This window comes from Coregonus lavaretus, assembly GCF_964263955.1.
Source record: "Coregonus lavaretus genome assembly, chromosome: 25".
Classification (NCBI taxonomy): Eukaryota; Metazoa; Chordata; class Actinopteri; order Salmoniformes; family Salmonidae; genus Coregonus; species Coregonus lavaretus.
The window spans coordinates 38,924,924-39,069,102 of NC_140012.1; the positions used below are offsets into that span (position 1 = coordinate 38,924,924).

Below are 144,179 nucleotides of genomic sequence, written 5' to 3' on the forward strand. Positions count from 1 at the left end.
TGCAGTTTTGTCACACAATGCCACAGATGTCTCAAGTTTTGAGTGAGCATGCAATTGGCATGCTGACTGCAGGAATGACCACCAGAGCTGTTGCCAGAGATGGCGTCGCGTTGGCGAGCGGTTTGCTGATGTTAACGTTGTGAACATAGTGCCCCATGGTGACAGTGGGGTTATGGTATGGCAGGCATAAGCTACGGACAACAAACACAATTGCGTTTTATCTATGGCAATTTGAATATACAAAGATACCGTGACGAGATCCTGAGGCCCATTGTCGTGCCATTCATCCGCCGCCATCACCTCATATTTCAGCATCATAATGCTCAGCCTCATGTCGCAAGGATCTGTACACAATTCCTGGAAGCTGAAAATGTCCCAGTTATTCTGTAGCATATGGGGATGTGTGAAATTTACTCCTCAACCTTAAGTGTCCCGCTTGCGTCACCTCATTAGCTAGCTTTTGAGGTGGCGCAATCGGCCTTTACACTTCAATGGTCTGCATACTCACCAGACATGTCACCCATTGAGCATGTTTGGGATGCTCTGGATCGACGTGTATGACAGCATATTCCAGTTCCCGCCAATAACCACCAACTTTGCACAGCCATTGAAGAGGAGTGGGACAACATTCCACAGGCCACAATCAACAGCCTGATCAACTATATGCAAAGGAGATGTGTCTCGCTGCATTAAGCAAATGGTGGTCACACCAGATACTGACTGATTTTCTGATCCACACCCACACCTTTTTTTAAGGTATCTTTCACAAACAGATGCATATCTATATTCCCAGTAATGTGAAATCCATAAATTAGGGCCTAATGAATTTATTTCAATTGACTGGTTTCCTTATATGAACTGTAACTCAGTAAAATCTTTGGAATTGTTGCAAGTTGCGTTTATATTTATGTTCAGTATATTAGGGGTTTCACTCTTGTAATTTCCTACGCAATCCTTGTTTCTTTCAGACAGACAAGTGTATCAAACATGGGTGTATCCTTTCTATAGGGATTTGCACATTTGGGATTTACCTGGTTATATGCATTACAATTAAAACTATCACAACAATATTGTGTTCCACGATCTCACTCAAATGCTGAGTCATAGTAGGCATTTTCATTTCGTGCATGAAGTTTCATTTGCATTTGTGTATAACCAGAGCTGCCAACTCACGCATTCATCGTGAGACACACTCAATTGACATCGATCACGCGCTGTCACGCTACACGTCTTATATCTCACGCTGGAACCCCAGATTTTTTTTTTTTTTTTGGTGTGCTTTATTTTCATGAATTGTGTGCAGGTATGAATATGAAGGCAGAATCTCTCCAAACACGATCATAATTTAAAACTAACATTTGTTTTCAGGTTTTTAGCGATGCGCACTTTGACCTTTGAACCGGCTTTGACCTTTTTGGGGTCCTTTTGGTTTGTGAAATGTAGTCACTACAGACATGCCAGAAGTATTGTCAGTAGATCCCACCTCTTTAAGGAATACCTGGGATAGGATAAAGTAATCCTTCTACCCCCCCCCCAAAAAAAAAAAAAATTGTAAAGTGGTTATCCCACTGGCTATAGGGTGAATGCACCAATTTGTAAGTCGCTCTGGATAAGAGCGTCTGCTAAATGACGTAAATGTAAAATGTAAATGTAGATTTGTGCTCACATAATAACTATGTTATTTAAATGTATGATCACGTAATTTTTATAGAAACAAGTCTATATTTTCTAACTAAAGCACCGCATTTCCTGAATTACTATAATACATTTTATTTTACAAATCGCTACAGGCATGTTTTTGGATTCCAATCCAAACAAGGGTCCTCCTGCACGATGTAGATAGTGTTCTGCTACAATACTGTGCAAAGAATTACCAGCAAAATATTATGATAAACTGCATAAAATGGGACATTGAAAAGTGTTTATTGACACAAACCAACATAATCTAGCAACCAAGGATGTCAGTAAACCGCTGTATGCTGTTGTTCTCACGAGTACAGCACAGAATATGCGCCATATCTGTACGAAACAAAAACGCTCTGGTGGACGGTCGTTGTGGAAACGTTGGATCTATAACGTTATTGAAAGACCCCTTGCCTGGTCCTGTGACCTCCAGACGAGGTGTTTATTCGAACAGTTCGTCACGATCACCAGACACCTCATTATTTGTGCCTCTCAGCATCAAGAGTGATGTCGGTGGTGACTGGGCTGTGGGAGCTGAGCTCACGCAACCTTTGGACAAAAGTACTGTACTTTTAACATCCATATTGTTGTGCTAACTGTTAATGTTGTTGATTGCCAATTAGACAGATTAGCTGTCAATGGGGAGATGTTAGTATAACTGAAACTGACTTCCACTGAACTGTTGATCATAGCCTGTCGATGACAGCTAGCTTGCCAGAAGACACCAATGAAATTATTTATAAACCCTGGATTGCTGACGCTATGTATTGGCGAACGAGAGGCTTTGAAGCCACCGGTCGGCCATATTGGCACTCCCCAGTAGGAGCAGTCCACCATAGGAATGAATGGAATTCTACAGTATTTCAATTAAATGTTTCAAGGCCAACATTACATGTATTTATGTTTTTGTTGTAGTTGGGACAGTAACATTAGTACAAAAAATATATATATACCTAAGGAAAATATGTATTTTTTTATTTTATGTTTAGTTCACATAATATAATTTAAAAGTATGCATCAAGGTGTCTGTAATATAGTAAACGTGTCAAACACAAATATTTTTTAAATTGAGGAGTGCCAAGATGGCTGCGCAGTTATACACATTGGATGATCATGTACCATTATGCTTGTTTACACTAAGCTGTACTGAGGTCGGAACGCAATCATGGTTACATTAAGACACTGTGGATAAAGGTACAATTTGGAGTTCAGTGGCATATCCCATCCCTGCATTGAGGTATGTTCTCCAACCCATATCTTGCGCCGGCTCCACACTGTCTTAATGTAACCTAGCCCTTGAACATGACTCAGTTCCATTACACATAAGTAATTAGACGAAGTAGTTGTGACGCTCGGTCTGAGTGTCGGTACGGTTTTGGAAGCGTAAGGACATTATCTTCCATAAAAGGTTAAATTGAGTCACACCTTTATAGAGTTCAGGTTCCCATACGGCCATATTTCCATGTTACAGCGCTTGTTTATGGAAAACAGATGGAAGACAGAGTGGACTACCTGTACTAATTAGTTATCTGCATCGCTGAACACCTGTGTGTTAACAAAAGACTGACACCACATTGTCACTGAAAACAGGGAAGATCTGATAAAGGATGGTATTAATCAAATAAAATACAAAATTATAGGGAGAATCAACTAAAGGTATTAACCCTCCACATCTCTCAAGCCAGCTGCTCTTAAATATCCCCTGTGCCAGCAAAGGTGAAACGCCTTCTGACTAACGAGATGACAAGCCAGCACAGGTGTAACACATACTGACTAACGAGGTGACACCAATCAGTGCACCAATCAGTGCTAACGTCCAACCTCGAAATATAAATGGGAAAACCAAAGCCTGTAACATTGTGAAATGAAAGTAGAGGGATTTATGTTTCTAGAACCGTACTGCAATTGAGAATCGATTCACGTTTGGATGGAGTATTTGTCTATTTCCTGTCAATATATATTTTGTTAACATGTTTGCTGGGACTCGCTTCCTAAAATGTTCATAGCTTCAGGAATAGGCCTACTGCATGGCAATTTTATCAGACATGTGGTTTCTCCTAACAGGTGAACTTCTAAAAATGCTGAATAAGTTCTACAAGAGGAAAGAGATGCAAAAAATAGCTGCGGATCAAGGTCTCGATGGTGAGAACAACAATCATTTTCAACTAGTTGGCCTACCGGTCGGGTACCCTCATCAAATATAACCAGCCTCATGGTCGTACCAAAACGTTAATCTCTGTGTTGTTGTTAGCTCGTCTCTTTCACCAAGCCTTCATCAGTTTTCGGAAGTATGTGCTGGAAATCTCTACGCTTAGCGCAGATCTTCATATCATCCTCAATGATATATGCTGTGGAGCAGGTGAGTTCAACACTCTGCTTATCATGTAATGAATCGGGTGATTGAGCGCAACTGCGAGTTGGAACTGAATTCCAAGCCCTCACACCTTGTCAACTGATGACTGTTTTTGCTTGTGTTCACCAGGCCATATAGATGACCTTTATCCTTATTTCATGAGACATGCCAAGCAGATTTTCCCCATGCTGGACTGCATGGAGGATCTACGCAAAATCAGTGATCTGCGTGTACCAGCTAATTGGTAAGTATCTCACTTCAGGTGAGCTCAACATTACAATGAACATTTTGAAAATGCTCTTCCATTCATTGTATCCATTTCAAATGGTTTTTGTTGTTTTTATTGTCACATATATTGGGATAGGTGCATTGAAATGTGGTGTTTTACAGGGTCAGCCATAGTAATGGGGTGCCCCTGGGGCAAATTAGGGTTAAGTGCCTTGCTCAAGGGCACATCGACATATTTTTCACTTTGTCAGCCGCGCATTCAAACCAGCGACCTTTCGGTTACTGGCCCAACGCTCAACGTAATTATACATACAGCACTGTGTTCACACAATACGCCACACGTGTTTTTCAGCCCTGCACCTGAATGTTTCCCAGGTACCCTGATGCTAGAGCTATCCAGAGGAAGGTGATATTCCATGCCGGCCCGACCAACAGTGGAAAGACCCATCATGCAATTCAGAGATACCTGGCTGCCAAGTCTGGTGTCTACTGTGGACCGCTGAAGCTGTTAGCCCACGAGATCTTTGAAAAGAGCAACACTGCTGTCAGTATGACCCATCTTTCACTAGTAAACCTCCATAGAGAGATGTCATTTAGAAGGCTTTTTGTGTAGCTAATACCTTGAAACAATTTAAGCAAAATTAGTTTATCTAATCGGAAGTGTTTCTTACCAATCATTTCCAAAATGTTTAATTAAATTCTTGGCGCACTATGTCGAAGGAAGACGTTAAATCAACGTTTCTTTCTCCCCAGGGCGTGCCGTGTGATTTGGTAACAGGAGAAGAGAGAACATTTGTGGATGCGGAGGGGAGACAAGCTGAGCATGTGGCCTGTACTATCGAGATGTGCAGTGTCACAACTCCATGTCAGTGTCTTCTCTTACCTCTCAACTTAATAAACATATTTCATGTACATGAGGTTCTTTTATCACTTCCATTTAAGTATTGATATTAGTTGACATTCGTTATCACCAGCTGTGTTGACTAACACGTGAAACGTGTCTTCTGTCCAGATGAAGTAGCGGTCATTGATGAGATCCAGATGATCAGAGACATATCGCGGGGATGGGCCTGGACCAGGGCTCTTCTCGGTCAGTAACTTCACTGTGACAGTTGGGACAAACAACAGACCATTGTAATATCGCAAAATCTGAATATTGTTACGGTATATAAATTACCAGCTATTTACTAAGTCAATAACAATATGGTAAAATGATAATTTCACAGTAATAACTATGGATTATTTGTTTTTCTCTGTCTGGGAATAGGTTTGTGTGCTGAGGAGATCCATGTGTGCGGAGAGCCTGCTGCGATTAACTTTGTCACAGAGCTCATGTACACAACAGGGGAAGAGGTGGAGGTGAGTCTCGCCAGTCTACTGAACATTAGTGTGTTTGGCTTCTAATGAGACTGTCAGTTATTTGGGGTAGAGGCCTGATTGTCATTAATATGATTCTGCTGAATATCAATAGCTCATGTAGGGCTGTGGCGGTCACGAAATTTCGTCAGCCGGTGATTGTCAAGCAAATAACTGTCGGTCTCACGGTAATTGACCGTTAATTAACATAAACACATTTAGCATCTACAAGCCATTTTTAAGTCTAATAAATCCATGTAATATAGCCTACACTTTCACAATAAATCCATTATTTATTTTAGACGGGTCTAAAGAGGCTTGATATGAAGAAAATGTAGTCTATTTCAGAACAGAATAGCATACTCTGAGTTGTCCTTATGTTAGTTCCTGATGTGGCTATGCCAAATGGCTGTGGGCTACACTAGTTCATCTAGCAGACAAGATTAGCTTATCATTCCGTGGCATTATTTTATAGTATGAAGAATACAATTGAACAAAGCTGAATAAAATACAAATATTTTCTCCAAACGATTTGAGGGAGTGCGCACATGCAGCTATTCTGTGTTGAGTGGTTAACAAAGAAACAGGTAATCCTATATGCTTAATTTAGAGTTATTAATGTAACTTTAGTTGTTCTACAAACGTTGGGCTTTATGTTTTGATTTTTAATACATTGTAAGGCTGCATGATTCAACTCTAATGATGATTTGAAAAAAGTGGCTTGAAAGGCATGAGCTCTGCTTTGTTTTTTGCGCAGGCTGTACCCACTTCATCAGTCTCTCATTCACAATTTGACAAGCACTTGATAATGCCTCGAATTTCACGGCGGTATGCCCTTTGTGGGCGTAATGCACCCTAAAGAAATCCATGCCTTTTGCGGCCTGGAGTGCAGTGTTGTGCCCTTCTCCCTGAGTGTGCTGTGCAATCCGATGCGTCTCTCACTCACATGGCTCTCCGTCACGTGATCGGGTATTTCTCACATGCTACAAGTTAAGACACACATCGGGGACACAACTGCGTGCGTCCTTATCCAATTCCGAGGTGCATATTGAAGATATTGGAAGAACTGTCCACATTTACTTTCCATCAGCCAGCAAGATGAGTAGGCCTAACGAACAGCAAAAGCACTAGCCTACGTCAATCTACTATCCCCATAGTACAAAAGTTGACCTATTCTGTGCGAGAAATAAATATTCCAAACATAGTCTGGGACAGTTGTGGGATGCGATAGAGCCCAAATTAATACAACCACTAGCATCAACCTTTTTTACGCAATGTGGCTGACGCAACAGATCAGGACGTTTAGCTTAAAATATTGATAAACTATTAGGCTATTTCTTCACATTATAAGCGCAGCAATGCGCATATGGTAGTAGGCTATAAGCGTGAATGCCCATTCGTGGAAAACACCGTTATCAAAAGTGACCACACATGCAATTATGCATGTAATGCTTTTATTACAAAGGTGCATTTGTATGGTTACAATTATCTTCCCCAAACTTGAAATTCACACACTGCTTATATATGCCAGTTAGTCTCTACACCCCTTGTAAAGCAGATTAATGTGCTTAATTTTAAGAATTTATTTGGCCACTTTAGTTGTGATACAAACCTTATTAAAACATATAGGCCTATGGGCTAGGCTACATGAGGTGTGCGACTATGATTTGAACAAGTCGCAAAAAAAAGGCATTGTTTCTTAAGCTGGGCATCATTCACAACTGATAATATATAATTCACAGGTGAAAGGCTAATATTGTCACCCATCAGACTTCTTGATTTACTCTTGTCTTTACATATGCTAAATATTGTGTGAAATTTGTTTTGATTTAGAATGGACAATTATCATGCACCTGTATCGAAACGGGCAGCGGAAAAAAGACATTTGCATTGATGTCGGAGTGATTAGAGGGACAATAGAGTGCTGAGTACCAGGCAGTTAGCAAGTTTTGTAGCATCAGAGCTTGGAGAAGCCTAATTACCATGACTAAACGGTCACATGGAATTTGACTGCCATCATGACTCGTGACTGGCGGTAATATGGTCACCGCAACAGTCCAAGTCTCATGTTAAAATTAATAAATAATCCTACGAGAATTAAAAACTCAGGCTTCTAGTGTCTTACAGTTGACCTATTCTACTGGCAGGTTCGTAACTACAAGAGGCTCACTCCGCTCTCAATCCTGGACCGTGCTGTGGAGTCTCTGGATAACCTGAGACCAGGTGACTGCATCGTCTGCTTCAGCAAAAACGATATTTACTCCATCAGTAGGCAGATCGAGATCCGAGGCCTGGAGTGTGCAGTCATTTACGGAAGCCTTCCACCAGGTAAGGCTTTCCTCTGTTCTAAGATGTCCACAGAGCACAGTGATTAAGGTGATGGAGAGGTAGAAGTGTGAAACATTTTAAATACGAAAATTCAACTTGTTCAGGTGCTGGACGGAAAAACAAAATAACTGATATACAGTGGGGTGGGGGGAGTATTTAGTCAGCCACCAATTGTGCAAGTTCTCCCACTTAAAAAGATGAGAGAGGCCTGTAATTTTCATCATAGGTACACGTCAACTATGACAGACAAAATGAGAATTTTCCAGAAAATCACATTGTAGGATTTTTAATGAATTTATTTGCAAATTATGGTGGGAAATAAGTATTTGGTCAATAACAAAAGTTTCTCAATACTTTATTATATACCCTTTGTTGGCAATGACACATGTCAAACGTTTTCTGTAAGTCTTCACAAGGTTTTCACACACTGTTGCTGGTATTTTGGCCCATTCCTCCATGCAGATCTCCTCTAGAGCAGTGATGTTTTGGGGCTGTCGCTGGGCAACACGGACTTTCAACTCCCTCCAAAGATTTTCTATGGGGTTGAGATCTGGAGACTGGCTAGGCCACTCCAGGACCTTGAAATGCTTCTTACGAAGCCACTCCTTCGTTGCCCGGGCGCTGTGTTTGGGATCATTGTCATGCTGAAAGACCCAGCCACGTTTCATCTTCAATGCCCTTGCTGATGGAAGGAGGTTTTCACTCAAAATCTCACGATACATGGCCCCATTCTTTCCTTTACACGGATCAGTCGTCCTGGTCCCTTTGCAGAAAAACAGCCCCAAAGCATGATGTTTCCACCCCCATGCTTCACAGTAGGTATGGTGTTCTTTGGATGCAACTCAGCATTCTTTGTCCTCCAAACATGACGAGTTGAGTTTTTACCAAAAAGTTATATTTTGGTTTCATATGACATTCTCCCAATCCTCTTCTGGATCATCCAAATGCAATCTTCAGACGGGCCTGGACATGTACTGGCTTAAGCAGGGGGACACGTCTGGCACTGCAAGATTTGAGTCCCTGGCGGTGTAGTGTGTTACTGATGGTAGGCTTTGTTACTTTGGTCCCAGCTCTCTGCAGGTCATTCACTAGGTCCCCCCGTGTGGTTCTGGGATTTTTGCTCACCGTTCTTGTGATCATTTTGACCCCACGGGGTGAGATCTTGCGTGGAGCCCCAGATCGAGGGAGATTATCAGTGGTCTTGTATGTCTTCCATTTCCTAATAATTGCTCCCACAGTTGATTTCTTCAAACCAAGCTGCTTACCTATTACATATTCAGTCTTCCCAGCCTGGTGCAGGTCTACAATTTTGTTTCTGGTGTCCTTTGACAGCTCTTTGGTCTTGGCCATAGTGGAGTTTGGAGTGTGACTGTTTGAGGTTGTGGACAGGTGTCTTTTATACTGATAACAAGTTAAAACAGGTGCCATTAATACAGGTAACGAGTGGAGGACAGAGGAGCCTCTTAAAGAAGAAGTTACAGGTCTGTGAGAGCCAGAAATCTTGCTTGTTTGTAGGTGACCAAATACTTATTTTCCACCATAATTTGCAAATAAATTCATTAAAAATCCTACAATGTGATTTTCTGGAATTTTTTTCTCAATCTGTCTGTCATAGTTGACATGTACCTATGATGAAAATTACAGGCCTCTCGTCTTTTTAAGTGGGAGAACTTGCACAATTGGTGGCTGACTAAATACTTTTTTTCCCCACTGTACATCCCGCTGTGACATTACTCAATCCTTGAGGTAAAATAGTGTGCGTCATTAAAGCACTGAATTATCTGGTCAACAGGCACCAAGCTATCTCAAGCAAAGAAGTTCAATGACCCAGAGGACCCATGTAAGATCCTGGTTGCAACGGATGCCATAGGGATGGGACTAAACCTGTGAGTTGAGCATTGAAACTGATCTTGTTAGCTTGTTTTAATTGACCTCTGACAATCATATTACGTTTGAAGTACATTGTTCTACACATTGTCATAAAACTTCTAAACAGAAAAAAAAAAAAAAAATTCTTGCATGATTAGTTGATTTCAGTTTGCTGCGGAGTTGTTGTTACAATGCAGGAAATGTAAAACTTGTATTCAAGGTTTAAAAGGCTTCTGACATTTGTGATTTCCACTTAGAAATGTCACAATTGATTTTCCCTTACGAAAACATTTATCAACCCCTATAAAAATGTCCATTAATTATAGTCCACATAATGATTCACATTTCCTGTTGCTGCAGGATTATTTTTCTGCTCTAGCAAACTGGCTCAAATTAAGATCCTACACCTGTATAAGCTCTCTGTCTACCATGCCCCTCCCACATAAGGAGTATCAAGAGAATCATCTTCAACTCCCTGGTGAAACCCAACATCAATGAGAAGGGTGAGAAGGAGATGGACACCATCTCCACGTCTCAGGCTCTCCAGATTGCCGGGCGGGCCGGACGGTTCAGCTCCATCTTCAAAGAGGGCGAGGTCACCACCATGCACCGCGACGACCTGCCTATCCTCAAGGAGATACTCAGCAGGAGTGTCCACGCCATCGAGGTGAGGAATATGGACCGTTTCTGACCTTTTGATCTCCTGTTTTTCGGACTATTTAATGACCTAATGTTAATTTCCGACTCCTAGATAGCTGGGCTGCACCCCACAGCAGAGCAGATTGAGATGTTTGCCTACCACTTACCTGATGCCACCTTGTCCAATCTGATAGTAAGTATCTTTACTTCACTACAATTTACTCTGTAACGAGAATTAAGACTTACTGTTCAATTCAGATTAGTATAGAATGATTTGTGTTAATTTAAAAGTCACGTTTTTCCTTTCTATCCCCAGGATATATTTGTGAGCCTCTCACAAGTTGATGGTATGTACTTTGTGTGCAACATTGACGACTTCAAGTTCCTGGCTGACATGATCCAGCACATTCCCCTCAACCTGCGCTCTCGATATGTGTTCTGCACTGCACCCATCAACAAGAAGCAGCCCTTTGTGTGTACCTCCTTCCTAAAGGTAGGAGCAGAGACATGGTTACAGTGGATTCCCCATTCCATTAGCAACACTGGTTAAAACACCTGGGCCTGAATTCACAATGAAGGAGTGCTGATATACAGTTTCACCTTTTTAGATAATTATTTAATTATAAGATGAGACGTTGAGGATTATAATAATACCGCTTTGATGTCATACAAGCAAGCAAATTTGCAAGAAAATTTGCCGTGGACCACATCTGAATGCACTCATGACTCCATCAAAATTACAATCTGCGAAAGCCTAACACTGTAAGGTCATGTTTTATCATTATTTAGTCATGTTGGCAATAGAACAAGCTTTCAAATTATGTGATTGTGATTTTATAATGGACTATTTTGGGTTGCCTAAACATCAGTAATTGTGTGAAGGCTTAGAAGCAGGGCTGTTCAAAACAAACAACTACCAGTGAGCTTGCTCTAGTTCCTCAACGGCACAGCTAGGAGAGCTCAAAAAGCACCTTTATAGAGCTAGACTCTTGTTCGAGTCATAGTATAGTGCTTTGAAATGACTTAGGAACTGTGCACAGTTTGGAGAGGTGTGTGTGTCCACTTGGAGACACCAGTTAGACCTCGCACTCAAACCCTTGGAATTATTGTTTCTTATGTTGCACCTACCCCAAGTGTTCCAATAATATTCTTATTATGTAACTGAATGTATCCAGAGTATTTTCAGATTTCGTTATCAACAAATGCGGCAAAATACACATAAAATCAATGGTATAATGTTTGGATTCAGTCTTGTGTCAGGTGAACTGCTGTGTCCTCACCTTTTGTGAAATAATTTTCCCATGATCTCTAAAAATGTTTTAATTGCTGCCATGGTTACATACATGTGCTTTCCATATTTCTTCTGTAAGAAACATTTTAAATGTAGCCCTACAGGCCAATTCCGAGTGTAAAGGGTTAACAAGATTGTATGGACAGGTGGAACCTGATCCTAGATCAGCACTCCTACTCTGAGAGGCTTTGTGAATACTCTGACCTCTGACCTCTGAATTTGACTGGTTAACACCCTCATTTCCTGTCATTCAGTGATAGGTCCACCGTTTGGAATATAGAATTTGTCATAGGAAGCACACGTCCTTGCATGAGTCACGCCATTGATTCATATTCTGGCATGATCAGCATGTTGCCAGTTTGCCTCTGAACTGTCGTGCAGTAACTGTAGCAGCATTGATAAGGTTTTGTTGGGCTTTAAGGGACGTGACATTAGTGGTGTTACGGCAGCAGTATTGATAAGATCTGTGGGTTGGGTGAGTGAAACGTGACTGTGGTCTAAAGGTAATCCTATGGTAATTGGCTCTGGATGATGAGACACTGATTGTTTGTGACGCTCTCTCTGTCTGCAGTTTGCCAGACAGTTCAGCAGAGATGAACCCCTGACCTTTGACTGGGTGTGTCGGCTCGTCAGCTGGCCCCTGGTCCCACCCAAGAACATCAAGGACCTGGTGCACCTGGAGGCTGTCCATGATGTGCTAGATCTCTACCTCTGGCTCAGGTGATCCCATCTCTCACCACTCTACCTTTACCAAAACCATTCACCAATAAAAATGACCAAGTGTTCTTCTTGTGCTAAAGGTCATCACAGAATTGAGTAACACAATGTGCCTAACGAGGTCATTGATTGTCTTTATTGCAATTATTCTCAATCAGATATGAATAATACTCTCTTTATGACTTTGTCTCCAGCTACCGCTTCATGGACATGTTCCCGGACGCCAATCATGTCCGAGAGATCCAGCAGGAGCTGGACAGCATCATCCAGTTGGGCGTGCGCAACATCACACGACTCATCCGAGCCACGGAGACCAGCGCCCCCCCGGGGACGGACACCCTCTCCAATCAGAGGAGGCCGGGGCCCAGCCCAGTATCCCCAAGGAGGGTTCGAGGAGCTCCCAAGGCCCAGCACAGTGGAGTAGAGGCTGGGCAGCTGGACCAGTCCCTAGGCTCCCGCCTGGTGCAGGAGGGCTTACTGACTCCCGACCTCCTAAGGCAACTGCAGAAGGAGTGGTCCAAGGAGCACCGTCGAGAGGAAGGAGGAGTCAAACTGGTTGCGGCGACTTTGAATAATAAAATGAAAGGGAAGAAGAGACAGAAGTGACGTCTCTGCTTTAGGGCCTGGTCTTCACAACTACCAAACACACAGGAGTTTGTGTCCTGTTATTTTGACTGGACTTCATACCAGGCAGTATCATGCAGAAACGGAACGAAGATACCTAGTCAGTTGTACAACTGAAATGTGTCTTCCGCATTTAACCCAACCCTCTGAATCAGAGAGGTGCGGGGTGCTGCCTTAATCGATATCCACGTCTTCGGCGCCAGATGTTGACCAATTGGATGTGTAGGTCCCAGCTCCCGTCTATAACTGCTCAAAAAGTCATTTTGTGGCCCAAAGGGTGAAGTAATATCTTTATTACAAAGTCATTTTGTAGTTCTCTTTTTATCACTTGAAAAATAAAACGGTTGACTGCATCTTCACTTAGATAGTCTGTCTCATGCAGCAAGTAATGACTCATTTTTACACTGTGAGGTAACATTGCTTGAGCAACTGTCATTTGTGCCCATCCCATGCTAGGGCTAGCCTACTGTAACAAACTCAAATGTTTGAGACATTGTCGTTTGCACTTACTTTACACCACTGATTATATGCTGCTATGTATGATTTACCGAACTGACAGAGCATAAGTGATAATGTGATTGATAAAATAAATTCATTATTTTTCTTTTGACGAGACGTAAGTTGACAAGTCTCTAATTCTTTATTTGACACTTTACTTGTAACGACAATGTTATAAACATGTCCTCAAGCTTCATAACAAATGGTTATAAGATGTCATGGCAGTAATTTTCTTGCCTTATGCCTGCTTATAAGGCCTTTTATAATGAACACTTTATACCACATGACAAAGGTCATGTGACACTTTTAGACCATGCCGAGACCTTGTGCTGCGTTCTAAGTGTTCTCTCTTCACTGGGATTAGCTTTAGCTACTTTCAAAACACAACAGCCACTGAGAGTGGGAATGTAATTATTTCCGTTGTTGAACCCATCCTTGTCTTTTGACTTGGACACAGTAAAAGGCCCCATGCTTCCAAAGGAAAGTGCTCTTTGGAACCAAGCCAAGGCATTGCTATGAGTCGTGAGAGCGGCTAGGGCTAGGCCATTAACTATTGTGTCAATGGAGGGGCTGGCCATGGCTTAACTCCCCAAGTCAGGGAGAGTAGGACGACAACTCACTGAGGGGTCACAGAGCAACAAGCTCAAGGACTGAAACTTCAAGAGGAAACTGTTTATGAGATTGTCCTGTTTCAGGTTGTATTGCTTTGCGCAGAGACATTTGTAGTTGCAGGATAGAACTTACTGGTAACAGAAGTGAACATGTTTGCTGTGCACTTCCTCTCTCCATTCCTCCAAGCTGAAGGACGACCAAATCAAGAAGGTGAGATGTTTCTGATGTGTGAAGGGTTGTATTTTACTTGCTGTTTTGGTTGTGTACATACTGTAAGTAGCCTAGTTGCTATGGAAATACCGGTGTTGGTGACACTAATCATGTAAATTGTGTGTCATACATTTACTGCACAGGATTATTTTTTTAAAGTCATTTAGCAGACGCTCTTATCCAGAGTGACTTACAGTAGTGAGTGCATACATTTTCATACTAGTCCCCGTGGGAATCAAACCCACAACCCTGGCATTGCAACCGCCATGCTCTACCAACTGAGCTACACGGGACTATTTTTTTGTTAATTTGTGTGGGTGCTTTGCTTTATGTAAATTGGAAGCAAAGTAAGCAATTCTAGTCATTTTCCCCAAGTTTGTTTGTGACCAACAACGTAAAGGATGGTTTACAGTCTCTAGAGAGAGAGGGGTTTAAAGAAAGTTGCTAAAATGTTTCTGTTAGTTTCCAAATAGTTCATAGCAGTATTTAGTGCAGTCTACAGGATCACTGTAATTTTATTTCATTTATGCCTGCATGTGAAATGCCTGTTTGAGTCAGTTTAAGCCTTTTTATGAGGCGGTCCTTCAGTCAGGGATGAAACCGTGGTTGCTTAATGTGGCTACATTTATTTTACACTGCTGCTTGAGGAATGATTTAACCTTCTTGTTGCATTATTCATTCCAATGGAGAGAGGAGAGATTGTGAGAAAAAGGGTGACCTTGTCCTCTGAAACCATGTTTATTGGAATGGTGTTTGTAATCACACAGTCTGACACGTTTACTGATAAATGTAGAGGGCATACAATACATACATTAACTACAGTATGTTGTCATTTCAAGTAGTCAGCTGTGTGGTTGTCATCAGGGGTTGAATTATTATTTGGATCCGAAACTATCCCCATAATTGATTACTTTTACATGATACATTTCAACATAAATACTGTACTCAATTCCCGGCCTAGTGCATTAGCAACAGTTAAATCCCATCATTATTAGTCCTTTTTTAAAAACTCTTTCATGCTCTGTCTTCAACTGTTTGGTTTTGTTTGAAGTGTGGATACAGGAAACTAAAGAGAACAGTTTTGTAGTTTTTCCCCCCACAAATGGGCCTCTGAGAAGAAGGCATGGAATAGTTGACGTAGTTTCAGTCATGCTGATCTGAATCATTCACACTTACAAGGCTCTTATCTAGACCTCTACAATATTTACAATATGTTTGGTCCTTTATTTGGATATAGTCAAGTCATTCTATAGCTTTGTAGGTTCATTGGTCAGTTATTTGGCTAAAGGTCAGTTGCCCATTGACTGTCCCCCCCCCACCAGTTGGACAGGTTCCTGTATGCCATGTGTCTCTCCGATGACCAGTTAGTGGACATTTCAGCTCGTTTTCGTGCAGAGATGGAAAAAGGACTCTCCACTGAAAGCAACGCCACAGCGGCGGTCAAAATTCTGCCCACGTGACCTCTCATGTTACTGATGACATATTACTTAACGAAACTACGCCTTTTGCGTGATTATCTATCTGACATATGTAACCCTGTCTTTTTCTTTGATATTTTCATCTTAATACATTCAGTTATAATATGTGACAGGCAGATGGTGTAGTGCTGTTTTATGAACAGGAGGTCAATCCAAGGTCAAATTGTGTTGTTTCCACTGCTCCACAGAAAAGGGGGAGTTCCTGGTGTTGGACCTGGGCGGCTCCAAGTGTAAAGTGCTCCAGGTGAAGGTGTCCGAGAGGAAGAGGAGGGTGGAGATGGAGAGTGAGACCTGAACGGTAGAGGGACTGGGGTCAGTACGATGACAACGTCTGTTGTTACACAGACGGACATACTCTGTTTGAAAATGGGAATCATTCAAACTCTCATAGCAAGTGGTACAACATTTATACAACATGATCCTGACAGGATTAACCGTGTCATATCAGTCATAGGACATTGAAACCTGTGGAATCACTATCATTAGGTCTGTTATTCAGGGATCGTGTAGTAATGCATTACATGTAACTGGGATTACGTAATCAGATTACATAATGAAGTAACTGTAATCAAGCCAGATTACTGTAAAAAAATATATTTAAAAAAGGAAGTGTAATTGGATTACAGTTACATTCTTAAAAACGGCTGATTACATTTAGAATTACTTTTCTAATATCAAAGATTTTGTCCGCAAGTGCTTTCCTCAAACACACTGAAATAGCAGGTTTTTGAACATCTTTCAAAACTATGCTGAGCCACACTTCTTGAAAGTCACTTTTCAATTGTAATGTAAGCTTTTCCCTTCTGTTCTGATTTATTTGAAACCTAAAAATTGCAGAACTTGCTCTCCTTGGTTGGCTTTCCACAGAGACGTTTTTTAACCTGCAAAAGAAGCACATCACCCAGAAGAGAGAACCTATGGGCTTCACCTTCTCTTTCCCTTGTGGACAGTCCAAAGTAGATGAAGTATTTAACAATGCAGCCTAGGTTCATGATTAAATCCCTGTTTACTCTAGATACCTTTAATGGGAGTCTTATCTTAATGAGTATTATCATTCCAAAAACATTAGACAGGCTCCAATGGATTATCAATAAAACCAGCTACCTGCAAAGCCACTTACATGTGACGTAACAGTAGGTGTGAACTGCACTGACAAACATGGTCATTGTGTTACTATATATTCAGAGTGTAAGGTTTCTGCTCAGTGTTCGTTTTCCTCTTTGCCTGTGAACATTGACAGTAAATCTCTCTCTCTCTCTCTCTCTCTCTCTCTCTCTCTCTCTCTCTCTCTCTCTCTCTCTCTCTCTCTCTCTCTCTCTCTCTCTCTCTCTCTCTCTCTCCTCTCTCTCTCTCTCTCTCTCTCTCTCTCTCTCTCTCTCTCTCTCTCTCTCTCTCTCTCTCTCTCTCTCTCTCTCTCTCTCTCTCTCTCTCTCTCTCTCACTCCACCATCCTCCCAGGTACCCCAAGAGGCTCCACAAGGTGGTGCGCCGACTGGTGCCAGAGTGCTATGTGCGCGTTGTGCTGTCAGAGTGGAAGCAGTAAAGGGGGCCGCCTTGGTAACAGCACAGTAAGGGGCTGCCATGGTAACAGCGGTGACTCAGAGGCTGGCGGCCCAGAGGAGGGATATCATCAACACTCTTGCTCTCCTCAGCCTGAGTCCAGAGAACCTCCAGCAGGTCAGGGTCATGATGAGAGTGGAGCTAGAGAGAGGCCTTAGGAAGGATTCCCACAGCACGGCCTAGGTTAATATGCTGCTCTCCTTCGTCTACAGGACTCCTGATGGGACAGGTGAGACGACTGGCTACAGATTGAAGGTTTACCTTGTTATTCATAATGCAGAACATTATCATGTTATTACCATGCTAATACCCTTTATCACACTTTATTCTGTACCATCACCAAAACAGTTTATGAGAAGTTGCTGTTTAAAATCATATAATTAGATGCAAGTTGTTTCATTCAAATTTGAGTGATCACAAAGTTTATTATTGCAGAGTAAGGAAAGTACTTGGCTTTGGACCTGAGAGGAACTAACTTCCGGGTGCTGGTGGTGAAGATCCGGAGTGGAATAAGCAAGTCTGTCTGTATGTACAACAAGATCTACACCAACCCTCTGGAGATCATGCAGGGCACAGGAGAGGAGGTGAGACTGCCACCGCCCCACTCTGAGGGGTGTACTGCAGGATCAATGAGTTAGCCAGGTAACTTTGATAAACAACCAGAAATAACTATTGATTTTCTGCTTCATTAAGAAATCGAAACTTAGATATGTGTTTTGATTGTTGAGTCGATCAAACCATGCCCATTTCGAGCTTATCTTTCTAAAAAGTAAAATGTTATTTCAGAATATTTAGGCAAGTTAGCTGGCTAACTCATTTATCCTGCTTTGTAGTATGCCCCTCAGGTCCCTAACCTTAACCTGACTCAAACAAATTCTCTGTTTCCAGCTGTTCGAACCACACTGTCCAGTGCATCTCAGATTTTCTGGACTACATGGAGATGAAGAATACTCACCTCCCGCTTGGTTTCACCTTCTCCTTCCCCTGCAGACAGACAGGAATCGATAAGGTAAAAGTAGATAAAGATCAGCACCCTTAACGCCAAAGAATGGCAGTTATTTCAATGCCCTGTGTGCTTAATCAGGGTAAGACATTCCATTACTTTTCAAGTGTGTGACGGCTCTCCATTGTAACACTTCCTTCCTCAGGGAAGTTTGGTTAGCTGGACCAAAGGGTTCAAAGCCACAGACTGTGAAGGAAGTGATGTGGTGGACATGTTGCGAGAAGCTTAGAAATGTGAGTGAAATGGAACAAGCCCTACTGTGCTCTGTAATAGCCAGTCTGGAAGGAAATATCTATACTATCGCCCATTATAAAAGTATTTATAGGCCAAATGTAATATTTAGTTTCCTGTAGGAATTTGATCTGGACATTGTTGCCGTGGTGAATGACACAGCGGGCACAATGATGACGTGTGTATATGAAGACCCCTAGTGTGAGATAGGACTTATTGCTGGTATGTAGGGCCTAGCTATTCTCAACCCTGGTGATTTTATATTGTACTCTTCCTACACTAACAAAACAGTGAGATGTGTATGATCTCTGTGTGAAATGCTGCCCCCTAGGGACGTGGAGTAACGTGTGTTAAATGGAGGAAATTAGGAACATTGAGATGGTGGAGGGGGACTAGGGACGGACGTGGGTGAACACAGAGTGGGGCGTTTTGGGGAGAATGACTGCCTAGAGGACATCCGGACCAGGTTTGACAGAGAAGTAGATGAGGGGTCATTGAACAACGGCAAACAAAGGCAAGTTGTTAATATCCAGATCAGAATGGCCACTTCCTGCATCACTAGAGCAGGGTTTCTTAAATTATGGGTTCGGGACCCAAAGTGGGCCCTGGGCATGTGAGAGGTGGGTTGTGAGTTATTTTTAATTTGGGTTGTTGGAGGACGATTTAGGTCACGGGACGACGGTCAATTTCTCATTTGGGTCTCGAGCTGTAAAGGTTTAAGAACCCCTGATGTAGAGGACACCCTGGTGTCAGGGATTGTCATTCAATTAGTTTCTTATCCATAGTTCAGTCTAAATCTGATACAAATTAGTTATTCAACCGTGTTAAAGAGAGAATTCATTTTGCTGTATTATGCTTATGAAAATTTTCCCTAACCCATAATCATTTAAAAAGGCTTGATTCAAATTCTGCATGACAATGTCCCCATATTAGTAAATAAAAGTTCTAGACTATTGCCCCAGCAATGCAGTGAAATATTGAACAATTGTAGCTTTTTAGCATTTTGTCTAATTCATGTCATATCCTGCTGCCCCAGGTTTGAGAAGATGAACAGCGGTATGTACTTGGGGAGATAGTGAGACAGATTCTCATGGACCTAACCAGGAGAGGTATTCTGTTCCAGGGCCACATCACAGAGCCTCTGAAGACCAGGGGTATCTTCGAGACCAAGTTCCTGTCCCAAATCGAGAGGTACAGAGTCGTAGAAATGCGCACGTAGCACAGCAACTCAGGCCTGTAATAGTAGTCAGATCCAACGTAAATCCACATAGTATTTAGGATTACTCAGATGAATATGTGCTTTTAATGCTGGTTAGGGATACTTACAGTAAGTGTTTACAGTTGCATAAGTAGAGTAGGCTTTTATACCAGGGTCTCTCGAAACGTAGCAAAGCATTTTGCAACGAAAACTAGAGTTTCTATTGGATAAATTCAGGTAGGCCCCTCTCCGTTTTGTTATGTTTGCTGCTTCTGTATTCTTCCGTTTGGTTCTGTTTGGTTACTTTGGTTCTGAGTCCCTGCCCATCTTCCAAAAATGTCTAAGAAACCTACCTATTCACAAAGTATCTTGATTAATCCCACAGCACCCCTTCCTTCACCCCTACCCCCTGCGTTTCTTGCGCTAACATCTTTACTAATGACCTGCCACTGGCTCTGAGTAAAGCCTGAGTGTCTATGTATGCGGATGACTCAACACTTTACACGTCAGCTACTACACCGAGTGAAATCACTGCAACACTTAACAAAGAGTCCGTTTTAGAATGGGTGGCAAGAAATAAGTTAGGCCTAAATATTTCAAAAACTAAAAGCATTGTATTTGGGACAAATCATTAACTAAACCCTAAACCTCAACTAAATATTGTAATGAATAATGTGGAAATTGAGCAAGTTGAAGAGACTAAACTGTATTTTCTTACTAGCATAGACTTTGTTGCTTTATTGAGGAAAGATGACTTACTATGACTGTGATATGTGGTTGTCTCACCTAGCTACCTTATAATGAATGCACTAACTGTAAGTCGTTCTGGATAAAAGTGTCTGCTAAAGCACTAAAATGTCAAATGTAGTGAATACACCCCAGGCGTACAAGAATATGAAGCGTGAGACTCCTCTATATCTCCCCCCAGTGACCGCTTGGCGCTACTGCAGGTGAGGTCCATTCTGCTGCATCTGGGTCTGGACAGCACATGTGATGACAGTATCATCGTCAAGGAGGTGTGTGGTACAGTGTCTCACCGGGCAGCCCAGCTCTGTGGAGCCGGAATGGCCGCCGTCGTCGACAAAATCCGAGAGAACCGCGAGCTGGGCCAAATGGACATCACCGTGGGGACGGACAGAACACTCTACAAGCTGCATCCACAGTGAGTAGCCTGCAGGGGGCAAAGGAGATTTTGATTTCACAGGGTTATAATTATATAAGAGACCTTTGGTGGCATGTCTTGTGGGGTTTGCATGAGTGTCTGAGCTGTGTGCTAGTAGTTTAAACAGACACCTCGGTGCATTCAGCATGTCAACACTTCTTACAAAAACAAGTAGTGATAAAGTCAATCTCTCCTCCACTTTGAGCCATGAGAGATTTACATGCATATTATTCATGTTAGCTCCCCGTTTACATTCAAGGGCCAGCCGTGCTGCCCTGTTCTGAACAAAATTGTAATTTTCCGAGGTCCCTCTTTGTGGCACCTGACCACACGACTGAACAGGAGTCCAGGTGCGACAAAACTAGAGCCTGTAGGACCTGTCTTGTTGATAGTGTTGTTAAAAAGGCAGAGCAGCGCTTTATTATGGACAGACTTCTCCCCATCTTAGCTATCAACATGTTTTGATCATGACAGTTTACAATCCAGGGTTACTCCAAGCAGTTAAGTCACCTCAACTTGCTCAATTTCCACATTATTTATTACAAGATTTAGTTGAGGTTTAGGGTTTAGTGAATGATTTGTCCCAAATACAATGCTTTTAGTTTTTGAAATATTTAGGACTAACTTATTCCTTGCCACCCATTCTGAAACTAACTGCAGTTCTTTAAGTGTTGTAGTGATTTCACTCGCTGTAGTAGCTGACGTGTATAGTGTTGAGTCATCTGCATACATAAAGACACTGGCTTTTGTCAAGGCCAGTGGCATGTCATTAGTAAAGATTGAAAAAAGTGGGGAATTCCTGATTCTACCTGGATTATGTTAGAGAGACTTCCATTAATGAATACCCTCTGTGTTCTGTTAGACAGGTAACTCTTTATCCACAATATAGCAGGAGGTGTAAAGCCATAACATGTTTTTCCATTGGCAGACTATGATCGATAATGTCAAAAGCCACACTGAAGTCTAACAAAACAGCTCCCACAATCTTTTTATCATCAATTTCTCTCAGCCAATCATCAGGCATTTGTGTAAGTGCCGTGCTTGTTGAATTTCCTTCCCTATAAGCGTGCTGAAAGTCAGTAAAATAGCATTGTATCTGGTCAAACACCATTTTTTCCAAAAGTTTACTAATGGTTGGTAACAGGCTGATTGGTTGGCTGTTTGAGCCAGTAAAGGGTGCTTTGCTATTGTTGGGTAGCGGAATGACTTTTGCTTCCCTCCAGGCCTGAGGGCACACACTTTCTAGTAGGCTTAGATTGAAGATATGGCAAATAGGAGTGACAATATCGTCCACTATTATCCTCAGTAATTTTCCATCCAAGTTGTCAGACCCCGGTGGCTTGTCATTGTTGATAGACAACAATAATTTGTTCACTTCTTCCACACTCACTTTACGGAATTCAAAATTACAATGCTTGTCTTTCATAATTTGGTCAGATATACTTGGATGTGTAGTGTCAGCGTTTGTTGCCTACGTTTGCTAATCTTGCCAATGAAAAAATCATTAAAGTAGTTGGCAATATCAGTGGGTTTTGTGATGAATGAGCCATCTGATTCAATGAATGATGGTGCTGAGTTGGCCTTTTTGCCCAAAATTTCATTTAAGGTGCCCCAAAGCTTTTTACTATCATTTCCTATGTAATTTATCGTTGTTTCGTAGTGTAGTTTCTTCTTTTTATTCAGTTTATTCACATGATTTCTCAATTTGCCAATCGATTTGCCTCATCCCTATCAACCATCAATTTCAATTCCTCATCAATCCACAGGGATTTAACAGTTTTTACAGTCATTTTATTAATGGGTGCATGCTTATTAGTAACTGGAAAAAGCAATTTCATAAATGTGTCAAATGCAGCGTCTGGTTGCTCCTCATTACACACCACAGAACAACAAATATTCTTTACATCAACAACATAGGAATTACTATAAAATGTATTGTATGACTTCTTATACACGATATTAGGCCCAGCCTTTGGAACTTTTGTTTTCCTAGATATGGCTACTATATAGTGCCTTCAGAAAATATTCAGACCCCTTTACTTTTTCCTAATTTAGTTACTTTACAGCCTTATTCTAAAATGGATTAAATTGTCCCCCCCCCCCCCCCCCCCCCCTCCTCTTATCAATCTACAGACAATACCCAATAATTATAAAGCAACTACCACATTTACATAAGTATTCAGACCCTTTACTCAGTACTTTGTTGAAGCACCTTTGGCAGTGATTACAGCCTCAAGTCTTCTTGGGTATGACGCTACAAGCTTGGCACATCTGTATTTGGGGAGTTTCTCCCATTCTTCACTGCAGATCCTCTCAAGCTCTGTCAGGTTGAATGGGGAGCATTGCTGCACAGCTATTTTCAAGTCTCTCCATAGATGTTTGATCAGGTTCAAGTCCGGGCTCTGGCTGGGCCACTCAAGGACATTCAGAGACTTGTCCCGAAGCCACTCCTGCGTTGTCTTGGCTGTGTGCTTAGGGTCGTGGTCCTGTTGGAAGGTGAACCTTCACCCCAGTCTGAGGTCCTGAGTGCTCTGGAGCAGGTTTTCATCAAGGATCTCTCTATACTTTGCTCCGTTCATCTTTCCCTCGATCCTGCCGCTGAAAAACATCCCCACAGCATGATTCTGCCACCACCATGCTTCACCGTAGGGATGGTGCCAGGTTTCCTCCAGACGTGACGCTTGGCATTCAGGTCAAAGAGTTCAATCTTGGTTTCATCAGACCAGAGAATCTTGTTTCTCATGGTCTGAGAGTCCCTTAGATGCCTTTTGGCAAACTCCAAGCGGGCTGTCATGTGCCTTTTACTGAGAAGTGGCTTACATCTGGCCACTTTACCATAAAGGCCTCATTGGTGGAGTGCTGCAGAGATGGTTGACCTTCTGGAAGGTTCTCCCATCTCCACAGAGGAACTCTGGAGTTCTGTAGAGTGACCATTGGGTTCTTGGTCACTTCCCTGAGAAAGGCCCTTCTCCCCCGATTGCTCAGTTTGGCTGAGCGGCCAGCTCTAGGAAGAGTCTTGGTGGTTCCAAACTTCTTCCATTTAAGAATGAGGGAGGCCACTGTCTTCTTGGGGACCTTCAATGGTGCAGACATTTTTTGGTACCCTTCCCCAGATCTGTGCCTTGACACAATCCTGTCTCGGAGCTTCGACCTCATGGCTTGGTTTTTGCTCTGGCATGCACTGTCAACTGTGGGACCTTACATAGACAGGTCTGTGCCTTTCCAAATCATGTCCAATCAATTGAATTTACAGGTGGACTCCAATCTAGTTGTAGAAACATCTCCAGGATGATCAATGGAAACAGGATGCGCCTGAGCTCAATTTTAGGTCTCATAGCAAAGGGTCTGAATACTTATGTAAATAAGGTATTTCTTAAAAAAGAAACATTACACATACATTACACATGATGTTTTCACTTTGTCATTATGGGGTATAGATTGATGAGGAAAATGTTTTATTTAATCAATTTTAGAATAAGGCTGTAAAGTAACAAAATGTGGAAAAAGTCAAGGGGTCTGAATACTTTCCGATTGCACTGTATTGTGATCACTAGATCTGATGGATTTGGATACTGCTTTAAAGCATATTTCTGCAGAATTAGTAAAGATGTGATCAATACATTGATGATTTCATTCCTGTGCTGTTTGTAACTACCTTGGTAGGTTGACTGAACCAGGTTGCAGGCACTAGTTACAGTTTGAAGCTTTTTCTTGAGTGGGCAGCTTGATGAAAGCCAGTCAATATTTAAATGACCCAGAAGATATACCTCTCTGTTGATACCACATACATTATCAAGCATTTCACACATGTTATCCAGATACTGACTGTTAGCACTTGGTGGTCTATAGCAGCTTCCCACCAGAATGGGCTTTAGGTGAGGCAGATGAACCTGTAGCCATATTACTTCAACAGTAATTAACATGAGCTCCTCTCTAAGCTTTACAGGAATGTGGTTCTGAATATAAACGGCAACACCTCCACCTTTGGCATTTCTGTATTTTATTTAGATGTTATAACCATGTATTGCTACCACTATATCATCAGGTATTTTCTAAGTGAGTTTCAGAGATTGTCAGAATATGAATGTCATCTGTTACTAGCAAGTTATTGATTTCATGAACCTTGTTTCTTAAGCTACATATGTTAATGTGGGCTATTTTGAGCACTTTTCTGGGATGCTTGATTGTTTTCATTGCTTCACTGGGAAGCTTAGCAGAAGTAGACATGCTTATGTTAGTGCAGGGTGAGCTGCACACAGTGGACTTCCTACTAGAGCACACTGCCTCAATGTTAACAGTATAACTCTGGTTCATAGGCACATGATTACTGCATACATAGCTGTAGGATCAGCAGAAGCATTCAGGGCAGTTAGAGGGACATAAATTAGGATACTTACATTGTGTATTCCAACGCCCCTGGGATATTGTACATTTGCTGAAGCATTGTGACAACTCAGCGACACAATGGTAGGGATTGACTGAGCTGGGCTTGGGTCATTGACAAGTCATTGTCTCAACGCTGCCTTATAATGCTGTGAAAGGATCCAGGAACCCAAATGATTTGGGTGGATCCCATCCTCCTTATAAAACGTTTCCAGAAGGTATCAAAATTGTCAATAAATGTTACACCCACAAAGCTGCAATAGTCTCGTAGCCAGTTACAACATGTAGTCAGGAGTCAAACTAACACCTGGTCCAGACTTTGACAACATGTAGTCAGGAGTCAAACTAAAGGCTCAAAACTGTTTCCAAATCTATATTCAATTGTCACCTCCTGTAGAATTCAATTACACAGTCACGTAAAGTGATTCATTTTTATTCATATCCTGGGTTACAACATTGGAATGTCCCCTCTTATGTTGGCTAAATTAGACCCCTAGTGGTTTTAAATGTTCAACCAGGACAGCTGCACGCTACGTCATCAGACTATACGCTGTAGTAGAGGGAAAACCATACTCACGGTAATCCCTCTCTGTCCTAGCAGCGACCTAGCCTCCTGGGCTAATGATTCAGCTCATTCAGGTTTAGGGGCTGCTGCATGCTGTAAGTCACACTCGCAAAACCAGCATATAAACAGCACTATGTACTGACATACTGTACATGCCCCCCTCAATGTATAGGACGATTATGACTATTTTAAGAATTGTGATGGTCCCTTAGAGGGCATTGGGCCCACCTGTGATTTATTTGTGCATTTCTAAAGAGAGGCAAGGTGTCTGGCAGATTTAGTGAAGCCTTTGTTGCTCCTTTGGCTGAAGATATTTGGGTGCATTCATTCAGCATTCTTGTTTGTTATGTTGTAGCAATAAGTGCTTTCAGTCAGAAATACAGTATCACAAGGGGAATCAGCATAGATGTGTGATTCTGAAGGACTGCAGACACATTGGGCCCGGCAAAGTAGCGTAGTCACCATTTCATTATAAAATGAATCACCCTCTCTTAAGTCCCAGGCCAATCCTATCTGGAGGAACAAGTTGGTAGCACTGACTTACGTTGAGATGACCTAATCTTATTGACGAGAAGACTTTTCCTTCAACCATGGAGAACATGAAGAGATTGAAGAGAGACGAAGAGAGAGATAATGAAAATATTTTACCACATCCTACTGTACGTATCACTCAACTATCTCATTAGGTGGAGGGAGATGCTAGGTTTATAATGAATATGCGTTATGGTTAGCTGAATAAAGCAAATTCAACTGAAGTCATTGCTTAATACCGTAGCGAGTGCTTATTAATTGGATTCTTGGACAGGAACACAAGGCATTAGCTGTGTGATAGATAGAAAAGTTGCTAGCTGGATAATTTGTATGAAAACTGATGTACAGGCTTATTCACATTGCCTGAAGATGTTTTGTTGATGAACACCACTGACCTTTTTTCTGTAGACCACTATAACTGAATCACTTATATGTGACAATAGGCAATTCAAGCATAAGGAAATGAAATGATTTGTGTTACAGTATTACTTCTCGTATTTCAACGTTTCTGTAAAAAATGAAAATTATTATATTCATATACAGTGGGGAAAAAAAGTATTTAGTCAGCCACCAATTGTGCATGTTCTCCCACTTAAAAAGATGAGAGAGGCCTGTAATTTTCATCAAAGGTACACATCAACTATGACAGACAAAATGAGAATTTTTTTTCCAGAAAATCACATTGTAGGATTTTTTATGAATTTATTTGCAAATTATGGTGGAAAATAAGTATTTGGTCAATAACAAAAGTTTCTCAATACTTTGTTATATACCCTTTGTTGGCAATGACACAGGTCAAACGTTTTCTGTAAGTCTTCACAAGGTTTTCACACACTGTTGCTGGCCCAATTTTGGCCCATTCCTCCATGCAGATCTCCTCTAGAGCAGTGATGTTTTGGGGCTGTCGCTGGGCAACACGGACTTTCAACTCCCTCCAAAAGATTTTCTATGGGGTTGAGATCTGGAGACTGGCTAGGCCACTCCAGGACCTTGAAATGCTTCTTACGAAGTCACTCCTTCGTTGCCCGGGCGGTGTGTTTGGGATCATTGTCATGCTAAAAGACCCAGCCACGTTTCATCTTCAATGCCCTTGCTGATGGAAGGAGGTTTTCACTCAAAATCTCACGATACATGGCCCCATTCATTCTTTCCTTTACACGGATCAGTCGTCCTGGTCCCTTTGCAGAAAAACAGCCCCAAAGCATGATGTTTCCACCCCCATGCTTCACAGTAGGTATGGTGTTCTTTGGATGCAACTCAGCATTCTTTGTCCTCCAAACACGACGAGTTGAGTTTTTACCAAAAAGTTATATTTTGGTTTCATCTGACCATATGACATTCTCCCAATCCTCTTCTGGATCATCCAAATGCACTCTAGCACACTTCAGACGGGCCTGGACATGTACTGGCTTAAGCAGGGGGACACGTCTGGCGCAGCAGGATTTGAGTCCCTGGCGGCGTAGTGTGTTACTGATGGTAGGCTTTGTTACTTTGGTCCCAGCTCTCTGCAGGTCATTCACTAGGTCCCCCCGTGTGGTTCTGGGATTTTTGCTCACCGTTCTTGTGATCATTTTGACCCCACGGGGTGAGATCTTGCGTGGAGACTCAGATCGAGGGAGATTATCAGTGGTCTTGTATGTCTTCCATTTCCTAATAATTGCTCCCACAGTTGATTTCTTCAAACCAAGCTGCTTACCTATTGCAGATTCAGTCTTCCCAGCCTATTGCAGGTCTACAATTTTGTTTCTGGTGTCCTTTGACAGCTCTTTGGTCTTGGCCATAGTGGAGTTTCGAGTGTGACTGTTTGAGGCTGTGGACAGGTGTCTTTTATACTGATAACAAGTTCAAACAGGTGCCATTAATACAGGTAACGAGTGGAGGACAGAGGAGCCTCTTAAAGAAGAAGTTACAGGTCTGTGAGAGCCAGAAATCTTGCTTGTTTGTAGGTGACCAAATACTTATTTTCCACCATAATTTGCAAATAAATTCATAAAAAATCCTACAATGTGATTTTCTGGATTTTGTTTTCTAAATTTGTCTGTCATAGTTGACGTGTACCTATGATGAAAATTACAGGCCTCTCTCATCTTTTTAAGTGGGAGAACTTGCACAATTGGTGGCTGACTAAATACTTTTTTCCCCCACTGTATAAAAGACAAACAGAATATCCCAGCATAGGGGAACACATATTATTGTGATATTCTCCCCACCAAGTTCAAAACTGTTCAATCTATGTGTGGCTGTAAAATAAAGTGAATATTTTTTAAATGGTCACCTCACAAAATGTGACTCATACATTACACATGATCAAAATCCTATTCTATTGCTCAGTGTGAATTCCTACTCCTTCCCAGCTCTTTGGAAGATCATTTCCTCTCAGTTATCTACTGTGTAAACATCATATACATTGTCCCCATGGTGATTCTAACTCAAACTGTCACTGACAGGAAATCGCTTTATGTTTATGAAGTCTGTGTTGATTGGTTGTGTGTCTGTGCATGCATATCCAAAGTGTAACAATCACTCCTCAGCCTCAATAGTATACTATAGCTGAGTAATAGAGTTTTAAAATTCATAATTAATTCCCTGTTTTATTAGTATTGATGGAATGCCCAAGGCTAGTGGATTTAGGTTTCTATGAATAGTGAAGCGTTAACTACATGGTAACAGATCTGCTTTCATTGTCTTTGAAATTGTAAAGCGATGATTGAGTACAGCAGGTGAGCTAGATCACTCTCTCTTTCCTGCTCTCACTCTCTAACGTTCCACAAACACACACATATCCCCCCGTCGACCTGTTCTTCTTTCACTTTTTCTAAATTCTGAAAGTGTGTAAACAGTGTGAGCAAAACTCTGAACCTTGTTCAAAAACCCTGAACCTTGTTCAAAAGAAGTGAGTAAGAGAGAACTTAACTTCCCCTGGTGACTAGCTCTGGAATTACCAGACAAATGCAGTGACAATCCCTCCTGCTCAATTACAGCAGTTGGGAGGGGAGCAGGGAGGTGTAGGGGAGCGGGAGGGGAGGGGTTGGATAGAGGCCTTGTGTTTCAGAGAATAGCACACGTCAGAGGTGTGTCATCTGATCCTCATGAGCTGAACCACATCCGTTTATACACACCACTCACTGTGTGTGAGACAGAGAACAAAACGTAACCTGGATTCAGCCGGGATTCCGTATTTAGCAGGGGGACGTTCTAAATTGTTAACAACAGGCTGACCAAAATACTCAATACTAGTTTTTTTCTGCTTTGTGTGTATTTGTTAATCAAACTTATTAATTTATAGTGGTCATACAGTCAGTTGCTTTGCCACAACTGGACCTCTGAGCCATATCTTAAACCTTTACAATTCCCTAGTGTCCTTCAGGCAGCTTGTACCACTGCCCATTGTTGGCAGCAGTGAGGTAACAGACAGCAGCAGTCTTTTTATTCACTTTATTCTATTGTATATATAGCCTCCCTACTGTCACTTTATTTTTACTTCTGCTCTTTTTTTCTCAACACTTTTTTGTTGTTGTTTTATTCTTACTTTTTTGTTTAAAATAAATGCACTGTTGGTTAAGGGCTGTAAGTAAGCATTTCACTGTAATGTCTGCACCTGTTGTATTCGGCGCATGTGACCAATAAAATTTGATTTGATTTGATTTGATTTAGTAGAGGCAGTCAAGAGAAATATTAGTCAGCTTAATGAGCTCCCTGACAACATGCAGTGACCCCCAGAGAAAAAGCGCTTCAGGGGTCAGAGGAGGACACTCGAGTGACACAGGCTCAACCCAAGAGCAAGGGCAATTCATCGTAACCTAACCCCTCTCTCTGCCTTACTCTTTAACCCCTATGAGCCATCACCACATCGTAACCTAACCCCTCTCTCTGCCTTACTCTTTAACCCCTATGAGCCATCACCACATCGTAACCTAACCCCTCTCTCTGCCTTACTCTTTAACCCCTATGAGCCATCACCATAGCAACATGCTGAACATGCATGTCGGTTTCCTCTTTAACACAGTAAAAAAAGGATTGAGACTGGTTCTATTTTTCCCCGTCTCCTCTGTCTCCTCTACTTCCTTGTTTCCTCCCCCACCCGATGTTCTTGTGAAGGAGAGTGTGTACTGCAGGCAGCCAGCCAGCCAGCCACCCACCGTTTCAGCTGGGTTCTGCCTGGGAGGCCCCGGCTTCAGCAGCACAGCCAATCAGAGCACAGGCAGTAGGCAGGGCTTAAACCAGTACCCATCCCAGCACCCCTGCTGCCTGCATCTCATGCAAGCTAAACTTACTCCATATAGTCTGACTTCCTGGGCTCAGGGAGAGAGTGTTTGCGATAGTGCTAATCTGTGTGGGAGCCCCATACATGAGCGCTTTGTTTGAAACTGTGAGCTTTTTTTAAAACCTCCTCACCAGTGAGAGGGGACTATAGGGACTTCCCTTTTTTTAACTCTCCATTTCTCCTTCACTACATCGGTGGACAGGATGATAGCAGCACAGCTTCTGGCCTACTTCTTCACTGAGTTGAAGGATGACAAAGTCAAAAAGGTGAGTGCCCTGTAGGGACTGTGCTACAGCAAGCAGAGCCATTGCTACCTTCCTCCTAAAAATAGGACAGCTTTGAGGCACAGAGCTCAGGGCCATGTGACAAAAGGTGACACAATCTGAAGCCCTGGGCTTATGGAGTGCCCTGAAGCTGGTAGATTCTCTCTGACTAGAGTCAGGGTTACATTTCCCTATGTTGTGATAGCATGCAGCAGCATTGACAGTGCCGGTCAGGGCATCTTGTCTGTGCCACTGCAATGTCCTTGAAACCAGGATGTGGGCTGCCCTGAGCAGTGGGTTCTGGATTTTTCCATGTCTCTTGTGACTGAATGTTTAGGGTGTGGTAACTCTAACCCTGTGAGAGGTCAGGAGCATCTAAAGCTACCCACCTCTTGTGAGCAGAGAGTCAGGTTTCAACCGCCGAATGACATTGCGTCCACCCGCTTCCTGGAGGCCCTTGCTGTAATAATTTCACTCTGCATTGTTGAGAGAGAAAGGAATGCAAACATTGAGAATGTGCATGTTGAAACTGCCCAAGACCTCCTCTCTAGGCTGTTGTAGGACTACTGGCTAGGGTGTGTTAGTGGAAAATTCCTAAAGAGAAGCTAGCAAGTACATACTCTAGCTGAGAATCCTATATCCTTGTGGTAAATGTAATGTCACTAGATTAAAACCAGCAATTATTGGGAAGTATCAAACATCTTTAGATTTCTCTGGCACAGACAAATTACAGCGAGGTACAGGTTATTTATTCTCTGAAGGTTATTCGTGTGGATGTCTGAGATGTGCAGCAGCATGACTTGTAGTGCTAATGAAAGAAACATTCAGTTGCAAGTTGTTGGGCTCAACTAGTGTTTTGTAACAGGCCCAAACAGTGATCAAAATATGTATGTGCTTTTACTTGTTTGGTGAGCTGCAAGTACATTTTTTAGAGTTATTTTCTCCTCTAAATTTGCTGTGTTTGGTGATCAACTCAGTTCGACTCTAAAAAGGAATCTTAAAACATTCAGGTCTTGTACAATCCAATCTTCCTTAATTGTGCAATACCCTCTCTGAGTAGTATCCAGATTTTTTTATTAAATTTTTTACAATATGTGCAATACGATCAGGGATAAGGAATGTGACATAGGCAGCACATAGATTGTGTGGGTTTGTCGTCACTAATTTACGTGATTAATATGTCAGACAACTACGCCTACGTGGCCAGCAGCGAGGGACGTGCTAAAGGGCCACACTCCCGTTCTACATCTTTAGGAAACAGGAAACAATGTGATGACTGTAAAAAGTTACCAGTGATAACTAAGTTTACATATCCTCTCTCCTTTATTGCGATATGTGCTGTGGTAGTAAAAAAACATTGACATATCGAAATACTTTGTTTGGCATACTCCAAGGCCTTTAGCCAGTGGCTAGAGAAACACACCCATATTACGTCTGGTTATCAGGTTAAACAGTGTTCTGAACACAATACAATGAAGGTTCAACATGTGGCCACTTTCAGTTAATACAAAAGCATTCCTTACAGGGTTAGTTGTGTCTACAAAACTATTATGTGTCCTACGTGTAAATGTAACAAAGGACAAGTGAAGACACTACTTTTTGCACAATCAATATTTAAAAACAATAAATAACACTACATGTTTGTAAAAAGCGCATTACCAAATTTCATCAGCCTAATCTCAAGGCTGATGAAATGGGTAGAACAGGAAATATGTGTAATATCTAACCCCTGGAACAGGAAGCCCACACATTGTTCATAAATGACTGCTATTTACCTTGCCTTCAGAAAGTATTAATACCCCTTGACTTATTGTGTTTCAGCCTGTTTTGTAAATGAATTTAACCAAACACACAATACCCCATAATGACAAAGTTAAAACATGTTTTTATAAATTTTAAGCAAAGTTATTGAAAATGAAATACAGAAATATCTAATTTACATAAGTATTCACATCCCTGAGACAATACATGTTAGAATCACATTTGGCAGCGATTACAGCTGTGGGTCTTTCTGGGTAAGTCTCCAAGAGCTTTGCACACCTGGTAGTTAGAATGGCGCCGGAGGAGATGGCTGCCGTTTTACGGTCCCCTAACCAATTGTGCTATTATGTGTGTTTTTTCGCGTTATTTGTAATTTATTCTGTACATACAGTGAGGGAAAAAAGTATTTGATCCCCTGCTGATTTTGTACGTTTGCCCACTGACAAAGAAATTATCAGTCTATAATTTTAATGGTAGGTTTATTTGAACAGTGAGAGACAGAATAACAACAAAAAAATCCAGAAAAACGCATGTCAAACATTTTATAAATTGATTTGCATTTTAATGAGGGAAATAAGTATTTAACCCCCTCTCAATCACAAAGATTTCTGGCTCCCAGGTGTCTTTTATACAGGTAACGAGCTGAGATTAGGAGCACACTAGGCTACAAGACCATCGCCAAGCAGCTTGGTGAGAAGGTGACAACAGTTGGTGCGATTATTCGCAAATGGAAGAAACACAAAATAACTGTCAATCTCCCTCTGCCTGGGGCTCCATGCAAGATCTCACCTCGTGGAGTTGTAATGATCATGAGAACGGTGAGGAATCAGCCCAGAACTACACAGGAGGATCTTGTCAATGATCTCAATGCAGCTGGGACCATAGTCACCAAGAAAATAATTGGTAACACACTACGCCGTGAAGAACTGAAATCCTGCAGCGCCCGCAAGGTCCCCCTGCTCAAGAAAGCACATATACAGGCCCATCTGAAGTTTGCCAATGAACATCTGAATGATTCAGAGGAGAACTGGGTGAAAGTGTTGTGGTCAGATGAGACCAAAATCGAGCTCTTTGGCATCAACTCAACTCGCCGTGTTTGGAGGAGGAGGAATGCTGCCTATGACCCCAAGAACACCATCCCCACCATCAAACATGGAGGTGGAAACATTATGCTTTGGTGGTGTTTTTCTGCTAAGGGGACAGGACAACTTCACCGCATCAAAGGGACGATGGACGGGGCCATGTACCGTCAAATCTTGGGTGAGAACCTCCTTCCCTCAGCCACGGCATTGAAAATTGGTCGTGGATGGGTATTCCAGCATGACATTGACCCAAAACACACGGCCAAGGCAACAAAGGAGTGGCTCAAGAAGAAGCACATTAAGGTCCTGGAGTGGCCTAGCCAGTCTCCAGACCTTAATCCCATAGAAAATCTGTGGAGGGAGCTGAAGGTTCGAGTTGCAAAACATCAGCCTCAAAACCTTAATGACTTGGAGAAGATCTGCAAAGAGGAGTGGGACAAAATCCCTCCTGAGATGTGTGCAAACCTGGTGGCCAACTACAAGAAATGTCTGACCTCTGTGATTGCCAACAAGGGTTTTGCCACCAAGTACTAAGTCATGTTTTGCAGAGGGGTCAAATACTTATTTCCCTCATTAAAATGCAAATCAATTTATAACATTTTTGACATGCGTTATTCTGGATTTTTTTGTTGTTATTCTGTCTCTCACTGTTCAAATAAACCTACCATTAAAACTATAGACTGATCATGTCTTTGTCAGTGGGCAAACATACAGAATCAGCAGGGGATCAAATACTTTTTTCCCTGACTGTTTCTGCCACCGTCTCTTATGACCAAAAAGAGCTTCTGGATATCAGGACAGCGATTACTCACCTCGTAATGGACGAAGATTTTTTCTTCAACGAGTCGGACGCGATGGATATTCTACAGACACCCGACAAGGCCCAAATCCCCGTCATTCGCATGAGAAAGAGACGGAGATATCGTGGACGTAGGTCGGGGTGCCTTGTAAGGATCCGACGGAGAGTGAGTAATCTGCCTCTTCCATCAGTCCTATTAGCCAACGTAAAATGATTGGAAAACAAAATGGAAGACATACGATCAAGGATTTCCTGGCGGGATAAACACTACATCGGCAGGATAAAACGGCTGACTCCAGTAAGACAAGGGGTGGCGGTCTGTGTATATTTGTAAACAACAGCTGGTGCACAAAATCAAATAGTAAGGAAGTCTCTAGGTTTTGCTCGCCTGAGGTAGAGTATCTCATGATAAGCTTTAGACCACAATATTTACCAAGAGAGTTTTCTTCTATATTTTTCGTAACTGTCTATTTACCACCTCAAACCGATGCTGGCACTAAGACTGCACTCAATGAGCTGTATAAGGCCATAAGCAAACAGGAAAACATCCAGAGGCAGCGCTCCTAGTGGCCGGGGACTTTAATGCAGGGAAACTTAAATCCGTTCTACCTAATTTCTACCAGCATGTTAAATGTGCAACCAGAGGAAAAAAAACTCTAGACCACCTTTACTCCACACACAGAGATGCGTAGAAAGCTCTCCCTCGCCCTCCATTTGGCAAATCTGACCATAATTATATCCTCCTGATTCCTGCTTATAAGCAAAAACTAAAGCAGGAAGCACCAGTGACTCGGTTAATAAGGAAGTGGTCAGATGATGCAGATGCTAAGCTGCAGGACTGTTTTTCCTAGCACAGACTGGAATATGTTCCGGGATTCTTCCGATGGCATTGAGGAGTACACCACATCAGTCACTGGCTTCATCAATAAGTGCATTGATGACGTCATCCCCACAGTGACCGTACGTTCATACCCCAACCAGAAGCCATGGATTACAGGCAACATCTGCACTGAGCTAAAGGGTAGAGCTGCCGCTTTCAAGGAGTGGGACTCAAACCCAGACGCTTATAAGAAATCCCGCTATGCCCTCTGACAAACCATCAAACAGGCAGAGTCAATTCGGGACTAAGATTGAATCGTACTACACCGGCTGCTCGTTGTTGATCCATCTTAAATTGTATTCCTCATACTCAAAGGGATATTCAATGTCTGCTTTTTTTTTTTAACCCATCTACAAATAGGTGCCCTTCTTTGCGAGGCATTGGAAACCTCCCTGGTGTTTCTGGTTGAATCTGTGTCTGAAATTTAGGCTGTAACACAACAAAATGTGGAAAAAGTCAAGGGGTGTGAATACTTTCTGAAGGCACTGTATGGTGTGTGTTCATTATTTTTTATAACAATGCTGACTGTATGTAGTGTATGCCAATCATCGTGACTTGCTTTTAATGTTTCCTGCATTGGATTAAAGTTTATACAGTTAGTGCTAACCCAATCATTTTATATCTCACATAAATTCCTTTCAGTTTTATTCCTCTTATTACAGACTGGCACTGTGTAGCTCTTTACTGGAATGTCTCAAGGTAGCTCAGTAGAGCTCTGTCCTCAAATAAACTCCTGTTTTATTTCACTAGTGCTGCCTTCATTCACTTGGACAGAACGGCTCACTCTCCCAAGATTAAGGGTCAGAGGTGTGGCCTTCATGTCACTAGGCCCAGTATGTCAAAGGACAGCTGAATTACTAGTACTACTAGAATGTCATGTTTTGTAACTTTTGGTGTCGTTTGTGAGCCCATTGTGTTCCCTTTCAAGGAGAAAGCAGATAATATCATCTTAATTTTTTGAATGTTGATGTATAAATGGTGAATGGATTAAACTGGAGAAAACATTTCCCTCAAGAAGAAGGTGGTTGTGAATGATCAATGATGATGACGTGTTGATGTCTTTCAGATCGATAAGTACCTGTATGCCATGCGTTTCTCCGACGAGACGCTGGTGGACATCATGAAGCGCTTCAGGATGGAGCTGGGAAATGGGCTGGGCCAGGACACCAACCCCACAGCAACCGTCAAGATGCTGCCCACCTTCGTCAGGTCCATTCCTGACGGATCAGGTGAGCATGGATACTCAGATGAAGAAGAGTTGTGGGAAATGTATGCGTTTCTTTAATAGGGACAAGATGTAACATGTTAAAGTTACCAGTGTAGGATATTAATTTGATCACCCTGTTGTTTCAGGACATTTCCTGCATACCAGGAAATACAAACCTTGTATTCAAGGTTTTAAAAGGCTTCTAAAGTTTGTAATTTCCACTTTAAAATGTCAGAATTGATTTGACGTAATTTAGCCTCTGCCGATTATCCAACAACCGGATGTTCCGGTTTTCAGGGGAAATGGAAAAAGAACTTGTGACGCTACTTCAGCTTTTGGACGTTAACAAGGCAACACTCCATCTTAACTCCTCCAATTTTACTGGATTTACTGGACTCCTCCACATTTACTGGATTGGTTGAACAGTGCAGAGAGAACCTCCCCCGACAGTTTTTTCTTCTTCTCATCAAGACCAGTATGTAAGGGATCTATTTTCAGGCGTTTCTGTTACGTCTGCTACGTTAGGTTAGCCCTAACAACAAAATGTATAAACCCCTACAAAAATGTCCATTAATTATAATCCACACAATAATTCACATTTCCTGTTGCTGCAGGATTATTTTCCAGCTGTTAGAAACGTCTAAAATGAAGATCGTACATCTGTACACATCTAGGTGGGATGAAGAAACCTGGGGTGTAATCATTAGCCTTAGATGCTAAAACAAGAGTTTCTATTGGACAAATTCAAGTAAGTCCCTCCCCATTTTGTTCCATTTGCGTTCGTTTGAGAAACGCTTTGCAACAGAATTGGCAGAATGATTACACCCCAGTTAGTTACAGTCACAATAGAAATGAGAGGATCTGATTTCCTGAGTCAGACCTACATTTAATTTTACCAATATTAAAGGACACAATCTCATAAATCTCACCTCATCAATTTTCCTATGATATTTCAGGGCAGGTCAATATGAGTTGGCAGAACATTTAATCTGCCAACTTTCAAATCAAACCCTTTTAATGAAAAAGGTTATCTGAGGTCCCTGATACAGTACCCTGAAATAATGTTTGATTCATGAAAAATTGCATCTTATTGTGTCCAACACTTATAAACGTTGCTAGAATGTGGGAACAACTGGTGTGTCAATCTAAAGTAGCAGAAGATTGGTACATTTTTCGATCAACTAACTTGAAAAATGTGTTTCAAATTGATAAATGAAGCATCCAGTGGGTTCATTAATGCATTCATTCAATGTTGAATGAACTGTTGTCGTCTGATTAGCTGTAAGCCTACTGCAGCGCCAAGCTTGCCATGTAATCATGGTAGAATCTGCCTTTGCTGCAGTGTGTAAGCATTCTATGTTCAAGCCCTCCAGCACCCTATCAAAAGCCTGTGATTACATCATAGATTACACATAATCCCACCTCCAGATTTTCACAGGCAGTCAGTGTCTGATTGTACCGTCTGTACTCGGTAGAAGGCTGAGTTGTGTGTGTGACCGGCGGGTTTGGAACCCGGGTCTCCTGTGTGCCACAATACCGTGGTAACACTTTGAGGAAATGCCTATAGCATTAGCTTGGGGATCTACGTGTGAGCATGGTCAACATTATCAACTATATGTGTTATGTGTTATCAACTATATGGAATATGACTATCAGCCACTGCAACACCAAAATGTTTCCCACGGTCAGTGACATGGAACTGTATCCTGATCATCTTTTAGCTCCACAAGCATCGCTATGAATGTCTTGATTCCTGTTTAACAACACAGTAATAACTTCTTGAAATTAATACATAGTACACTATGAAGATGGTTGAGGACCCTGGCATTCCTTCAGTTATTTATTCCATAAGGAATTGTTGAAGGGAGTGGAGAATTAGATTTAAAACAATGATTTTCACTAGGCTATCTATATACTTTTATGTGATTTTCAGCCTCTTCATTTGTAAGTAATGCGATACTAATAAAGATGAACATTGTAAATACAGGATAGTTTAGTGGCTCCTTTAAGACTCCTACTGTTTCTGTGGCAAGTATCATCCAGGCCGCTGAATTCTGCTCTCATTCACATGTTAAAACGTGTTAATTTATTAACAAGGAAGCAGTGAAGGAAGTCTAATGGGTTTGACTACCTCTTGACCTAGCCTACTGTTGCAACGCTACACTGACTGAAGTTAGTGCAACTGTGTAGTGCAGGACTGCCCAACCCTGTTCCTGGAGAGCTACCATCCTGTAAGTTTTTGTTCCAACCCTAATCTAGTACACCTGATTCTAGAATTAGCAGGTTGATAAAATGAATCAGGTTAGTTACACCTGGGGTGGGAGCGAAAACCTACAGGAGGGTAGCTCTCCAGGAACAGAGTTGGGCAACCCTGGTGTAGTGCAATCATCGGTGAAGCTTTCTCACTTTCTCCCATCAGAAGACCAATTTGGCAGAGTGTGAATACTAGCCGATAGCCAACCTAGCAATGATTTGTTGTTGTCAGGCGACAGCAGTAGGGTGGATTAGGTTGTTAATCTGTCTGCACTCAGTGTTTTAGGATTGGATGTAAAAAATAAATAATGCATTTCCTATCAAACAATCACTTTGAAGTAAATCAAAAAGTTACATGAACCAGAGTGGCGCAGTGGTCTAAGGCACTGCATCGCAGTGCAAACTGTGCCACTAGAGATCCTGGTTCGAATCCAGGCTCTGTCGCAGCCGGCCGCGACCGGGAGACCCATGGGGCGGCGCACAATTGGCCCAGCGTCGTCCAGGGTAGGGGAGGGAATGGCCGGCAGGGATGTAGCTCAGTTGATAGAGCATGGCGTTTGCAACGCCAGGGTTGTGGGTTCGATTCCCACGGGGGGCCAGTATAAAAAAATAATATATGTATTCACTAACTGTAAGTCGCTCTGGATAAGAGCGTCTGCTAAATGACAAATGTAAATGTAAATGTAACCACACTGTCAGTGTATTAGCTTGTGGATGGAGTAAGAGATCAGATATGCAGTAGACCTCTACGGTTCAAATGTTGCATTTCCTCTAGTTTTCAAAGGAATGTTGCATAGTTCCGTTGGTTTTCAAAGGAGAAGTTGTCATGCCCATAAAGGACTACTGCTTTAATTGCAACATGTTCTCAAGACAGTGTCAAACTGTCTTTAATTCCCGGTAGAGTGGATTTTTGGCAAGAGTTGCCAGGAGCTTTTGCCAAAATGATATAGTGTTGCATGGCAATGCCAAGGATAGTCAGCCCAGGCATGGGCAACACAAGGAGTTCAGTCTCTGTGGAATCTGACTGTAGAACTATAACCCACATACCTCTATCAGGACTATGTGCCCCCTTCAGTTCCAGTGGGCATCATGCCTCTGCTTCCAGTGGCTCATATGTTCTTGCTGTGACAACATTAGATTAGATTATATCAACTTTATTATCCCACCAGGGGAAAATGTATTTGGTCATGTTCTTAAAAAGACACATACAGGTGTAGGATCTTAATTTAAACACCCTGTTGCAGGAGAACTTTCCTGCAATGCATCAACCCCTACAAAAATGTATATTCATTATGATCCACACAATAATTCACATTTCCTGTTGCTGGAGGATTATTTTCCTGCTGTAGAAAACTGGTTCAAATTAAGATCCTACATCTGTACATGAAAGAACACAGAATAATAATCCACAATAAAATGCATTTGAAGGTGCGATGAAGGAACACATCCATATTGTTTTTGCTTGTTACAGAGAAGGGGGACTTCATTGCTCTGGATCTGGGAGGCTCGGCCTTCCGCATCCTGCGAGTGAAGGTGTCCCATGAGAAGAAGCAGACGGTTCAGATGGAGAGCCAGGTCTATGACACTCCTGAGGACATCATCCATGGCAGCGGCACTCAGGTACGGGGTACCTTTCAAACTCATACCATATGTACATGTCTAAGGGCCCGATTCAGACTTGAGATAAGTAGACTTAAAGCTGCAATATGTAACTTTTTGGGCGACCCGATCAAATTCACATAGAAATATGTTATAGATATGTTATTCACATTGAAAGCAAGTCTAAGCAGCTGTAGATCTGTTCTATGTGTGCTATTTCTATGCTTAGTTCTTAAGTTTTGTTTTTGCATCTTTTACTTTCGGTTTTGTATACCAGCTTCAAACAGCTGAAAATACAATATGTTTGGTTATTGAAAATATATTTCACGGCAGTTTAGATGGTACAATGATTCTCTACGCTATTCATTGCTTGTTTTGACACATAAACTGAAATTAGGCTAACTATAAAAATTTTAGTAACCAGGAAATGGCAGAGTGATTTCTGCATATTGCATCTTTAATTAACATGGACTTAAGTAAATTATTTCCTGATTTGGCCTCGTTTTAGATTTGGTTCATTAAGAAATGCTAGCGGCTATGACTGAATTCAAACATCAGTTGGTTTCGGTGGTGTGGTTTGATGTCGTTGTCTCTTGTGTGTGTTCGCAGGTGGGAAGAGTAAGCCAAATTATTTTGCCAATTAGCTTCAGCCGGCGTTGTGCGACCGTGGCAAAATTAGTTTGACTTTGGATAGCCTATCCCTGGGGATAGTTAGGGACCGTCAATAAATTACACAATGTAAATGGGAAAATCATTTCATGTTGCACACCGTCTAGTTGTCTCATTAAATGCTTTCAATATTTGTATATGAATTTCTACAATTTATAGTTGGTTTGAGGTTTTTAAGTAATTGACATTTGGAGCTATTGACATTTTAAAATATTGTCCCATGTACATTGTGTAATTTACTGATTGTCCCTAACCAGCCCCATAGGGATATTGAATGTCAAACCAAATTGAACATGGGCATTACAAAACGATTACTTGGGTGCTACCAGCTGTGGGCATGTGGGCAGGATTAAAATAAACAAGAAGGTGTTATGGGTTCGCACTCAAAAAGATGTCGCATGAAGCATAAAGTGTTTCTTTGTGACTCATTTGTATACAAGTAGACCAGAAAAGCCACATCCCTGATTGGCAGATGAGTGGCAACCATGATTAGAAGCACCCGCTGCTCATCTGTTGTTCTTTACTAATGCTGCTTGGAATTAAAAGACAATTGTACCTACCCACTGAAGAAGGCTGTAAAGCTGAAACGTCTGTGTAAGCTATCCCTGATGCAGTGAAAATTATTAACATTGAATAATGAAGTAATGCAACATCTTTTTGGGTGCGAACCCATTACAGATTTTTGTTCGTCTGAATCTGCGGGTTTTACACACCAGCCAAGCTTCTGGGAGAGCGTGATGGTTCTCTTTTGATCAGGATTAAAATAAACCCAACCCACAGAAAACTGTTACGGTACCCTTCATGCCGTGACCTACAATTTTTTCCTATCATCTCGCAAATCTCCTTTTTGGACGAGACTGACTTTATGACCAACATTATTCTATTTACACTTTGTAGTCAATTTTGACACTAGAGTAAATTATTCTGATTCATATCGATTACACATAGGACGTTTTCAAAACGAGATGTTGCTTTTTAGGGGCAGTTGCTCTTTAAGTCTTTTTTTATTTTTTTCTTAAGTCTGTGTCAAGTCAACTTATCTCAAGTCTGAATAGGGCCCTAAAAGCCTAGTGGCAAGGGAAACAAAGTGTGCATTGCAGTCTCTCCTTGTCCATAGATTGCTGTCGAGATAACTATCCCTAACTTAATTATTTTCCTTTCTCTTGCAGTTGTTTGACCATGTTGCAGAGTGCCTGGGTGACTTCATGGAGAAGCAGAATATCAAGGACAAGAAGCTTCCAGTCGGCTTCACCTTCTCATTCCCCTGTGCACAAACCAAACTGAATGAGGTGAGAGAATGAACAAGCCAATAGTACTGTACACCTGTGAGAGTATCAGCTTCAGTTTCGAAGACAGTTCATATATTGTAGCTCAATCATCTAACTGCCTGTTTGTCTGTCGCAGAGTTATTTGCTCACTTGGACTAAACGCTTTAAAGCCAGTGGAGTTGAGGGGATGGACGTTGTGGCACTTCTGAACAAGGCCATCACAAAGCGTGGGGTATGTTTGATGTTTTTAAGCATGATTGCCTGATGCAATGACAATGAAGTTCAGTCATAAGCAATGAATAGAAAGACATCTGTTGCACCAAGGTTGTATAATTGTAACCCTGTGCTTTTTTCAGGACTATGACGCAGACATCATGGCAGTGGTCAACGACACGGTTGGAACCATGATGACCTGTGGCTTTGATGACCAGCGGTGTGAAGTCGGGGTCATCATAGGTATCCACTTACCTCCCAACAGACCATTCTTTTTTTTTTTATTCAGACATTTTTTATAATTTTTTCATTCGAACAGATACAATGCTGTTGGATTTCAATGTTTCTCTGCTTATCACCTTTTTGCCCCATTTTTTGTTCAAGCCGGGTTGAAGCTCATTGGGTACGCGCTCAAATCAAATCAAATGTTTGTCAAATTAGCCAAATAGACTTTACCGTGAAACGCTTGCTTACGAGCCCCTCCCAACGATGCAGAGTAAAAAAAAAAAGTCATAATAAAAATAGAGTAACACAAGGAATAAAATATAACGCACAAGAATGGACCTCCATGTATATACAGAGCTATATACAGGAAGTAGTACTCTCGCTACTAACGTGTTGTCTCTTGGTGTTTCCTCATTCTCCTTCGTTTCTGGATGTACTACAGTATTTTAAAACATGCAGTTGTAAATTAAAACACCAGCCAACACTGTTCATAGGGAATCGATGTGGTGGCCCTTGTTAATGACACAGTGGGAACCATGATGACCTGTGGCTATGACGACCAGCATTGTGAAGTGGGGGTCGTCATAGGTCAGCCTGGCATTCATTCGCACCCTTCATTCAGAATGGTTGTTTCATTGTCAGTATTATGAGTCTTTACCTCTAGCTACCCAACAGTTTTTCAATGTAATTCAATTCAAAGGGCTTTATTGGCATGGGAAACATATGGAATAGACAACAAACACAAGGGAAATAAACAATCAGTAAACATTACACTCACAAAAGTTTTAAAGGAGTATAGACATTTCAAATGTTATATTATTGGCAATGTACAGTGTTGTAACGATGTGCAAATAGTTAAAGAAGGCAGAATCTTCCTCACCATTGCTTCTGTACGTCATCTCAGGCACAGGTACTAATGCTTGTTACATGGAGGAGCTGAGGCACATTGACCTGGTGGAGGGAGACGAGGGCAGGATGTGCATCAACACAGAGTGGGGAGCCTTCGGGGACAATGGGATGCTGGAGGACATTCGCACAGAGTTTGACAGAGAGATTGACCGGGGATCTCTGAACCCAGGGAAACAGCTGTATGTCTCCTAGTATTATTAGACTATAAAGTAGACCTTACCGAGTGACTATGAAAGGATCAGTCAAGTGTATTGATAGAAGATGTTATCTTAAGTGTTACCTTTTCCCTTAGTGTTTAGAAATGTATTGTATATTTTTCTCTCCAGGTTTGAGAAGATGGTCAGTGGGATGTACATGGGCGAACTTGTGCGACTCATCCTGGTCAAGATGGCCAAAGAAGAATTTTTGTTCGAGGGTCGAATAACCCCTGAACTTCTTACCAAAGGGACATTTGATACCAAACATGTTTCTGCCATTGAAAAGTAGGTGTCAATCAGTTTTATTTTCCTTCGGTGTCGACTTGTGTCATATTTCAAGACTTCACACTACCACTGTACACCTTTGTAATGTTATTTACCACCACTGAGCTCATCCCTTCTCCGTACCTGTCATTGTCCAGGAGTAAAGAAGGCCTCACCAAAGCCAAGGAGATCCTGGGTCGCCTGGGTGTGGAACCATCTGCAGATGACTGCATCGCTGTGCAGCACGTATGCACCATAGTCTCCCACAGATCAGCCAACCTCATCGCTGCCACTCTGGGCGGCATCCTCTCCAGGCTAAAGGACAACAAAGGGAATCCTCGTCTTCGCACTACTGTGGGCATCGACGGCTCTCTCTACAAGATGCACCCGCAGTGAGTAGCCTATACCACTAGAGGGCCCCCTGGATACAGTGATTAGCCTATAACACTAGAGGGCCCTGTGGATAGAGGGATTAGCCTATGCCAGTAGTGGGCCCCCTGGAGACAGTGATTAGCCTATACCACTAGAGGCCCCCCTGGAGACAGTGATTAGCCTATGCCAGTAGTGGGCCCCCTGGAGACAGTGATTAGCCTATACCACTAGAGGCCCCCCTGGAGACAGTGATTAGCCTATACCACTAGAGGGCCCCCTGGAGACAGTGATTAGTCTATACCACTAGAGGCCCCCCTGGAGACAGTGATTAGCCTATACCAGTAGTGGGCCCCCTGGAGACAGTGATTAGTCTATACCACTAGAGGCCCCCCTGGAGACAGTGATTAGCCTATGCCAGTAGTGGGCCCCCTGGAGACAGTGATTAGCCTATACCACTAGAGGGCTCCCTGGAGACAGTGATTAGCCTATGCCAGTAGTGGGCCCCCTGGAGACAGTGATTAGCCTATACCACTAGAGGGCTCCCTGGAGACAGTGATTAGCCTATACCACTAGTGGGCCCCCTGGAGACAGTGATTAGTCTATACCACTAGTGGGCCCCCTGGAGACAGTGATTAGCCTATACCACTAGTGGGCCCCCTGGAGACAGTGATTAGCCTATACCACTAGAGGGTCTCCTGGGTACAAGGCATACTGTACCTAGCTCTTATCGTGCATCTTAATTGTGTATCTTGATTTGAAGCAATGCGATTCTGTCAAATGGCTTAGGGATATACTATAATGGACTTTGAAAAAGAGACACTGATACAGATATCAACGTTATATTTGACTAGGACCAAGAGCCTGAGTTGTGTTGAGTTACATGTTGGTCTGACTGAGAATCTCCCTGCCCATCTCCTCAGATATGCCCGGCGTCTCCACAAAACCGTCCGCCGCCTAGTTCCCGAGTCAGACGTCCGCTTCCTGCTCTCAGAGAGTGGGAGCTCCAAGGGCGCTGCCATGGTGACCGCCGTGGCCTACCGGCTGGCTGACCAGCGTCGTCAGATCACAGAGACCATGGCTGAGTTCAGACTGACCAATGACCAGCTGCTGGAGGTAAAGAAGAGGATGAGGACGGAGATCCAGAACGGCCTGGGGAAAAAGACCCATGACAGCGCCACCGTCAAGATGTGGCCCACATATGTACGAAGCACACCGGATGGATCAGGTAAGACATTTTACACTTCCTCTGATCCTCCTGCTGTATAAAACCACATCAATAGGTTGAAAGATCCTTAATGCTTAGCCACACTGCTGTATAATCCTGGCCACTTTCCATGTAAGCACATGACATTGTGTATTTTATTGGCTTAGCACCTCTTGCAATGCCCTGATTTAAGGTCAAAGAGTTTCTAAGCCTAGCACAATTACTGCACAGCACTCCCACACCTTCATGTAAGTCAGAACATCCAATGTTAATGAGATATTCAACTCTGATAACACACTACTTGTCTGAGCCCTAATTTCAAATGGCTATGACAGTGGCAACACTTTACTTAAAGAGAAAAAGTACAATGCATTGTAAGACTTGTCATAAGCTTTTATGAACCCTTTATATTCACTTATGTTTTCTAATCACCTCATAATGATAAAGATAGTATTGTTATGTTGTGTTTTGCAGAAAATGGGGATTTCTTGGCTTTGGATTTAGGAGGGACAAACTTTAGAGTGCTGTTGGTGAAGATCCGTAGTGGCAAGCGGCGGACAGTAGAAATGCATAACAAAATATATGCCATTCCTATGGAGGTGATGCAGGGGACTGGCGAGGAGGTGAGTTAGTTTGGGAGTTTCATCGGAGTACGGACATACAGTACCAGTCAACAGTTTGGACACACCTACTCATTCAAGGGTTTTTCTTTATTTTTACTATTTTTTACATTGTAGAATAATAGTGAAGACATCAAAACTATGAAATAACACATATGGAATCATGTAGTAACCAAAAAAGTGTTAAACAAATCTACATCTATTTTATATTTGAGATTCTTCAAATAGCCACCCTTTGCCTTGATGACAGCTTTGCACACTCTTGGCATTCTCTTAACCAGCTTCACCTGGAATGCTTTCCCAAAGGTCTTGAAGGAGTTCCCACATATGCTGAGCACTTGTTGGCTGCTTTTCCTTCACTCTGCCGTCCGACTCATCCCAAACCATCTCAATTGGGTTGAGGTCGGGGAATTGTGGAGGCCAGGTCATCTGATGCAGCACTCCATCACTCTCCTTCTTGGTAAAATAGCCCTTACACAGCCTGGAGGTGTGTTGGGTCATTGTCCTGTTGAAAAACAAATGATAGTCCCACTAAGCCCAAACCAGATGGGATGGCGTATCGCTGCAGAATGCTGTGGTAGCCATGCTGGTTAAGTGTGCCTTGAATTCTAAATAAATCACAGTCACCAGCAAAGCATCCCCACACCATAACACCTCCTCCTCCATGCTTTACGGTGGGAACTACACATGCAGAGATCATCTGTTCACGCACACTGCGTCTCACAAAGACACAGCGGTTGGAACCATAAATCTCAAATTTGGACTCCAGACCAAAGGACAAATTTCCACCTGTCTAATGTCCATTGCTTGTGTTTCTTGGCCCAAGCAAGTCTCTTCTTCTTATTGGTGTCGTTTAGTAGTGGTTTCTTTGCAGCAATTCGACCATGAAGGCCTGATTCACACAGTCCCCTCTGAACAGTTAATGTTGAGATGTGTCTGTGACTTGAACTCTGTGAAGCATTTATTTGGGCTGCAATTTCTGAGGTGCAGTTAACTCTAATGAACTTATCCTCTGCAGCAGAGGTAAGTCTGGGTCTTCCATTCCTGTGGCGGTCCTCATGAGAGCCAGTTTCATCATAGTGCTTGATGGTTTTTGCGACTGCTCTTGAAGAAACTTTCAAAGTTCTTGAAATGTTCCGTATTGACTGACCTTCATGTCTTAAAGTAATGATGGACTGTCGTTTCTCTTTGCTTATTTGAGCTGTTCTTGCCATAATATGGACTTGGTCTTTTACCAAATAGGGCTATCTTCTGTGTACCTATCTACCTTGTCACAACACAACTGATTGGATCAAACGCATTAAGAAGGAAAGAAATTCCACAAATTAACTTTTAAGAAGGCACACCTGTTAATTGAAATGCATTCCAGGTGACTACCTCATGAAGCTGGTTGAGAGAATGCCAAGAGTGTTCAAAGCTGTCATCAAGGCAAAGGGTGGCTATTTGAAGAATCTCATAGTTTTGATGTCTTCACTATTATTCTACAATGTAAAAAAAAAAATGTATAAAGAAAAACCCTTGAATGAGTAGTTGTGTCAACCTTTAACTGGTAGTGTATATATCATTCTGTACCAAAACAATAAACATTTTCTCACATATTTTAAAAGGTAAACGCAATAGCTCCTATTTTATCTCCATAGAAACAACAGAACACACATTAAGCACATTCTAACAGCCAACCTTTGTGACCTGTGTAACTTAAGCAAATGTACTTGTGCTTGTTGAAACATACCCTCCATTTCCCCCTCCAGCTGTTCGACCACATTGTCCAGTGCATATCTGACTTCCTGGACTACATGGGCATGAAGAATACTCGCCTGCCTCTGGGCTTCACCTTCTCGTTCCCGTGCAGACAGACCAGCCTGGATGCGGTGAGCTGACTGCTTCCTTTACAGCAAGGTTTCTTAAACTATGGGTCGGTGAGGAGTAAAGTAATCAGCCATTTATCAGCTTTTTACATCTCAGACACATTGTTCACAAAATACCGCCACGAAACTAAATTTGATGCCAATTTTCTTCATTTTAGGCTCAAAAGAAGTGCATTGTCCGTCCTGTTTTATAAATATAGTGGCTATATCTTTATTTCTCGAGTGTCAAACAAACCTCTAAATCTTGACACAATTTGTTGTGTAGTACACATGTGTACGTCACTAATAGAAGATATTTCTGTCTTTGTTCAGGGCATCCTGGTCACCTGGACTAAAGGCTTCAAGGCGACTGACTGTGAAGGGGAGGATGTTGTGGGGCTTCTCAGAGAGGGGATTAAAAGGAGAGAGGTAAGTGGAGAGATGGCATGATGCTAGAACCTGAGCACAGACCTGAGCAGGAGCAGGAAAATATATTGGCCCTAGAATGCTGTAAGTGGCTATTCTTTGGGTATACAATATATAGAAGATGAAATCTTATGGGCATCTATTGACAACCAAAAGTCGCTGGAGGCTGCTCTTTTTGTTAGTTTTTACCATGATATAGAAGGTTGTGATCCAATATTTGTCAGTGGTATTTCTATAAAAATTCAGTTCACTCCTCATTTCCCCATTGCATATGTGTCCCAAAGACATCCTGTACATGTGTTTCTATCTGTGGTTTCTCCAGGAGTTTGACTTGGACGTGGTGGCAGTAGTGAATGACACAGTGGGGACCATGATGACATGTGCATATGAAGAAGCCACCTGTGAGGTCGGCCTGATTGCAGGTTGGTCGTCCTTGTATTCTGTCACCTCCATAACGCTGACTCGAAACGTTATGATTTCTGCCTAATGATAGAGCATGGGCAGGAAATAGACACCCGCACACTGTTGAAGGTTCCTGTGTCTTCCTAAAGTATAGTGGAAAACTCCACAGTGTGCAGGTGCATCTTTTTGTTTTCTATGATGTACATTTTGTTTCCTGCACCTGGCAAAGTGCTGTACTTTTCAACTAATTATAGACCATGGCAATATAGATTTGAGTGACGGAGAGGACAAGTGAAAGTAGGAATTATCAGAATAACAGCTGATTGCGAGAGTAACAATCTCCCCATATCTAGACAACTACAGAACATGAATATGATTATTAATATTATTATTGTGTTTGATACCTGTCAAAGGTATGATTGTTGAACATGTATGGTTTGTGGTTTCAGGAACTGGCAGCAATGCCTGTTACATGGAGGAGATGAGGAACATTGAGACGGTTGAGGGAGATGTGGGGAGGATGTGTGTCAACATGGAGTGGGGCGCCTTCGGGGACAACGGCTGTCTGGATGATATCAGGACAGAATATGACAGAGCTGTGGATGACTTCTCACTCAACCCTGGCAAGCAGAGGTAACTGGGCTGCTCTCTCTCCCAATCAAAATGACTTCCCTTCAGCTAACTTTTGTTGATATTGAATAGTCTTGTTATTAGAGATCTAGAAATACCAACATTTTTGTGTTTATTTTTCATCTCAGGTATGAGAAGATGTGCAGCGGCATGTATCTAGGGGAGATTGTGCGAAACATCCTGATCGATTTGACGAAGCGTGGCTTTCTCTTCAGAGGGCAAATATCAGAGACACTAAAGACCAGAGGCATTTTCGAAACTAAGTTCCTCTCCCAGATTGAAAGGTTGGCAGCCATGTTGAATCTGCGATTGAAATGATAACTGATTGTGTCATCATAACTACCTTTTGTTGTGCAATGGCCTCAACAAAATGTCCTCATGTTCCCCCCAGTGACCGCTTGGCGCTACTGCAGGTGAGGTCCATTCTGCTGCATCTGGGTCTGGACAGTACATGTGATGACAGTATCATCGTCAAGGAGGTGTGTGGTACAGTGTCTCACCGGGCAGCCCAGCTCTGTGGAGCCGGAATGGCCGCCGTCGTTGACAAAATCAGAGAGAACCGTGGGCTGGACCAAATGGACATCACCGTGGGGGTAGACGGAACGCTCTACAAGCTTCATCCACAGTGAGTAATAATGCAATAATTGCAGTTGGTTGAAATAACATGTATCACAGTCATTGACTGAGGTATTCAAGTTGACAATTATATTATGGTGAATGTTGAGTATTGGCCAGCAATTTTTGTGTAGTTTATTGCAGTTATAAAATAAAAAAATGTATAGCACATATTGGTTCTATTCTCTTTGATCAAGTCCTACATCGTCATTGATTTGGCTTCATTGATTTACCATCAGTGTAACAATAGCATGAACAAAGTCATGTATGTTAAGCGAGACCATCCATGTCTTTTTATTTTTTCACAGCTTCTCTGGGGTCATGCACCAGACAGTGAAAGATTTGGCCCCTAAGTGCAACGTCAACTTCCTTCTCTCTGAGGACGGGAGCGGCAAGGGAGCAGCCCTCATCACCGCCGTGGGCTGTCGCATGCGTGAGCAAGAGCAGCAGAAGAGCTGAGTCTGTTTGGCCTCTTCCTCTCCTCGTCCTCTTCTCCTTATAGCAGCATACCTCTCTAACGATGACGCTGCTACAGTATCCGCCGCTCTGCTCCAGACACAACCCCGTTGTTCCCCCGTGGTGGGTAGATCTCAGGGGCACCGATGACGGAACATTACGTGCTTCCAAACCATTTCACTCCTACACCTGCTATTACCAGCCTTTTGCGCTTTCTGTTGATCTGTATGAAAATAACTGGGCTCTTTGTTTGATTGAATCTTCTTTGTGATGTTAGAACACCGGTGTAGGTATTTGGGGCTTTGTATAGCAGAGAAGAAAGGGAATCTTTATGCTTTGAATGTCTTATACCTTGCCCAGGTATATAAATGTTATTTATTTTATTGGGTGGATGTTTTGACATAATGAGTGTTAGGGGGATAATCATTGTAAGGTTAGAGATCTCTATTGCAAAAATTGAGTTTTATTTTTAACATGGCATTGGCAAATACATGGTAAGTATTTCCCAAATGTCAACTTTTTTTTTGCTTGATAGAATATCTAGGGTTGTCATGAATGCACCATTTGTTCCTCGACATTTGAGCATATTTTCATTGCTCAAGGGCAGGCTGCTCACAAGCTTGTTCAAAAGTCAATACAGCCACCCTGTAGGATGCTTCCTTAATGCATTGCTTTGGCAGTCTTTTTAAAACCTCTCAGGTTTAGTCATTTTAAATGTATAAAAATGTTTTTAAGTAAATGTAGAAATCATGCTTTTTGCCTGACCACTCCTGCTGAAAACCATAGCTCTAAAGCAACTGTATCAATAAAAGTGTATTTTGTGAACAAGATGACTTGAATTCCAACAGTGCACAATGTAAAAAAAAATTATGCTTATAACAGAATAAAGGGAACAAGATAGGAGTATACGTTTGCATACTGCAGTTGAATGTTTGAGTCTTACTGTACGAAAATAATAGCTCTGAGAACATGATAAATGCATGCCTTATTTGGTGTCAGATGTCTAGAATACATTTATTTTGTACAATTATAGAGATGCACTAAAGCTGGTCCAAATGATGCAATGGGATTAAATGAAACTTTATTTTGATGTGCTACCGAACATGAAGCTTTTACTTATCTTTGAAGATCTATGGTAATTATCATGGCACTACTTTTTTCAATAAAGGTCAACTTCCATTCTGAGCTTTTGTTCATGAAATGTTCCAGTGATGTTATAGTTAGCACATTGATAATGGAATAGAGACAGTTAAGCTCATGCACAAGGATGCTATGTTAGCAACCATGTTTTTGTTATTTTGTGAAATCATTTCACCTACAATATGTCTGTAGTCATGTAAAGCTACATATATTTTTCAGTTATGGTTACCTTAAAATAGCATTCTGTACATGAGCAAGATGTTTTATGGAGAAATAACTTAACAGGAACTTACACTCATGGAAAGTTATCGGACCTAAGTTGTCTGTTATCAACATAGCTGTAATTCATTTCTAAAGTAGCCAGCACCAGCACATTACAGTAATGCACAGCGTAACATTTTACAATACCTTCAATTTCGCAATTCCTCAGTGGAGTGACTTTTCTATGCTACATTACACTATACCAATATCAACTGTACAAAACATGACCTACATCATGTGACATAAGTAGTAAAACATGTAGTGGGATATAACTGACCGTTTCCTTTTTGAGCACATCACAAGACACAACATGAAATAAAAGTACTCTCCATGGTACAAAACAAAAATTAAATGCACACTGTGATATTCAACAAAGGCAATAGTTACCACATATCACATTATCCTTTTTAAATTCACATGCTTTGTGATTGGCTGTTTTCATGTAAACGATTATTGATGTTTTTTCTCTGACTTCAGAGAGCCATTGAATACTCCCCAAGACTATTTCAATTGTACCACCTTGCGCTGACAAACATTTGTTGAAAAGCTTATTTTCATTATTTTACATCATAGCTACAAACATAGGTTCTGTGAAACTACAGCTCTGTCTGTCTGCTATGTGTTACTTGTCCTCTGTTACTCTGTCTGTCTGTCTGCTATGTGTTACTTGTCCTATGTTGCTCTGTCTGTCTGTCTGTCTGCTATGTGTTACTTGTCCTATGTTGCTCTGTCTGTCTGTCTGCTATGTGTTACTTGTCCTCTGTTGCTCTGTCTGTCTGCTATGTGTTACTTGTCCTCTGTTACTCTGTCTGTCTGTCTGCTATGTGTTACTTGTCCTATGTTGCTCTGTCTGTCTGTCTGCTATGTGTTGCTTGTCCTATGTTGCGCTGTCTGTCTGTCTGCTATGTGTTACTTGTCCTCTGTTACTCTGTCTGTCTGTCTGCTATGTGTTACTTGTCCTATGTTGCTCTGTCTGTCTGTCTGCTATGTGTTGCTTGTCCTATGTTGCTCTGTCTGTCTGTCTGCTATGTGTTACTTGTCCTATGTTTCTCTGTCTGTCTGCTATGTGTTACTTGTCCTCTGTTGCTCTGTCTGTCTGTCTGCTATGTGTTGCTTGTCCTATGTTGCTCTGTCTGTCTGCTATGTGTTGCTTGTCCTATGTTGCTCTGTCTGTCTGTCTGCTATGTGTTGCTTGTCCTATATTGCTCTGTCTGTCTGCTATGTGTTGCTTGTCCTATGTTGCTCTGTCTGTCTGTCTGCTATGTGTTGCTTGTCCTATGTTGCTCTGTCTGTCTGTCTGCTATGTGTTACTTGTCCTCTGTTGCTCTGTCTGCTATGTATTGCTTGTCCTATGTTGCTCTGTCTTTCTGTCTGCTATGTGTTGCTTGTCCCATGTTGCTCTGTCTGTCTGCTATGTGTTGCTTGTCCTCTGTTGCTCTGTCTGTCTGCTATGTGTTACTTGTCCTATGTTTCTCTGTCTGTATGCTATGTGTTACTTGTCCTCTGTTGCTCTGTCTGTCTGTCTGCTATGTGTTGCTTGTCCTATGTTGCTCTGTCTGTCTGCTATGTGTTGCTTGTCCTATGTTGCTCTGTCTGTCTGTCTGCTATGTGTTGCTTGTCCTATGTTGCTCTGTCTGTCTGTTTGCTATGTGTTGCTTGTCCTATGTTGCTCTGTCTGTCTGTCTGCTATGTGTTGCTTGTCCTATGTTGCTCTGTCTGTTTGTCTGCTATGTGTTGCTTGTCCTATGTTGCTCTGTCTGTCTGCTATGTGTTACTTGTCCTATGTTGCTCTGTCTGTCTGTCTGCTATGTGTTGCTTGTCCTATGTTGCTCTGTCTGTCTGCTATGTGTTACTTGTCCTATGTTGCTCTGTCTGTCTGCTATGTGTTACTTGTCCTATGTTGCTCTGTCTGTCTGTATGCTATGTGTTGCTTGTCCTATGTTGCTCTGCATGTGTTCACTACTCATTGTCTGTCTGTATTGTTATTGTAATAGTTTTTAATAACCTGCCCAGGGACTGTGGTTGAAAATCAGCCGGCTGGCTAAAACCGGCACTTTTACTGAAACGTTGATTCATGTGTACTGTCCCTGTAAAAGTTTAAATAAACTCAAAGTATATTCTAGTGGAGAACTTTCATTTCCCCAAGAACAGTCTCAGGAGATACAGTGGTTCCATAGTTCAGAGGTCAATTGGGGATATTCTGTGTCATTTTTATTTATTTATATATCACAGTCCAATCCTCAAATCATATTGCGGCAGATGTTACCCCATCATTCATTTCTGTAAAATTTAACAAAGTGTGTGTTTGTGTTAATTTATCTGTCTCCTTTGTCAGTTACTTGATATTTCAGTGAATATTTATAACTGGGTTCACTTGCACGTTTCACAATGTGGTCTACAAAGCCAGGTGACACAACATAAACCAATATTACGCTAAAACAACACAAATAATATCACTACCTAAACACTGCAACAGACAAGGCATGGTGCCATGGGAGTTCTCCTTACCATTGGGGCAGTAGCCTAGTGGTTAGAGCGTTGGGCCAGTAAACGAAAGGTCGCTGGTTTGAATACCCGAGCCGAAGAATCTGCCGATGTGACCTTGAGGAAGGCACTTATCCCCAATTTGCTCCAGGGGTGCCATACTACTATGGCTGACCCTGTAAAACAAACACATTTCACTACACCTATCTTGACTGTCCACAATAATAACATGATTTGTTTCACTTGACTTCTCCTAGCAGCTGCACTTGAATATGTCCTCAGCTTTTCATGAGCTTGACTGTTGTGTGGTCATCATGTTGGGTGGAGTTGTGGGCGGACCACAGTGTTCTTGGTGTTGTCAGTGCGACAGCTGCGGGTCATCCTGAAGGTCCGTGTGTGCTGCAGCTCCATCTTGTCCTCCTCCGACACCTTGATGAAGGGGACCCAGCTGAAAGCGTGACGGAACCCCGAGCGAAACCTAGAAAAGAGAGATGCCAATGGGAATATCCCAAAGTTAGCCAGCTAACGTTGATAAACATTCAGAATTAACTCTTGATTTTCTGCTTCATAAAAAAAAGTGCAACTTGAATGTGGCTTTTTAGGTTGTTGAATCTATGATACAGTACCATACCACTGCCACAAGATGAGCGTAGTGATGTAGCATAGCTTTACCTTTGGTTGAGGCAGCAGTAGATGATGGGGTTGTACATGGTGGAGCTCATGGCCAGCCAGAAGATGGCCAGGTAGACCTGCTGGATGTACGTCTGCATGTAGATCTCATTGTTGAAGCTGCCCAGGATGAAGTAGATGTGGTAGGGCAGCCAGCACAGGGCGAAGGTCATCACCACCACTATCATCATCTTCACCACCTACATGGAGCACAACACAACACACTGAGACGGCACAGCACACTGAGACAGCACAACACACTGAGACAACACAACACACTGAGACAGCACAACACACTGAGACAGCACAACACACTGAGAAAACACAACACACTGAGACGGCACAGCACACTGAGACAGCACAACACACTGAGACAACACATCCCACTGAGACAGCACAACACACTGAGACAGCACAACACACTGAGACAACACATCACACTGAGACAACACAACACACTGAGACAGCACAACACACTGAGACAGCACAACACACTGAGAAAACACAACACACTGAGACGGCACAGCACACTGAGACAGCACAACACACTGAGACAACACATCCCACTGAGACAGCACAACACACTGAGACAACACATCACACTGAGACAACACAACACACTGAGACAGCACAACACACTGAGACAACACATCACACTGAGACAACACAACACACTGAGACAACACAACACACTGAGACAGCACAACACACTGAGACAACACATCACACTGAGACAGCACAACACACTGAGACAGCACAACACACTGAGACAGCAGAGCATCTCTGATACCATGGCATATACATGCACCAGACCTGGGTCTAAGCACTTGTTTTAGTGCAGCTCCAGCATTTGAAGTGTTTGTCTTTGTTTGGTATGCATATGCAATGACCATGCTGGTAGACTACTGGACACAGTGCTTTCAGTAAATAGAGAGATACACTGTTTAAAAATGCAGGTTCTTTTAGACTGTTCAGTCAAGGTTTTGCATCAATATGACATAGCTGACCTTGCGTTTGGCCTGGATCTGGTTCTGGTAGTGGTCTGAGGCCTCCCCCGGTATCTCACTGCCCCAAAGTGTCTGGCCAATGAGGCTGTAGGTGACCAACATCACCAGCAGGGGGAGCAGGTAGATCAGTATGATCATGGCTATCTGGTATCTGCGAGACAGTAGGACAATGTTCAGGGTCAAGTATTACTGACACAGTATGGAATAACGTGGGCTTGGGCTTGAAACATCCCTTTCTAATAGAGACTTTGAAGTATTGAACATAAAAAAAATAAAGCATCTATTTCTAACCATGAAAAGAAGACACTTTGATCTATGTTGCCATTATAGCAACTACAATCTTAGAAAATAAAGGTGCTATCTAGAACCAAAAAGGGATCTTCGGGTGTCCCCATAGAATAACCCTTTGAAGAACCCCTTTTGGTTCCAGGTAGAAACATTTAGGTTCCTTTCCACAGAAGGTTCTACATGGAACCCAAAAGAGTTCTACATGGAACCCAAAAGAGTTCTTCCTGGAACCAGAAAGGGTTCTCCTATGGGGACATCCGCAGAACCCTTTTGGAACCCTTTTTTCTAAGAGTGTACATTTAGACCAGGGATGGGTAACTCCAGTCCTCAGGGGCAGGAGTGATGTCACACTTTCCCCCCCTCCCTAGCAAACACAGCTGATTAAACTAATTGCATTCTAAACTGAAGATCATGATTAGTTGATTATTGTCAGGTGTGTTAGCTGGGGCTGGAGCAAAACTGTGATGCCAATCAGCCCCCCGAGGACTGGAGTTGCCCATCCCTGATCTAGACAGACACATTCCTGAGAACGGTACTGTGGGTGTCTCACGTGAGATGGTGTTTCCCACCATAGTCATCAGGCCAGTTGACCATACAGATAGTCCGTGGTGGATAATACTGGGTGACAGAGTAGTAACACTGGGGGAACGCCAGGGAGAATGCCACCGCCCAGATGAGACCAATCACAATCTTGGTGGACGTGGAGGATAGCCTTAGTTTCAAAGGGTAGATTATGGCCATGTATCTGTGGAAGAGAACCAAGCAAAGGTCAGGTACAGTCAAAGACCTATAACAGTGCATGTCATTGGCTGCTTAGACTGCTGAAGACTGACATTTTGTCAACAAGGCTGCATATAGTCCTGTGTAGCTCAGTTGATAGAGCATGGCGCTTGCAACGCCAGGGTTGTGGGTTCGATTCCCACGGGGGGCCAATATGAAAAGGTATGCACTCACTAACTGTAAGTCGCTCTGGATAAGAGCCTCTGCTAAATGACTAAAATGTAAATGAAATGTCCTGAAAACCCTGGTGACACTCACTCATCAGAATCTCACTGTCATGATGAGTGAATGGGAGGGTCCTCATTCTGTAATATATGACATAATTTCTGTTCATGAGAGCTTTGAAAACAGCAATGTCTACAATCGTAGGTTGAACTCATTAAGATATTTCTAATTGAATACAAAAGGATGTGGTGCTGATTTCAGGGTGATGTTGCAACCAGAATTAACCGGCTGTCAACGAAATATCTGACTGAATGCCATTAATATCGTGAAAACACGCACAGTGAGAGAGAGATTTTAAGCCAATGTATAACACACAAGTTAAACAGTATAGTTCCACAGTAATATACGGATTGTCCCGTTATGAACATAATAGGTGGGTTTAGGTAGGATAGCGCGCACAGACAGACATGCACTGTGTTAAACACTCACCCAGACAAGACGATAAAACCCGGTGAAGCGATAAATGGAATATTTGAAAATCTTGTGTTGCTAAGCAAATTAAAACAATATAAGAATTATAATGTATTGTACTCTTAGCATCTCCAGTGCTCAGTAGGCTATATTGGAAAAACATATTATTATAAATCAGAAATATAATACAAAATCTGCACGTGATGATTATTGGATTATTGTCAACTTCAATGACAAGTAGCTTCATTAGTCATGTATCTGAGTGATGCAGCCATTGTTGATAAGATTGATTATATGTCTTCTTGGGAACGTGCGTAATTTGAAGAAATTCACCATGGTCGGTGTGGAAATTGTAACTTTTGATGTCCCTGGACAATTGTGTGGTCTCTACGGACTAGAGTAGTCTGTATCACGTAATAGTAAGGCTCGTTGTGTGTTCTTACCGGTCAACCGCAATAGCTGCCATAGAATAAATGCTTGAGAACATTGCTGTGATGGGATAGAAGTTCTGAAACCTACAGTATCCCAACCCGAAGTACCAGTCGTTGTGCATAGCATAGACAAAATTGAAGACAGTGTTGAAAGTAGCCATTGAAACGTCCGAGAATGCTAGATTTACTATAAAATAGTTAGTCACTGTTCTCATTCTTTTGTGGGCCAAAATTATCCAAATTACAGTGACATTCCCTGTAACGGACACAATCACTATCAGTGAATAAGCAATTGCCCACAGTGCCACTTGCCAATCCGGCTGTTCAAAACGATTGATGGTCGTCTCGTTTCCATAATCCTGAAAATATATGGTTGTTGAGACGTTGAGCGGTTCCGACGTTGTTATATCCATCTCTATATCACACTAGACAAAATCCCTTTGGCGTTTTGGACAATGAATGATTCGTTCCGATGTCATCCTCGGTAACATTGTCCGCTTCTTGAACAAAAATCACAATTTCAAAACCATTCAGGTGTTGTGAAGTCCAAGAACCCTCTCCGGCTCTCCTGCTATCTTCTGAGTAACGGTAAGCACCCGCTGAAGTGCGCGTCATCTCCACAGAACCTTGTGAGCCTTGCCAGTGGCGCGTGCGTAAAGCTGAGCTGCCAGCGGTGGTTGGAGAGCCAGCGGTTTGGAATGTGCGCACGAGCCTACAATGTAATCAGTGTAGGGTTTGACGTTTCAGTATGATACAACAGCTGTGATAGCACAGGTGCACACTTTCAACAATAGCATCTGATTTTTAGAAGTACTGTCAATAACAAATAGCCTACAAATATAGCCTCACACAACAGAGGTCCAGGAACATGCAGAACACAATGAAGCAAAACAGGCACACAGATAGGAGTGGCATCAGTCTGCAATGGGCTCTTTCAACCAAATGGCTTCATTCTAAGTGATACGGGTAAAGAGGTTTAACCACAATGTGGCCAAATATCATCAAACTCATGGGTTAATATAGCATTATTGATGCCATGTAGTCTGACATTTGCAATTTTTTCAGGTATCAACTTCTCCATTGCAAATGGGTTAAAGCAATTAGTGATTTATTGCATTAGTGTAGCATAGCATTAGAATATTTTGGGTTAGCCCTGAATTGGGTAGTTTTATTCCTTTATGAGATTTGATTAATACGATGGAATTAATTCTGGAGGTAGCCACAGTGCAGACCGGGGTCACCAAACATGTAGTAACATAACTGTGTATCTACCTACAGTACAGTGCCTTGCAAAAGTATTCATCCCCCTTGGCGTTTTTCCTATTTTGTTGCATTACAACCTGTCATTTAAATGGATTTTTATTTGTATTTCATGTAATGGACATACACAAAATAGTCCAAATTGGTGAAGTGAAAAAAAATGAATAACTTGTTTTAAAAAATTCAAAATAAATAAATAACGGAAAAGTGGTGCGTGCATATGTATTCACCCCCTTTGCTATGAAGCCCCTAAATAAGATCTGGTGCAACCAATTACCTTCAGACGTCACATAATTAGTTAAATAAAGTCCACCTGTGTGCAATCTAAGTGTCACATGATCTCAGTATATATACACCTGTTCTGAAAGGCCCCAGAGTCTGCAACACCACTAAGCAAGGGGCACCACCAAGCAAGCGGCACCATGAAGACCAAGGAGCTCTCCAAACAGGTCAGGGACAAAGTTGTGGAGAAGTACAGATCAGGGTTGGGTTATAAAAAAATATCTGAAACTTGGAACATCCCACGGAGCACCATTAAATCCATTATAAAAAAATGGAATATGGCACCACAACAAACCTGCCAAGAAAGGGCCGCCTACCAAAACTCACAGACCAGGCAAGGAGGGCATTAATCAGAGAGGCAACAAAGAGACCAAAGATAACCCTGAAGGAGCTGCAACGCTCCACAGCGGAGATTGGAGTATCTGTCCATAGGACCACTTTAAGCCGTACTCTCCACAGAGCTGGGCTTTACGGAAGAGTGGCCAGAAAAAAAGCCATTGCTTAAAGAAAAAAATAAGCAAACATGTTTGGTGTTCGCCAAAAGCCATGTGGGAGACTCCCCAAACATATGGAAGAAGGTACTCTGGTCAGTTATGCACGCTCAAGTTCTGTTTTTTTGTCTTATTTCTTGTTGGTTTCACAAAAAAAATATTTTGCATCTTCAAAGTGGTAGGCATGTTGTGTAAATCAAATGATACAAACCCCCCAAAAATAAATTTTAATTCCAGGTTGTAAGGCAACAAAATAGGAAAAATGCCAAGGGGGGTGAATACTTTCGCAAGCCACTGTATATCATATTGATTGATATTAGATTATACACATCTGGGGATTAGTACTATGTCCGGGTTGTTCAAAAGCCGAACATGATATCTGAATGCAGAGGAGGCTGCAGAGTCCAACTACTCCCCTATGCCTCAGGCTCAACATACCAGATAAGTGCCATTCTATTTCAAGTAGCTTGCCAGAACTGAAACAACTCACAAAGTCAATAGAGTATGTGGCTAGAAAAGGTTTAATAAAAGCTTATTTAAACTCACTGTCTAAAATCAACAATATTAAATCCACTGTCTGGGTACCATCCAAGTACCATACATCCGTGAGACAAACACCAGCAAGCCAAAATGAATCAAAATAGATCTGTGATGAATCCTCCCATCGAGGCAAAACAGAAGGATGGAATTGTTGGTCTAATGGTTCAGCAGACTTAGATATTGTTCAGCCACGTTGTGAAATTCACAATTTTCTCTGAAAAGTAACTCTGCTGACAAGATATTGAAAAATGGGCAATACCTTTCTGCATGAAGTTTCAAGTTTTGGTTTCTAAATTCATAATAGTATCTAATTTCGCCACATTTGGCAGGGCCTATCCTATCACATTTGACAGGGCCTATCCTATCACATTTGCATTTGACAGTACCTTATAGACCAGGGATGGGCAACTTTGATTGGGATGGGTGCCCCCAAAAAATCTGAACTCATCATGAGGGGCCGCAGTTGTGCCGCCAGCTGTTTTACAGCAAATGTTGTGCAATTCTACACATTCTGCCATAGGGTGGAGAGAAATGTTTGCAGTTTTTAATATGATATCTGAGTGAGACTGACTAACAAAATCAATGAGGCCCCCCCAGGCGGTAATTAGACTACGATTACTACAAGGAAATTGATCAGAGGGACTTCAAAAGGGGTGCCCACGGGGCCCCCAGATGCCCATCCCTGCTATAGACGGGTTGGTTATTTAGCAACAAAACCGACACGTGCGCAACTATTGGGCAAAACAGACATGGTTGGCTTAGATGGTTGACAACATGTAAACTATATTTCGTCTCCAATGTTTATTGAAAACATAAATACATTTGCACTTTTTTTTTTTTTTTTTTTTCACCTTTATTTAACCAGGTAAGCCAGTTGAGAACAGGTTCTCATTTACAACTGCGACCTGGCCAAGATAAAGCAAAGTAGTGCAATAAAAACAACACAGAGTTACATATGGGGTAAAAAAACATAAAGTCAGAAATACAACAGAAAATATATATACAGTGTGTGCAAATGTAGCAAGTTATGGAGGTAAGGCAATAAATAGGCTATAGTGCAGAATAATTACAATAGTATTAACACTGGAATGCTAGATGTGCAAGAGATTATGTGCAAATAGAGATACTGGGGTGCAAAAGAGCAAAATAAATAACAATATAGGGATGAGGTAGTTGGGTGGGCTAATTTCAGATGGGCTGTGTACAGGTGCAGTGATCGGTAAGGTGCTCTGACAACTGATGCTTAAAGTTATTGAGGGAGATAAGAGTCTCCAGCTTCAGAGATTTTTGCAATTCGTTCCAGTCATTGGCAGCAGAGAACTGGAAGGAATGGCGGCCAAAGGAGGTGTTGGCTTTGGGAATGACCAGAGAGATTTTGCATTTGCACTTGTTGTCTCGCAAATACATCGTTACAGTTGGTTATTTCACTAGCGAATTTGTGCCATATTAGCATTGACATGAAATCAGTCAAAACACCCAAAAAATCAAGAACAAGATGAAACTAGCTGAAATGAGCCACTTACGATTCCCCACATGGCAGTTTCTTGTCATTGTTGGTAGCTATCTGGCCATTCAGAATCACAACTCACTGACTTCTTCCCAATTGAAGCGTGTGCATCGTTTTCGTGACGTCTGCTAACCCATCTATAGACAATCTTACAAATAACCACATCAATGATTGCACACTGAACAAAAATATAAGCACAACATGTAAAGTGTTGGTCCCATGTTTCATGAGCTGAAATAAAAGAGCCCAGAAATGTTCCTTATGCACAAAAAGCTTTTTCTCTCAAATTCTGTGCACAAATGTGTTTACAATCCATCCACCTGACAGGTGTGGCATATCAATAAGCTGATTAAACAACATGATCATGACACAGGTGCACCTTGTGCTGGGGACAATAAAAGGCCACTCTAAAATGTGCAGTTTTCACACAACAAAATGCCACAGATGTCTGATGTTTTGAGGGAACGTGCAATTGGCATGCTGACTGCAGGAATGTCCACCAGAGCTGTTTCCAGATAATGTAATGTTAATTTCTCTACCATAAGCCTACCAATGTCATTTTAGAGAATTTGGCAGTATGTCCAGCCCAGGATCTCCTTCACCTGCGGGATCGTCTGAGACCAGCCACCCAGACAACTGATGAAACTATGGGTTTGCACAACTGAAGAATTTCTGCACAAACTGTCAGAAACCGTCTCAGGGAAGCTCATCTGCGTGCTCATCGTCCTCACCAAGGTCTTGACCTGGCTGCTGTTCGGCGTCGTAACCGACTTTAGTGGGCAAATGCTCACCTTTGATGGCCACTGGCATGCTGGAGAAGTGTGCTCTTCATGAATAAATCATGGTTTCAACTAACCGGGCAGATGGCGTCGTGTGGGCGAGCGGTTTGCTGATGTCAACATTGTCAACAGAGTGCCCCATGGTGCCGGTGGGATTATGGTATGGGCAGGCATAAGATACGGACAGTGAACACAATTGCATTTTATCGATGGCAATTTGAATGCACAGAGATACCGTAACCAGATCCTGAGGCCCATTGTCGTGCCATTCATCCACCACCATCACCTCATGTTTCAGCATGATAATGTACGGCCCCATGTCGCAAGGATCTGTACACAATTCCTGGAAGCTGAAAATGTCCCAGTTCTTCAATGGTCTGCATACTTACCAAACATGTCATCCATTGAGCATGTTTGGGATGATCTGGATCGACGTGTATGACAGCGTGTCCCAGTTCCAGCCAATATCCAACAACTTCGCACAGCCATTGAAGAGGAGTGGGACAACATTTCACAGGCCACAATCAACAGCCTGATGAACAGCCTATGCGAAGGAGATGTCACAGCAAATGGTGGTCACCAGATACTGACTGGTTTTCTGATCCACACCCCAACCTTTTTTTTAAAGGTATTTGTGACCAACAGATGCATATCTGTATTCCCAGGCATATGAAATCCATAGATTATGGCCTAATTTATTTATTTCAGAGGACTCATTTCCTTATATGAACTATAACTCAGTCAAATCTTTGAAATTGTTGCATTTATATTTTTGTTCAGCCCATTCCTCAAGATATGGGCTGAACAAGAAAACAAGGGGAAGCAACAATAATATTGGTATAGGCCTATATTAAAACCAGGTGTTTTATACAATGTAGCCTACATCCATATAAATGAATACTAAAAGGTTAATTACGAGTAAATATGTTTGGTGTGTAATTTCAGAAACTTTAGGCTACATCTTTGAATTTCTACCAACAGTGCAACATAAAACGTATTATGTTGCCTTAATAACTGAAATACAGGAACATTCAAAGAAACGCAAAAATGGAAACGTATGAAGTAAACCGACTAAATGACCCTACTAAAAACAGAAGCCACAGTGGCTGAAGTGCTCCAGTCATTATTCGCAGTGTCCTAATTGGGGCGTCTGTCTATCAGTCAAATCATATTTACTACTGGCAGGTGGTGCTTTTACAGAGTTCCAGGTGTGGAGGACAAGAAACAGGAAGTTCAACGTTCGGAATCGAAAGAGGGATCAAACATGTCCAACGATGTCAGATATTGCGAGAAGTTCTCCTACGTCTTTCTAAAGTTCGCCCTCATTTTATATTCCACTATCTTCTGGGTGAGTAGCCTATGCTTAATACAGACTCTATGCAAATAACACAGGGCGTATAAACGGACTCGCGCATTTAACCATGAATATTCTTCCTTGATGGTGTTTGTGAAACACAAAAGGGCAATGCGTAAATATTGTCCACTAGCCTATTAGGATTGTTGATAACTTAAAAGTTAGATTGGATCGACAGGTGTCCGATCTTGTAGCCTACACACGGTTCATTTTGGGATTTTGGGCTGGTGGTTTGATAGGCATCTGAACGTCGTATCGTAACCACACCCTCTGGAGGTGACATTTTACACACTGGCTACTGTTGCCATTTCAATGATATACACGATTAATTTGAAGGATTAGCTACCTACAACTGTCTTACCATAACAACAAAAGTAGGCCTATTGATGGTCTCATGGAATGTCATATTTTCTAGAGGATGTGTATTGGCAAATAGCAAATAAAGTACTATTTGCAAAGAAAATGTCAGGGGTATTAATTTGCTACATTGTTTATGTTTTTGCTGGTGGCTCACTCCTGAGTCTGATGGAATGCACATTTGACAGTGTGTGGCTTTAAAGGGCATGTGACCGACAGTATAAGTGTTAATAAATGCCATGTCACGTTTGGATAAATAAAGGATTATACATGAGAAGAGTTAGTGCATAGGATATCTTTATAGTCCAGCTTATTTCATCTGTCAGTAGAATGAGATCTACAATGGCTTGTGATAAATTGTTGGTGCACAAAGTGCATTATGCCCCCTATACTCAAGGTTGGCATTTAAATCCATTAAACAAGCAAAACATGTCTTTCATGGTTATTTTCTTCAATAGTTAAATGGAACCAATGTTTTGTGATCTTGATGGATGATCTGAATATTTATTGGTGATCCTTAAATGGATGTTTTGCATAGAGAGTAAAGAAATAATCATTGTTCAGGGGTTTTCAGTTATTCAAATAGACCATGTTTCACCCTGTACAATCTTTGGTTTCAATAAAGCGAATAGATTTGAGACTGAATAGACCAACAAGGTTCCTGCATTGTTAGGGTTAACAATATTTCTACACAATATTGTGTTGATAATGGCTGTGTGGGCCACTACTGGGCATAATGGATTCAAATGTGGGCATCTTTAGTGTTGTCACAAGTCTCTACCACACATTCACACACCTACAGTGACACCACACACACACATACACACACACATACAGATATTGGCTCGGAACAATCTGCCAAGTTTGTTATGTTGCCAAACTTTGAAAAGTAGCTTTTGAGTTACTCAAAGGAGGAACGAACAAATCAAATAGTTACTCAAAGGAGGGACTGTATTCAGTGACGGATTCACCCAAGTGAATGTTTGGAAAATTGACAGGAAATCCTGCAGGTCATCCAACAGGAATCCTGCATGAAAATCCTATAGTCCGATAATTATTTATAATTTCATGTTTCGTGCATGGAGTTTTTACCTTCTCAAATGTTTTGCCTTTGCATTCCTGTAGGCCTAATATTAAAGGTATAACTGCACTGGTCTCAGATATAAGGTAAGCGTCTCCCTATAAGCTCATAATGTCGGCTCATAATAATGTCCAGAACGTAGAGAATGGAATGGGATCAAATATGTGGACACCAGGTGTTTGATGTATTTGATACCATTCCACTGACTCCGCTCCAGCCTTTACCATGAGCCCGTCCTGCCCAATTAAGGTGCTACCAACCTCCTGTGAACATAAACAAAATGCTGCAATCTGTTGGATTTCTCCTGGCAGGCATTTCTGTCAAGGAGTTGTATTCCAGTCCACTGACTCTGTGACATAGCTTCACTAGGTTCACTCACAAGGCTTCAGAGTGTGTGCATGAATAGTGGCAGGTAGCATCCAGGCTCAGTCATAGCCGACCGGGAGACCCATGGGGCGGCGCACAATTGGCCCAGCGTCGTCCAGGGTAGGGGAGGGAATGGCCGGCAGGGATGTAGCTTGGTTGGTAGAGCATGGCGTTTGCAACGCCAGGGTTGTGGGTTTGATTCCCATGGGGGGCCAGTATGAAAAAAGAATAATGTATGCACTCACTAACTGTAAGTCGCTCTGGATAAGAGCCTCTGCTAAATGACTAAAATGTAAATGTAAGGTAGGTTCGTTATACTGTTTTGCTGATGTCCATTTTCTTTTATAGAAACATGCTGAAATCCAGCTTTTAAAGATACAAAAAATTAAATAATAATGTGCTCACTGTTTGCTGCTTCCAATAAGTTGATACAGATATTGAGTACTTGGTAAGATAAAGAGTCAGGTCACAAAATCAGGCTGATGAATGTGAACCCCTGCAGGTTTTTGAGAATCCACAGAGCCATGGCAATGTGTTGCAATGTCTGGGCCCCCTCGTAGTACCAGATGGGTATTGGATTATGGATTTGTCAGTATTGTTTTAAACAACAGTGTGTGTATCTGCTCAACAACTAGAATATAAAAAAAAAAAAAATGTAACAGTATTTGACCTGGAAAAATATCAAGTATTTGAAGCAAAAATTATTATTCTACGACCTAGATATCAAAGAAGAGAAGCTAAATGCCTTTTACGGAGGTGTTTCATTTTAAGGATTTGACGTGATTATCTGAATCACATGCAAGTCAAGAGGTACTTATCATTAGCAATATTCATCAGCAATTAGATTAATTAGTGTTTATTTTATGTGCATTGAGTGTCTTGTTAAATATATCTAGTAGTGATGCACTCACACAGTCACTGAAACGTTCGGACTGACGTCAACGCTTACATCTTGGATGCTTTTAGTAGCCTACCGTCATGCCGTATAAAGCCATTGGAAAAACAAGTCGCTATTATCAAAAGAGGTTCATGAATAGAACCAAGGATGGTATTTTGTTCCACTGAAGTTGCTTCTATTAAGAGGACAGTGACAGGGCCGGGTATGTTTGACTTTATGTCCTGCGGGAACACTCATGCGTACCAGCACCGTCTTTGAGCACCGTCTTTGAGCACCGTCTTTTAGCGATCACTGATTTACTACTTCCACAACTCGTGACAGCTTGAGGTCATGGTCCCTTGTCTCTGCTGATGTTCCTCTCTAGACCAGCAGACAGACAAGCTGCCTTACCCTCTGGTGCACAATTCCACATGGTCTGTTTAACCTTAGGACAGCGTTTTACTGTGTTGTGAGCACACTGTACACAGAAACGAATACAAACCCTTACGAAAAAAGATTGCAGTACAACTGCAGTACGCTACAAATACTGCAGCCAAAATATATGTATATATATTTTTTGCAGTGTAAATGCAGTTACATTTTTACATTTACGTCATTTAGCAGACGGTCTTATCCAGAGCATCTTACAGTTAGTGAGTGCATACATATATATTTTTTATTTTTTTCCATACTGGACCCCCGTGGGAAACGAACCCACAACCCTGGCGTTGCAAACGCCATGCTCTACCAACTGAGCTACACGGGACTACAGTTACAGTGCAGTATAACTGCAGTTCAACTGCTTTACACTGCAGTTATTCTGCAATTACTGCGTCCAAAATACCACAGTCGACTGCAGTTAAGGCACTTTTATTGCAGTTTCAACATTGCAATCTTTTTTTTGTTTGGGAAAGGCTCTGTGAATGACAGCCATCATGTTTCCTATGGATTTTATAGTGACTGTATTATACAGCACTGTATAGGCCTATTGCCAGTTTACTGCCAAACTCTGTTCCTCCCTTGTGTGTTTGCATGTAGATGAGGAGGTTTACCTAGTAACCACATATAGCGCCCTCCATTTGGACTGGTATCAAGGGATCGAAAAGCCTTGTACTTTCCTGTGTAGGCCTACATTGCGGTATCAATCTCAGTTCAGAAAGCAGTGCCGCCTCATAGATGTTTGGTGTGTCTCTTTCAATTACCGACCACCTGTAGCATCAGAACAGTCACAATCGCAACAGCAGAGCTCAGAGCGTTCTACTTGCAATTAAAACCTCTGGCATTATGTGCACAGCCGGTTTCTTTGAATTACTCACAATGCTAGAATCCCTGCATTGGTGTTTGAAGAGAAAATCTATTTGGCCCTGAAGCGGGGAAAGCTGTCCAATCAGCTGCCTGTGGCACACCTGCCACCTGGGGAAACAGACATTCATAGACCCAGAGACACTGATTCGTTGTCACAGGTATAGGACGTAATGAACACCGGAGAATGTCACCTTTGTAATAATAGATCAGGATTACATACTGGTTCATTAGTGCTGGAGGAGTTACTACTGTGGTCCTCTGTAGCTCAGCTGGTAGAGCACGGCGCTTGTAACGCCAAGGTAGTGGGTTCGATCCCCGGGACCACCCATACACACAAAAAATATTATGCACGCATGACTGTAAGTCGCTTTGGATAAAAGCGTCTGCTAAAAGGCATATTATATTATTTATTATTATACTACTCCCAATAGAAAATGAATACAATCGCAACTGCAATCGCTTTCCAACCAAGGTCTATGAACAAGGGAAGCTGGAAGAAATATAATATTTCACTTTCAAAGTTCACTTACTGTTAAACCAATGTGTTTCTGTGTTTGCATTAACATGTTGTGAATAAGTGATTTTTAAATTGTTTCCTATTAACTATTGTCATTACTTTTAAAGAGAACCCTTCTCCTTTCTGGAATTACTTTGACACTTTTAGTAAAAGATCAGATGCATTGCTTTTCTACTAATGCTTAGCAAACTAATCGGCTAATGGACTGCCAATAACCTTAATCTCTCAAATTAGAATGAATCTTTGCATTGAACTGTATACTCTAAGAACTCTGAATCAATGGTTAATCTATTACATCTAAACTGTTATCTAGCACAGATGTTATTTACTGATGAATTACCCTCCGCAGGGAGCCATCCCACTGGGCACAAACTGGTTGAATCAACGCAATGTTTTGAAAGTCTTGCCTACTTCACCCATATTTGTTGTTTCAGAAAAAAAGTAGTGTGTAGTTCCAGTAGTTAGCTGCACCGCTACATGGTAAAAACATATAATTAACTACTGAAAACACTACCAAGATTTGATTCAGTTCAACTACCACCCAGCTACTGCAAAATGTAGTTAAATTACTAGTTGAACTACATAAATCAGATTTTTTTTTTACAGTTGAAGTCGGAAGTTTACATACACCTTAGCCAAATACATATAAACTCAGTTTTTCACAATTCCTGACATTTAATCCTAGTAAAAAATCCCTGTTTTAGGTCAGTTAGGATCACCACTTTATTTTAAGAATGTGAAATGTCAGAGTAATAGTGGAGTGATTTATTTCAGCTTTTATTTCTTTCATCACATTCCCAGTGGGTCAGAAGTTTACATACACTCAATTAGTATTTGGTAGCATTGCCTTTAAATTGTTTCACTTGGGTCAAACGTTTCGTGTAGCCTTCCACAAGCTTCCCACAATAAGTTGGGTGAATTTTGACCCATTCCCCCTGACAGAGCTGGTGTAACTGAGTCAGGTTTGTAGGCTTCCTTGCTCGCACACACTTTTTCAGTTCTGCCCACAAATGTTCTATAGGATTGAGGTCAGGGCTTTGTGATGGCTACTCCAATACCTTGACTTTGTTGTCCTTAAGCCATTTTGCCAAAACTTTGTAAGTATGCTTGGGGTCATTGTCCATTTGGAAGACCCATTTGCGACCAAGCTTTAACTTCCTGACTGATGTCTTGAGATGTTGCTTCAATATATCCACATCATTTTCCTTCCTCATGATGCCATCTATTTTGTGAAGTGCACCAGTCCCTCCTGCAGCAAAGCACCCCCACAGCATGATGCTGCCACCCCCATGCTTCACACTTTGGATGGTGTTCTTCGGCTTGCAAGCCCCCCTTTTTCCTCCAAACATAACGATGGTCATTATGGCAAAACAGTTCTATTTTTGATTCGTCAGACCAGAGGACATTTCTCCAAAAAGTACGATCTTTGTCCCCATGTGCAGTTGCAAACCGTAGTCTGGCTTTTTTATGGCGGTTTTGGAGCAGTGGCTTCTTCCTTGCTGAGCGGCTTTTCAGGTTATGTCGATATAGGACTCGTTTTACTGTGGATATAGATACTTTTGTAACTGTTTCCTACAGCATCTTCACAAGGTCCTTTGCTGTTGTTCTGGGATTGATTTGCACTTTTCGCACCAAAGTACGTTAATCTCTCGGAGACAGAACGTGTCTCCTTCCTGAGCGGTATGAGTGCTGCGTGGGCTCATGGTGTTTATACTTGCGTACTATTGTTTGTACAGATGAACGTGGTACCTTCAGGCGTTTGGAAATTGCTCCCAAGGATGAACCAGACTTGTGGAGGTCTTTGCTGATTTCTTTTGATTTTCCCATGATGTCAAGCAAAGAGGCACTGAGCTTAAGGTAGGCCTTGAAATACATCCACAGGTACACCTCCAATTGACTCAAATGATGTCAATTAGCCTATCAGAAGCTTCTAAAGCCATGACAACATTTTCTGGAATTTTCCAAGCTGTTTAAAGGCACATTCAAGTTAGTGTATATAAACTTCTGATCCACTGGAATTGTGATACAGTGAATTATAAGTGAAATAATCTGTCTGTAAATAATTGTTGGAAAAATTACTTATGTCATGCACAAAGTAGATGTCCTAACCGACTTGCCAAAACTATAGTTTGTTAACAAGAAATTTGTGGAGTGGTTGAAAAATGAGTTTTAATGACTCCAACCTAAGTGTATGTAAACTTCCGACTTCAACTGTATATGAATAAAGACTTGCTAAAGTGCCCAAATTCCAGTATTGGAGTAGTGAACTACATGTAGTTCAACTAGTAATTTATCAATTTAATTTTGCAGTAGCTTGGTGGTAGTTGAACTGAATCAAATCTAGGTAGTGTTTTCAGTAGTTAATTATATTTTTGCGGTGTAGCTAATTACTGGAACTACACACTACTTTTTTCTGCAAAAAATAAAATTAGGCAAGAATTTCCTTCCTAGTCATGAAATGCTTTGATCATAGCTCACATCAACACCATCATCCCAGACACCCTGGACCCACTCCAATTCGCATACCGCCCCAACAGATCCACAGATGACGCAATCTCTATTGCACTCCACACTGCCCTTTCCCACCTGGACAAAAGGAACACCTATGTGAGAATGCTGTTCATTGACTATAGCTCAGCATTCAACACCATTGTGCCCTCAAATCTCATCACTAAGCTAAGGACCCTGGGACTCCCTCTGCAACTGGATCCTGGACTTCCTGACGGGCCGCCCCCAGGTGGTGAGGGTAGGCAACAACACAACATCATTACGTTTTCCTACGTCACGACAGTGGTAGGCCTGATCATCAAACGATGATGAAACAGCCTATAGGTCAGAGACCTGGCAGTGTGGTGCAGGACAATAACCTCTCCCTCATTGTCAGCAAAGTAGCTGATCGTGGACTACAGGAAACGGATGGGCAAGCACGCCCCCATTCACATCGATGGGGCTGTAGTGGAGCGGGTCGAGAGCTTCAAGTTCCTCTGTGTCCACATCACTAAGGACCTACCATTGTCCAAACACATCAACATAATATTGTAGAAGGCACGACAATGCCTCTTCCCCCCTCAGCAGGCTGAAAATATTTGTCATGGGCCCTCAGATCCTCAAAGTTCTACAGCTGCACCATCGAGAGCATCTTGACTGGCTGCATCACCGCTTGGTAGTGTTGTCATGATACCAGATATTTGACTTCGATACCAGATTTAGTATCATAATACTCTATACCGAAACGATACTCAATACTGAAATGATACCACGACAACAAAAAAAAGCGTATTAGCTAAATTTACAGAATAACCACTGGGCTTTTTTTTTTTTTTTTTTTTTTTTACATTGAACTATGTGTTTAACTCTTAGAACAAATAAAATAACAAATAGAATATCTATTACTTTATACTATTCCAGGTATTCCTTAAAGAGGTAGGGTTTCAAGTGTCTCCGGAAGGTGGTCAGTGACTCCGCTGTCCTGGCATCGTGGGGGAGCTTATTCCACCATTGGGGTGCCAGAGCAGCGAATAGCTTTGACTGGGCTGAGCGGGAACTGTGCTTCCGTAGAGGTAGGGGAGCTAGCAGGCCAGAGGTGGATGAACGTAGTGCCCTCGTTTGGGTGTAGGGTCTGATCAGAGCCTGAAGGTAAGGAGGTGCCATTCCCCTCACAGCTCTGTAGGCAAGCACCATGGTTTTGTAGTAGATGCAAGCCTCAACTGGAAGCCAGTGGAGTGTGCGGAGGAGCGGGGTGACATGAGAGAACTTGGGAAGGTTGAACACCAGACGGGCTGCAGCGTTCTGGATAAGTTGTAGGGGTTTAATGGCACAGGCAGGGAGCCCAGCCAACAGCGAGTTGCAGTTATCCAGACGGGAGATGACAAGTGCCTGGATTAGGACCTGTGCCGCTTTCTGTGTAAGGTAGGGTCATACTCTGCAAATGTTGTAGAGCATGAACCTGCAGGATTGGGTCACCGCTTTGATGTTAGCGGAGAACGACAGGGTGTTGTCCAGGGTCACACCAAGGTTCTTTGCACTCTGGGAGGAGGACACAATGGAGTTGTCAACCGTGATGGCGAGATAATGGAGCGGGCAGTCCTTCCCCGGGATGAAGAGCAGCTCCGTCTTGCCGAGGTTCAGCTTGAGGTGGTGATCCGACATCCACACTGATATGTCTGCCAGACATGCAGAGATGCGATTCGCCACCTGGTTATCAGAAGGGGGAAAGGAGAGAATTAATTGTGTGTCGTCTGCGTAGCAATGATAGGAGAGGATATGACAGAGCCAAGTGACTTGGTGTGTAGAGAGAATCGGAGAGGGCCTAGAACTGAGCCCTGGGGGACACCAGTGGTGAGAGCACGTGGTGCGGAGACAGATTCTCGCCACGCCACCTGGTAGGAGCGACCTGTCAGGTAGGACGCAATCCAAGAGTGAGCAGCGCCGGAGATGCCCAACTCGGAGAGGGTGGAGAGGAGGATCTGATGGTTCACAGTATCAAAGGCAGCGGATAGGTCTAGAAGGATAAGAGCAGAGGAGAGAGAGTTAGCTTTAGCAGTGCGGAGAGCCTCCGTGACACAGAGAAGAGCAGTCTCAGTTGAATGACCAGTCTTGAAACCTGACTGGTTTGGATCAAGAAGGTCATTCTGAGAGAGATAGCAGGAGAGTTGGCTAGAGACGGCACGTTCAAGAGTTTTTGAGTGAAAAGAAAGAAGGGATACTGGTCTGTAGTTGTTGACATCGGAGGGATCGAGTGTAGGTTTTTTGAGGAGGGGTGCAACTCTCGCTCACTTGAAGACGGAAGGGACAAGGCCAGCGGTCAAGGATGAGTTGATGAGCGAGGTGAGGTAAGGGAGAAAGTCTCCGGAAATGGTCTGGAGAAGAGCGGAGGGGATAGGGTCAAGAGGGCAGGTTGTTGGGCGGCCGGCCGTCACAAGTTGCAGGATTTCATCTGGAGAGAGAGAGGGGAGAAAGAAGTCAAAGCATAGGGTAGGGCAGTGTGAGCAGGACCAGCGGTGTCATTTGACTTAATAAATGAGGATCGGATGTCATCAACCTTCTTTACAAAATGGTTGACGAAGTCATCCACAGAGAGGGAGGGGGAGGAAGAGGAGGAGGATTCAGCAGGGAGGAGAAGGTGGCAAAGAGCTTCCTAGGGTTAGAGGCAGAGGCTTGAAATTCAGAGTGGTAGAAAGTGGTTTGGCAGCGGAAACAGAGGAAGAGAATGTAGAGAGGAGGGAGTGAAAAGATGACAGGCCCTCCATTTCCGCTCGGCTGCCCGGAGCCCTCTTTTGTGAGCTCGCAAGGATAGGGGACATAGAGAGTCAAAAGATGCAGAAAGGGAGGAGAGGAGGGTTGAGGAGGCAGAATCAGGAGATCGGAGGGAGAAGGATTTAGCAGAGGGAAGAGATGATAGGATGGAAGAGGAGAGATTAGCGGGAGAGAGAGGGCGACGGTTGCGACGGCACATTACCATCTGAGTAGGGGCAGAGTGAGTAGTGTTGGAGGAGAGCGAGTGAGAAAAGGATACAAAGTAGTGGTCAGAGACTTGGAGGGGAGTTGCAGTGAGATTAGTAGAAGAACAGCATCTAGTAAAGATGAGGTCAAGCGTATTGCCTGCCTTGTGAGTAGGGGGGGACGGTGAGAGGGTGAGGTCAAAAGAGGAAAGGAGTGGATAGGAGGAGGCAGAAAGAAAAGAGTCAAAGGCAGATGTAGGGAGGTTAAAGTCACCCAGAACTGTGAGGGGTGAGCCATCCTCAGGAAAGGAACTTATCAAGGCGTCAAGCTCATTGATGAACTCTCCAAGGGAACCTGGAGGGCGATAAATGACAAGGATGTTAAGCTTGAATGGGCTGGTGACTGTGACAGCATGGAATTCAAATGAGGAGATAGACAGATGGGTCAGGGGAAAAAGAGAGAATGTCCACTTGGGAGAGATGAGGATTCCTGTGCGAGAACACATGGTCAGACGAGGAAAGAGCAGTAGGAGTAGCAGTGTTTTCTGTGGTAATCCATGTTTCCGTCAGTGCCAAGAAGTCGAGGGACTGGAGGGTAGCATAGGCTGAGATGAAATCTGCCTTGTTGGCCACAGAACGGCAGTTCGAGGCTCCCAGAGACCTGGAACTCCACGAGGGTCGTGCGCACAGGGACCACCAGATTAGTGGCAACAGCCACGTGGTGTGAAGCGTTTGTATGGCCTGTGCAGAGAGGAGAGAACAGGGATAGACAGACACATAGTTGACAGGCTACAGAAAACGGCTACAATAATGCAAAGGATATCGGAATGAAATGAACTAAACATCTGGGAAAGCGAGAGAGCGGGGCCTCCCTCACTTACGTTTCACTGAAACACTCAAATATAATTCTCCCAATTTCCACTTTAGAAATGATAATTGTTGTAAACTACAGCGGTTCAATGTTTTCTAGGAATAGACTCTAACTTAGTTTATTCAGCTAGCTAACTTGGTACAGTAATCTTCCGTGAAACCCGTCCAGGGCACCGACTCCTATGACGCCATAGCCAACTAGCATGCCAGCCTCCAATAACACGGTTTAGCACCAATACTCGGTTACAACAAACCACCAGTGTGTTAACACGCCAAGCAGATCATTCGTGTCCGTGTCTAACGTTGTGTTAAGTTTTGGGTTAGTTTTGACAGTTTGAGTGAGTACATCGTCAACTTATTCAGCCAGATAGTTAGCATACTAGCTAGAAACCCATAGGCTTTGTCCAACTAACCATGGCGGAATTAGTGCCTACAAAAAGTATACTACGATTCTCAGAGTGCATTTCACTTCCCAGGGTGCAATGCCCCGCCCAGGGCTACTGGCTACTGCTAGCAAGCCCAGACAAATGCTAAGTAGTCTAAATATATTACTGGCATTGTAACCGACTTCCGTGGGCAAATGCTCACCTTCGATGGCCACTGACATCCACTCTTCACAGATTAATCCCGGTTTCAACTGTACCGGACAGATGGCAGACAGCGTGTATGGTGTTGTGTGGGCGAGCGGTTTGCTGATGTCAACGTTGTGAACAGAGTGCCCCATGGTGGCAGTGGGGTTATGGTATGGGCAGGCATAAGCTACGGACAACGAACACAATTGCATTTTATCGATGCAATTTGAATGCACAGCGATACCGTGACGAGGCCCATTGTCGTGCCATTCATCTGCCGCCATCACCTCACGGCCCCATGTCGCAAGGATCTGCACACAGTTCCTGGAAGCGGAACATTTCCCAGTTCTTCCATGGCCTGCATTCTCACCAGAGATGTCATCCATTGAGCATGTTTGGGATGCTCTGGATCGACGTGTACGACAGCGTGTTCCAGTTCCCCCCCAATATTCCCCTCCAGTTCCCCCCCATTTGAAGAGGAGTGGGACAACATTCCACAGGCCACTATCAACAGCCTGATCAACTCTGTGATAGATGTGTCGCGCTGCATGAGGCAAATGATCCACGCCCCTACAAATGTTGGTATCTGTGACCAACAGATGCATATATGTATTCCCAGTCATGTGAAATCCGTAGATTAGGGCCTAATGAATTTATTTCAATTTACTGATTTCCTTATTTGAACTGCAACTCAGATACAGGTACAAAAAAACTATCAAAGAAATGCATGCAAAGATAACCCCAACCCATTTGGCACTTAATAGGTACTTACTATAGTCATTTTTATTTATTTTTTATCTTGATGGAAAAACAGAATAAAATAAAAAAAGTTGAATATGTGCTCTTTTAAGGAAGAATGTTAAAATTAGGTGAAATTATCGTGTTTAAATTAATTTTTTTTACCAAGTTACACTATTCAGAAGGGGCCTGGAACATGGATACTGGGGGGTGGAACAACCCATTTTATAAGTAAACATTCTGTATAGGTAACCACTCTGTCCCCTATACTAAATTCTCTCATCTCCATGTCTCTATATCCGGTAGCTGGTTGGGGGGTTCATCCTAGCCATCGGTATCTATGCGGAGGTGGAGCGGCAGCGCTACAAAACCCTGGATGGGGTGTTCCTGGCCCCCGCCGTCATCCTGATCGTCCTGGGGGTGGTGATGTTCATTGTCTCGTTCATCGGCGTGTTAGCCTCCCTCAGGGACAACCTGCTGCTCCTCAAAGTGGTGAGTAGTAGACTCACACAATTACATACAACACTGTGATATAGGCTTGAGGTTCATCAGGTTCACTACACACCAGACCTGGGTCAAATGCATACAGTGCCTTCAGAAAGTATTCACACCCTTTTCCCACATTTTGTTGTGTTACAGCCTGAATTTAAAATGGATTACATTTAGATTTTGTGTGACTAGCCTATACACAATACCCCATCATGTCAAAGTGGAATTATGTTTTTCGAAATATTTACAAATTAATAAAAAATGAAAAGCTGAAATGTCTTCATTCAATTAGTATTCAACCCCTTTGTTATGGCACATCTAAATAAGTTGGGGCTCCCGAGTGGCGCAGCGATCTAAGGCACTGCATCTCAGTGCTTGAGGCATCACTACAGACCCCCTGGTTCGATTCCAGGCTGTATCACAACCGGCCGTGATTGGGAGTCCCATAGGGCGGCGCACAATTGGCCAAGCGTCGTCCGGGTTTGGCCGGTATAGACTGTCATTGTAAATAAGAATTTGTTCTTAACTGACTTGCCTAGTTAAATAAAGGTAAAAATTAAAAATAAAGTTCAGAAGTAAAGATGTGCTGTGGACTCACTCTGTGTGCCATAATGGTGTTTAACATGATTTTTGAATGACTACGTAATCTATGTACCCCACACGTACAATTATCTGTAAAATCCCTCAGTCGAGCAGTGTATTTCAAGCAGAATCAATAACAAAGACCAGGGAGGTTTTCTAATGCCTCGTAAAGAATGGTACCTATTGGTAGATGGGTAAAAAAACAAAAAGCAGACATTGAATATCTCTTTGAGCATGGTGAAGTTATTGATTACACTTTGAACGGTATATCAATACACCCAGTCACTACAAAGATAAAGGCGTCCTTCCTAACTCAGTTGCCGGAGAGGAAGGAAACCGCTCAGGGATTTCACCATGAGGCCAATTGTGACTCTAAAACAGTTACAGGGTTTAATGGCTGTGACAGGAGAAAACTGAGGATGTATCAACAACATTGTAGTTACTCCACAATACTAACCCAAATGACAGAGTGAAAAGAAGGAAGCCTGTACAGAATAAAAAATATTCCAAAACATGCATCCTGTTTGCAATAAGGCACTAAAGTAAAACTGCAGAAAATGTGGCAAAGAAATGTACTTTATGTTCTGAATACAAAGTGTTATGTTTGGGGCAAATCCAACACAACACATCACTGAGTACTACTCTTCATATTTTCAAGCATAGTGGTGGCTGCATCATGTTATGTGTATGCTTGTCATCGGCAAGGGCTAGGGAGTTTTTTTGTTGTTGATAAAAATAAACGGAATAGAGCTAAGCACAGGCAAAATCCTAGAGGAAAACCTGGTTCAGTCTGCTTTCCACCAGACACTCGGAGATGAATTCACCTTTCAGCAGAACAACAAATTAAAACAAGGCCAAATATACACTGTAGTAGCTTACCAAGACGACATTCATTAAATGTTCTTGAATTGCCTAGTTAGTTTTGACTTAAATCGGCTTGAATATCTATGGCAAGACTCGAAAATGGATGTCTAGCAATGATCAACAACCAGCTTGACAGAGTTTGAAGAATTTTAAAAAGAAAAATGTGCAAATATTGTACAATCCAGGTGTGCAAACCCAGAAAGACTCACAGCTGTAATTGCTGCCAAAGATATTGACTCAGGGGTGTGAATACTTATGTAAATGAGATATTTCTGTATTTCATTTTCAATACATTTGCAAAAATGACTAAACATGTTTTCACTTTGTCATTATGGGTGTTTTGTGTAGATGGGTGCGGGGGGGAAAATATATATTTAATCAATTTTGAATTCAGGCTGTTAACACAGCAAAATGTGTAGTAAGTCAAGGGGTGTGAATACTTTCTGAATGCACTGTATGGCAAATACAATATGTTCATGTATTTAAGCTGTGCTTTATTTACCTTGGGCTTTACACTTTTGGGACTACTCCATTGGTTCCATTGTACCTGAAAAAAGGGTTGGTCGCTAAATCCGGCAAACAGTAGGACAATGTAAAAACGGCTAGCTTGAGCTCATCTGAGAGGTTGGCTGGATATGCCCTCACCCGCTATAAACTTAATGCTGATTGGTTTTGGTTCTGACAACTATAGATCTGTTCAGTTAGAACATGATGTTGAGGCCCATCACTGTAACTTGGTCACCACCACCACACACACGCACGTGGACACAGCTCCGTCCATTAGGTTTTATATTTGGTGCATTCGGAAAGTATTCAGACCTCCTGACTTTTTCCACATTTTGTTACGTTACAGCCTTATTCTAAAATGGATTAAATTGTTCCCCCCCTCATCAATGTACACACAATATCCCATAATGACAAAGCAAAAACAAGTTTTTGGAAATGTTTGAAAATTTATTAAAAATACAAAATAGAAATATACCATTTACATAAGTATTCAGACCCTTTACGCAGTACTTTGTTGAAGCACCTTTGGCAGCAATTACAGCCTTGAGTTGTCTTGGGTATGACGCTACAAGCTTGGCACACCTGTATTTGGGGAGTTTTTCCTATTCTTCTCTGCAGATACTCTTAAGTTCTGTCAGGTTGGTTGGGGAGTGTCGCTGCACAGCTATTTTCGGTTTCTCCAGAGATGTTTGATCGGGTTCAAGTCCGGGCTCTGCCTGGGCCACTCAAGGACATTCAGAGACTTGTCCCGAAGCCACTCCTGCGTTGTCTTGGCTGTGTACTTAGGGTCATTATCCTGTTGGAAGGTGAACCTTTGCCCCATTCTGAGGTCCTGAATGCTCTGTAGCAGGTTTTCATCAAGGATCTCTCTGTACTTTGCTCCGTTCATCTTTCCCTTGATCCTGACTAGTCTCCCAGTCCCTGCCACTGAAAAACATCCCCACAGCATGATGCTGCCACCACAATGCTTCACTGTAGGGATGGTGCCAGGTTTCCTCCAGACATGACACTTGGCATGCAGGCCAAAGAGTTCAATCTTGGTTTCATCAGACCAGAGAATCTTGTTTCTCATGGTCTGAGAGTCCTTTAGGTGCCTTTTGGCAAACTCCAAGTGGGCTGTCATGTGCCTTTTACTGAGGAGTGGCTTCTGTCTGGCCACTCTACCATAAAGGCCTGATTGGTGGAGTGCTGCAGAGATGGTTGTCCTTCTGGAAGTTTCTCCCATCTCCACAGAGGAACTCTGGATCTCTGTCAGTGACCATTGGGTTCTTGGTCACCTCCCTGACCAAGGCTCTTCTCCCCCGATTGCTCAGTTGGTGGAAGAGTCGTGGTGGTTCCAAACTTCTTCCATTTTTAAGAATGATGGAGGCCACTGTGTTCTTGGGGACCTTCAATCCTGCAGACATTTTTTGGTACCCTTCCCCAGATCTGTGCCTCGACACAATCCTGTCTCGGAGCTCTACGGACAATTCCTGCGACCTCATGGCTTGGGTTTTGCTCTGACATGCACTGTCAACTATGGGACCTTATATAGACAGGTGTGTGCCTTTGCAAATCATTTCCAATCAATTGAATTTACTGCAGGTGGACTCCAATGAAGTTGTAGAAACATCTCAAAGATGATCAGTGGAAACAGGATGCACCTGAGCTCAATTTCGAGTCTCATAGCAAAAGGACTGAATACTTATGTAAATAATTGTTTTTTCTTTTTTTGTCGTTTGCACACAAAAAAAGAAGCTGTTTTCGCTTTGTCATTATGGGGTATTGTGTGTAGATTGAGGATTTGTTATTTATTTAATCCATTTTAGAATATGGCTGTAACGTAAGAAAATGTGGAGAAAGGAAGAGGTCTGAATAGTTTCCGGATGCACTGTAGGTGGTGCATAACACTTCAAGATAGAAAAACAGTGATGTAAGAGTCCATCACTACACAAATCTTCTCGAGACGGCAGGGGAACATGCTCTGACTTGAGGTGTGCGGGGTGGAGACCTGGAGTGCATCCAAGCACCCTGATTGGTTGGAATTGAGAGGGATGATTGACAGGTCTGAAGGCCAGTCAGGTTAAGAGGGCCAGCCTTTTTTACAGTACGATTCCATTGGTTTCAGTTGTTCAATTCTAGGAAGTTACAAGTTACAACACTCACTGCATGGACATGGAATGAGCCTTATGTGCTTCTGTGACTGTGTACATTCCTTGAAACAGTATTTCTCAATATAATTTCAGGTCTTCAGTGCTAGTGGCATGAGATTATTTAGCTCTCATATCAGTATGTGCTAAGCCATAAACGTTGCAAAGCATCACATTTGGCTCTGTTTTTAGCTTGGTTTGTTTTTAGTTTGGTTTGTCTGCAAGGTCAAACAGATAATGAAGACGACCCCTAATGAAAGTCCACTAGCTACATAATTCTCACTGAGTATTCATTTGGCACAGTTTAGCCACCCCGGCCACCCGCATTGACAACATTTGAAATATGTAATCATACTGTAGCAGGCCCTCATCCATTTTGCATTTTTCACTTTGCTCTTATGAATTAATGACCGAATGAATATTAATCACATTTGAGATGCTTGCATCCACTTTTAATGAGACACCAGTACTTGTAACGTCTTGAATTTGATTCCTTTATATAGGTCGACTCCCTTTTGAATGTATTTGAGTTTTTTGTTTTCTTCTAAAAGCAAGGTATTTTTACCCCAAAGAAATTCTGCAATTTTATTTCATTGGGGAACGTTTTTTTTTTCTTTAAAAAATGCTACAATGCAGAAACTACAATACAGGCAGTTTTGAATTGAGCCTGATATTCAAAGACATTAGGCATACAATCAGCAACATCTTAGATCGGCGCCCCTTCAATTTCATCAATCATTGATCAATACATTTGTTTTCCAATACATTTATTTTTATATATAAAAAATAATTCTGAGCCCTAGCTGAAAATGGTAGAGAGCAGCAGCAGTGTAGATGTCAGAGCTAACCATTGGTTTTGTGGTTAGCAAAATACGATCAAAGATATTATCAAAAGGACGCTAACCAGACCATTCAACTGTTAAACTTGACTGTTCTGTAGTTGACTGTTATGTGTATTAACCTTTAAAATATTTTTTTATTTAAAAAAAAGTTTCTCTACACCTTGACAGTCTGTCTCGTTCTGGAGCTCCTCGGTGGCATTCTGGCTCTGGCTTTCAGGCATCAGGTACCAATTATTTTACATTATTAAACTCATAATCATTAGCTTTCTCTCAATCTCTATATACACAAAAAGGACTCATGCCATCTCTTATTGGATACATTTACCTGGGCTTGTGCAAAGTTCTGATTTTAAAGGGACAATCAGCAGCTGCTACATCCATTTTTGGATGTATAAATGAATGATATGTACACATTGATTCTTGAAGAATATAACTTATAAATGCCTCATGAGCTTATTTCAACTGTCGTATCCCATCAGAGCCCAAAATATAAGCTTGTTTTACTCCAATGTTTGTAAACAAAGTAAATGTAAACAAACACTATATAGCCTCAAGATGGTTAAAACTATAATTTTGATATCATGGATCCTTGCACCAATATCTCTGTCTATGAATTTGAGAGTGGTTACATTCTTTTTACCAAAACAGTGTCTGGGAGAGGCTTTGTTATTGTTTCAACTGCTGATTGCTGCTTTAAGTTGGAGCGCTACCAAGTTTATGAAACGTCTACATTACAATACGTTAACGGAGTGGGACTAAATAAGTTGTGTTGTTATCAGGATATTAACTGCCAATTTGATTTCAGATTGCCACTTGTGGTTTCCATGTAGGCATTTTCAAACGTATTGTCTATGAAATTCCATTCCCATTGTGTTTTTAAATATGTGAAAGATTTCTGGCCTTTACATTGTTAAGCCACTAACTTCTTTTACATCAAGTTTTTATTATCTCAATTCATAGGATTCATACAATACATTTATAGATATATTTTTTTAAATCCCCCCCCACCGGCAATCTGATAATCCACTTTAACTTCTGAGAATGTGAGACACTTAATTTTATATGCTCATAAATAATAAAAATCAACTAGTACATTTTTTTTTTATTGCATGATGACCCTTTCCTGATGTGTCAAAGACAATAACTAGATCAGCTTCATAAGCACACTTCCATTGGATCTGTATTGAAGATTAGATGTAGAAAACTCAGGAATGTTTTTGGCAGAAGAAGAAAAAGAATAAAGAAAGTTATAGAAGCACAGCATTTCAATATTTCATAAATATTTAAGTTAAAATTTAAACAGCAATGACTGGTCTAATCTGTAGAGAGAAAATTGCCATTCAAATCTCAACAGTAACTAATCCTCCAATGGTCAAATACATATGTTATTGAAAGGTTTGAATTGTATTTAAACGTCTCAAGTCTGAACATGATCCTATCAAAAATAGGTTACACAGTAATTTGTCTCTGAGGAATTGCTCATGACAGAAATGTAGGTCGTTTTTATTGAGAGGAGCAATATAGGGAGAGCTCAAGTGTTGGTCAGTGAAGAGTTCCCCATTTTTAAATGTATTCAATTGTTATAAAGCTGCCTACACACTAATATCTCAACCCTACAGTCTTAATACATTTCATACCTCTATTTTTCTTTTCCACCATAGACTGTGGATCTCTTAAACAAAAACATTCGCAAAGGAATAGTGAATTACTACGATGATCTGGATTTCAAAAACATCATGGACTTTGTTCAGAGAAAGGTAAGATTTCTGTTTGAAAGATAAGAGGATTTTCTTTTAAACTGTTTGCCAGCTTTTGCCTCTGAGATCCTTTATTGTGTTTTTCATTGCTGTTGACCAAATGTAATTTGTGGTTATTCACTTTGTGACATAGTGGTAGGGGTTGGCAGACTTGACTCAAGGGCAAAGAGCGGTTTGTTGTAATTAGAAGATTCCTACTGGGTGGGAGAGCGATGGATGCTGTCCATGCAGCATTTGGAGTTCTCCTTCTCACACCTAACCTTGGCCAAATGTGTTATTGGGAACTCATTTTCACCAGCGATCCTGCTTTGACATAAATTGTTACACAGGAGGATAGAAAAGCAACCTACGTTTATATTTGTGATTTATTTTGAGCATTATACTCACAATATTTTATTCCATGAGCAACACAAAGCTGTTTGCAGAATGGAAAACGTTGAAGGAAATAACTACTTGTAAATTGGAACTGAATGTTGGAGGACAGCTTTGTCTGTCTCCCGTAATAGAACTTTGTGTCACACCGTCTCGATTCTCTCCAACTGTGATGTGTTTGACATATCCTGAAGCGCGTCAAACAAAGGAGCTTTAACAATCCCCACTGAGGAAGGTAGTGGTGTTAGTTTGGACTTGTTGATAGGAGGAGGTAAATCAATACAACTGCATTGAGTGAGTGCTGCTGTCCCCTTTTATAGCCTTGAAAACCCTTCCAGATCAATAGAAAGGAAAACTGTTTCTAAACTCACTATTGAATAAGAGTTTTTGTGTTCTAGCGCTTTTCCCCCTAGGTACTTTGACAGGGTTTTCAGAGAATATTTTTCTTAAGTGCAGGTTTATGGTGAGATGTTGAACTGCTTCAGATTAGAAAGTGTTTGCGTCTACGTCAGACTTATTTTTAGAGTGCGAGGGAGTAAGTGTAGTTCAGTTTGCTTTTAACTCTGAGGCGTCTCGCCAGCCAAGTTGGAGACTTGGGGGGGAAATGTATGTATTGTGTACCGTAGGAAGTCTTACATTATGGTTTTAGTGGCGTCCGAGGCACAGCTTTTTAGGGAGACGTGACATTCTGCAACTGGTTTGAGACATCTGCAAATGTATTCGTATAAAAAAACGTTCACTTTACAGGAATGTGAAAAGGTACACTATTAAAATGAGTTTGCAGCGACACGCAAAACATTTGTGAATGTTCAACGTCGGTATTTACGCTTTTAAAGCAAAGGTCTCTGCTATTCCAAGTCATTACTTGTGTATGTAATGACTGTAATTATAGCAGGGTATTTTAATAGCACTCAAATGGATGCGCATATCTCAAGCCTCTTTGGCAGAACACTAGATGGCTGAATTAGATTTCTGGCTCGGGTGTGATATATTTCGCTTCTAGGTTTTGCGTGTGTCCAAAACGGACATTTTAACATTTTAGCACAGGCCAGTATTTGTTTATTAATCTCTAGATTAGGACGAGTATTGCTTTGGCTTGGGTTAGTTCTTACGCTCTAAGTCTGAACTGGTCTACTTGGTCTCTTTGCTGAACCATGGAGTTGGTGCATAGCGCTGGTACAATCTGCTGGAGAAAAGGTTACTTGCTAACCTCCCTAAGCACAACCAAGATCTCTTTACCTCATGTTCTTTTAACTCAATCATGTCAGAGCCACTGTATCTTATTTAGTTCTCCATCATCACATCCATGTTTGTTTGTGGGTTTTCTTCAGGAATAAACGTGTTCATAGGTAAAGATGCCCTGATTTTTCTAAATGATTCTCTTACAATCTAGATTTAAAAAGCCACTCTACTAAGAGTGACTAGTTTACTGAAACTAGCTAAATGCTGAAGTAATTACCCTAGCTGTATTTGAGATGCAGAGCCATTCAAATGAGTTGGGGGACTGTCATACGAATGCCGCTGCTCGAAGAAAAACAAAAAGTGGACTAATATTTATTCATACATTCCCCCATGACAGCAGTTGGCTCAATGAATGAATGCAGAATAGTGAATATCCATATTATTCAAGAATAAGGTGGAATTTACCTCTGGACATTCTTAATAACGGTGTTAATTTTGATCCCTTTACTGAAACTTTACAGGGTTCTAAATGACCAAATTATGTTTCACAAGCATAATGCTATACACTTAACTGTCAGAGAATCCTATCCAGCTAATTGAAATAATTACTAGCAAATTGCTCTAGGTGTTTTAAGAGCCTTTTCCGGTATGAGATTGGAAGAAAGCAGATCCACAGTGTGTATCTCAGCTCTTGTAAATTATAGTAATTGCAAAAGCTCAATGTGTAAACAACCTTGCTGTACCAGAGAAGAAAAGTTTGAAATTGTACTTGAAGTTCAAACTAACAACAATTTCAAAGCCCTTTATAAGGCTATAGTCTATGCGTCAAAAAAACATGTATAAGCAAATGGCGTGCTAGTGTGTGCTAAAGCTAGGAGTTATGCCACTTGTTGTGCCTGATGTAAGGACCTGTTAAAAACGTATTGTATAGGATGTGTGTATCTGTGTAGACATAAAGGGTTTTTGACCGCTTAAATAAGCCTTTTAAAGTTGTGTGTTTTTAAAGAGGGAAAAAGGTATAGGCCAGTGGCGTAGCTCAGTTTGGCAGCGATTACAGCTGTGAGGCTTTCTGGGTAAGTCTCTAAGAGCTTTGCACACCTGGATTTTACAAAATGTGCACATTATTCTTTTTTAAATTCTTCAAGCTCTGTCAAGTTGATTGTTGATCATTGCTAGACAACCATTTTCAGGTCTTGCCATAGATTTCCAAGCAGATTTAAGTCAAAACTGTAACTCGGACATTCACTGTCTTCTTGGTAAGCAACTCCAGTGTAGATTTGGCCTTGTTTTTTAAGTTATTGTCCTGCTGAAAGGTGAATTAATCTCCCAGTGTCTGGTGGAAAGCAGACTGAACCAGGTTTTCCTCTAGGATTTTGCCTGTGCTTAGCTCCATTCCGTTTCTTTTTTATCCTGAAAAACTCCCCAGTCCTTAACGATTACAAGCATACCCATAACATGATGCAGCCACCACTATGCTTGAATATATGGAGAGTGGTACTCAGTAATGTGTTGTATTGGATTTGCCCCAAACATAACACAAACGTTTTTTGCAGTATTACTTTAGTGCGTTGTTGCAAACAGGATGTTTTGGAATATTGGTACAGGCATACTATTCTATAACTGTTTTGATTATTAATACAGCTGTGTTTGTTTCTGTCTGTTCTTTACAGTTCAAGTGTTGTGGAGGGCAGGAGTACAAAGACTGGGAAGTGAACATGTACCATAACTGTACAGCTCCTGGGCCGCTGGCTTGTGGAGTGCCTTACACCTGCTGCCTCCAAAACAAGGTCTCTGCTGCTCTTCCATCAAGAGCTCATTATGCAAATTACAATATAATAGATCTTTATTTAAATCCATTTGAATGCAAATTTGAAATAAAATTAAAATCTGTCACAGTACCCAACCCAACACCCCAAACACACACACACACACGACAGGCTGGGAGCAGCAGAGGGTCAGCTCAGCAGAACAGTGACCGTGGAGCAGTTTTGGGGGTTTAAGTTTCTTGCTTGAGGGCAAACCGTCAGTAGCTAGCATAGGGGATAATGAGGCCAGCAACCCTCCGGCTGCAGTTCACTCCCGCCTGCTTTTATCCGTCAGCCCTGTGTTCCAAACCGACAACCTTCCAGTTACTGGCCCGCCTCTCTAACCTGTTTTCTCCAAATGGCTGAAAAATTCTGGTTATTTACACTCATAACTGAGCTGTTTAGCATTGTATTGTTTCAGCAGAGAATGTTTTATTGTCACATACACCGGATAGGTGCAGTGAAATGTGTTGTTTTTACAGGGTCAGCCATAGTAGTATGGCACCCCTGGAGCAAATTAGGGTTAAGTGCTCAAGGGGCACATCGACAGATTTTTCACCTTGTCGGCTCTGGTACTTAAACCAGCGACCTTTCGGTTACTGGCCCAACGCTCTAACCACTAGGCCTTATTGGAGACCACATCCATAACAACACTGCATGTACCCTAATCCATTTGCACACTTGTTGAAAACTATTCATCAATAGCTTAGATTTGATCTCTGTTCATCTCTAGATGCCTTCTATGACATGTGTTGTAGTTCTGAGCCCTAAATTTAACAGTAGGGTCGTTCTTGAATTGTGGCATTCTTTTTATTTTAATTTATTTGGGTACCTCTTCCCATTCTACATCAACTAATATGACAGCTTAATGACTTTAAATAATTGTTATCATTATGATAACATTGTGCCACCAGTAGGAGTAGTAACACCAATGACGAAAATGCCAATAACAAATAGGTAATTGAGGATTTTCTTAAATGGTGGCCACAGATGCTCATCCTTCAAAAATAATTTACTGAATTGATATGATTAATACTTTTGCTCACAATGTAATTCCTCTTCATTTAAATTGAGTCACACCAATAACACTTTTTACTTAAGACGCACTAAATTATCAATGGAATCCTCAAATTTATGACCTACTAAAAGGCTGTGATTCATTTTCTTTAATATAGACCCCTTGCCTGATAAGTTTCCCACTGGAGGGAATGCTCAAGGTCCTTGTATAACTTTGTAATGATTGATTTTCAAGGTGGTAACACCAATAACATAAAACTTAGGGACATATATATTTGTTTTAAACTATTTGAATAGCCTTATTTGTTTTTATTGAGCTATACAATATATGAATTATTTTTGTTTATTTTCTAGCATTCAAAATAATAGATTTTTCTAAATCCGAAAAATATGTCACTACAACTCTACTCATCACTACTGGGACAAGCCTATTTGCTTCCCCTTAGTACTTTTAAACAATGCATTAAAATATAGGATTTGCAGTATAAAGGACTTGCATTATGTTTTATCATTGATAAACAGTTCAATATAAACAAAAACCAGTATGATGTGCAACTATTTGTAATTTTAAAGTGTTTTTCATGGTTGCAGAGGCGAGGGACTCAAATGCCATCAGATTTTAATATCACAGCTTGCAATGCTTGCAATGCAATTCTTATTTATCTGGTCACAGACTTACTCATCTGAAATAAAATGGGAAAATTGTTGTCAGGTGCTAATTTGAGTCAACATTTCTTTTTTATATGTTGCAACCATTGCCAGAAACATTGCACATGGGGAAAGAGGGTAATCGTGATCTTCGTTAATCAACATCATGGGGCTGTGATTTGGTTCTGTATTTACTCATAGCTAAATAGAAACATTTATTGAAAAGATTAATGTTGTGAACTGTCTAAAAATCTGACTGAAAAAACATTGCATTATTAATTTGCTGAGAAAGCAATTGAATGTATAAGTAAGAAGGTACACACAAACCATCAATCAGCAGGGGTCCGGGGCAAGGTAGCGCGCCAGGTGAAGTTAGGTCAAGGGTCCACAGCTGCAGTCAGAACAGCAGCACTGGATCATCAGCTGGAACAGGTGGACTGGGGACAGGAACAGCCAGGAATCATCAGGTCAGGCTGTCCTCAGGCATGGTCCTAGGGCTCCGGCCCTCTGGGAGGGGAGACGTAGAGACCCCATGTTTTGTGAGTGCTGTCTGTGGATGTGAGCTTTTACCATCTCCTCTCTCCTCTCCCTCTCTCTCTCTGAGAGCACAGCTAACCAGGCAGGGTGTCACTCAGCAGAACTGGCAACCACTTTGTGCTATTAAGAAGTACAGAGAGGACATAGGCAGCCGGGGACGGGGGTTATGCTGCCATGCCACTGTAAGAGGATCTGGCTCTGAATCCTAATATGTTGTCCTGATGGCTCTGAATCCTAATAGTGGTTCTGATTTTAAATGGAAAGGTAAAAAAGACTCAGTCTATTTATTAAACTGATTATGGACATGGAAACCTTTTGTCTAATGTTGTCACAGATTTCAAGTTTTAACCTGATTTGTCAAAATATGCACGCTCTATATTTCAAGCTCATGGTTTTCTCCATATAGTTGCTGGGATTTGAGATGTAGTAGCAGAGAACCTTCAGGGTAAACCCCCGCCCATCTGGCTTAATGTGTTCTCTTATCTCTAAACTCCAGATATTGACACCTCACAAGGATTCACAGAAAAGCGTGAGACAAAAAACCTTGCATTGTTTGTCCACAATTAAGATCCAGTCTCTGAAGGGAATAAAAAATTGGAACAGTCTGGAAAATGTCTGTCTTAGCTCTTGTTGTTTTAAACAATTTTGATCTATTGACAATTCAAATGCCTCTACTTGGCAACTTTCCTGAAGTGTCCGATTTGTTTTTAAATGCCTGTCAAAATGCCCATGGTCATGCCATCATTGAGCAAAAAGATTGAAAGACCACTATTGTTGTTTTCTGAACATGCACAGTTGCTCAGGGATATTTGTGTCAAAATACCCTGAATAATGTATACCTTTATCATTCAAGTGGAATTAATTCAAGTAAAATACAATGGGCAACTTCTCACAGCATCATTTTGTCTATAAAAAGAGGTACATGTCTGTTTTGGGGAAAAAAAGCTGAAGCCAGTAGATTTCTCTAGTGTAGGTCATTCAGGGCTGCATTGATGTGTTGTGTGTTTTCCCTCACTTATTACAGTCTACTGTTTCTACCTTTTTAATAAATGATGGGGATCGTGTTTTTTTTTTTGGCAATGTTTAACCTCTTAAAAATCGGACCCTTTTTTTCAATTTTTGCCAAAAATGACATATCCAAATCTAACTGCCTGTAGCTCAGGACCTGAAGCAAGGATATGCATATTCTTGATACCATTTGAAAGGAAACACTTTGAAGTTTGAGGAAATGTGAAATTAATGTAGGAGAATATAACACATTAGATCTTTGAAATGCAAGAGAAAGGCCACAATATAATATTGCAGTTTAGGCGCAGTGTGTGTGCAAAGTTTCAGATTGATCCAGTGAAGCGTTGCAATACTGGACTATTTTGTATCAAGTCTGCTCAAATGTGCCAAATTGGTCAATTGATACATTTTCAAGTACATAACTATAGAGAACATACAAAAATGATAATACAAAATGTAAGTTTACACACTCCCAGGAATGTCATACATCATGGATCATTAGCTTATACACTAACTTTCACACATCTAGATGGCCGGGCGTGGACACCGATCCCATAGAGGTTAACAACTTGTTTCAAATGGCCTTTTCTTTCAAAAATTCTGCGGAATGCGTTCTAAGGAATGCGTTCTGCCGCATTCCTTACTAATATTTAAATCGAAGTCTTAGCAAATATTTTAAATAGGTTTATTGGTTGCTCTTTTGAGCATGTCCTCGGGCTGGATATTGACCTACATATCCATTGTGTAAATCATTTGAACATGCAGAGTTTTGTGTTGGCTTGTGTTTTGTGTTCCCTAATGTGATGACTGATTTGTGATCTCTCTCTGAGGGGTAATGGCTATGTAGCTATAAGCTGGACTCCAAGTAGCCTGAAATCCAGAACCTGTTTTGCTAACATTCCACTCCTTGTACTCTGTGTAATTAGCATGACAAGGAGTGGCATGTTAGCTGAAACAGACTGTTACCCAGGCTACTAGCCAAAGGGCCAAACTTCTAAAATAGTTCAACTAGACCAAGGCTTCCCAGCCTGTTTGACATGAGATCTAATATTTCTAACACCAATTTTAGAAGATCGACAAGTCAAAGGGTTCCCACGTTTAGACATTTTATTAACTTTCCCACAACTTTGTACACACACAAGCATCAAGCTGTTTGAGAAAAGCAAGTGGAGATTGTAGAGGAGATTCCTCAAGATGCTGAATTCTCTGGATAATCCTCATCAAATGTATCCTAACTTCAAATATGCTTGTGTAACCTGCCAATAATGTGTTGAAATATGTTACATCGCTTTGACGTAGTGTTATCTTGCCTTTTCAGCCTAATGAAGTTGCCAACACACTATGTGGATATAAGCTCCTTGACAAAGAGGTAAGACAGTCTGAATGAAATGTTGTCTCTCACCGTCTCAATTTCTGAAATGTGGAAGTCTAAATGTGAAATGGATGTGTACCGATGTCATACAAAGGAACAGTGCAGACAAATAACCAAAGTGTCAAATTAATATTTGCTTTTTAAACACATATGAAAGACCATATCACACACATCAATCATACGTATTCATAGCTGTTAGAAGTAGTGGTGTAGCAGTACCCCCACCCCCAAACATCTTCCCCGTGGCCATGTACGTATTCACACACAGGCCTGCCATTCCATGTTTACACTGTACATTGTGTCCCTCCTGTCAGAGGCTGGCCTTGCAGAACGACATCTACATCAGAGGTTGTACTGATGCTGTCTTCATCTGGTTAATGGATAACTATAAGACAATGGCTGGCTTGCTGCTTGGCATCTTATTCCCCCAGGTAAGAGCTAACCACCATGTCAGACTGACATCTGATGTCCACCAATATTACACAATTAATGGTTCACACAGTGATGTCGTGGGCTCAGAACTTTGGTTAATGGCTTTAGCAGAAGGCAGGTACTGGTGTAAAAAAATGCCAGCGATTATTGACAGATGGAAAGTATGCAGTTATATTGTGAGCTCTTTTTCATGTTTGATTTAGGAAATCACATACGAAATTGTTTAGTTCATGAATTTATCCTATTACACAGATTTGTGTGGTGGAGTTTATCAGTTTCTATAATGGTCTCATATCTCGACTAGAGAGGATGATGCATCCTCCTTATCAGTTTCTAAACTCAGCCTCAGAACAAGTCATTGATTGGCACATTGGACACTTTCCATTGGTTTCCAATTGCATGTCCATCTTATCAAGGACAGAGAGAAAACAGGAGAAATGTGCAATATAGAATTTACATTTTAAAATTCTGTGTGTAGTTTCTCAGAACATATTATGAGCATTTTGAGTTATTCTAGCTGTTGGTACAAATACAACTAATACGAGCTGGCAGGTTGAAAAATGCCCTAAAATAAGGCCCGTTTTTTTTCACCATTACTTCAAAACTATGGCAAGCAGCTCGGACATATGGTAATATTATGAAACTGGCTCCATGGCGGATGCAATTAACTAGTTTTTATCCATTTTTAATCATCACCACAATATATCTAGTCCACGCTTATCAATCTGCGGTAGAAAAACCCCCAAACCCATTTTTCAGGTATGTGTAATGTTTTTGTTAATTGCATTACTGTGAACCGAGCCTCCATCTGCTGCATAACTACTCTTTCTTTAGATTGGTTTCTGTTGTTTATATGCAATCATGAAAAGTCTAGAGACAGAATTCAATCCCTCTTTGTCAGCTATGCACCTTTTTTGAAAGGCAGTGTTCCCGTGAATGTAGTAACATTGCCTTTTAAAAGCTACATAGCCGAGTCGACAGAGAGCGATCGGATTGAATCCCAGCCCTGTGCCGAGCCCGCTATAAGTCGGATCTACCGCTGATTGGATTGAATCCCGGCTTAAGAATTGAAATATCAAAACCCTACTACTGCATTCCTTCCCATGTCAAGCGCAGTAACTGATTTTAATGAGGAACTACAGTGCATTCGGGAAAGTATTCAGACCCCTTCACTTTTTCCACATTTTGTTACGTTACAGCCTTATTCTAAAATGGATTAAAATGTTGTTTTCTCCCCTCATCAATCTACATACAATACCCCATAATGACCAAGCAAAAACAGGTTTGTATACATTTTTGCAAATGTATTACAAAAAATGAAATATCACATTTACATAAGTATTCAGACCCTTTACTCAGTACTTTGTTGAAGCACCTTTGGCAGCGATTACAGCCTCGTCTTCTTGGGTATGACGCTACAAGCTTGGCACACCTGTATTGGGGAGTTTCTCCCATTCTTCTCTGCAGATCCTCTCAAGCTCTGTCTGGTTGGATGGGGAGCGTTGCTGCACAGCTATTTTCAGGTCTCTCCATAGATGTGTGATCGGGTTCAAATCCGGGCTCTGGCTGGGCCACTCAAGGACATTCAGAGACTTGTCCCGAAGCCACTCCTGCGTTGTCTTGGCTGTGTGCTTAGGGTTGTTGTCCTGTTGGAAGGTGAACATTCGCCCCAGTTTGAGGTCCTGAGCGCTCTGCAGCAAGTTTTCATCAAGGATCTCTCTGCACTTTTCTCCGTTCATCTTTCCCTCGATCCTGACTAGTCTCCCAGTCCCTGCTACTGAAAAACATCCCCACAACATGATGCTGCCACCACCATGCTTCACCGTAGGGATAGTGCCAGGTTTCCTCCAGACGTGATGCTTGGCATTCAGGCCAAAGAGTTCTATCTTGGTTTCATCAGACCACAGAATCTTGTTTCTCATGGACTGAGAGTCCTTTAGGTGCCTTTTGGCAAACTCCCAGCGGGCTGTCATGTGCCTTTTACTGAGGAGTGGCTTCCGTCTGGCCACTCTACCATAAAGGCCTGATTTGGTGGAGTTCTGCAGAGATTGTTGTCCTTCTGGAAGGTTCTCCCATCTCCACAGAGGAACTCTGGATCTCTGTCAGAGTGACCATCGGGTTCTTGGTCACCTCCCTACCAAGGCCCTTCTCCCCCGATTGCTCAGTTTGGTCGGGCGGCCAGCTCTAGGAAAGGTCTTGGTGGTTCCAAACTTCTTTCATTTAAGAATGATGGAGGCCACTGTGTTCTTGGGGACCTTCAATCCTGCAGACATTTCTTGGTACCCTTCCCCAGATCTGTGCCTCGACACAATCCTGTATCGGGCTCTATGGACAATTCCTTCGACCTCATGGCTTGGTTTTTGCTCTGACATGCACTGTCAACTGTGGGACCTTAAATAGACAGGGGTGTGCCTTTCCAAATCATGTCCAATCAATTTAATTTACCACAGGTGGACTCCAATCAAGTTGTAGGATGATCAATAGAAACAGGATGCACCTGACCTCAATTTGGAGTCTCATAGCAAAGGGTCTGAATACTTATGTAAATAAGGTATTTCATTTTTTAATTTTTAATAAATGTGCAAACATTTTTAAAAACCTGTTTTTGCTTTGTCAGTATGGGGTATTGTGTGTACATTGAGATTTCCTTTTTTTATATATAAATCCATTTTAGAGTAAGGCTGTAATGTAACAAACTGTGGAAAAAGTCAAGGGGTCTGAATACTTTCCGAATGCACTGTATATCCATTCGGAATATGAGTGTGTTTGGCATGCTGGATGGGCCTCCCAGTTATGAAGGCTTCTCCACTGCATAGATTACATATTTGGTTAATGTGACATACACATTAATTCCCTATGGAGACAGAGCTTTGATTTATGTTGTTTGCCAGAGTCCCCTATAGACGGGTCAAGACAGAACAGTATTTACACAGTAGTGAGTCTAGATGAGTGCATAACTTGTTGTTCTACCCTTACAGCATTTTGGGGTAAGGGTAGTTGGGAGACATAAGCAAGAACCCTCTCAATAACTGACTTGAGCTTAATACATTGAAGAAATGTATTGTTGTACATGTAGGTTCACTGTTGAAGTGTGACCTTGATGAGTAAGGGAATTTGAAGGGCTTCCTTGTTTTTAACTTACATGCTCCTCTACCATAGCTGGTATTAATTAGGTACTTATGTCCGGAAGGAACATTTTTCTCCTGCAGTCGGTGAAAATGCAGATAAGGTGTTTCATAACGGTCCCAAGAGCCTTGTTCATTACATGCTCCATAAAATGTCCTGTTAATTAGCTATGTTTATTTATAAACAATATTGCCACTTGTATCTTGTATAAAAAGGGATGGAGAGCGCTACAGGGATACACTTGTAGATATTTAAAGATGGAGATTGTTCTTTGATTACCACTAATAAGTTTGAAAATTGTATGCGTCAGTGTCTGAGACTTTGTTGAGAGAGTAGTCTACTGTGAAGGGCAAATTATGTCACATGTTAAGAGCTTTCCACACCTAAATTGTGCAACATTTGCCCATTATTCTGAAATAAATTTTTCAAGCTTTGTCAGATTGGTTGTTGATCTTTGCTAGACAACCATTTTCAGGTCTTTCCATAGATTTTCAAGCAGGTAGTCAGTAATGTGTTGTATTGGATTTGCCCCGAACATGACACTGTATTCAGGACAACTTTTTTTGCAGTATTACTTTAGTGCCTTGTTGCAAAACGGATGTTTTGGAATATTTTTATTCTGCACAGCCTTCCTTCTTTTCATTCTGTCAATTAGGTTAGTATTGTGGAGTAACTACAATGTTGTGGATCCATCCTCAGTTTTCTCCTGTCACAGCCATTAAACTCTGTAACTGTTATAAAGTCACTTTTGGCCTCCCGTTGAAATCCCTGAACGGCTTCCTTCCTCTCCGGCAACGACGTTAGGAAGGACGCCTGTTTCTTTTGTAGTGACTGGGTGTATTGATACACCATCCAAAGTGTAATTAAAACTTCACCATGCTCAAAGGGATATTCAATGTCTGTTTTTTTTTTTTTTTTTTTTACCCATCTACCAATAGGTGCCCTTCTTTGAGAGGCATTGGAAAACCTCACTGGTCTTTGTGGTTGAATCTGTGTTTGAAATTCACTGCTCAACTGAGAGACCTTAGGTATGAGGTAGTCATTCAAAAATAATGGTAAACACTATTATTGCGTCTGCAACTTATTATGTGACTGGTTAAACACATTTTTACTCCTGAATTTATTTAGGCTTGCCATATCAAAGGGGTTGAATACTTATTGACTCAAGACATTTCGGGGTCGTTTCATTTTGAATGAATTAGTTAAAAAAAATGAAAAACATAATTCCACTTTGACATTATGGTAGGCCAGTGACCAATAATCTAAATTTGATTAATTTTAAATTCAGGCTCTAACACAACAACATGTGGAAAAAGTAAAGGGGTGTGAATACTTTCTGAAGGCACTGTATGTGGTCCCACACATTGACAATCACATGTAGTATTGGAGGGAACACAACTTGGAGGGTATTGACTAAAGACAGCTTTTGTGTTTCACAGTATGTGGCTGTAAAAAGGATTAAGTCTTCTGACTGGCACTTTTAATCATTAAGTCCATTGTCTTTACTCACTTTCTATTGATTGGAAGGAGCTGTGGCTGCCTGTCTCTGGGAATAAATGTTGATCTCTATCACCTGAAGCTACAGTACATGTAGGCAAAAGTGAGTTGTCGAATGAAGTTGTTCCCTGAGGTCCCGTAGTTGATTGGTTTGAGGGTATTTCTACTGAGCTACTAATGTTTTATTGATGTTGCCACATTGAATGATTAATCCTATGTCATCTAGTCATTAGAGCAATCCTCCCACATACTGTACATTATATACTATGACACTCTGTCTGATAAAATGAGGCTGGCTTTCATAGACGGTTTGGTTGTTTTGCAACAAAACCGTTTCATGCGTGACTATAGGGCTAAACAGACAGGGTTGGTTTAGATTGTTGACAATGTTTAATGAAAATGTAAATAGGTTTGCACAAATCAGCACTTGTTGTCTCTCAAATACATTGTTACAATTGTTGGTTGGTTAGCTAGTGAATTTTAGCCATATTAAAATAGACATGACATCAGTCAAAACACCTCAAATCAAAACATGGTATCAACAACAAGATAAAACTAGCTGAAATGAGCCATCTACGATTCCCCACATGGCAGCTTCTTGTCATTGTTGGTAGCTATCAGACCATCCAGAATCACAACAACACATGGACTTCTGCCTTATTGAAGCGTGCGCATCGTTTTCTAGAAGTTGTCAGCTAACCCGTCTATTTGAAACAGGCCAAGGTCGAACAAGTGGTCAGACAGCCTTAGATTTGATTAGCCATCTGGCCACTTGAAATGGCAGGACACTTTTATGTCTGAGTTTCAGACCCCTCAGTCAATGAGTTATGGAACTAAAATGATATAGCTGACTTGACTTGCTGGCTACAGCACTTTAACATGCAATACAACCACAAGGATACCGTCAAAGAAAGTAAATTCTTCATACATTCTTAACCATAGCTTTTTACCTCAAGATGATACAGATGTACTGTATGGGTTATTTAATGCGTTCTGCACAGTTCTTCTTGATAACAGTAAAGTCAAATACTCTGCAGTGTGATTTGCTATAGACATACAGTAGCTTAAGCGCTAGAATCAGCACAAGCAATGTCTGCCTGTTCATAGATCATTGCAGCTCTTGTCTGTTTCAGGTCTGTGCTTTTGGTTGAAAATGCATGCTTCTTTTTTTTGGAAATGTATTTTGTATCAAGGACAAAATTTCATGATGTAAAACAGAATAAATTGCTTATTGGAAACCCCCTCCCCCAAAGAAAAAAGGCAGTGGTCGGTAATGCACTGCAGGTCCAAAGTGCCCCAATCTTTCTGCTAACAGCACATTGAACTAGGCCTTGCTAAAGCAAGGTCATCTACCCCAAGGGCATAGTTCAATACTCTATTTCCCATCTCTGACTCTGAATCTCCTTGTGTTTGCAGTTCTTGGGTGTGATCATTAGCTGGCTCTACATCACACGAGTGGAGGATGCCATTGCTGAGTATGGTAACTACCAGGATGGACTGCTGGACGCAGGGGACAGTGATGGCTTCAGGGAACCCAAGAAGCAGGGCAGAATGGCTAAATGTTGCAGGTGCATGCCAGAGATTGACTGAGCGTGCCTCGTGTTATCTAACTAGCCTATAACACTGCTGTGCCTGCCTCAGCCTTCCAACACACTGGAGCAATTACATTGACATTTTAGTCATTTAGCAGACGGTCTTATCCAGAGCGACTTACAGTTAGTGAGTACATACATTTTCATATTTTTTCATACTGGCCCCCCGTGGGAATCGAACCCACAACCCTGGCGTTACAAACGCCATGCTCTACCAACTGAGCTCCAATTTTACAAACACTGTTCAGATGCCTTTTAGTGTGTGTTTTTGGTTCAATTCAGGGATTGTTGATTTTTCAGGGGTTCATTTATTAAGGTTTTATTAGGATAGAAGGGTATGCTACCGGTATGTACCTGTGCTGTGTGAGAAATAAATATATTTGTATTATTCACTTTTTTTCCTCATTGGTGAAATGTTGATTATATATAGATTCACAGCAAAAACATTTAACTATTTTTCTATCCCACTTAATACAAATATGTAGCTCACTAGCCAGCCCCTTGTAGGAACTTGATACCAATATTTCAATCATCATTATCTCAGACTCCTGTATTGATGCCAATTAATTAAATGGGATATTTTTAGCTTTTCAAAGAGATATATTTTCTATGGGGAATTTTATGGAGGGTACCTACCTTGATCCAATTGCCGATTTTCATAATCATTGGAGATGTCATGGGTTCAACACATTAAAGGGATAGTTCAGGATTTGGGCAATGAGTCCCTTTATCCACTTCCCCAGAGTCAGATTAACTCGTGGATACCATTTTGATGTATCTGCGTGCAGTTTGAAGGAAGTTATTAACTAGCATTAGTGCAATTGTTAACTAGCGCTAGCTGTTCGTGTAGACTTCCAGTCATTGCGCTAACGCTAGTTAGCCTTGGCTCGCGAAACTACCTTTTAACTTCCTTTATACTGGACGCAAATGCATCAAAATGGTGTCCACAAGTTCATCAGACTCTGGGGAAGTAAATATAGGGCCTCATTGCTAACATCCCAAAGTATCCCTTTAGTGTTTTTGTAAGTAAAAATCAAATGAACTTACAGTACGTTTATGGTCAGTCACACAATGTGGCTTCATTTGAGTTAGGAATACCAACGTTGTTAATGATGTACAACATACACATGGTCTGTTGCCCACATTTAATTAGGATTTTGTACTGTTAAATGGTTTGGAAGCTACGTTTATGGCTTTGCTCAGTCAGTGGCATTTACCTCCAATATGTGAGTGTTGAGGGATCTGCTAGTGAGCCTCTTAAACTGTGTTCAAGATGGACGAGGGATTACGCTCATGATCAGTCATACTCTTCCCAGAGCAGCATAATTTACTTGGTCTTCCTGCCAATGATTGTATATGTTAAAAGCATGGTCGTATGGGATTGCATGCCTAGTTTTAGTGGCTAACCGTTACATACTTATTCAGACCACAAGTGCCATCAGCAGCCAGTTTCCATGGCAAAGGACTAAATGAGGTGGTTCTCATGAGACAATGATGAATGACTTCATATTTGAATCCATCCACACCAAATAGAAGGTCAAACTAATTTTGGACTCAAATTACATCAAATGAATGAAAGTCAAAGCTATTGGTTATTTTAAGGTGCCGTCAGATTTTTTTAGATCTTATTTTGAAATCTTACTGTTCAGTTGTGGTGGAGGTTCTAAAGTTTTAGTCCTTTTTGAAAAAACTTTTTTTTATTTTTCTTTTTTTTTACTGATGCTGTTTATTTTTTATTTATTGTGTGAGCTCACTATAATACTTTTGAACATTTTATATAGTGATCTGGTGAATAAATAAATCATGTTTACAGTCATGTTGAGCAACCTCTGTAGTGGCGTTTCTCATTGCTCTTCCTGTCCTGCTGGTTTGTCTGTCTATGCAGAAGGTGTCCGGCTGTGACACTGTAAATATTTTACTCTTTCATGGAGCCCAGCCCACCCAAAATAACCCTTTTGTGTAATTGTTATTCTCTGTCCCACTACAAACCCATTACAGTCATCATGAATATACTTTACCCTCTTCAACCTTTTCAAACACTTTTCTAATACAAAACCCATATTAGTCTGCTAGGCAACAAACATTTTTCCATGATGCCTTCAGTTTTTCTTAAGACAAATACTGACATTTCTCCTAGGAATGTGTGGACTGAGCCCTGTGGACGGAGTCCTTTTTCTAGGTGTAGACATTCTTGCATAGTCTTTCTGTCACGAAATCAAAGCACGTCCAGTACCCTCACTCCCACGTCCAGTACCCCCTACTCCCACGTCCAGTACCCTCACTCCCACGTCCAGTACCCTCACTCTCACGTCCAGTACCCTCACTCTCACGTCCAGTACCCTCACTCTCACGTCCAGTACCCTCACTCCCACGTCCAGTACCCCCTACTCCCACGTCCAGTACCCTCACTCCCACGTCCAGTACCCCCTACTCCCACGTCCAGTACCCTCACTCCCACGTCCAGTACCCTCACTCCCACGTCCAGTACCCTCACTCCCACGTCCAGTACCCTCACTCCCACGTCCAGTACCCTCACTCCCACGTCCAGTACCCTCACTCTCACGTCCAGTACCCTCACTCTCATGTCCAGTACCCTCACTCTCACGTCCAGTACGCTCACGTCCAGTACCCCCTACTCTCACGTCCAGTACCCTCACTCTCACGTCCAGTACCCACACTCTCACGTCCAGTACCCTCACTCTCACGTCCAGTACCCTCACGTCCAGTACCCTCACTCTCATGTCCAGTACTCTCACGTCCAGTACCCTCACTCTCATGTCCAGTACCCCCACTCTCACGTCCAGTGCCCTCACTCTCTCTCACTTGTCTTTCACTTTGTTTTATCTCTTTATCCTTCACTCACACTTAACACTGGGGGTAAAATGCTATGTACTGTTAGTGCTCTAATGGGCAAATGGATGAAACATCTAAACAACCATGAAGGACACCTAGAAAGTACTTTATAGCTTGTGATGACACTATTCAGCATTTGACCCCTTAACAACAGGATAATTCCACTTGATATTTATGTAACGTAATGTACGAAATGGGATTTGGTACACTTATTCTAACCGGAACTGAAATGTAATCTTTGTACAATGTGTGATAGCCTGTCATTATTTGGCCCTGCCAGCAACACTGCAATTTTAACAGCAAAACATTTAAAATATCTCATGTACAAACATTTCTTCCTCAGCTTTTGGATTTTGTACAACGGAGCATCTGGGGAGGTTCTATTTTAATCAGGTAATTTTTGCCCACTGAAAATGGCCTGCAGCTAAAACCTGTACCCTTCTTTCCAGAGGAAGAATTGGGCCCTTAAGCTATCCTTCTGCTGTCACATTTGAGAGAGAGGACTTGGGAACTGGATTCTTATTTCAGAAATGGTGCCCTGTGCCCCCGGGACAGCTGTGGCATGACAAACCATTTTTCTCTTTTGTTTACACCACAATCAAGGAGGTGTCCTGTAAGGATGACACCCACTCAATCATATACAGCCTCGGTGTCTTCCAGATTACCAACAGAGAGTTTGTGAGAACAAATAGTTTGTTTTGTCTGCAGTTAAGTGGTTCTTAAAGTGGGGAATGGGCTCCTCCTGGGGGGTAGGGCCGACCGACCCCCCCATCCACATCCCACCACCACTGAAATACTGATGGGCTTTCATAGGACATCAAACGCATTGAGGACAAAACACTTGTAGAGTGATGTCTAACATATATTAGTGTTCAATGTGTGTCATACTACTGTAAATACCCAGTCGGGTCTTGAAAAATAACATGTAAATGATTGGCTATAAATGAATAAATGATATTTCTTATCTCTCAGGAGTTCACGATATCCCCATGGTACTGCTGAAGTTTTTCCTTCAGTGGAGTGTGGATGGAGTCATCGCATCTGTCATGTTTGTCTGATGATGTACGTGCCCTAAAAGAGATCTCTTCATCTGTGGCGATGTTGCTATGGCTACAGTAAAACAAATAGTGGGAGCCTAAAACATCAAAGGATGGATGCATAGATGGCTTAATGCCCATCACTTCACCTCTACATATAGTTGGACTAATGTCCATCACTTCACCTCTACATATAGTTGGACTAATGTCCATCACTTCACCTCTACATATAAACTCAGCAAAAAAAGAAACGTCCTCTCACTGTCAACTGCATTTATTTTCAGCAAACTTAACATGTGTAAATATTTGTATGAACATAAGATTCAACAACTGAGACATAAACTGAACAAGTTCCACAGACATGTGACTAACATAAATGGAATAATGTGTCCCTGAACAAAGAGGGGGGGTCAAAATCAAAAGTAACAGTCAGTATCTGGTGTAGCCACCAGCTGCATTAAGTACTGCAGTGCATCTCCTACTCATTGACTGCACCAGATTTGCCAGTTCTTGCTGTGAGATGTTACCCTACTCTTCCACCAAGGCACCTGCAAGTTCCCGGACATTTCTGGGGGGAATGGCCATAGCCCTCACCCTCCGATCCAACAGGTCCCAGACGTCCTCCGATCCAACAGGTCCCAGGCGTGCTCAATGGGATTGAGATCCGGGCTCTTCACTGGCCATGGCAGAACACTGACATTCCTGTCTTGCAGGAAATCACGCACAGAACGAGCATTGTGGCTGGTGGCATTGTCATGCTGGAGGGTACCACATGAGGAAGGAGGATGTCTTCCCTGTAACGCACAGCGTTGAGATTGCCTGCAATGACAACAAGCTCAGTCCGATGATGCTGTGACACACCGCCCCAGACCATGACGGACCCTCCACCTCCAAATCGATCCCGCTCCAGAGTACAGGCCTCGGTGTAACGCTCATTCCTTCGACGATAAACGTGAATCTGACCATCACCCCTGGTGAGACAAAACCGTGACTCGTCAGTGAAGAGCACTTTTTGCCAGTCCTGTCTGGTCCAGCGGCGGTGGGTTTGTGTCCATAGGCGACGTTGTTGCCGGTGATGTCTGGTGAGGACCTACAGGCCCTCAGTCCAGCCTCTCTCAGCCTATTGCGGACAGTCTGAGCACTGATGGAGGGATTGTGCATTCCTGGTTTAACTCGGGCAGTTGTTGTTGCCATCCTGTACCTATCCCACAGGTGTGATGTTCGGATGTACCGATCCTGTGCAGGTGTTGTTACACATGGTCTGCCTCTGCGAGGACGATCAGCTGTCCGTCCTGTCTCCCTGTAGCGCTGTCTTAGGGGTCTCACAGTACGGACATTGCAATTTATTGCCCTGGCCACATCTGCAGTCCTCATGCCTCCTTGCAGCATGCCTAAGGCATGTTCACGCAGATGAGCAGGGACCCTGGGCATCTTTATTTTGGTGTTTTTCATAGTCAGTAGAAAGGCCTCTTTAGTGTCCTAAGTTTTCATAACTGTGACCTTAATTGCCTACCGTCTGTAAACTGTTAGTGTCTTAACGACCGTTCCACAGGTGCATGTTCATTAATTGTTTATAGTTCATTGAACAAGCATGGGAAACAGTGTTTAAACCCTTTACAATTAAGGATTTTAACGAATTATCTTTGAAAGACAGGGTCCTGAAAAGGGGACGTTTCTTATTTTGCTGAGTTTAGTTGGACTAATGTCCATTACTTCCCCTCTGCATATAGATGGCTGAGTGCCCATCACTTCACCTCTACATATAGTTGGACTAAGCGTCCATTACTTCCCCTCTGCATACAGTGAGGGAAAAAAGTATTTGATCCCATGCTGATTTTGTACGTTTGCCCACTGACAAAGACATGATCAGTCTATACTTTTAATGGTAGGTTTATTTGAACAGTGAGAGACAGAATAACAACAAAAAAATCCAGAAAAACGCATGTCAAAAATGTTGAAAAAAAATGTATTTGCATTTTAATGAGGGAAATAAGTATTTGACCCCTCTGTAAAAACATGACTTAGTACTTGGTGGCAAAACCCTTGTTGGCAATAACAGAGGTCAGATGTTTCTTGTAGTTGGCCACCAGGTTTTCACACATCTCAGGAGGGATTTTGTTCCACTCCTCTTTGCAGATCTTCTCCAAGTCATTAAGGTTTCGAGGCTGACGTTTGGCAACTCTAACCTTCAGCTCCCTCCACAGATTTTCTATGGGATTAAGGTCTGGAGACTGGCTAGGCCACTCCAGGACCTTAATGTGCTTCTTCTTGAGCCACTCCTTTGTTGCCTTGGCTGTGTGTTTTGGGTCATTGTCATGCTGGAATACCCATCCACGACCCATTTTCAATGCCCTGGCTGAGGGAAGGAGGTTCTCACCCAAGATTTGACGGTACATGGCCCTGTCCATCGTCCCTTTGATGGGATGAAGTTGTCCTGTCCCCTTCGCAGAAAAACACCCCCAAAGCATAATGTTTCCACCTCCATGTTTGACAGTGGGGATGGTGTTCTTGGGGTCATAGGCAGCATTCCTCCTCCTCCAAACATGGCGAGTTGAGTTGATGCCAAAGAGCTAAATTTTGGTCTCATCTGACCACAACACTTTCACCCTGTTCTCCTCTGAATCATTCAGATGTTCATTGGCAAACTTCAGACGGCCATGTATATGTGCTTTCTTGAGCAGGGGGACCTTGCAGGCGCTGCAGGATTTCAGTCCTTTACGGCGTAGTGTGTTACCAATTGTTTTCTTGGTGCCTATGGTCCCAGCTGCCTTGAGATCATTGACAAGATCCTCTCGTGTAGTTCTGGGCTGATTCCTCACTGTTCTCATGATCATTGCAACTCCACAAGGTGAGATCTTGCATGGAGCCCCAGGCCGAGGGAGATTGACAGTTATTTTGTGTTTCTTCCATTTGCGAATAATCGCACCAACTGTTGTCACCTTCTCACCAAGCTGCTTGGCGATGGTCTTGTAGCCCATTCCAGCCTTGTGTAGGTCTACAATCTTGACCCTGACATCCTTGGAGAGCTCTTTGGTCTTGGCCATGGTGGAGAGTTTGGAATCTGATTGATTGATTGCTTCTGTAGACAGGTGTCTTTTATACAGGTAACAAACTGAGATTAGGAGCACTCCCTTTAAGAGTGTGCTCCTAATCTCAGCTCGTTACCTGAATAAAAGACACCTGGGAGACAGAAAGATTGAGAGGGGGTCAAATACTTATTTCCCTCATTAAAATGCAAATCAATTTATAACATTTTTGACAGGCGTTTTTCTGGATTTTTTTGTTGTTATTCTGTCTCTCACTGTTCAAAGAAATCTACCGTTAAAATTATAGACTGATAATTTCTTTGTCAGTGGGCAAACTTACAAAATCAGCAGGGGATCAAATACTTTTTTCCCTCACTGTATAGATGGCTGAATGCCCATCACTTCACCTCTACATATACAGTGGGGAGAACAAGTATTTGATACACTGCCGATTTTGCAGGTTTTCCTACTTACAAAGCATGTAGAGGTCTGTAATTTTTATCATAGGTACACTTCAACTGTGAGAGACGGAATCTAAAACAAAAATCCAGAAAATCACATTATATGATTTTTAAGTAATTAATTAGCATTTTATTGCATGACATAAGTATTTGATCACCTACCAACCAGTAAGAATTCCGGCTCTCACAGACCTGTTAGTTTTTCTTTAAGAAGCCCTCCTTTTCTCCACTCATTACCTGTATTAACTGCACCTGTTTGAACTCGTTACCTGTATAAAAGACACCTGTCCACACACTCAATCAAACAGACTCCAACCTCTCCACAATGGCCAAGACCAGAGAGCTGTGTAAGGACATCAGGGATACAATTGTAGACCTGCACAAGACTGGGATGGGCTACAGGACAATAGGCAAGCAGCTTGGTGAGAAGGCAACAACTGTTGGCGCAATTATTAGAAAATGGAAGAAGTTCAAGATGATGGTCAATCACCCTTGGTCTGGGGCTCCATGCAAGATCTCACCTCGTGGGGCATCAATGATCATGAGGAAGGTGAGGGATCAGCCCAGAACTACACGGCAGGACCTGGTCAATGACCTGAAGAGAGCTGGGACCACAGTCTCAAAGAAAACCATTAGTAACACACTATGCCGTCATGGATTAAAATCCTGCAGCACATGCAAGGTCCCCCTGCTCAAGCCAGCGCATGTCCAGGCCCGTCTGAAGTTTGCCAATGACCATCTGGATGCTCCAGAGGAGGAATGGGAGAAGGTCATGTGGTCTGATGAGACAAAAATAGAGCTTTTTGGTCTAAACTCCACTCGCCGTGTTTGGAGGAAGAAGAAGGATGAGTACAACCCCAAGAACATCATCCCAACCGTGAAGCATGGAGGTGGAAACATCATTCTTTGGGGATGCTTTTCTGCAAAGGGGACAGGACGACTGCACCGTATTGAGGGGAGGATGGATGGGGCCATGTATCGCGAGATCTTGGCCAACAACCTCCTTCCCTCAGTAAGAGCATTGAAGATGGGTTGTGGCTGGGTCTTCCAGCATGACAACGACCCGAAACACACAGCCAGGGCAACTAAGGAGTGGCTCCGTAAGAAGCATCTCAAGGTCCTGGATTGGCCTAGCCAGTCTCCAGACCTGAACCCAATAGAAAATCTTTGGAGGGAGCTGAAAGTCCGTATTGCCCAGCGACAGCCCCGAAACCTGAAGGATCTGGAGAAGGTCTGTATGGAGGAATGGGCCAAAATCCCTGCTGAAGTGTGTGCAAACCTGGTCAAGACCTACAGGAAACATATGATCTCTGTAATTGCAAACAAAGGTTTCTGTACCAAATATTGAGTTCTGCTTTTCTGATGTATCAAATACTTATGTCATGCAATAAAATGCAAATTAATTACTTAAAAATCATACAATGTGATTTTCTGGATTTTTGTTTTAGATTCCGTCTCTCACAGTTGAAGTGTACCTATGATAAAAATTACAGACCTCTACATGCTTTGTAAGTAGGAAAACCTGCAAAATCGGCAGTGTATCAAATACTTGTTCTCCCCACTGTAGTTGAACTAAGCGTCCATTACTTCCCCTCTGCATATAGATGGCCGAATGCCCATCACTTCACCTCTACATATAGTTGGATTAATGCCCATCACTTCACCTCTACATATAGTTGGATTAATGCCCATCACTTCACCTCTACATATAGTTGGATTAATGCCCATCACTTCACCTCTACCTATAGTTGGATTAATGCCCATCACTTCACCTCTACATATAGCTGGGCTAATGTCCATCACTTCCCCTCTATGTACAGATGCACAAAACTGATTGGTTAACTCACTCATGCACTCTGATTGGTTAACTCACTCATGCACTCATGCAACATTTATTTCTATTAGCAGTTCATTTATTTCCAAGAACATTAAGCACATCATCTGGTTGCCGAGAGATCCTTTTCAGTTTTCTTCGGTTGCTTCAGTTTCTCTGTGTTCGTCCAAGGCCCTTTATAGTACAATGCTACCAAATGTTATTCTTGTAGAAGCTACATATGATATTAAGACAAAGTGCGCATTCGATCTGCCATTTCAAATTTGTAGTTTATCTGTCTGCTCTCCATGCACAGTAAGTGTTCTACCTGGTTGCTTGTCATCCGGCTTGGGGGATGGCGTGGGGATCCATGCTTCTGAAAAAGTTAACAACCTGTGTCCTATTGTGGCATTCTAATTACCTGGGATAATACAACGCCCTGTCGACAGGATCCCCTTATCCTAGAGTCCACCTACTGTGTCTCTGTCCATAATGACCCTCCCTCCCCAGGCACCAGGATCTCTCTCCATAATGACCCTCCCTCCCCAGGCACCAGAATCTCTCTCCATAACGACCCTCCCTCCCCAGGATCTCTCTCCATAACGACCCTCCCTCCCCAGGATCTCTCTCCAGAACAACCCTCCCTCCCCGGGATCTCTCTCCATAACAACCCTCCCTCCCCAGGATTTCTCTCCATAACAACCCTCCCTCACCAGGCACCAGGTTGTGTGAGTCAACACCCGTTTCAACCTATGGTCCTGATGACACAGCTCACTCAAAGGGCCTCTTTCATATCTTCTGACATGAGGAGGGGACTGAGGAGATATTAGACCTGCAGGTAGGAAAAATAGACTTATAACTCCACAAGATTGCTCTGTCCGATGGGGCTACCCTAGAGCATTGGTTCTCGGGGACCCCCAGTTTTATACTGTTGTTGTAGCCCTGAACAAGTCACCTGATTCACCTAATCAAGGGCTTGATGATTAGTTGACAAGTTGAATCAGATGTCCTAGCTGTGGAATAGTTAACGGCTGGGGGTCCCCGAGGAGAGGTTTGAGAAAGACTGCCCTAGAGGATGTGATTAATAACACCTGCACTTGTCTTTTCTTACTAGCACTGACTTTGCTGATTTATTGAGGAAAAGTTTTACATACTATGACTGACATGGTGAGATGGCGCTGCAGTGGACAGCGTCCATTTTTACGGGCTCCTGACCAATTCTGCTCTCTGCATTTGTCACGACCTCCTCCGAAGCTGCCACCTCTCCTTGTTAGGGCAGGCTTCGGCGTTCGTCGTCACCGGCCTTCTAGCCACTGCCGCTCCTCATCTCATCATTCCATTTGTTTTGTCTTGTTTATTACACACACCTGGTTCATATCCCCTCATCAGTACCTGTATAAGTGTTCCCTCTGCCCCCTTGTCTTTGTGTGTGATTGTTTATTGTGGAGGATAGTGAAGCTCGGTGGAGCTCCTTGTAATTTGATTCGCTGGGATATTTCCCTGTGTGCCTTGTATTTCCAGTGCGCCTGTTTTGCGCACTGGAGTGTTTTTGACGCATGACTGCGTAACTCTGTGGTTGCGGAATAAAGCCTGTTATTCTGTGATTTACCCTCCTGCGCCTGACTCCTTCAACATCACCTCATCACAGAATTGTTGGGAGGGACCCGTAAGTAAACATTTCACTGTTAGTCTACGCTTGTTGTTTACAAAGCATGTGACAAATTACATTTGATTTGATATGTGGTTGTCTTACCCAGATACCTTAAGATGAATGTACTAACTGTAAATTACTCAAATGTAATGTAATGTGGATTCACTCGCTGTCCCCACTCTAGCTTGCTCTTTTGATTAAGTAGGACTCAAGTCACACCACTCGCTGTCCCAATGTCACCCCGGGATGCCAAGGACCGAGTGACGCATCTTCTGTTTGCTTCACAAATGCTTGTCATGGCCCATACTGTTTGAACTTGGAGATGATTAAGAGGCATGACAAGTGTGGTTAGATTAGAATCGTGGGTCTGCATTTTGCTGTTTGATAAAACAGCGACAGACAACAGTGAAGACTAAAATGAAATTGAAAACCTAACAGGATTCAGGTTACCACCGATTGTGTTGGGTAATGCATCTCTTATCCACCCACAACCAGAACATCAACTGTCATCCATCAAGAAATGGTGTTACAACTAACTTATAGGAACCGATGGGGTTTCCTTTTGAAACTCTGCAACTCTCTATTGGCTGGGCACCCCGCTTGTGCCATCAAACCGCTGCAAGTCATCCAGAACGCCGCAGCCCGCCTGGTGTTCAACCTTACCAAGTTATCCCATGACACCCTGGTCCTCCGCACACTACCGGCTTCCAGTCGAAGCTTGCATCCACTGCAAGACCATAGTGCTTACCTACGGAGCATACCCTCCCTGCCTTCAGGCTATGGTCAAAACCTACACCCCAACCCTGTCACCTCTGGTCTCCTGTCCGTCCTGTGATTTGTGGTTGTCTCACCTAGCTACAGTACTTAAGATTAATGTAGTTTTATGTAAGAGAATGCGGAGTAGCTAACGCAATCAGTTGAATGTTTAAATGTTTTCCCTCTGATAACAGGAAGAGTACACACTGCAGTCTCTGCACAGTTTATACTTATGATCTTGACTGGCAGGACCAGTTAACATTTCATTATATATTTTTACTGTTAGTGTGATGAGTCTGTAGTTTAGCACCAGACTGAAGACAAACTAATCTTCTCTCCCAACCCTAACCTAAGGGACTGGTGGTGGGTCTATTGTATTACACAGAAACGTGCAAGGTCCAGTTCCTCATTTAGGCTTTGGGGTGCAGGGACCAGGGAGCTAGCAACCTTTGCCCCAGACCATGGGTCTCATCTAGGACAAATAACCCTAACCCTAGCTTTATGTCCACACCCGGCTCAACCCTAACCTTAAACCTGTCCCTAACCCTAATTATCTCCATCACCATTAATGAGAGCCTGTGTTTACTGTTTACCACCCAAGAGGTTGATATTTTAAAAGTAATCTGTAAAAGAGATGGGATGAAGATACATTGATAATTTTCAGGTAATGAGGATCTTTAAATAGTTGGGCATAATTAAATGTTAAGGCATTGTGTACCACTAGCCTGCAGGGGTACTGCAGGGGTACTGCCAACTTTTCCATTATTAAATCTATCCTTGCAGGTTGAAATATAATGGGTATCAGAAGTAGTCACCCCCTTGGATTTCTTCACATTTTATTGTGTGTTACGGATTCAGCCGAGGCTGCTCTCCTCCTCCTTGCTCGGGCAGGCTTCGGCGTTCGTCGTCACCGGAGTACTAGCTGCCACCGATCGATGTTTCTGTGTTCTACTTGTTTTGTCTTCATTGTACACACCTGGTTCCCATTATGTCTATGATTTGTTTCCTATTTAACCCTCTGGCTCCCACTGTGTTGTGTGCGTGTTTGTTCTATGTTTGGTGTTATCGACTGGTGAGCGGGATTGTCCTCCCTGCGTGGAGTTTATGTTCATTTATTATTTTACAAGTAAAGTACGTTGTCTACTAGCTCTGTGTCCTGCGCCTGACTCCGTCCTTGTCACGATCGTCTAATGAGGACCAATGCGCAGCGTTGAAGGTGAACATCTTTTATTAGATAAATGATCACACGATCAAAATAACAAACGAAACGTGACGTCTACAGTTGAACACAACCCAACGAGAACAAGAAACCACAAAACACAAAGTGAAAACCGACAGTTTAAATATGGCTCCCAATCAGAGACAACGAGCCAACAGCTGACACTCGTTACCTCTGATTGGGAGTCACTCACACAAAGAAATACAATAACCTAGACCCACAACAAAACATAGAAACTAACACCCTGGCTCAACATACGAGAGTCCCCCAAGCCAGGGCGTGACAGTACCCCCCCCTAAAGGCGCGGACTCCGACCGCGCCAACGAAACACAACAGGGGAGGGACCGTGTGGGCACTCCGCCTAGGCGGCGGATCCGGCTCCAGTGGAACAGGCACGTGCCGTGCCGAACCGACGACGCACACCACTGGCTTGGTGTGGGGAACAGGCACGGGCCGGACAGGGCTGACGAAACGCCCCACAGACTTGGTGCTGGGAGCAGGAGTGGGCCGGACTGGGCTGGCGACGCGCACCACAGACCTGGTGCGGAGAGCAGGAACGGGCAGAGCCGGGCTGACGAGACGCACCACAGACTTGATGCGGGGAGCAGGAATGGGCCGGACTGGGCTGGCGATGCGCACCACAGACCTGGTGCGGAGAGCAGGAACGGGCAGAGCCGGGCTGACGAGACGCACCACAGACTTGATGCGGGGAGCAGGAATGGGCCGGACTGGGCTGGCGACGCGCACCACAGACCTGGTGCGGAGAGCAGGAACGGGCAGAGCCGGGCTGACGAGACGCACCACAGTCTTGATGCGGGGAGCAGGAATGGGCCGGACTGGGCTGGCGACGCGCACCACAGACCTGGTGCGGGGAGCAGGAACGGGCAGAGCCGGACTGACGAGACGCACCGTAGACTTGATGCGGAGCGCAGGCACGGGCCGTGCCGGACTGACGACGCACACCACTGGCTTGGTGCGGGAAGCTTGGATGGGCCGGACTGTACTGGGGACACACACCACTGGCCCTACACCGGGATCTGGAACGGGCCGGACCGGACTGGCAACACACGCCAGTACCTCTCGCCGTGCCTCTACTTCCTCCATCCCCTCTTCGACCAGTGGCCCCCGTAACCCGGCGGCCTTCTCCGGCAACCCACTGGGCCGCTCTATCGCGGCCTCCTGCTGGTCCGACGTCGTGAGCCCCCCCCTAAAAATTTTCGGGGCGTCTCTCCTACCCGTGGACCAGGTCTCCATATCCCTCGCCAGCTTCTCGCCCTTCTGCCATAAGGTCAAGCCCCTCTCTTCCTCACTCGGCTTGACCCAGTCCAGGAGGCGAAGGAGATCTGTGAGGGATCTCCCTGGCGATGGCTCCTGGACACGCTGCTTGGTCCCATCTTGGTGGTTTCTTCTGTCACGATCGTCTAATGAGGACCAATGCGCAGCGTTGAAGGTGAACATCTTTTATTAGATAAATGATCACACGATCAAAATAACAAACGAAACGTGACGTCTACAGTTGAACACAACCCAACGAGAACAAGAAACCACAAAACACAAAGTGAAAACCGACAGTTTAAATATGGCTCCCAATCAGAGACAACGAGCCAACAGCTGACACTCGTTACCTCTGATTGGGAGTCACTCACACAAAGAAATACAATAACCTAGACCCACAACAAAACATAGAAACTAACACCCTGGCTCAACATACGAGAGTCCCCCGAGCCAGGGCGTGACAGTCCTACCGCTACACACCGACGCCTGACAGAAACACGCACCTCAAATGGAGTCAGCAGGTACATTCATTCCTTCCGGATCAGTGGAGGAACGCGTCCAACAGCAGGCGACCATGATACAGACTCTCGGCACAGCCATGGAGCGCGTGTTGAACACCATGGAGCGATGGGAGAGAGGGGGTTTTCCTACACCTCCTCCAACTACACAGCAACCCACACCACTGTCCACCCCTTCGTCACCTGGGTCCAGTGGGATTCGGCTCTCGCTCCCGAGGGCATATGACGGTCCAGCTGCCGGGTGCCAGGGTTTTCTACTCCAGGTAGATCTCTACCTGGCTACCATCCACCCGGCTCCCTCGGGATACGAGAGCGTGTCCGCCCTCATCTCCTGTCTGTCGGGGAGAGCGCTCGAGTGGGCCAACGCCGAGTGGGGAGGAATAGACGGCGGCATCAGTGCGCTTCGAAGATTTCACCCGCCGCTTCCGGGCGGTATTCGATCATCCACCGGAGGGGAGAGCGGCGGGGGAACGTCTGTTCCACCTCAGACAGGGGAAGAAGAGCGCACAGGACTTCGCACTAGACTTCAGGACCCTGGCTGCCAGCGCAGGATGGAATGAGAGGGCCCTGATTGACCACTACCGATGCAGCCTACGGGAGGACGTTCGTCGGGAGCTGGCCTGCAGGGACACCACCCTTAACCTGGACCAACTGGTGGACATGTCGATCAGGCTGGATAACCTGTTGGCGACCCGCGGACGTCCGGATCAGGGTCCGTCCATTCCATCCCCCAGCACCTCCGACCCTACACCGATGGAGCTCGGAGGTGCTGCTCTCAGGGAGACCGGAAGGGGGGCCGTCTCCTGCATCAACTGTGGCCGCAGAGGACACACTGCTGGTCAGTGCTGGGGAGGGTCCTCAGGGAGTCGAGGCAGCAGGCAGAGCACTGGTAGACCGTCCCAGGTGAGTAGGCCCCCGACTCACCCAGAGCTCCCTGTTGTGCGCATGTGTATTGACGTCGAATTTCCAGAGTTTTCCCAGCATAAGGCGCTCGTAGATTCAGGCACAGCTGGGAACTTTATTGATAATCAGTTTTCCCGTGGTTTAGGGATTCCTATTGTTCCTGTTGATATGCCCTTCCCTGTACATGCCTTAGATAGTCGCCCTTTAGGGTCCGGCCTGATTAGGGAGGTCACAGCTCCACTCTGGATGAGGACACAGGAGGGTTATGAGGAGATAATTAATCTCTTTCTGATTGATTCTCCTGCGTTTCCAGTGGTGTTGGGGCTTCCCTGGTTAACCTCTCATGACCCCACGATTTCATGGCAACAAAGGGCTCTCAAGGGATGGTCACGTCAGTGCTCGGGGAGGTGTGTAGGTGTTTCCATAGGTGCAACTACGGTGGAAAGTCCAAACCAGGTCTCCACTATGCACATTCCCCCCGAATATGCCGATTTAGCTCTCGCCTACTGTAAAAAGAAGGCGACTCAATTACCAGCCTATCGACAGGGGGATTGTGCGATAAATCTCCAGGTAGGCGCTGCACTTCCCCGGAGTCAAGAGACGGCTGCTATGGAAACATATGTCTCTGAATCTCTGGGACAGGGATACATTCGGCCTTCCACTTCACCTGTCTCCTCAAGTTTATTTTTTGTGAAGAAGAACGATGGAGGGTTACACCCGTGCATTGACTACCGTGGTCTCAATCAGATCACTATTAAGAACAGTTATCCACTACCTCTCATTGCTAGTATGACGGAGTCATTGCACGGGGCGCGCTTCTTCATTAAATTGGTTCTCATGAGCGCGTACAACCTGGTGCGTATCCGGGAGGGAGATGAGTGGAAGACGGCATTTAGTACCACATCTGGGCACTATGAGTACCTCGTCATGCCGTACGGGTTGATGAATGCTCCATCAGTCTTCCAATTATGAGATTTTCAGGGACCTGCACGGACAGAGTGTAGTGGTGTATATAGATGACATTCTCATATACTCCGCTACACGAGCCGAGCATGTGCGCAAGGTGCTTGGTCGACTGTTGGAACATGACCTGTACGTCAAGGCGGAGAAATGTCTGTTCTTTCAAAAGACCATCTCCTTCCTAGGGCACCACCTGTCCGCGTCAGGGGTGGAGATGGAGATTGACCGCATTTCGGCCGTGCGTAATTGGTTGATTCCAACCACAGTCAAGGAGGTGCAGTGATTCTTAGGGTTTGCCAACTACTACCGGAGGTTTATCTGGGGCTTTGGTCAGGTAGCGGCTCCCATTACCTCCTTGCTGAAGGGGGGACCGGTGCGACTGCAGTGCTCAGCTGAGGCGGACAGGGCTTTTGGTCACCTGAAGGACCTGTTTACCTCGGCTCCAGTGCTGGCTCATCCGGATCCCTCCTTGGCATTCACAGTAGAGGTGGACGCATCCGAGGCTGGGATAGGAGCTGTACTGTCTCAGCGCTCGGGTACGCCACCAAAGCTCCGCCCCTGTTCTTTCTTTTCGAAGAAGCTCAGCCCGGCGGAGCGCAACTATGATGTGGGGGACCGGGAGCTGCTAGCTGTGGTTAAGGCTCTGAAAGCGTGGAGGCATTGGCTTGAGGGTGTTAAACACCCTTTCCTCATTTTGACTGACCATCGCAATCTGGAGTACATCCGGGCAGCGAGGAGACTGAACCCTCGCCAGGTAAGGTGGGCCATGTTTTTCACCCGTTTGTGTTCACCCTTTCTTACAGACCAGGTTCCCAGAACGCTAAAGCAGACGCTCTGTCCCGACTGTATGACACAGAGGAGAGGTCTATGGAGCCCACTCCCATACTTCCGGCTTTGTGTCTGGTGGCACCGGTGGTGTGGGAGGTTGACGCGGACATCGAGCGGGCATTACGTACAGAGCCCACTCCCCCCCAGTGTCCAGAGGGTCGTATGTACATGCCGTTAGATGTCCGTGATCGATTGATCTATTGGGCTCACACGTCACCCTCCTCTGGTCATCCTGGCATCGGTCAGACAGTGCACTGTCTTAGTGGGAAGTATTGGTGGCCCACTTTAGCTAAGGACGTGAGGGTTTATGTTTCCTCCTGCTCGGTGTGCACCCAGTGTAAGGCACCTAGACACCTGCCCAGGGGGAAGTTACAACCCCTCCCCGTTCCACAACGGCCGTGGTCCCACATATCGGTGGATTTCGTTACGGACCTTCCCCCGTCACAAGGGAACATCACGATCCTGGTCATTGTGGATCGGTTTTCTAAGTCCTGCCGTCTCATTCCTATGCCCGGTCTCCCTACAGCCCTACAGACTGCGGAGGCCCTATTTACACACGTCTTCTGGCACTACGGGGTACCTGAGGATATAGTGTCTGATCGGGGTTCCCAGTTCACCTCAAGGGTCTGGAGGGCGTTCATGGAACGTCTGGGGGTCTCGGTCAGCCTGACCTCAGGGTTTCACCCCGAGAGTAATGGGCAGGTGGAAAGAGTAAACCAGGATGTGGGTAGGTTTCTGCAGTCCTATTGCCAGGACTGGCCGGGGGAGTGGTTGGTTTTCATCCCCTGGGCAGAGATGGCCCAAAACTCCCTCCACAACGCCTCCACTAACCTGTCTCCATTCCAGTGTGTATTAGGTTATCAGCCGGTCCTGGCACCATGGCATCAGAGCCAGATCGAGGCACCTGTGGTGGATGAATGGTTTCGGCGCTTGGAGGAGACCTGGAACGCTGCCCATGTACGCCTGCAACGGGCCATCAGGCGACAAAAGGTGAGCGCCGACCGCCACCGCAGTGAGGCTCCGGATTCAGCCGAGGCTGCTCCTCCTCCTTGCTCGGGCAGGCTTCGGCGTTCGTCGTCACCGGAGTACTAGCTGCCACCGATCGATGTTTCTGTTCATTTGTTATTTTACGAGTAAAGAACGTTGTCTTCTAGCTCTGTGTCCTGCGCCTGACTCCGTCCTACCGCTACACACTGACGCCTGACATTGTGTTTAAAAAGTGGGATTAAAATGGATTTATTTGTAATTTCTTGTCAACTATCGACACAAAATATTCTGTAATGTCAAAGTGGAAGAAAAAATCATGTTAGAAACACCTTTGGCAGCGATTAGAGCTGTGAGTCTTCTTGGGTAAATCTGAGCTTTGTATAGCTGAATTGTGCAATATTTGACCATTATTCTTCTCAAAACTCTTCAAACTCTGTCAAGGTGTTTGGGATCATTGCTAGACAGCAATTTCCAAGTCTTGCCATAGATTTTCTAGCAGATTTAGGTCAAAACTGTAACTTGGCCACTCAGGAACATTCACTGTCTTCTTGGTAAGCAGCGCCAGTGTAGATTTTGCCTTGTGTTTTAGGTTATTGCCCTGCTGAAAAGTGAATTAATCTCCCAGTGTCTGGTGTAAAGCAGGCTGAAGCTGGTTTTCCTCTAGGATTTTCCCTGTGGCTAGCTCCATCCCGTTTCTTTTCATCCTGAAAAACTCCAGTCTTTGCCAATGTTAAGCATACCCATACCATGATGCAGCCACCACCATTCTTGAAAATAAGGAGGCAGTTACTCGGTGATGTGTTGGATTTGCCCCAAACATAAGGTTTTGCATTTAGGCCAAAAGTGTATTCCTTTGCCGTGTTTTTTCACATTATTACTTTAGTGCCTTGTTGCATACAGGATGCACGTTTTGGAATACTTTGATTCTGTATATTTGGATTATTTTCACTCTGTCATTTAAGTCACTACAATGTTGTTGATCCATCCTCAGTTTTCGCCCATACTGAACTGTGTAGCTTTTTTTTTTTTTTTTCATCAATGGCCTCATTGTGACATCTCTGAGCAGTTTCCTTCCTGTCCTGCAGCTCAGTTCAGAAGGACGACTGTATCTTTGATGTGTCTGGGTGGTATAATACATTATCCACAGCAGAATTATTCACTTGACCATGCTTAAAGAGATATTCAATGTCTGATTTGTTATTGTTACCCATCTACCAATCACTGCCCTTCTTTGAGGCTTTCGAAAAGCTCCCTGGTCAATGTAGTTGTATCTGTTCTTGAAATTCAATACTTGACTGAGGGACCCTACAGATGTTGCATGTATGGGGAAAGAGGAAGGGGTAGTCATTAAAAAAATAATGTCAACCCCTATTATTTCACACAGAGTCCATGTAACTTATTATGTGATTTGTAAAGCCAAATGTTACTAGGCTTGCCTAAATAAAAGGGGTGAAAACTTACGCAAAACAACTATATTTTAGTTATTTCATTTGTATTCATAAATAAGAAAATAAAAAATAGAATTATTTTCACTTTGACATTATGGAGTATTTTGTGTAGATCAATAAAAAAAATCACAACAACGCAATGTGGAAAAATAATACAAGGCGGTTGAATACTTATGATACCCAAGTTGGCATCTGTCTGGTGCCTTCTTAGCTGATATAATGTTAAACATCAGCAGAATCAAGAGTATTTGTTTAAATAATAATCTTATAAAGTTATCTATGGATACTGTTATACTAGCATTGTCTAACTCTCCGTAAAGCACAACTTTAAGACAAACCCAAGAGAGAGGGAGGGAGGATTACTAATTTAATGTCTAAAAATGTGAATACAATGCATCACCACCATCACAAATATTTGCTTCTTTTTTACAGCCCCACTGTATTGATGTCTGACACAGATAATCATATCTGACAGAAGATGATACATTTTGTTTTCCTTTCACACTGTATTGCCACTTGAATATGCACACCAAATATGTCTATCTATCTAAAGGCCAATTACTGCACTCAGTGACATTTCCATATTTAGAGAGAATGGAGCGTGCCCAGAAATATGATGACTAAACCAATTGGGACCTCATGCTAAATACCAGCCACCAGTCTTCTTTTGTGTTTTTGTCTGAGCAATGCCATACATGCACATAGTTATTGACCTTGGTGTAAAGTACTTCAGTAAAAATACTTTAAAGTACTACTTAAGTCGTTTTTTGGGGGGTATCTGTACACTACTTCACTATTTATATTTTTGACAACTTTCCCTTTTACTTCACTACATTCCTAAAGACAATAGTGTACTTTTTACCCCATACATTTTCCCTGACACCCGAAAGTACTCATTATATTACATGCAGAAGTTAGCATCTCCAAGACGTACGCCTGCCTGTGATGCCTCTTCACTTAACAACAAGATAGAAAAGTGTTCCCTACTAGCAGCTCTCAGGGTGAGACAAATATAGGGACACAGATACAGCTGAGTTGTTACACAGATGGATGATGACCTTTTGTGTAAGATCAATGCTATTTTTATCTTGCCAAAAGCCAGCTGTTGGAAAGTTGTTAAGGATTGTGAGACAGTCAACCACAGACCACTTAAAACTCAATCAAATATGATTTCATGCAATTGAAGGGGCTGCTGTAGTGTCTTAGGGTCTATGATTGTGCTGACGTTTTCAAAAAGTGTGTTAGAGGAAACTTGGCTCTGCTTGCTGAAACATCTGGAAAGCATTACTAAATTCCTGGAAAAAAGGATATGGGGAGATATGTAGAAAAGCCAGGGATTGGGTATTAAAATCACGCCATACTATGTCACATAGGATATAAATACCATGTCTTGAAGAGAGGAGAGAGGAATAGCAAATTACAGAATTGGCTCCGGCTGTTCTTCAGATATCTGCAGGTATCTGTAAATCTGACGCTGAAACTCTTTGTTATAATAAACCTTTATAAACAAAGTACAGTGTCAGCGGACTTCTTATCATCACGGCATTATCAGCAACGTTTGTCTTTTCACCACACTGCGAAAAGGCAAGTTACCCTGACGTTATATTTTTTTTGACTCCCATGTTCACACCCTATGACAGGGTTCTTCAATTCCGGTCCTGGAGGGCCGAAACACTTCTGTTTTTTATTTCTACCTGGTAGTTAATTGCACTCACCTGGTGTCCCAGGTCTGAATTAGCCCCTGATTAGAAGGAGAGGATGAAAAACAGAGGTGTTTTGGCCCTCCAGGACCAGAATTGAAGAACCCTGCCCTATGAGTTAACCACAGTTGACAGTGTCTATAGGGAGACATCCCATACCTATATAGTACAGTATATTGAGTGGCTTGCGAAAGTATTCACCCCCCTTGGCATTTTTCCTATTTTGTTGCCTTACAACCTGGAATTAAAATGCATTTTTTGGGGGTTCGTATCATTTGATTTACACAACATGCCTACCACTTTGAAGATGCAAAATAGTTTTACTTGTTAAACAAACAAGAAATAACACAAAAAAACAGAACTTGAGCGTGCATAACTATTCACCCCCCCAAAGTCATTACTGTGTAGAGCCACCTTTTGCAGCAATTACAGCTGTAAGTCTCTTGGGGTATGTCTCTATAAGCTTGGCACATCTAGCCACTGGGATTTTTGCCCATTCTTCAAGGCAAAACTGCTCCAGCTCCTTCAAGTTGGATGGGTTCTGCTGGTGTACAGCAATATTTAAGTCATACCACATATTCTCAATTGGATTGAGGTCTGGGCTTTGACTAGGCCATTCCAAGACATTTAAATGTTTCCCCTTAAACCACTTGAGTGTTGCTTTAGCAGTATGCTTAGGGTCATTGTCCTGCTGGAAGGTGAACCTCCATCCCAGTCTCAAATCTCTGGAAGACTGAAACAGGTTTCCCTCAAGAATTTCCCTGTATTTAGCGCCATCCATCATTCCTTCAATTCTGACCAGCTTCCCACTCCCTGCCGATGAAAAACATCCCCACAGCATGGTGGTGGCAGCATCATGCTGTGGGGATGTTTTTCAGCGGCAGGAACTGGGAGACTAGTCAGAATTGAAGGAATGATGGATGGCGCTAAATACAGGGAAATTCTTGAGGGAAACCTGTTTCAGTCTTCCAGAGATTTGAGACTGGGATGGAGGTTCACCTTCCAGCAGGACAATGACCCTAAGCATACTGCTAAAGCAACACTCAAGTGTTGGGTTTGGGTTTGCGCCAGGTGTTGGGTTTGCGCCAGACATAGCGTTTTCCTTGATGGCCAAAAAGCTCAATTTGAGTCTCATCTGACCAGAGTACCTTCTTCCATATGTTTGGGGAGTCTCCCACATGCCTTTTGGCGAACACCAAACATGTTTGCTTATTTGTTTCTTTAAGCAATGGCTTTTTTTCTGGCCACTCTTCCGTAAAGCCCAGGTCTGTGGAGTGTATGGCTTAAAGTGGTCCTATGGACAGATACTCCAATCTCTGCTGTGGAGCTTTGCAGCTCCTTCAGGGTTATCTTCTGTCTCTTTGTTGCCTCTCTGATTAATGCCCTCCTTGCCTGGTCTGTGAGTTTTGGTGGGCGGCCCTCTCTTGGCAGGTTTGTTGTGGTGCCGTATTCTTTCCATTTTTTTATAATGGATTTAATGGTGCTCCATGGGATGTTCAAAGTTTTGGATATTTTTTTATAACCCAACCCTGATCTGTACTTCTCCACAACTTTGTCCCTGACCTGTTTGGAGAGCTCCTTGGTCTTCATGGTGCCGCTTGCTTGGTGGTGCCCCTTGCTTAGTGGTGTTGCAGACTCTGGGGCCTTTCAGAACAGGTGTATATATACTGAGATCATGTGAGAGATCATGTGACACTTAGATTGCACACAGGTGGACTTTATTTAACTAATTATGTGACTTCTGAAGGTAATTGGTTGCACCAGATCTTATTTAGGGGGTTCATAGCGAAGGGGGTGAATACATATGCACGCACTTCTTTTCCGTTATTTATTTATTTGAATCTTTTGAAACAAGTAATTTTTTTCATTACACTTCACCAATTTGGACTATTTTGTGTATGTCCATTACATTAAATCCAAATAAAAATCAATTTAAATTACAGGTTGTAATGCAACAAAATAGGAAAAACGCCAAGGGGGATGAATAGTTTTGCAAGGCACTGTACACTGTTTAGTACACTGACTGGCCAGCAGAACAGATGTTTGTTAGCAGCATCCTCTATTTTCCAATGGGTCCCATAGCAATAGAATACCACTCAGAGGCCTTTTCGGTGCTAATAGATTACTGGACTTGCCCTGTCCATTCATTTTCTGTGACAGCTCATTTGTGGCCAAGGTAAAGATAGAGTCTCCCATACCACTGGGTACAACTGCAGCCAGCTGTGAGATGTAGGTGGAAAATAAGAGACAGTAGGTTACGTTGAAATACTCAAACAGGTAGTTAGAGATGATCTTTATCCTTATATGTCTTGGTGTGTGGTGAAATATGACTAAATATCCTCCCACCGGGCCTCAACAATGGCATACTTTTTTGTGTGTTGCCCTCAAGCCTATACAAACAATACCATATATGACCGTCAATGGTATTGCTGGAGAAAGGCTTTGAGCACTTTGTTTCTGTTGCATCAAAAAACTAGACTACTTTGTTCACGAATGATGTATTAGTACTGTTAGCAGTGGCTTATATACAGTACCTCATCCCAATTACCAGGATTCTGGGCTCTTCCATGGCAACGGTTGAAAAGTTGTTTTGCTCTCATCTTTCTTTTTATGCAATTCAGAGAGTTTTCAACCAACAAAGAGCCCAGTGTGTTGTGACAGTTCCCTGATTTCATATCCCCATGCCCTGATCATTGGGGAGATTCTCAATTGGTTTTGCTAACTCCTCTGTCCTGATCATAGTGATTGTGTTATCTCTCTCCTCAGAGGGAGCTCCCTGCCTTCCTGGTAATGACCTGCTGCTGACCGGCTCCATAGCCTTTATTGACTTGTTGACAGGTAACTGTCACAACACACAGGGTTTTATTGATCACTCAAGTATGGAAAGTCTTTAGATCAATTACCCAGCAGCCACCACCCTGGCCAAACAGCTACTAGTGTTATGTTGATGATCAAATAAACAGAAAAATTGGATTGCTTGTATTGAGTCAAAGTTACTTGAGGTAAGGGGCACTAAAACTAAATCCATTTTTCAAACACTGTGGTTTATGAATGGTTGGAATGTGTGACATCATGTTGGCGCCTGGCAGCCTTCTTTGAATAGGAACCACAACTAATTTTGTTTTCTTTCCACCATTCCTGTTTGACCACATGGTTAAAAATTGCAATACAATCTGTCCATTCCTTTTACCAATCCAAACTGAACAGATTCTCAATCTGATGGAGGGAGCTGGTACCATGACTCTTGCCTTGGGAGATACTGCCATCTTCTGGGTAGAATATAGAGCATCATATGGAAAAACGTTTTCTCTCTGGACAGACTATGCATCCGACCATTACGTGACATTTTTTGTTCTGGATTAACCGAGATTACGGACAGTTAAACATTACATTTTTACTGATCGGACAGTTGGATTACCATTTGAACGTAAAACAGCAGTTATTTATTTTGTATGTCATAAAACCATGACCTTCTAAATAATACAATTATATTACTAAATGATGAATGGTCACTTAAATTCATATCCATATTAATCCATATTATTTGATGAATTTTTGTCACTGTGAATGTTTATTGAAATACATCTTGGGTGATCTGTCCTCAATTGTGTCATCATCTTGATATGTATTACATGCATTTTGATAGTAATGGATTCATACAAACAGAGGTGTCACCAAAGACAGAAGAGGAAGCGAGACATCATACTCCCTATTTTTTTCTGCTTCATATACAGTCAATGAACTAAGCAGTCCAGACTCAGTTGCTAATTCATTGGTGCCTATGGGAGAGCCACCCCGTTAAGCAGACCGAAACTTACCATTTTTTTCAATGGTAAAGGCCTGAGTGGGACATCTTAATTCATCCACCATCTTTGGTGTCACTCTAAACCACTTCCTGAATGTCTTTCCATTATATTTACTGCAGGAGGCCAGGGATTGGCTGGTCTGTATAGGCTTGTTCCTCCCCTTAAGCAGAACCATTCCTCCCCCCTCCTCAACGGGAGACTCTTCCCCCCTGCCCTCATCAACCCATCTCCTCTGCTGCATGTATGTATACTATGTGCTCCTAGCTGTTCCACTGAGCGGACATTCCCTCTCCTCTGCCTGTGACTGACTGCAGAGGGATGAGGCTCCCTCAGTACCAAGGCCCAATGCAGCACACCCAACAGACCCCAACCCAGCCAGGCAAGATCTGGAGTTACTGAGTCAGTCTGAGCCCAGCTGAAACAAGCCCAGCAGTGTGCTGCTGCTATTGTTGCTCTGCCTGAGGTAAGTCAGCACTATTTTCATCAGAGTCCGGACAGACAATCCAGCGGTTAGTTTAGTACTACTGTATAATGTTAATTAGTATATGTTCAGTGAACATTCTACAAGAGAACACAGAAGGGAGGATGTTACAGTGTAGAGTATATATTTAGGAAGGATGTTACAGTATAGAATATATATCTCATGGAGGATGTTATAATATAAAATATATTTTTATTTGTTTAACACTTTTTTGGTTACTACATGATTCCATATGTGTTATTTCATAGTTTTGATGTCTTCATTATTATTTTACAATGTAGAAAATAGTAAAAATAAAGAAAAACCCTGGAATGAGTTCGTGTCCAAACTTTTGACTGGTACTGTATATCTCAGGGAGGATGTTACAGTATAGAATATATATCTCAGGGAGGATGTTATAGTATAGAATATATATCTCAGGGAGGATGTTAAAGTGTAGAATATATATCTCAGGGAGGATGTTATAGTATAGAATATATATCTCAGTGAGGATGTTAAAGTGTAGAATATATATCTCAGGGAGGATGTTAAAGTATAGAATATATATCTCAGGAAGGATGTTAAAGTGTAGAATATATATCTCAGGGAGGATGTTACAGAGTGTAGAATATATATCTCAGGAAGGATGTTAAAGTGTAGAATATATATCTCAGGGAGGATGTTATAGTGTAGAATATATATCTCAGGGAAGATGTTACAGAGTAATAATAAGATAATGATTAGGTGGGGGCTTATAATTGTCCTATTTCACACAAAGTGTGAATTATAAATGTGTTTTTTGCATATCCCACTCCCCCTGAGAGAAAGGTCAGAGCCAGGGATCAGCCATTATTGACTGCGACCCTGGAGCAATTAGGGTTGAGTGCCTTGCTCAAGGGCACATTGACTGATTGCTCACCTAGCCGGCTCGGGGATCTGAACCAGTAACTTTTCGGTTACTGGCCCAAGCTCCTAACCACTAGACTAGCTGCCGCCCAAAGAAGAGCGACATCAGAATATAATATATATCTCAGGGAGGGCGTTACAGTATAGACTATATATATCTCTCAGGGAGGGCGTTACAGTATAGAATATATATATCTCTCAGGGAGGATGTTACAGAGTGCAGAGGATATATCTCAGTCCATGTGTAACTGGTAGACAGGGAGGGTGCAGCAGGAAATCAGAGTCATATGATAGCACAGCACTGACTGGCAAGTCAGCAGGAAAACAGCAGAAATATTACTGACACTGTCAGTGGACACAATGGACTCCACAGTCCCGGTTCCTGCTTGTTTCTGAAAATATAAGGCGGCTGTTCCGCCCATAGAATCAAGAATTAGAATAGGTAAGTTAATAGGATCTCCATGGTTCCACCGAACAATGTTCAGCTTATTTACTTAATGGATCTAAGAACAACACATTTATAATCATATTGCTTGGCTTTAATACATTGTTTATCATTTTGTTTATCTTGCTCCATGGTCTCATGAGTTGCTGTGTTATGGTTCAGATTTGAAACTAAGGACAATAAAGTGCACATTAGACTGTGTGTCAGAATAGTCCTGTTTTATGTCGGTTTGTGACCAACTGACACCTGTGTCTGTATCCACCTCAGTTGGCCCTCAGGCACATAAATCAGTTATTTTCCCCTTAATTCCGTATAATATCCACAAATCCATGCCCCTTGTGATTTTAGTTTTGTATGAATTATAATTTACATTTCACAAACATTATTCTCTCATTTATTTTTACCTTTATTTAACTAGGCAAGTCAGTTAAGAACAAATTCTTATTTACAATGACGGCCTACACCGGCCAAACCCGGACGACGCTGGGCCAATTGTGCGCCGCACTATGGGACTCCCAATCACGGCCGGTTGTGATACAGCCTGGAATCGAACCAGGGGGTCTGTAGTGACGCCTCAAGCACTGAGATGCAGTGCCTTAAGACCGCTGCGCCACTCGGGAGCCCATTCTCATGGGGAGAATGTGTGTGATTTGTTTTTATAAGGCTGTTGTTGGCATTCCCGTATATATTATGTAGCACTTGGACTACTCTCCTCTCTTATTGCAGACTAAATAGTTGTGTGTCCAGGTCCCAGGATCATCTTGGGTCGAAGTGATCTTCACCATGTACTCCCCTCAGAGTTTACATCGCTGGGGCATCACTCATACTGAGAGCATGGAGCGGCTTGCATACAGTCAAGGTAAACAAAAGCAGATAGACTATCATTTATCCTCAATCACATTGTGGTACAAGACAATTGGCTGCAATACTATTTTTTTTTTAAACTGAGTTTTACAGACACAGACTTGGAAAAACTGGAATCCTACTGAAAGGCTCCATTGAATTATGAAAACTATCCATTTCAGATAATTTATTAACTTTAGAGGGACATGCATCAAATGTATGTAGTGACACATTTTTTCATTTATGAGTAAGATTAATTTCTATGAATTTTTGCTGACAAATATTCATGGCTGATCATCACTTCTATTTTCTCTAAACACTGTATAGAGCTAGGCAAGTATACCAATTGTTTTATTAATATTGAATTACTTAAATCATATTTTTTTTATTTTACGCCATTTAAATAATTGATTCATTTATATATCATTGCAATAAATAAATATATATAATAATAAATAATATGCAGAAACAACTTGGTTTCTTCCAGCCCGCGGTAGAGGGTAGTAGAATCCCAAGTATGTCACTCCATTACGTAGTGCTTTTGTGTGCGTTTTTGACACCACCCATACGGACCTGAGGGATTCTGCTTCATACGATCTTTACACTCTACGGCGAATAAGGGATAATAATTTGTAATTAATGAATGTGAAAGCGGTGTTCACACTTAAAATGTAGACGAAATTTGATGGGCATTATAGGGTTGGCATTGGATCATTTAGCAATGCTATCCCATACATTTCTGCAACAATGGTCGCCAGGTGAATTCTCCGTATGATATTTCGACGATGGCGACACCTGCAGAGCACGACCTTGCATTAGCTGAAGCAGAGAGCAACAAAGAGAAGTCTCAAGTATTCGGAATCCTTAGGTTTCAGGAAGAAAAATCGGCGGGTGAAAAAGCTAGCACCAACACGTCCACGACCATGAGAGCAGGGGACGGGAGATGGCAGGCACCCATATTTGCACTAGCCAGGAAAGCATCGGAGACCTTTTCAGGAAGCAGCAGTCATGTTTTGGCGAAGGTAGCGGAACCAACATCTTTTGTAAACGAATGGAGTGCCCAAGGTAATTTGGAGTTATGCACTCATCTTGTTTTGTTTGATTTTGCATTGTTGATTGGTATCATACAATCAATGTAGCAGCAGCGTGCCTCTATTTCTCTGCCTGCGCTTGCGCATCGGCCGACGAATCTGTTTTAAATTATTCTCTTATCAATTCAATTCATTCACTGTCAAATTGTGATAACCTTATGATGGTTTTGTGTGGTTAACGTGGTTTTTCTACTGACTACTAGCTAGTTAGAACCACACCTCGAGCTCATAGCGTGATCAAAGATGCGATGCTTGCTGCAGTTACTTTGGGTGATTCAGACCAGCTGCATCCCTTGTGGAGTGGGAATAGGCCTGTAATGCACAAGAATAGATCTCTCACACATGAAAAGTGGTGCGCCAGAATGACAGCCTACTGACTACTCTGATCAGAAGCAGAATAGCAACATAATAGATGACGTCGTTTGCCCCATGTGTCAGTTGCATATTTACAGCTAGAGGCCAGTGCAAAACTGTTTCTGATCAATGTTTTCTTCTGGTTTGATCAGAAATAGTAATGAAACACTCATCACAAATATAGTTGATCAGAAAAGGTTATTTATTGGCCAGGATGAAACCCAATAACGTGCCTACATACAGTATCATGTCTGTACAACACATATTGCAGAGAACTATGAAATGTGAGATGATGAATCCGTGACTGTTTATTGACATAATGTAGATGGGCATTACAGATCTCGATATGTGCTGTATGTATGGGTGCACTACTATGCAAAACATAATGGCATGGCTCTTTGTTGACATATTATAGGTAGTTTGAATTGACTACTGCCTAATGTGTGTCTGTTCCCTTCACTCTCCAGCTCTGCGGGACCCTATGGCGATGGAGAGAGCCAACCTGCTGAACATGGCCAAGCTCAGCATCAAAGGCCTGATCGAGTCGGCCCTCAGTTTTGGACGCACACTGGACTCAGACTACCCCCCACTCCAGCAGTTTTTCGTTGTCATGGAGCACTGCCTCAAACATGGTCTCAGAGGTATTCACTTATCATCGTTACCATGGTGCAGAACTAGTTGAATCCCATTCATAATGGTGACACTGTCAGCGCATGGACACATTTTTATTACATAATGATTTGTTATGTTCATTAATCATTACATAGTGAACACATACTGCATCATCCTCAATGCCCGCTGTTGGCAGGATGTGCTGGAATATACAAATATGCTATAATGTCCCCTTTCCCATTAATTTCTTGATAGTTAAAAGATACAACAACATAATTTCTCGACTGTGTTGTGTAACATTACCCATGAGATAAGGCTCAATGTTTGTTTTTGCACCCCCAGTGAAGAAGTCATTTCTTGGGTACAACAAGTCCTTATGGGGTCCTCTGGAGATGGTGGAGAAGTTGTGTCCCGAGGCAGGAGAGATCGCAGCCAGCGTCAGGGACCTACCAGGACTAAAGTATGGTACCAGAAGAGAGAGAGAGAGAGATGACTGTAGCAGACATTTAGATGTAGAAAAAAACAGAGGGATTCACTTCTTGATTAGGGCTTGATTCAATCCGAATCGCCGAAGTTCAGCGCTATAGCACGCTTGAAATTTTAAGGTAATTTCCAATTGAGCCGACATATGTAGCATTTATCTTGAATGCAGTCTCCGCTAATGAGGGAGCATTGGCTTTAAATGTAAATCGCGCAACAAAGCTGATCTTCAGCACTACGGATTAAATCGAGCCTTAAAAAGCCTTTATTTTCTTGGCATTTAGTTAAAAACATGAAAAACAGGCCAACGCATTTCGGCATGGTGTCAGCCTTCATGTTTACGCCCTGTAACAGGCTGACACCATGCCCAAACACGTTGGCTTTTGTTTGTCATGTTTTGGTAACCCCAGTGATACATTTTTCGGTTAACTAAGGGGTTTACCCATTTGAGCTCATCAGAACATTGTATTTTCTTTCCAGACATTTCTATTTTATGAACCGCGCGTTCACGTTGTTTTATTTATTTATTTGTAGGCCCTAATGACCATTACGGTTAATTGAAGCAGAAAGTGGACTAAACGTTTAAAAGCACTAGGCCTAAGTGGATCCCTGTGTTTACTGATATGCTAAAGAGAAACTCGAGCTATAGAACAAGGAAGTGCCTCAATGTATTTTTGTACTTTCGCTTCATGTTTTGTTTAAAGACTGAAACTCTGGTGAAGCAGAATTTAAGCCCAGATTGTAAAGGAAATATAAAATAAAGGGAAAGACATACAGTGCAGTCGGAAAGTCTTCAGACCTTTGGCTTTTTCCACATTTTGTTACGTTACAGCCTTATTCTAAAATGGATTAAATTGCTTTTTTTCCTCATCAATCTACACACAATAATGACAAAGCAAAAACAGATTTGAATTTTTTTGTGCAAATTAAAATAAATAAATAAATAATAATGAAATATCACATTTACATAAGGATTCAGACCCTTTACTCAGTACTTTGTTGAAGCACCTTTGACAGCGATTACAGCCTTGAGTCTTCTTGGGTATGACGCTACAAGCTTGGCACACCTGTATTTGGGGAGTTTCTCCCATTCTTCTCTGCAGATCCTCTCAAGCTCTGTCAGGTTGGATGGGGAGTGTCACTGCACAGCTATTTTCAGGTCTCCAGAGATGTTAGATCGGGTTCAAGTCCAGGCTCTGGCTGGGCCACTCAAGGACATTCAGAGACTTGTCCCGAAGCCACTCCTGCGTTGTCTTGGTTGTGTGCTTAGGGTTGTTGTCCTGTTGGAAGGTGAACCTTCTCCCCAGACTGAGGTCCTGAGCGCTCTGGAGCAGGTTTTCATCAAGGATCTCTCTGTACTTTGCTCCGTTCATCTTTCCCTCGATCCTGACTAGTCTCCCAGTTCCTGCCGCTGAAAAACATCCCCACAGCATGATGCTGCCACCACCACCATGCTTCACCGTAGGGATGGTGCCAGGTTTCCTCCAGACGTGACGCTTTGGCATTCAGGCCAAAGTGTTAAATCTTGGCTTCATCAGACCAGAGAATCTTGTTTCTCATGGTCTGAGAGTCCTTTAGGTGCCTTTTGGCAAACTCCAAGCGGGCTGTCATGTGCCTTTTACTGAGGAGTGGCTTCCGTCTGGCCACTTTACCATAAAGGCCTGATTGGTGGAGTGCTGCAGAGATGGTTGTCCTTCTGGAAGGTTCTCCCATCTCCACAGAGGAACTCTGGAGCTCTGTCAGAGTGACTTGGGTTCTTGGTCATCTCCCTGACCAAGGCCCTTCTCCCCTGATTGCTCAGTTTGGCCGGGCGGCCAGCTCTAGGAAGAGTCTTGGTGGTTCCAAACTTCTTCCATTTAAGAATGATGGAGGCCACTGTGTTCTTGGGGACCTTCAATGCTGCAGAAACTTTTTGGTACCCTTCCCCAGATCTGTGCCTCGACACAATCCCGTCTCGGAGCTCTATGGACAATTCCTTCGACCTCATGGCTTGTTTTTTGCTCTGACATGGACTGTCAACTGTGGGACCTTATATAGACAGGTCTGTGCCCTTTCCAAATCATGTCCAATCAATTGAATTTACCACAGGTAGACTCCAATCAAGTTGTAGAAACATCTCAAGGATGATCAATGGAAACAGGATGCACCTGAGCTCAATTTCAAGTCTCATAGCAAAGGTCTGAATACTTATGTAAATAAGGTATTTCCGTTTCTTTGTTATTTTTTGCAAAAAAAATGTAAACCCTGTTTTTGCTTTGTCATTATAGGGTATTGTGTGTAGATTGGTGAGGAACATTTGTATTAAATCCATTTTAGAATAAGGCTGTAACGTAACAATGTGGAAAAAGGGAAGGGTCTGAATACTTTGCACTATATGTTCTGTAACCTTGGAAAGCAAGCAGACACATTTTCCTCTTGTGTGCTTTAAAGTTGATGACTCAGCCGGGCTGTTAAATATTATGGAAACAACTTGCATGTCGATCATAAATCATCCACGCCACATCTAATGTCAACACACATACAGTACACAGTGTTTGGATGGTTTCATATGACTCATCCACTAGTTAGTATTGCCCCCCTTCCAATGGGCCGCTCTTCACTTTGAATGTAAAAAGTAATATCATATATAAATATGTGTTGTTGGCCTAATGGCTGTAGTTTTTGTTCTGTTGTTGTAGGACTCCGCTGGGCAGAGCTCGGGCCTGGCTACGTCTGGCCTTGATGCAGAAGAGGCTGGCTGATTACCTCCACCTTCTGATTACCAGAAAGGACCTGCTGAGGTACTGGAAGGACCCCCAGTCTCAACTCACTCAAACAATACCCCCTTGAATCTTCACATTTTATTGTTACCAAAGTGGGATTTAATTAACATTTTGTCAATGATCTACACAAAACACTCTGTCAAAGTGAAAGAAAAATTCAACAACAACAAAATTAAGAGTAATGAAAAATAAAACTAATATACCTTGATTAGATAAGTATTCACCCCCCTGAGTCAATACATGTTTGAAACACCTTTGGTAGTGATTACAGCTGTGAGTCTTATTAGGTAAGTCTCTTAAGAGCTTTGCACACCTGGATTGTGTAACATTTGCCCATTTATTCTTTTCAAAATTCTTCAAGCTCTATCAAGGTGTTGGTGATCATTGCTAGACAGCAATTTTAAAGTCTTGTCATAGATTTTCAAGCAGATTTGAGTCAAAACTGTAACTTGGCCACTCATGAACATTCACTGTCTTCTTGGTAAGCAACTTGTGTACAGTCGTGGTCAAAAGTTTTGAGAATGACACAAGTATTGGTCTTCACAAAGTTCGCTGCTTCAGTGTTATGAGATATTTTTGTCAGATGTTACTATGGTATACTGAAGTATAATTACAAGCATTCCATAAGTGTCAAAGGCTTTTATTGACAATTACATTAAGTTTATGCAAAGAGTCAATATTTGCAGTGTTGACCCTTCTTTTTCAAGACCTCTGCAATCCGCCCTGGCATGCTGTCAATTAACTTCTGGGCCACATCCTGACTGATGACAGCCCATTCTTGCATAATCAATGCTTGGAGTTTGTCAGAATTTGTGGGTTTTTGTTTGTCCACCCGCCTCTTGAGGATCGACCACAAATTCTCAATGGGATTAAGGTCTGGGGAGTTTCCTGTCCATGGACCCAAAATGTTGATGTTTTGTTCCCCGAGCCACTTATCACTTTTGCCTTATGGCAAGGTGCTCCATCATGCTGGAAAAGGCATTGGTCGTCACCAAACAGTTCTTGAATGGTTGGGAGAAGTTGCTCTCGGAGGATGTGTTGGTACCATTCTTTATTCATGGATGTGTTCTTAGGCAAAATTGTGAGTGAGTCCACTCCCTTGGCTGAGAAGCAACCCCACACATGAATGGTCTCAGGATGCTTTACTGTTGGCATGACACAGGACTGATAGTAGCGCTCACCTTGTCTTCTCCGGACAAGGTGTTTTCCGGATGCCCCAAACAATCGGAAAGGGGATTCATCAGAGAAAATGACTTTACCCCAGTCCTCAGCAGTCCAATCCCTGTACCTTTTGCAGAATATCAGTCTGTCCCTGATGTTTTTCCTGGAGAGAAGTGGCTTCTTTGCTGCCCTTCTTGACACCAGGCCATCCTCCAAAAGTCTTCGCCTCACTGTGCGTGCAGATGCACTCACACCTGCCTGCTGCCATTCCTGAGCAAGCTCTGCACTGGTGGTGCCCCGATCCCGCAGCTGAATCAACTTTAGGAGACGGTCCTGGCGTTTGCTGGACTTTCTTGGGTGCCCTGACGCCATCTTCACAACAATTGAACCTCTCTCCTTGAAGTTCTTGATGATCCGATAAATGGTTGATTTAGGTGCAATCTTACTAGCAGCAATATCCTTGCCTGTGAAGCCCTTTTTGTGCAAAGCAATGATGACGGCACGTGTTTCCTTGCAGGTAACCATGGATAACAGGAAGAACAATGTTTTCAAGCACCACCCTCCTTTTAAAGCTTCCAGTCTGTTATTCTGACTCAATCAGCATGACAGAGTGATCTCCAGCCTTGTCCTCGTCAACACTCTCACCTGTGTTATCGAGAGAATCACTGACATGATGGCAGCTGGTCCTTTTGTGGCAGGGCTGAAATGCAGTGGAAATGTTTTTGGGGGATTAAGTTCATTTTCATGGCAAATAGGGACTTTGCAATTAATTGCAATTCATCTGATCACTCTTCGTGACATTCTGGAGTATATGCAAATTGCCATCATCAAAACTGAGGCAGCAGACTTTGTGAAAATTAGTATTTGTGTCATTCTCAAAACTTTTGACCACGACTGTAGATTTGGCCTTATTGTCCTGCTGAAAGGTGAATTATTCTCCCAGTCTCTGAAGACTGAACCAGGTTTTTGTCTAGTATTTTGCCTGTGCTAACTCCATCCCATTTATTTTTATCCTGAAAAACTCCCCAGCCTTTGCTGATGTCAAGCATACCCATATTTTTTTTCTTCTTCATTTTAGTCATTTAGCAGACGCTCTTATCCAGAGCGACTTAGTTAGCGAGTGCATACATTTTTCATACTGGCCCCCCGTGGGAATCAAACCCACAACCCTGGCGTTGCAAGCACCATGCTCTATCAACTGAGCTACAGGAGGGCCATACCATGATGCAGCCACCATTTACATTTTAGTCATTTAGCAGAGGCTCTTATCCAGAGCGACTTACAGTTAGTGAGTGCATACATGATGCAGCCACCACCATGCTTGAAAATAAGGAGGCAGTTACTCTGTGTTGTGTTGGATCTGCCCCAAACGCTTTGCATTTAGGCCAAAAAGTGTATTCCTTTGCCATTTTTTTTTGCAGTATTACTTTAGTGACTTGTTGCATACAGGATGTATGTTTTGGAATATTCTGTATATTTGTTAGGTTAGGATTGTGGAGTAACTACAATGTTGTTGATCCATCCTCAGTTTTCTCCCATCACAGCCATTGAACTCTGTAGCTATTTTAAAATTACGAATGGCCTCATGGTGACATCCCTGAGCAGTTTCCTTCCTGTCCTGCAGCTCAGTTCAGAACGATGACTGCGTCTTTGATGTGTCTGGGTGGTTTAATACATCACCCACAGCATAATTATTAACTTGACCATACTTAGAGATATTCAATATCTGATTTGTTATTGTTAACCATCTACCAATTACTGCCCTTCTTTATGAGGCGTTCGAAAAGCTCCCTGGTCTTTATAGTTGAATCTGTGTTTGAAATTAATTACTTGAATGAGGGACCTTACAGATGTTGTATGTATGACGGACAGAGGAAGAGGTAGTCATTCAAAAATCATGTCAACCACTATTATTTCACACAGAGTGAGTCCATGCAACTTATTATGATTTTTTAAGCCAAATTTGACTCCTGAACTAATTTAGGCTTGCCTAAACATTGGGGGTGAATACCTATGTAACGACTATATTTTAGTTATTTAATTGTTATTAATTTGTAAACATTGTATGTGTGTTGATGATTTGATGTGAAATATGTTTCTCTGTGTGTTTTGCACCCACAGTGATTTCTATGAGAATTCTGCTGTGATGGTAGAGGAGGAGGGTGCTGTCATCGTTGGCCTGCTGGTGGGACTCAATGTGATCGATGCCAACCTGTGTGTCAAGGGAGAAGACCTGGATACACAGGTGAGAGTCAACACCTGGATACACAGGTGAGAGTCAACACCCCCCCCCCCCCCTCACCTTACTTCAGTCATTGTTCTAAAACTCCCAATAACAACCTTTAAAATAGGCAAGTGAGAGGACACCTCAGTGTTATTCATGGTCCTACCCGCGGACACAGGATCAGCGTTCCTTTCACCTCGTGGAGATTACTCGTCTCATCCCAACAAACTAATCAAACTAGTATCTACAACTGTTACAGTGCAAACAAATGAGTATCATCTGAACTGTTCAGCTGTGTTTAAGCGCACATTTATACTCCAATCCTCTCAACCCAATTTGAGAAGGAATATACTGGTCAAAGTCTATGCAGAAATGTTGAACATACTGGTTGTGTGACATTTTTATATTTCTTAGGTTGGGGTCATTGACTTCTCCATGTACTTGAAAAATGACATTGATGACTACAGAAGTGAAGAAAGGTAAAGTAGATACTCTCGTTACTTTAACGAGATGTAATATATCCATTAAAACACATCTACTAGACGTTGTCTTGGATACGCTGAGAAAGACACAAGTATATCAAAATACTTGAAAGTTTTGAACATAAATGTTCTAATTTACTGATTTCTCTTCCATGATTTGTTTTCTCAATAGAAATGGTCAAATAGCAGCCATCCTGGACCAGAAGAACTACGTTGAAGAATTAAACAGACAGCTTAAGTAAGTATTTTTATCTTTAGCTTTTTTCTTTACCATACTGTATCGTTGTGATTTTTTTTGGTGTGTGTGATAATCGCTTAAGCGTGTTTTTTTTAGCTGATGAAGCTCTAATTCAGGCCAAGTTGTTGACACTGGTTACAGATGGACAAAGATGTCTCTTCTGTTCTATCCTCTTACGGTCATCGCACAACCTCTACAGAACTCAAGCTCACTAGTTCAACAGCAGGAAATTGAATTATAAAAGACAATGAAAGTACTTGTGTTTTGTGAGGACGTTAACTCATGTTCTTTTGTGAGGACGTTTAAGGCTGTTTTGAACATGCGATAGACTTACTTGAAGCAGTGTGCTTCTTCAAACATCTGTTAGGAGAGACTAAATGTGGAATGGCGCTAAATTAGCACTTGTATCTTTGGCACAGTTCTTCAGTACACGGCTTACAAGGGAGGGTCGATAACTTGGAGAAATCAAACTCTAAACTCATTGAGGAGGTATGGCAAAGTCTCTTATTAGTTCTGTACTAACATTCTGAATCATTTATCGTTTTATACATCTGATTTTCATTTTAACCTCTTTTCATTGTAGCTGGCGATTGCAAAGAACAACATAATCAAACTACAAGAGGAGAATCATCAGCTTAGAAATGAGAACACTATTATTCTCATGAATGCTCAGCAGCAACTTGAGGTATGCCTTTTATAATGTCCTGTTCGCTGTCTGGGTCAGTCAGACTTAAAACCGTGTTCCTCATTTCTAGTGTTTTGAGGTATTAGGAAATGTGGGTGTGGTCTAATCCATTAATGTCTCCTCTGTTGATGTGTCGCTATCTGTCAGGTGACCCAGGTGGACGTCGACGTGGAGCTGGACACCTATAAGAAGTCGAGGCAGGGCCTGGACGAGATGTACAACGAGGCCAGGAGACAGCTCAGGGAGGAATGTCAACTACGCCAGGTCAGTCTTCATCTAGCATTTCCCCTTGATCATTTTTCTAGATGGGGTGCATTTTTTACCAACATTTGCTCAGTTGGTAGAGCATGGCGTTTGCAACGGCAGGGTTGTGGGTTCGATTCCCACAGTGGGCCAGTAAAAAATATATACAAAAAATACATAAATAAAAAATAATGTATGCACTCAGTAAGTCGCTCTGGATAAGAGTGTCTGCTAAATGACTAAAAATGTAAAATGTAAAATTTTCAGTTGAAACCCATTGAAGCCAACGTTTTTTTTCCGAGGCAGAGGAAACAGCTACTTTAGAAAGGGGAGACTATCTCACCTATACAATAGAGGAAACTGCCAACATAAGCCAACGCAGAATTCTGAAATGGTAATCTTGGGTTGTAAGGAGCAGTCAGTAGCATTGTCTGTGTGAGGAAGGTCAGTGCTTTACAGTTGAGCAGGATTTGGGTTGACGGACAGCTGTTCTCCTTGTCCACCACTTTAGGATGTGGAGAATGAGTTGGTGGTGCAGGTGAGCATGAAGCAGGAGATGGATCTGGCCATGAAACTGTTGGAGAAGGACATCCACGAGAAGCAGGACACACTGATCGGCTTGCGCCACCAGCTGGACGATGTCAAGGCCATCAACGTGGAAATGTACACAAAAATACAGGTGCCGTGGAGCTTTTTGTGTGGCACATTTTGCTGGTGCTTTTGTGCATGGAGTAGGCTATGTTGTTTGTTACATATCAGGTTGTGTTCCAGTGACTATACTGATCTGATGGCTTTGCTGTGTTGTCGACCAGACTTCCGATGACGGCATGAAACAGAAGAACGACATGATCACTCGTTTGGAGGAGAAGACCAATCAAATCACAGCAACCATGAAACAGCTGGAGCAAAGGTAAGGGAGTTGACTTAAAGATCCTCTTAAGTCATTTGAAGTGAAGGCCCGGTTTCCTGGACACAGAGTAAACTTTTCCCTGGACATAAAAAAGTAATTTCAGTGGAGATTTATAGTCCAGGACTAGGCTTAATCTGTATGCAGGAAACCGGCCCATAATGTGGCATGCAAAGTATTTTCTCTTTTTGCATGTAGGTGTATTATTATGAATGTACGTTTTACCATATTGCAAATCCCTTTTGGAGCATTGACTTGGCTGTAGTCTAGTTGTGTGATGCGATCACAGCTCTGTCATGTCTCAGTCAACATGGACCATCCCTTCCCTTCTCTTCCAGTCGTTTAACGCCATCTTCGTTGTGATATTTCTATGAGAATACTTTGTTTAACAATTTCTTATTTATTTTGGTCAAATGGAAGTTCCCTGATATTGACATCCTCTTTCTCTTGTTCTTTTCTTTGTCTTTTATTGCTTTCATCTTTTACCCTCATACGTTTAATTTCATACTTATTTCTACATCGATCTTTTACCCTCATACGTTTAATTTCATACTTATTTCTACATCGATCTTTTACCCTCATACGTTTAATTTCATACTTATTTCTACATCGATCTTTTACCCTCATACCTTTAATTTCATACTTATTTCTACATCGATCTTTTACCCTCATACGTTTTAATTTCATACTTATTTCTACATCGTACTTTTACCCTCATACGTTTAATTTCATACATATTTCTACAACAATCTTTTATCCTCATATGTTTAATTTCATACTTATTTCTACATTGATCTTTTACCCTCATACGTTTAATTTCATACTTATTTCGACATCGATCTTTTACCCTCATACGTTTAATTTCATACTTATTTCGACATCGATACACCTCCTGTTTTGTCTACTTGGCCTCGATAGTGATAAAGATTTGCTAAGCCAGACGCGAACGCTCGCCATGTCATTTGTCAAATGTGCCAGCGCAGACACTGAGCACCAATACAAGCTTGTTAAAGACATCTCTTTCTGAGCATTCAAACACAACCACTAACTCTCAGCAAACACTAGGCAGGGGATTTGTTCATATGCAGTATCGTAAAGTAATGGGTTGACTGTTCTTGAAAAGTTAGTTTGTTGGTTTTTGAATCAGTCTAATGTTAAGACGAGCTTCTTTCACAAAAGGAAGTTTTGTAGTGCATCCCATTATTGTGGTACTGTAATAACTAATACACTTAAACATATCTGTAAGAGCAAATACTCTACTCATTATAGCCAATAAAAAGTATAATAATTGTATTTTATCACATGAAACAATAAAGTTAGATGTTTTGAAATTGTGGACTTGGAATTAATCTTTTCAAATAATTGCCAGCGTTAGATCAGCTCCCTGAGTGTTTCCATAGAAATGTAACGAACTGTCCTGCCACTGTCTGGCCATCTTCTCTTCAGAATGGTCTGCCTGTAGATGTTTGGCCTCCCCCTTTTCTTTTGACAGTTTGTCCCATTGCATCCCAACCACCTGCACCCCTTTTCCTTGTGATTGGAGCCTCAGTTTTACCCAGTTGGTTTGAATTACACCAGATTACAGGAGGCTGATCGGGACTGCTGGACCGCAGAAGATGGAGCGCGCAAATTCAAGCAGGACTTTGCCAACAAAGCCGACAGCCTCCAAAAGCAGATAGCCCAGAGAGAGAACCAGAGGTAAGTACACATGCATACGGTATATTTATAGCAGCTCTTAGTACTTCTTCCTTCTATGTAATATGAAGATTTGGGGCTCTATTCATTCCATATCGTGGAAATTCAGCATTACAGCGTGATTTGAAATTTAAAGGCGATGTTCACGTGTTAGCGGAGACTGCATTCGCGGTAAACGCTGCGTATGTCGGCTCAGTCTGAAATTACCTTTACATTCCTGGCACGCTATCTGTAACGCTTGAAGATTGAATAGAGTTCTAAAACACAATAATCTGACTGTAATCCTGGATGTTGTTCCTGTTGTAGGTTGCAGCTGGAGACCGACCTAAAGATTGAGAAGGAGTGGCAGCAGACCTTACAGAACGACCTGGAGAGGGAACGTGGGAACGTCGCCCAGCTCAGTGCTGAAGCCCAGCAAATAAATGGACTTAAAAATGTTTGTGAGGGTTCCTCGTGGGGCTTTTTGTGACATTGTGGCATTTAAAAAGTATTATGTTCAAGTTCAACATATTTTCGTTGTGTCACAGGGATAGAGTATATTTACACACACAGTGGACTGATGTATTTGACATGTTTTTCCCCAGGAGTTCCACAGGCTGCAGGATGAGAACAGCCAGCTGACGGGGATATGTGACGAACAGGAGCAGGCCCTGGAGGAGCTGGGCTGCAAACTTAGCGAGTACTTGTCTATTTTAAACTCCCTCATTTGATGTATGTTTTTATTTAACACTGTCTATCTTTCAAATAGGAATGCAGCCTCTTACCCCCATCAGTTAGAGACATCTCAACGTACCTTTTTAAGAAAGGAGTGGAACAAGCTTTTATGTTGTGGAGGAGGGACTATAACCACATCCATTATCCCTTTACATGCCTCTTGGCCTTAGTTTGTGCACATACTGTTGCAAAGTTCCAGTTAGGAATTTTGCATGAAAAAATAGAGAGACATGAACTCTGTAAACTGATGCTTGCCTTGTCTTATTCTTAACACAGATCAAAACTTAAAATCGAAGACATAAAAGAGGCAAATAAAGCTCTTCAGGTAAGTGTCTCTCGAATTCTACATCGTTATCCAAATGAAAGTTCAGTCCATTTTGTTCTTATGACAACAACTGAACTACTAACACGCATGTTGACCTTGGCCAGTGCTGTTCCATGAGTCGCCTATCTAACAATGAAATATTCCAGGGGGGGCAGATCTGGCTGAAGGACAAAGAAGCTAACATCTGTAAACTGTGTGAGAAGGAGTTCTCCATCTCTCGGAGAAAGGTTAGGATAAACTCGTTACATTTTTTGTGTGAAATTAATTGGGACAGTGCTGAACCAGCATGCAACACAAAAAAGATGTGACATAGTTTTACGATAAGAATGGCAACTATGCAAACCATAACCCACATATTTTCCTTGCGGTGTACTTCTTGCCTAGATGAGCTGATTTTGTGTTTTCCATGCGTCTCATTTCTCTAGCACCACTGTAGAAACTGTGGGGAGATCTTCTGCAATGCCTGCTCTGACAACGAGCTGCCCCTCCCTGCCTCGCCAAAACCAGTGAGGGTCTGTGATACGTGCCACGCCCTTCTCCTCCAACGTTGCTCCTCAAATGCCACGTGAGATGCACCCTTTCAGCCCCATCCGCAGCTTTAACTCAATCCCCACCTCCCTGCAGCTCAAACTACCAGGAAACCTCTGAGCTTGTGTGACTGTTATCAGGTGTCAAGCATTTATATTCTACAAGGTATCGTCCTTTTGTGTAACATGAGATTTTAGATGTTATATCTGTGACACTTCTATGACACTAAGGCTGCATTTAGACAGGCAGCCCAATTCTGATGTTTTTTTTTCTCACTATTGACCAATCAGATCAAATATTTTGCCAATAATTGGGCAAAAGATCAGAATTGGGCTGCCTGTCTCCACAATAGACTGAAACCATGTGGGCAGCTAAGCATATCATTCCAAATCTGCAGTAAGAATATCAAGAGAGGAGGCAAAGTATGTTTCTCTACAGACTGAGGAATACAGTGGTTGAGCCTGTTGTGATAAAGCCGTGGAGTCATTGGGCGTAATCATATTTTTGTTTTGTTGAGTGGTGTTATTTCACTTGAATGTGGATGGGTCCTGCCTGTTGTAATTCACACGTGCCTCTAATAAGCCAAAATACTGAATGAGTACCTTTCACACAGTTGTTCCTGCATGATAGAATGCAGGCACATTTCAGAAGTATGTTTACCATAAGCACTAATGTTCCCAATGCTGCGTTGGTTATGAAGAAGAAGAAACTACATGAAACACCACAGCAAATGTATATGTTGTACTTTTGATTACTGACTAAAAAACACAATATTAACTTAAGTTAATAATTAATTAGGCCTACTTAAGTATTATTATCATTAAAATATACTGTAGCTAGCTAACGTAGCAAACGATTACGTTTGGAAACATGTATTTATTTTTGTAAAGTGGAAATATTTATGTTGTTATTTTTCTGCACATTATATTTGAATATTTGTATCACAAAGTGACAAGGAATTTAAGATGTACAGTGCATTAATTTGTGTGTACACAATTATACACTTGCTGTATAATTTGTTTTGTATTCAATCAGCAAAACAATGTGTTTCAATGTTTAATTTTCCAAGACTGGAATTAATACTTTTCATTAAAAATAAATGGCTGTGGTGCATCTCACATAATCAAAATATGCTGTGTGCAGTATTAGTTTTCAGTATATTGTCTTGTTCACTAGATGCCAGTTACTTTGCAGAGCATCAAAGTTGTCCAGGTCCTGAGGCAGCAAAGCATCCCCAAACCATCACACTACCACCACCATGCTTGACCATTGGTATGGGATTCTTACTGTGGAATGCAGTGTTTGGTTTTCGCCAGGCATAATGGGACCCATGTCATCCAAAATGTTGACTTGAGTTTGCCAAAAAGCACCTGGAAGCACCTGGATGATCATCAAGACTCTTGGAAGAATGTTCTATGGACAGATGATTCAAAAGTATAACTTTTTGGACGGTAGTGAAATGTTTTGGGGATGCTTTGCTGCCTCAGGACCTGGACAACTTGCCTTAATAGAAGGAACCATGAATTCTGCTCTGTATCAGAGAATTCTACAGGAGAATGTCAGGCCATCCGTCTGTGAGCTGAAGCTGAAGCGCAACTGGGTCATGCAGCAAGACAATGATCCAAAACAGACAATCAAGTCTACGTGAAAATGGCTAAAAAGCAACGAATTGAAGTTTTGGAATGGCCTAGTCAAAGTCCAGACCTAATCCCAAATGAGATGTGGCAGGACTTGAACCGAGCAGTTCATGCTTGAAAACCCACACGTCACTGAGTTAAAGCAGTTCTGCATGCAAGAGAGGCCCAAAACTCCACCACAGCGACTTGAGAGCCTGATCAACAACTACAGGAAGCATTTGGTTGCAGTCACTGCAGCTAAAGGTGGCACAATCAGTTATTGCGTGTAAGGGGGCAATTTCTTTTTCACACAGGGGAATTGGGTATTGCATGACTTTGTTAATTAAATACATAAAATGTATCAATTTGTTTTGTTATTTGTAAACTCAGGTTCTCTTTATCTAATGTTAGGTTTTGGTTGAATATCTGATAACATTCGGTATAAAAAAATATGCAAAAATAGAGAATCTGAAAGGGGTCAAATACTTTTTCACGGCATATGGTCATTAGAGCGGACTCGGCTTGTATATTCAAGGTAATATTTTCATGTTTTTCCATGAAAATATTACACAATACACACTGCACAATTCCAGGACATCAATAACCTGAATAGGGCATGCCACACACATCTTGTGTCTGATTTGTGAAAACAACTCTTGCAAGTGTGTGGGAAAATACTTTAGGGCAGGGAGAGGTGGGGAAGGCTAAGTCATCTCTAATCACGTCCAGTTTTACACTTTGGACTCTTCTCTGACCACATTTCCCCCCCTCCCTCTGCACTCGAACATTGACCCCCTGTGCTAGCAATGACTCAAGTCTTTTCTTTAAGCTTAAAGTTTTCATTAAGCCCCACTTTAAGCTGTTTGACCACAGTTGTGAATTCTGTAATGAATGTATTGTAATGTTTTTAAAATTGTATAACTGCCTTAATTTTGCTGGACCCCAAGAAGAGTAGCTACTGCCTTGGCAGGAACTAATGGGGAGCCATAATATATACAAATACAAAAGACCAACAACACTTCCTATGACCTAGCTTTTTGTTCAAACTCCTCTGTTTTGTATTCTAGGGACTCTAGTGAGTAGACTGGACCCTGGTTTTATAGACATACAAATGATAGTTTTCCCTGTACAGTGCTATACTTGTATGTGATGTATACATAAATGTGTTATTCTTTATTTGACCTTGGAACATGTTTTAAAACCCAAATGTAATACAAATGTCACTTAAATATGAACAAATATTAATCATTGTTAATGTTTAGACAATGATTGTTCATATAACATGAATAAATACAGGCTGACACTTTTCTACTATAACGTGGGAGACTTATTTTGAAAATGTTCGAAATGATGTGACCCGGAAGTACTTTTTTAGTGTTGACCGACCTCCGTTCAATCAGCAAGTATAAGCAAGACCTTACAATAATAAGGCC

General features: G+C 42.4%; 5 protein-coding genes and 1 pseudogene across 13 annotated transcripts; 5 read left to right on the plus strand and 1 right to left on the minus strand.

The window, feature by feature from the left end:
- The first annotated feature begins 1,828 nt into the window (after positions 1-1,828).
- On the plus strand, positions 1,829-13,703 carry LOC311101136 (ATP-dependent RNA helicase SUPV3L1, mitochondrial-like). 2 transcript variants are annotated; one of them, XM_084142202.1, is made up of 15 exons: positions 1,829-2,244; positions 3,748-3,825; positions 3,935-4,042; positions 4,166-4,280; positions 4,640-4,808; positions 5,018-5,129; positions 5,277-5,354; positions 5,532-5,623; positions 7,768-7,948; positions 9,741-9,834; positions 10,265-10,484; positions 10,569-10,649; positions 10,773-10,949; positions 12,319-12,467; positions 12,659-13,703. In XM_084142202.1, exons 1-15 carry the CDS (start codon positions 1,959-1,961, stop codon positions 13,068-13,070), a joined length of 2,352 nt encoding a protein of 783 aa, XP_083998328.1. In that variant the 5' UTR covers positions 1,829-1,958; the 3' UTR covers positions 13,071-13,703. The 2 variants fall into 2 exon arrangements, with proteins under 2 accessions (XP_083998328.1, XP_083998329.1); XM_084142203.1 differs by having other exon boundaries at positions 1,833-2,244; positions 4,617-4,808.
- A 644-nt stretch (positions 13,704-14,347) lies between these two features.
- On the plus strand, positions 14,348-21,043 carry LOC311100905 (hexokinase HKDC1-like; annotated as a pseudogene). The gene is made up of 11 exons: positions 14,348-14,408; positions 16,075-16,170; positions 16,754-16,835; positions 17,344-17,674; positions 17,881-18,029; positions 18,334-18,454; positions 18,594-18,681; positions 18,802-18,901; positions 19,011-19,193; positions 19,716-19,870; positions 20,806-21,043. The product of its transcript is annotated as a hexokinase HKDC1-like (transcript).
- Positions 21,044-30,775: 9,732 nt separating this feature from the next.
- Positions 30,776-52,128, plus strand: LOC311100690 (hexokinase-1-like). The gene is made up of 18 exons (XM_084141645.1): positions 30,776-31,048; positions 36,634-36,796; positions 40,499-40,647; positions 42,465-42,584; positions 42,700-42,795; positions 42,920-43,019; positions 43,906-44,089; positions 44,237-44,392; positions 44,530-44,763; positions 45,664-45,968; positions 46,422-46,570; positions 48,319-48,438; positions 48,748-48,843; positions 49,163-49,262; positions 49,692-49,875; positions 50,001-50,156; positions 50,264-50,497; positions 50,796-52,128. The coding sequence occupies exons 1-18, from the start codon at positions 30,986-30,988 to the stop codon at positions 50,944-50,946; spliced, it is 2,760 nt and encodes a 919-aa protein (XP_083997771.1). The 5' UTR covers positions 30,776-30,985; the 3' UTR covers positions 50,947-52,128.
- Positions 52,129-55,140: 3,012 nt separating this feature from the next.
- LOC311100466 (neuromedin-K receptor-like) lies at positions 55,141-59,052 on the minus strand (the record flags this gene model as incomplete). Its single annotated transcript, XM_084141386.1, has 5 exons — positions 55,141-55,306; positions 55,501-55,697; positions 56,505-56,655; positions 57,343-57,537; positions 58,652-59,052. The coding sequence occupies 5 exons, from the start codon at positions 59,050-59,052 to the stop codon at positions 55,141-55,143; spliced, it is 1,110 nt and encodes a 369-aa protein (XP_083997512.1).
- A 5,611-nt stretch (positions 59,053-64,663) lies between these two features.
- Positions 64,664-100,564, plus strand: LOC311101204 (tetraspanin-15-like). 5 transcript variants are annotated; one of them, XR_014609894.1, is made up of 9 exons: positions 64,664-64,846; positions 77,283-77,468; positions 82,539-82,613; positions 84,051-84,146; positions 87,371-87,487; positions 92,034-92,084; positions 92,402-92,518; positions 98,559-99,478; positions 99,686-100,558. XR_014609894.1 is itself a non-coding variant. In XM_084142307.1 (8 exons), exons 1-8 carry the CDS (start codon positions 64,763-64,765, stop codon positions 98,730-98,732), a joined length of 900 nt encoding a protein of 299 aa, XP_083998433.1. In that variant the 5' UTR covers positions 64,664-64,762; the 3' UTR covers positions 98,733-100,564. The 5 variants fall into 5 exon arrangements, 2 of the variants coding, with proteins under 2 accessions (XP_083998433.1, XP_083998434.1); XR_014609895.1 differs by having other exon boundaries at positions 98,559-99,435; positions 99,706-100,558; XR_014609896.1 differs by having other exon boundaries at positions 98,559-99,414.
- A 26,005-nt stretch (positions 100,565-126,569) lies between these two features.
- LOC311100813 (RUN and FYVE domain-containing protein 2-like) lies at positions 126,570-142,261 on the plus strand (the record flags this gene model as incomplete). 3 transcript variants are annotated; one of them, XR_014609857.1, is made up of 19 exons in its annotated part: positions 127,162-127,694; positions 128,542-128,715; positions 129,029-129,146; positions 131,845-131,946; positions 135,211-135,334; positions 135,728-135,792; positions 135,968-136,033; positions 136,453-136,522; positions 136,617-136,718; positions 136,866-136,982; positions 137,473-137,640; positions 137,774-137,871; positions 139,447-139,566; positions 139,870-139,999; positions 140,148-140,242; positions 140,554-140,602; positions 140,749-140,829; positions 141,028-141,360; positions 141,457-142,261. XR_014609857.1 is itself a non-coding variant. In XM_084141782.1 (18 exons), 18 exons carry the CDS (start codon positions 126,570-126,572, stop codon positions 141,169-141,171), a joined length of 1,899 nt encoding a protein of 632 aa, XP_083997908.1. In that variant the 3' UTR covers positions 141,172-142,256. The 3 variants fall into 3 exon arrangements, 2 of the variants coding, with proteins under 2 accessions (XP_083997908.1, XP_083997907.1); XM_084141782.1 differs by lacking the exon at positions 127,162-127,694 and adding an exon at positions 126,570-126,645 and having other exon boundaries at positions 141,028-142,256; XM_084141781.1 differs by having other exon boundaries at positions 141,028-142,256.
- Positions 142,262-144,179: the final 1,918 nt, after the last annotated feature.

What these genes read in the sequence shown, in the direction of transcription:
- LOC311101136 (XM_084142202.1), top strand. Translation starts at nt 1,959, where the DNA reads ATGTCAGTAAACCGCTGTATGCTGTTGTTCTCACGAGTACAGCACAGA. An exon ending in CACGCAACCTTTGGACAAAA is followed by an intron (nt 2,245 to 3,747) that starts GTACTGTACTTT and finishes TTCTCCTAACAG; the next exon opens with GTGAACTTCTAAAAATGCTG. An exon ending in GTGCAGTGTCACAACTCCAT is followed by an intron (nt 5,130 to 5,276) that starts GTCAGTGTCTTC and finishes TCTTCTGTCCAG; the next exon opens with ATGAAGTAGCGGTCATTGAT.
- LOC311100690 (XM_084141645.1), top strand. Translation starts at nt 30,986, where the DNA reads ATGATAGCAGCACAGCTTCTGGCCTACTTCTTCACTGAGTTGAAGGAT. An exon ending in AGGCCATCACAAAGCGTGGG is followed by an intron (nt 42,796 to 42,919) that starts GTATGTTTGATG and finishes TGCTTTTTTCAG; the next exon opens with GACTATGACGCAGACATCAT. An exon ending in AAGCACACCGGATGGATCAG is followed by an intron (nt 45,969 to 46,421) that starts GTAAGACATTTT and finishes TGTGTTTTGCAG; the next exon opens with AAAATGGGGATTTCTTGGCT.
- LOC311101204 (XM_084142307.1), top strand. Translation starts at nt 64,763, where the DNA reads ATGTCCAACGATGTCAGATATTGCGAGAAGTTCTCCTACGTCTTTCTA. An exon ending in TGGACTTTGTTCAGAGAAAG is followed by an intron (nt 84,147 to 87,370) that starts GTAAGATTTCTG and finishes TGTTCTTTACAG; the next exon opens with TTCAAGTGTTGTGGAGGGCA. An exon ending in TTGGCATCTTATTCCCCCAG is followed by an intron (nt 92,519 to 98,558) that starts GTAAGAGCTAAC and finishes TTGTGTTTGCAG; the next exon opens with TTCTTGGGTGTGATCATTAG.